Below are 130,747 nucleotides of genomic sequence, written 5' to 3'. Positions count from 1 at the left end.
CGAGTCTTTATAACATATTACAAAACAAAACTGGAAAGATGCAGTAAGACATGTAATAGAAGAAGAACAAAAAATGTGGGATCTTGATAACATAATTGATGCGACCGTAGAGATTATTAACCTAATTATTAACCCTCAAGACGACTCGGATTCCGAAGTTGATCCTATTTATTTTGAATTTGAGTAGTTTTCTAATCGTAATTATATAAGGTAAGTAATAGTAGTTGTAATCGTAAGGTATTAAAGGGGAAAGGCGCAAAATGTCGCCTGTCAAAATCTTCAATGAGTTTTAAATGTATCCATTTTTTTTTCAAATCCTGAGAAAACTAAAAAGCATTTTTGAAAAAGTTAAAGGCAGAATGAAATATTTTTTAGAATAAATAAAAAGTTTCTTTTGCATACAATATTTTCAATTAAAAATTATACTATATTTTCTCTTTTATTTTCACCCCTGCTACATAACATATTAAAATAAACATTGTAGAAGTTTTCAGGGACTTTCTGCCCTGAGTAATAATGTAATCTTTCATTCTGCGTTTAAATTTTTCAAAAATATTTATTAGTTTTCTCCGGATTCGAAAATAATGGATACATTTAAAACACATTGGAAATTTTGCCAGGCGACATTTGGCGCTTTTTTCCTTAATTAAATAAATGTATCTTTTACAAATGGCAAGAAACTTTTTATTTTTGAATAAAATAAATAAGTTTTATTAAAAAATACAATTTACATAAGTACAATTTAAAAAATATATTTATTTAGTTCAAATAAATGTTTCAATCATATACTGACACTGGTCGTTCATTTCTAAACATTCAAAATACCCCCGTAATAGGATTATAAGGTATTGTATTCCTTCAGATATAATGTGGGTATTCAAAAACGTCTTAAACCGTCAGTTTTAGGTTGGTTTTTACTATTATATCGTATTACCTATCCTTTCTGTATTTCAGTTTTCTAATTAGGGTTAAACTTGTAGTGAGCTATCAACAAATTGTGAACCGTGTATAGAATAGAATATATATTTAATATAATAATATACAAAACAATATTTTTTGTATAAATCTGAACAAACATTTTTCATAACAAAATTTATTATTTTCCAAAGACGGTTTGATGTAATAAAAGTAAATGAGAGCAATGAAATTAATCGTTATAAAACACATAAGCGATTATCTTTATTGTTGACTATAAAAAGTCAATATTTATGGTAACGTTTATTATTAAAACGCATATCACAAGGTATTTTTAAATTTTCTATTCAAAATATCACTCAAATATTCCACGGGATGTAGATTTTTCCACATAAAATGAAATTACTGGATATCCCCAGTCTGATCGATTAAAAGTCTGGCTCCAGTATTTGTTTGTACACATTTAACCACCAACTATAAATGCGTCGCAGATACATTAGCTTTTCCTTACGATGTTTGCTTTTCTTACGATTTTTAGTATCTAGGAATACATATATCGATCCCGGTTTGTGAATCAGGTATATCGGAACGTATTAATACCAATAGGCTAATAGACCAGGGAAGTAACGAGATTCCCAATACACTCATTGAAACAGGTATTTAACAACTGCTTTTGATAAATTTGGTAATAATAATATGTAATAAACAAAATATGCAAAAGATTAAACGTCATTTTTCACTTATAACCAATTTATACATAAACAAGGTAAAATCGCTACTTAATTTTAAATACTAAAGGTAAAGACCGGTAAATTATATAGAAAAGTGACACAATTTTACTAAAAATGTACAAAAAATTTAATTTCGAGTGAGAATAGGGACTTGTCGCTTTTCTTATCTCTTTTTTTGAAGAACATCACCATGATCGCTCTCCTCCATTCATCTGGTATTCTGTTCGTGGTGATTATTTTATTAATAAGAAGTTGCAGTTGTTGTACAAGATGATCACCTCCATATTTTAAGAGTTCATTTGGTATTTGATCTTCTCCTGGTGACTTTCTGTTTTTTAATTTGTTTATTCCTTCTTTCACATCGTATTGGGAGATTTCGGTCTTTTCCTCAGTTATTATATTTGGCGTTTCTGGTAAAGGTTCTACGTTTTGTTTTTTAAACATTTCTGTCAGGAAGGCCACCCATGTATCCTCTTGTATGTGTTCTATTTCAACTAGTTCTTCCATTTCGCTTCTTTGTTGTCTTATGAAGCGCCATACTTGTTTCTGTTGTCCATAGAAATCCATCTCTAGTCCTTTTGTGAATCTTTCCCAGTAGTCTGTTTTTTTTTCTTACCATTTGATGAGTTTCAGTTCTTATTCTTTTATATTCTTCGTATGATTCATTCGATTTTTCTGACTTATATTTTAGGAAAGCTTTCTTTTTTTTGGTGACATTTTTGTTTAACCTAGCGACAAAATTTAATTAGCGACAAAAATAAACGAACGAATATCTCTGCAAGAGGAACAGCAAGGATTTCGGACAGGAAGATCATGCACGGATGCAGTTTTTGTAATAAGATAAATAAAAGAAAAGTCGCTGGAATACAACAAACCAGCATATAGGTATGTGTCTGATATATTTGAAGAAAGCGTTTGATAGAGTGAGAATTCGGGAGGCGATACATTTATTATATGAAAAGGGAATATCACTGGATTTAGTAAAAACCATTGAGAATATAATATAAAGATAACATAGCTATGGTAAGATGTAAAGGAAAACTATCGCAACCTATCAAATATGAAACTAGCATTAGACAAGGATATTTGCTGAGCCCATTAATATTTAATCTGATAATGGATGAAATCATAAAGAAAGTTAAAAAAAGAAGAGGATATAGAATGGGAGAAAAGGAAATAAGGATAATATGCTACGCCGACGACGCCATAATAACAGCCGAAAATGAAGATGACCTACAAAGATTAATTAAAGAATTTGAAGATATGGCGCTCATATACAACATGGAGATCTCAACAGAGAAAACTAAAGCGATAGTAATATCAACGGAACCGAGAAGATGTAAACTAGTCGTAAATAACAAAATAATAGAACAAGTGATGGAAACTGAATACTTGGGAATAAAACTGTCAAGCTACGGAAAAGTGGAAGAAGTACAAAAACAAAAGAACGTGGCAAACAGAGCAGCAGGATGTCTCAACAACACAATCTGGAGAAACAAATACCTCACAACAGAAACGAAAACCAGGATATATAAATCAACAATAAGACCGATAATGACGTACACAGCGGAAACAAGAGCAGATACGGCGAAAACACAAAGACTACTGGAAACAACAGAAATGAAAGTCTTACGAAAAATAACAAACCAAACTCTAAGAGACAGAGTAAGAAGTGAGGAAATACGAGCGAGATGTGGTATAGAGGAAATAAACGCGTGGACCAAACGAAGAAAAGTGGAATGGAATCAACACATCGAAAGAATGACATAAAATAGAATAGTACGAATAGCAAGAGACAAATCGCCAAATGGAAGAAGATCATTGGGACGACCGAGGAAAAGATGGTCAGACAACGTCAATTGAGGCTAAAAACCGAAGTAAAACAGGCATTTTGCCTATTTATAAAGTAGGAACAAGAAGAAGAAGAATAGGGACTTGAATCTACAACATTATTATGCGTAGACTATTAAGTCTACATAAATTCTGAAAGAATCAAATTGAAGAGAAAGGCTTATGTTATAAAATTAAATAATTTAGCGTTTCAAAAGTTTATGCTAAATATTGTACAAAAGTACCGTTATTTTGTGCTTATAAACATTTAAAATAACTGAGACGAATCAACATTTTATTCAAAATGGTGGTATTTTTACACGAATTTAATATATAATATATAATGTAATATAATAAAATGTCTTACGCCCCTTAGAACCCGAGTTAGCCCTTCTTTTTTCAAAAATTCACCGTAGCTTTGTTTATAAATAATAAGAAATTTAAAAAGCACCATTTAAAATATTAAAAGTAAGAGTTTTGACAAAAAAAATTCAAAATGATTCCTTTAAAAATAAGCCGTATGATGCACCAAAGATAAAAGGTTTAAAAGTGAAGCAATTTTACTATTTCAAAATCTCAATTCATAACTTAAAATTTATAAAAGTCGAAATATCTCCGGCTCTAATCAACGAAAATTGATGTTTTGGACAATTTCGTTTATGAAACAAATCTGTATTCTACCCAAAAGAACACTGAAAAATCTTTAAATGTGGACAAGAACGAAATAGAATAAATACATTTTTTCGGTATGGTATACAGTTTGTTCATGTCAGTGTATGGTTTACCCTTAACTAGAATGTACTGGAAAGCATCTACTCGAATTTCAGTTGTTGCAGAAACTATGAGTCGGAATCGCTGGGAACAAATAAAAAACAATATCCACTTCAATGACAATAGTCAGATAATTACCGGAAATAAGTTATACAAAATGAAACCGCTTTTGGAACCATTTATAGCAAATTTTTGGAAAATTCCAATGACAGTAAAATATCAGTGGACGAACAAGTTATTCCTTTGAAAGGAAAACAGTCTAAAAATTTATATAAAAAACAAACCAAAAAAGTGGTGCTACAGAGCGTTTCTTCTATGCGATACCAACGGAAATGTATATAATTTTGAACTGTATACTGGTAAAGAAGAGCATCCAGAATATTTACCAAATGTTGGAGTCAGCGGAAATGTGGTTCTTTAATTGGCCACAATAATCCCAAGAAATGCTTACCAAGAGATATATTTTGATAACTGGTTTACAAGTATGCAATTGCAAATTGAACTGAAGGATTGTAGGAATGTAATTTCTCTACCGACAAAGATATGAAAAAGAAAGGAAGGTAGAGTTTCGAAGAACTTATCTACAAGAAAGAAGGAATAACCCTTAGAGGGTTACTGAGTTCGTTTGTAGGAACGTATCCTAGAAGTCAAGTTCAAAGATGGGACAAAGCAAAGAAAGAAACCATTTTTGTGGAATGTCCTAACAGTGGCGCACCTAGAATCTTCCTGCGGGGGGGTTTTGGTTGGGCACCGAAATTTTTTTTATGCTACCTCCACGCTGAGTCCTTAAAATTTGTGTGTAACAGTGTCGGAAAATAGTGCCCTGGGGGAGGGGGGTTAACCACCAAAATCTCCCCCTGGGTGCGCCACTGTGTCCTTACATTGTAATGTTTTACAATAAATGTATGGGCGGAGTGGACTCGTTGACGGCTTTATATAGAACTACTCGGATTCGTTCTAAAAAGTGTTACCTCCGCATTGTGTTCCATATATTTGATTTAGCAGTTGTGGAAGTGTTTTAGATTTCAAAGCATCTATTGCCGCTTGTCAAGATAGGCTCAAGAAGAGGGGAAGGTCCAGTCTATCGATAATAGAACAAGAAATAGAGCAGAAAAGGAAAAGAGGACCTATCGCTTCTCTACCGGAGAAATACATACGGAAACACGGAATAGGCCATTGGCCTACATGTTCAGAAAAGCGCGGTCGTTGCAAGAAACCGGGAAGTCTGGGCGTGCCAAAATATGTGAAAAATGTAATGTAAATTTGTGCTTTGCGCCTAATTCTATTTGCTTTGTGGACTTTCATAAAAATTGACTTTTTTCCCATTGTAATTTGAGAGTCACAAACCCTCACAAACCCACAAACAAAGGAAATAAAAAATTTAAAAAATCTTCAAAAATGTTTTAATTTGATCCGATCCTGGAACTATATAACAGTGGAAATTTTTTTTGCAATAAAAAAAATTGGGCAGTACAAGGTTAAGTTTTTCATACATGTTTTTAAGCTTAAAATCACAGTACTTTTGTAAATCTATTTTAGAATATTTAACATAATTTTTTACTTATTAAATGATTTAATTTGATAAAATAAGCCTTTCTCTTCAATTTGATGCTTTCAGAATTGATGTAGATCCAATAGTTCACGCATAATAAGGTTGTAGATAAAAGCATTCTGTGATAAACAATTTCAATTTTGCAATAACTTATGTGGAACTTCTTTTTATTAATTATTTATATTTATATATTAAATTTTATAGCTGAATACATGTGATATTGTCCTTATTATCACGCGAAATTTAAGTTTTTTATTGCTTACTAATAACTTTCAAAAAAATCAACTTTTGAAGCTATGTTTGCAATAATTAACACTGGAAGCATCAGAGGTTTTTATTTTTGCCCTCTTACTTATTCATAGTTTTTCGTAGAAGCTTGATAATTTAGGACTTTTCCTAGATCTATTTGAGGATTATAATTTCTCTTTTACAGGTAATTAGTGTAATTACTTTTTGAGCTACGTTAATCTCTACCAAGAAGCACCGGATGCGGTCATTTTGGCCGCTGTTTATTTTTGATCTTTTGTATTACTCATTTAAATTTATTTTACAAAATTCACAATTCAAGACTTTCCTAGATCTATATGAGGATTACAATTTCACTTTTACAGGTACTTAGTGTAATTACTTTTTGAATATGTTAATGTCTACCTAGAAAAATACGGTCTTTATGAGCTTATTCTACTTTTCTGGGAAGTTTTTACTTATTTTCTGTAAAAAATGCTAAAAACTAAAAAATAAAATCAAAAATTGTTAGTTGGTTTAAGTGTGCTCTTTGCAAGTCCGTGTTTAATCTGTATTTTGACTTTTCATTGTGATTTTTCTCCTTTCTGTTGATATCATGTGTCGTCGAGATTTGACGGAGCAGGAGCTGTTGGGGTGTTTACTGAATTTGTCAGATAATTAATCTGAATTAGTTATGTGATGTAGATGTAACCAATAACGAATATTACAATAATAATATGTCAAGCATATTTCCTCATTACATCTCTACAACAAGAAGAAGAAGATCAAATTGTGGGATATTAAGAATTGCTAACACTTTCGTCGATATTTAGAACAACTAACTTTTGTCTTTTTGTTTTTATGTTACGACAACATGGAAAATTAGGCAATATAAAAATGTTAACAAAATTTCAAGTTTGTTCCACTGTATATCAAAACTTGTTTTCAAACATTACATATAACCAATGAACAAATAAAAAAATGCACCAAAATTCTTACATAAAAATACTGTAATTTTTTCGTTAGATTAAAGTAGTTAATTGGTACAAATAATGGTTGCGACCTTGCAAAATGTTTTCTAAATAAAATTAAATGACCAATTGTAAAATTATTTAACAGTGAGTCAACTATTTTTCTGAGCAATTTGTTGATGAACTTTTATACTGTAAATATATATGTTAATTTACTATTTGTTTTTAATAGATAGAAATTATTTCGATAACGTTTATTATTACTAAAGTTGCACATTCCAATGTGGATGATTGATTGAGAATTCAAATGTAAAAACTTTACTTGTAAATGCTTCTAGATTATTTGGAATACATTAGTCAATTCTTTTTTCTTTTTCTCCTCATAATAACTTATTACGTTATTCCTTCTCTTTGCAGTAAGAAATTTGTTATTTATGTTTTATTTATTAATTTTTTCATTATTTTCTCTGAAAAATCATCATCATCGTCAGTCATGCTACAGTTGAGCACCGACCTTCCCCAGTCTATTTCGCCAGTCGTTTCTGTTCATCGAAAACCCTTGCCAGTTTGCTACGCCAACGCCAATCTTCCTCGCGTCCTCGTCCACATCATCACTCCATCTCTTTCTTGGTCTACCTCTACTCCTATTTCCTATTGGTGCCGCTAATAGGGTTCGTCTGGGTGGGTAATTTTCATTTTAACTTGACACATGTCTATCACATTTAAGCCTACCCATTTTTATGAAAGATATTACATCTCCACCATTAACAATTTCTTTATACTACTCGTACAATTCGAAATTATATCGCTTTCTCCAAATACTATTATCACAGATTGTGCCAATTGTTCTGCGTAGTAACTTCCTTTCGAAGACGAGCAGACGATTTGCGTCTGTTTTGGAGATGGTCCATGTTTCTGACCCATATGTCAGCACTGGTAGGGCAAATGATCTATATATTGTTAGTTTGGTTTTTCACTTAAATTTCTTTTTTTTTTTAGCTGCTTATTTAGTTCAAAATAACATTTGTTCGCTAACAGTACCCTTAGTTTTACATCTTTAGATGTGTCATTATCGCTTTTGATAAGAGAACCTAGGTAGGTAAACTTATTTACTACCTCAAAATTAAAGTGGTCTATGCTAAAGTTTTGTTCGGCATTTCTAGCTCTATCTCTGTTATTTGGCATCGATGCCAACATTTTGGTTTTTTCCTCTCTTAAAAATGGTCGATAAAAATAAGAGTACTTGGTGTCCCAAACAACTATACTGCTTCGAAAACCAAACGGCTCATCACTAATAATCCAATCACAAAAAGTGAACAGATAGATGAGTATGTGCATCGATACAGTGGCATAAAAAGGATCAGAGAGCAAAGGTGGGCGTTTCTATACTCATTAAAAATAAGGTAGCCAGATGTATCAAATACTTCCATTCCATGTGGCAGAAGATCGAAAAGCCTTCGCAATAGTGATCGCCAACGTCGGATAATTCTGATATGGCACGTGAAGAATAATCAAAGACTGGGATGATGTGAATGAACGCTTAATAAAAAATCGAACTCGTAGTAAAAGGTTATGAAATAGTAATAATAGGGGTGTATGCACAATCCAATGATGTCATAGTTAAAGTTAAAGACTATCACGATGAAAAACTAAGTCTAAGACCAACTAAGAATATCAACAGCAAATGATCAAACTGACTCATCATTTGACCTAAGTCAAATAATTATTTCTTATGTCAAATTATGTTGTATTATATGTTTGAATTGTTGTATTTTACAATTATGTATCATATTGTTTTTCATTTTAATATAGCTTGCGAACTATTATCTCAACATTTATTGTCTTGATAAAGAAAGTAAACAGTTTCGAAAGCTCGACTTTCAATAAAAGAGTCTACATATATTAGTGTTTTAATCACCTAGGCCTTTTGACCGTAACCTCACAAATCTTTGGAAGTTTTACTTTACTAGCCGGTCACAAACAAGTTGCATATACATCAAATCAGCAAATATACAGCAAATGAGCTTAGGGACCATGTGTTTAAGGAAACCTCACCTAAAACAGTGGACAAAAATTTATTAAAACGCCACAACAATCTAATGGAGATTTATATAATATAAAACAAATTTATGAGCAGAAATTCCACTTAAGTAGACAAAAAATGCAAAAAAAAACATTACTGCCACCATTATTTAGAAGAGAAGACTTACATGACAGGCTGGAGTTGCCAACTGACAAATACATTTTATCGCTTGGAGTTGGCTACAGACATAGATATTTTATATATGTCTATGTCGCAGAATAGACTGGGATAGATTATGGGAAATATACAAAGAGTTGAGCGCTAACTATTTTTAGAAGAAAAATAGTAAAACAAAACAGAAATGAATAGAATCAGCGAAAATTGGAATAAAATAATTATTTAAAGAAAAATAACAATCATGTGACATTTATAATGTTACAATCTATATTATGTACATATAAACATACGTTAATAATTTGTTGATGTTATTACGACTTGCTGTTGTTATTATCTTGTTTATAGAATAAACGTTTTGTGATACACTCTGCATAGTCTCCCATTCTATATTTTTCTACGTAAACATTCAAAATATTTACATAAACATGTATTGAAGGCCTTGACACTCAAACGTCCGACCGAAAAACATAATTGGCAGCCATCAACTGTAAATTCCAACACCGGTTCCTTTGTTGTTTCTGCATGCATAATCAGCCTCAGTGGGCATTCAGTTGCACTTCGCGAGGTGAACGGACTCATTTTCCATTCATATAGGTATGTCGTTCTTGCGCGAGATTGTCCATACACGGTGTTATGTTAACCAAGCTGATTGCTGAAATGATAAAGTATCTACAGGATTGTCACGAGCGAATAATACGAGGCTTGTTTAATTGAAACCCATCTTTGGTTAGGTTAGACTTGGAAACAATGAAAACCACTCAACTGACGTTCTGCAATGTTAGTTATGTTTGTAAACGTCATACCGATCAGTTCTCAAGTACTGTAACTTAAAAGCGGCGTTTGTTGTTAACCCTTAACTACCATGGCCAAAAATAGTAACATTTGTACCATGGCAGGGTCAAATTTGACCCCCCATTGTTTTTTGTATCAAAAAATATTTTTTTTAACTTGTTTTATTTTAAATTATTTTGTTTACAGCTACTTTTACATTTATATAAAAATAAACGAATTTGGTTAATTAGATATAACTTTATTTAAAAAAAACTTTTGTATTCAGTCAAATTAACATAGCTATGCACTTTCTCGAATTATAAGAAAAATAATAACAATGTGCAGTTTTTTTATATCCAATGGTGAAATCTAGGTATCATAGCTCCTACCTAAAATAAAAAAAAAAAACGATTTGGATTTCGTATCTCAAAAATGACAAGCATGATTTTACCTTAATTTTCAACACAGCTTATGCATAACGTCTGTATGCGGGAATGATTTTTGCAAATAAAATCTCGACATTTATCTCACGATGAGCTTTCTTTCTTTTGGTTTTTGGAATATGGACATATTTTACACCTTCCCCTCTTTTTTCGTCGTTGTGGCTCTGGATTTGCGGCAGGCATTGGTTCCTGAAGTCCGGAAACTTTAAAAATGGCACTACGAATTTCTCTCGGTAAACAAGTTTGCTGAGCTCTACGAGTTAAATGGGACTTAATAAGTTCTTGACCTAAAGTGGTTAGAAACAATCTTCTTTCCATTATTTGATTTTGCTGAACTCCATTAAAAATTACGTTAGCATTTAATCCTGCAATGTCCAAAATGCGAAACCATATTACTTGAGGCCATCTACGAGTTCTTCTGCCAGTTTTATAGCATGCACATTTCTCCAATCCAATGAATCCACTCCACCTTTTGTGTCGTTGTAAAAATTTATAATCTCTGGCTTTCTATTAACCAATGTATTGGAATAATGCATAGTTGACACTAACAACACTGCACGATTTTTCTTAGGAACAAAAGATACAAGGCTCTCGCTTCCTGTAAAACCAAATAAGGCAGAATTAGGTGGCCTGTTTTTTTGGTGTTGAAATTCAGCAGGAACCTCTCTTTTATTTCTTTTTAGAGTTCCAACATATGAAATTTTATGGCTTCTCAGTTCTTTTATTAGCTCAATGGACGAAAACCAATTATCTGCTGTTATGTTTCTATTTGTACCAGAAATTGGTGGAATAAGTGTCAAAACATCTAGAGTGAGGATGGATAACTTTTTTGGATTTGCTCTGCGTGTATCTTTTCCAGTATATATAAAACCATTTAGCAAATAATGTGTCTTAGAGTCTACTAAACACTGCATTTTCAGACCGTATTTGTCTAACTTATTTTTGAGATACATCCTGAATTGGCACCTTCCTCTAAATGCAATGAGCATTTCATCTATTGTGAGATATTCACCACAGCTATAATTGGACTGGCAATTAATTATAAACATATTAAAAATATTGGATATAGCTGCCAGTTTATCTCCGTGCGCAATACGTTCTTGTCTAGTAGCTGGGTCGTCAAAACAAAGGCTTCCAAGCAAAAAATAAAATCGGTTTAGTGACATGGTTGCTCGAAATATATCACGGCCAGTACCATTCGTAGCAAATAAAGACCTTAAATCTTCATTATTGGATTTAAATACCCCAGCTAAATATAATAAGCCTAAGAAGGCCTTTAATTCAATTATGTCAAGATGATTAATATATTGACACGATAAATTGTGTAAATTATATTTAGAAGCCATATTAGTTATTCGTTCATTGGTTTTCTCAAGAATTTCTTGCAATATATCGTGCCTAATAATACATTCCCAAGCATCAACTGGTTTCTCTGGCATACTAGCTCGAGCTTTTGCAATAACACCAGGTAAATGACTAATTAAATTATGTTTACGTGTACGAGAAAAGGTGAGAGAAGTTTTAGACCACTTGTACCTATTTTTGCCATAAAACACATCCCTTGAGTCAGCTATATCACTTTCTTCACCCGAATATTCACTACCAGTTTCGGAATTATTAATTTGCCAATTTTTTTTGTCATCATCGTCCCATTCCTCTTCACTGTCTGTTTCGTGATCACTGTGTTCACTAGCCTGGTCTAAAAACTCACTGTCACTATCTAGTCCATTGTCCATAATTTTTTGTCCCTCCTCTTCAAGTTCTTTCTGTGTCAGAGGACGTTTATTGCGACTACACCCCGCCATTTCAAATTACTCGTTAATTGCACTAGAAACACTTATACCATAAGCGGGTCAAAATTGACCCTATGCGTGCCTAACTCTGCAGTAGTAACAGATAAACTAACGGAATTTTCGTAGATCGATAAATCACCTACCGGTCGAAGATTAGCAGAAAGCGCGCAATGCTCAATCTATGTTTCGGTAGCGAAACTTGGCATTAAAAACGCGGGGGGTCAATTTTGACCCCGCCATGGTACTTAAGGGTTAACAATCCGTCCAAATATAGCGTGCGATATATAGGTATATATATATATAAAAGCAATTAATGGAAACGCTTATGTGCGTATCAAACTGTCAATGAATGCTGTTGAAAATTTAACAGTGGAAGAGAGGAGATGAATGATAAGCCGCACACAATGAGTAATCGACACCACAAGAAATTGTAGGCGATATATCATTGCAGGAGATGTAAACACCAAGTCCATCCTTTGGGGAGCTGCAGGAAATGACAAAAAATGAGAGTTATAGAATAAGTGGATCGTACATGTGGACTTGGTGGTTTTAAATAATAATAAACCAACATTTACAAGAGGTAAATCGAAGTCGCACATCGACATCACGGTAGCGAGCCAGCAAATAGCAAGGAAAATTACAGAGTGAGACGTGCTCGACGAGGAAGTTTTTACATCCCACAAATACATAAGATATGAAGTAAATATAAAAGCAGACAAAAAAATGGGTAGAATTAGAGGAGCAGTAAACTGATGAAGGCTTAAAAAAGGATAGAAGAGTTACAGAAAGAAAATATAGAAACAATAGGTGAGTTGCAAAATACACTAAAACTAGTAGTGATGAAAAGTAAATTTGGTAAAAGGCACTGAAGACAATACACTCTGCCATACTGGTGGAACCAAGAAATAGACACATTAAGAAAAAATGCATAGAAACATTAGGAGAGCACAAAGATATCAAAGGGGGATATCACATACGAGGAGACGCCTACAAAATAGTGGTAAAAACAATAAAGACAGACAGAAATGCCTTATAGTTTGGAGGACAATAGAAGATGGGAGGTGGCAATAAACCTGTTTCCTTCTCAGGACAAAATGAAACAAAAACAAACCACGTTAGAAGAGACACCAATATACACACAACGCAAAAGTCTAAGGATATTTTAATAATTTGACAATACCAATGACAGAAATTTCTTGACCATATAAATTTGCTTGTACTATAATTGTTAATATAGACACTCACTTCTTATAAAAAAAAAAATTGTAAAACTGATAGCAATACGTGTTTTAGAATGTTTTTTAAAAGGGAAAAAAATCGACATTTTTATGTTTTGTTTATTTTTAATTGTAGTCACTTTATTCCACCATTCTTGCTTAATAGGTGAGTTAATGATATTGTCTTTTTACCATGCAACGACAACATTTAACGTTGGACGAGATGAATAGAGCCGTGGGCCTCCTTCAAGCTGGTATGCGACAAACTCAAGTTGCTGATCAGCTGGGTGTCTCCCAAAGCGTCGTAAGTCGTTTGTGGCGTCGGTTTAGAGACACTGGGAGTCCAGCCGAGCAACATCCAGGACGTGGTCGCTCTACAACCGTCGCTCAAGACCGATATTTAATTTTAAATGCCAGAAGGCAGCCAACAATCACGGCACTCGAGCTGGTTCATGAATTACAGCTTGCACATAATGTAACAATTAGCAGCAGTACTGTGAGGAATCGTCTCCATGAAGCCAATCTTCGTAGTCGGCGACCACTGAGATGTCCACCTCTATCTAGAGGCAATCGCGCTGCAAGATTAACCTGGTGTCAAGAGTTTCAGAATTGGACTGACAATGACTGGGCCACAGTTTTGTTTAGTGACGAGTCTAGATATGGATTTCATCCAGATTCTCGTCGGACAAGAGTTTGGAGAAGACCCGGAGATGGAGAACGATTACGACATCTTCAAGAAGTGTATGCATACAGAGGTGGCACATTAATGGTATGGGGCGGAATCATGATTTACGGAAGAACTGACCTCGTTTTCCCACGTGGCTTTCTCACAAATCAGCAATATTTGGACACTATTCTTGAACCTGTTGTGCGCCCGTTTGCTGCAGCTGTTGGAGAAAATTTTTACTTTATGCATGATAATGCTCGACCACACGTTGCGCATATTGTAACAAACTGGTTGGATAACGAGGGTATTGATGTATTGCCGTGACCAGCACAATCACCGGACTTGAATCCCATTGAGCATGTATGGGACATGCTTCAACGAAGAATTACTCCACATATGGGCAATATCTACAATAAGTTTCAATTAAAAGAGCTTCTGAGAGAACAATGGACACAACTACCTCAAGCAGACATTAACAATGTGATTCGAAGCATGAACAGTAGATGTATAGCTGCGATAAACCAACGTGGTGGCCATACTTTATTTTAAGTTTATAATTTTTCGTATTTTTGACATTTTATGGTGATATGTGAATCATGGGTGATTTTTAATATATTTTTTTTGCTCCAATTTTCTGTTTTTTTTTTGCAATTTATGGTTTTTAACATATTAAACAACAATTTAAACCACAAATTTTGTATTACTTTTTTTAAGTTGACTACAGATAAACAAAATACATCTATTTATAAAAATATCCCTAGACTTTTGCGTTGTGTGTATTTCACAATGGAGGAATTAAGAGAGGCAGGAGAAGCTTTAAAACTCAGTGATCGTTGTTGGGACCGATAGTGTGGAACATCATGTACAACGGGGTATTAAGTTATAGTTTGGGGAAGGGATGAAGACAGTCGCTTTTTCAGATCATCTAGCCGTCATAATGGAAGATAATATAAATTCGGGGTTCATAGAAAAGGGAAACAGGGCTTTGAACAAATACAGTTCTATATGCGGGCCCACTTTGGGAAGAGGTATTAAAGAAAAAAAAGTAAATAAAAATGAGGATAAGGGCACAAAGAAAACCAATACTAGGAGTGGTAAGAGCATATAGGACAACCTTAACAATTGCTGTACAAGTTGTAGCAGGAGTTGAAAGCAGAGAAAAATGTATGAGACAGTGGCAGAGAGAGTGGTCGAAAAAAGAACTAAAGCAAATTGGACGAGAACTCTCATCCCAACATAGAGCTCTGGATCAACTGCGAATTTAGATATACCAATTTTTATTTCATACAATTTTTGATGGCCCATGGATCCTTTAGCACCTATACCTATAAAGTTGAAAAGACAAATGACCACCGAAATGTGTGGAGGGGACGCAGCGCAGAACATTGCGCTTTTGTATGAGTCAATTCAGTCAGAAAAGGTAAGAGCTGGTAAAAAATAAGCCATAGCTAGCAAAGAATACTTTAACATAACGGTAAATACTATCATGGAAATTATAAAAAGAAAGTAAACAGCATGTTACAAAATGAGCAGAACTAAAAGAATAAAAGGAACTGAATAAATACAACAGAGCCAAAAGCGACATGCTCGAAGTAACACTCGATAAGTGTAGTCGAGTATGCCATAGAAGATAGAGGTGGTTAGTAGGTGTGGGTACGGTCAGGTTTTGCGTAAGTGATGTCCTACACTACCCTAGAGCGAAAAAAACAGGCGCTAGGGTGAGCATGAACGTCACCTCTTAAAAAAGGTGCATTGATTACTGCAATCGTCGAATTTCAGTCAGAGCAATTTTGGAAAATGTATGTTGGTTCTACGCTTTCGTTAGACCACCATGGATTTATCTTTGCAACATCTAATGGAATACAGATAAAATGGTAATGACTTTCTTTCGTACATACTTACTTACTACTGACGCTTCATGAAATCATTATTTTGAACAATCCAGTATGTGACTGACTGAATGGCAAATGCCTATGCAAAAAAAAAACAATCCAGTAAGCTGTCATCGATGCAATGGAAATACGCACATTTTCCGCCACCAAAGAAGTTTAAAGTTCAAGTAAAATTTTGTATTTTTTGCCAGTATTTGCTTATACTACCACGTCTACATATTTAAAAGAATTACTGATGACATGTAGGTAACTGCGATACATTTTTAAATCACGGTACATATTAACGTGCTTGCTAATACATCCCTATAAAAATAGCTTGACGATGTCTAATTGGAGTGTTGATTTTTAACGACGCTATATTTTCCAGCCAGCTAGAATCATGTTCGGTTATTCGGTTCATTGATGATGAATCGATGACGCACAGGCGACATGTCCGTGCTGATGAAGTCTTCCGTCTATAAAAATGTTCGCTCTGATCAGCGATATCACATTAAAAAGAGTAATGGATGCTTGATTAAAGGTGAAATATTATGTTATTTATAATTAATTATAGATACACGTGGAAAAAACAGGTAGATATCGAACACACGTGTACCGATATTGGCGGTTTTTAGATAGCAATTTGCAAAATTACAGTAATTTCGTTACTACAATAATAAAATAGAAAATTCTCGTTATAAAAGGAAAACGACATATTTCTGGTGTGCCAAAATGTAGTTCTACAATGAGCTTCAGAGGTACGTGTAGCCTGTTTCGGCATCAAACTTCACTCCATATTTTTAAGGGGTTTATCTTATTTTTTTTCGGTTTATCTTTTTCCTCACTACAGGGATTAGGCTTTGACTATTCGTCTTCACAAGGGTATTGTGACCATCTTTTCCAAGGTCTCCATACATCTCTACTGCCTTTTTTATTTTAATTGAGCGTTTTTGGGTTCTCCTTCGTTTTCCATTTTGTGAAACATTTTTCTTTTTCTTTCATTTAGTTTCTTAGCTAATTTATTTAGCTCATTATGCGTATCTTCATTTCTTATTATTTTTCCTTGGGCAGGACTTCTCTGCTCTGGTCTCCATCATTTTCTTTGACCACCTTTTTTATTCATACGTCTTACATGTCCGTACCATCCTACCATCCGAAACTCTTGGCTTCAATGTCAATTATTTTTGTTTCGATATGCTTTCTTTTTCTCGTATCTCGTTATTTCTTATTTTGTCGTATGAGTAGAATATGGGACACTCAAACCAGACAGACACACTGCGCATGCGCCGACACAGACCCAGACACAGCGCCAATTCTATTAACCATTTATTCTTACAATATTATTTTTAATTAATAGGAAAAAGTCTTCAAGAGGTAGGATTTGAACTCATATGAAATATTTACTACACCAGCGTACTACACGCGACACCACGGCCGATTAATGTTATGCGCTCAAAAGAGTAAAGATAAATTATACTAAGAGAGAGAAAATAATTAGCAGGTTAGGGTCGCGAAATACATCAGTGCAGTAACAACTCATTTATATTTTTTCAATAAAAATTATTTATTAAAAAAGACAGTTATTAATTAGTACTAATAAACGAAAACTATCATTGACCTGGCAATATTAAATTGATATATAGTGGTAAACCACGGTACAGGATCTTAAATAAATAACTAAAAGAAATATCAGTCTCTATCAGGCTACAAAAAGTCTCCAAAACTCCATTTCCATTGACAGTAGCTTCTTTTTTAACCATTCTGTCATTTGCCAGACCTCAGCTCCATAAGTTGCAATGCTTTCGACTATTCTGATTTCGAAGATTTTCGAAGAAGTTATTTGTATAACTCAACTTTTCTAATTTCATAGTGATCTAGCACTAGATTATATCGGTCTGCTTTTCCAACAACTACGAGTAGATATTAGAAACATCTTCATAAATCAGAAATAGTCCTTAAGTTTGTTATTTGATGTGCATTGCATTTTTAAATTTCTCGTTGAATTTTAGGGATATTTTGTTGAGCATCATTCGGTATAAGTGTTACCGTTTTGGCGTTATTTGAATTTTTTTAAATAATATTTGATTTTGGACACTTCGTAAATTAAAAATGTTTGAAAAACAGGAAAATATTTCTTGTTTCAATTTCCTGACCGGGATGAGTGGATGGAACGAGAACCAGCACTAATCCATCACCTGGTTCACATATAAGTTCAGAATGGACGAGCGGGCAGGTGCTGGAATATACGGTAGCGAAATCGGTTTTGAGTCTAGCCAGGCTCTTGGCTCCCATGCATCAGTATTTTAGGCGGCGCTCTTTGCGATCCTGGAATGTGCTCAGTAGATAATAGATAGAGCTTGCTCTGGCAGGACCATCTCTATCTACTCTGACAGTCAGAGGGCCTTGAAAGAGCCCAAAATCAGTTATAAGCTGGTTCTTGAGTGCAAAAGAGCACTGGTTGACATTGCGCTGACTTATGCTGACAATAGGGTTAACTTATTATGGGTACCGGGACACAGAGGTGTAAAAGGGAACGAACGTGATTGGAGTGTCCTGTAGTGCTGGTTGGGGTAGTCTAAAGGGTCCTCTGTTTTGGAGGTTCCAGAACTCCTGGGGCAGTTGTGGAGGTATGTGACAAGCTAGGCTCCACATAGTGGGGCCATCCAAAAGTCTTATACCTTAGAAGATGCTCTCTGGTGGTCAGTATGCTTAGCGACCACTGTAGCCTCAGGCGGCACCTACATCTGCGTTGATTGGCACAGTGCCATCTATATGATGAGGAGGAGGAAACCACCTCACATGTTATCTGGAAGTGCCTGGCAGAGGTGGTAGATCCTGTGTTCGGCCTTTATGCAACCGAGCCAAATGAGGGAGTTACCCCTAAAGATACTTGTAAATTTCTGTGAAGCCACAAGGTTACTAAAGGATTATAGATTCGGAACGGCAGGAAGAGCACAGTTTTAGAGCTCCAGTTGATTCTAGCAGATATGCCAGCCCGGAGAAGCCTGGACCCCAGAAATGACGAATACCAGGTCCTTATGGGCCTAGCCTGTATGGTAGGGGTGATATAATGGACATGCCTGAGGAGGTCTGTGTGAAGGGCTCACAAATGGGCCCTGTCCCGATCTATTCATTTATTTATGTCTTCCGTGTATATTCGATATCAGTAATAAACTTATCTCAGTATTCTGGTGAGCTTGTCGTGTTATTTCATCATCATAAGTGGCTCGACAATCCGTTGTGGATCTTGGCCTGCTCACAAAGAAGTCGCCACTCTTGTCGATTCCTGGCAACTTCCCTCCATCTTCTAACCCCTAGAATCTGTAGGTCTTCTAGGTGCAGGTCGTGTTATTTGTCTATCATCATAATTTATCTTTTAATTGCATATGTCTTTAGCTTCTTGTGTGTTTTTCTGTAGAGTTCTAGATAATCATTCCTTTTCTAATTTATCGCTTTGTTTGTTGTTCTTCGTTTCATAATCCAAGTTTTTTGTTTTCTTTTTTTTTCTGTAAAAAAATTGAATAGCGTAGTTAAAATAATTTGACATGTAATGTCGTAGGCCATACACCTACGAGATCTGCGTTTGTCGCTTTCAAAAATGTAATGAGGTAAACTTAATGACTGGCCGACACGCTAAAGTTTTGTTCAAAACAAGACGTAGTTCCTATTGAGAAAGCAAAAAACAACAAATTTAATTTTAACCTTCCAACAACGCAATTCTATTATTATTATTATTCGAAGTCAGGGTTACGTAGCATATAACTGATTGCAATGTCAAATGTTCTAGTCCAGAATGGAGATAGGTCAGTCACTGGAACGGTTTTAAGTACAATGTTATTTGAATTTGAAATTATCACAGTTTTTAAAGATAAAATAGTTCAATACGAAAACAAAAGTATAAATAACAAGGATTTTTACAGATAACCAAAAAATGTATTTTTTATAAACATAGAGATGCATTAAATGCTAGATAAAAAGAACTTTTAGTAAATCCTAAGCAATCTCTGCACTGTTACAACATTAATTCTATTATTAATTGTAGATAGTACCTATTAAAACATAGTATTTAGTTTATTAATGTTTTTTAAAATCATGGAGCTCTATAAATAGTATTATAAATGATATTCATTATAAAGATTTTCGCAATTGAGTCGTAGTAATAAATCAATATTTTAAGGAAATTTACAGCACGGGCGGCTCAAACAAAATATGTATTTTAATAGAGTCTACCGCTAAAAAAGTTGTAATTTTAAGACTTTTACCTGTGCCCAAAGTCGGTAAGGGTAGATGTGGTGATACGGTGATTTCGATCTGGGTAATAAAAATGAGCGAGGAGAGTTACTAATTGAATTTTGTGAAGAACATGATTTAGTCATATCCAATACGTAGTATCAGGTCCCACCAAGAAGATTGTATACATGGCGAGAACCAGGGGACATCCAGGTCACATGATACGAAATCAAAAATTATGAATCGTACGCTGCTGCGGACGTTTCGTATGACCACAACCCCCGTAATCGCGAATGGACGGCTTCGACTAGCAAAGGTTAAAAACCTATAAAAAAAATACATAAACATGAGACATTTAATGAGAGATGAAGATTTTAGAACTACATATATTAAGCAATCCAATAAAAACTTGAGAAATATACACGTAAATTGCATAGAGGAAACCTGTGAGAAAATAAAAATGGCTATAGCCAATACTGACGAAGCAATCGCAAGTAAAATAAAAAAAAATCATAAAAACGAGTGGATGACGAAAGTAATACTTGATCTAATGGAGCAATGCAGACAATACAAAATACATCAGATCCAACAGAAATACAAGGAAACCCAGCGTATGATAAGGACAAGAATTAAAACCGAACAGGAAAGATGGGTGAAAAAAGATTGTGAAGCATTGGAATCATTACAAGAAAAGGGGGACAGCTTTGGACTACATAAAAAGGTTGAAGAAATTTTTCCGGAAAATTTATCCGGCCCTAAAAGTTGCAAAATTGGGCAAGGTACCTGGACCGGATGGCATTACTACGGAAGCCATAAAACTGTTGGAAAATGACAACATCGACATGCTGGTCACAATTTTCAATGCCATATATAACACCGGCCACATTTCAATGTATCCCACACAAGAATGTTCAGAAAGCTGGAAGAGCTAAGCAGCGAGACACAATTTGCTTTCAAGAGCGCACTGGGTACACGTGAAGCAGCTTTCTGCTTGAATACGCTTGTACAAAACTACATGGACCAACGAAAGGATATATTCATCACCAAAAAGTATTTGGCAGACGTTAAATTTGACGGAAATAATATCTAGCGTTATCCATTACTACAACCAAACCTTTTGGTAACAGTTCTATCAGCTGCTGAAAATATTCTTCAAAAACATCACCGTCCAAATCTCCATGGTAGTCTGCTGTTTTTTTACTGCTGATATATTAAAGAACTACCTTCTAAACACCCGTTATCAACGATTTCCGAAGTGGAAATTGAAACGTCAATAAACTTACTTTAACCTTTAGTTGTGGCTTATTTCCATTTAAATAGTAATTACCCGTTATCACTTCCAATACGTGTTATTATTAGGCGTCGTCCCCTACCGGAAGGAACCTTTAATCCTCTAGATAATCTTTCAAAAAAAGCCTGTCGTAAAGATTGAACCTTTATGACCTACCAGATTTTACCCACTGTGTAACCCTCATTCACCCAAGTTTCGTCTAAATACCGTGTCCAAGAAATGCAACAAATCACTATCACCAATACTACTCTCTCAAAGTGAAGACGATTTACAACGTATGCTGCACCAATTTAATATGACCGCCAGAAAATTTAACATGTTAATTTCCCCAAAAAAGACAAAATGCATGGCTACAACAGCAAATTTACTAATATGTAAATTGGAGCTTGAAGGTCAGAAAATAGAACAAGTGATATAGTTTAAATATCTAGGCATCACATTATCTAGCTATGGAAAGCTCGAAACTAAAGTGGAAGATCAAGCGAATTGAGCAAACAGAGCCGCAGGCTGTCTGAATGAAAAAATATGAAGAAATAAAAATATCGGGAAAGAAATGAAAGGCAGAATTTACAAAATAGTCATCAGACCAATAATGACATACGCGGCAGAAACACCACCTGACAGAGAGAGGACAAAAAGGATGTTAGAAACAGCACAGATGAAAACACTTAAAAAAATTGATGGCAAAACACTATGGGACAGAGCTAGAAGTACAGATATACGACGTAGATGCAAGGTGAAGAACATCAAGAACTGGGTAAAAAATAGAAGAGTGGAATGGAACGATCATATTAGCCGAATGACAACAAATAGAGTAGTAAAGACGGCAAGAGACGTTCCCCAATAGGAAGACGATTAGTAGGAAGACCACGAAAACGATGGAACGACAACTTACTGGAGGCACATTGAAAAACAGACAGAGTCATGTCTACATAAAAAGAAGAAGAAAAAGAAATGCAACAAAGTTTAAGATCAACGCAGAGAAGACTCATTTCAGCATCTTCAATCTACAGATCAGGCCTCTAAGAAATAAAAGTCAGGCTAAGAGTCCAACTTCACTAAAAACATGCAAGAAATCAAGAAGAACGCATCAGTAACGAAGATAATGCAGCCATATATAGTCAAGATCAGTCATCTATCGTAAATCAAGAACATCCAATTATACCTGGTCTACTTTAGAGGAGCTAAATTAGTTAAATCAAGAAAAGACAATCAAACGACACAGTTAAACAGAAGAAGACTAACATTTGCAGCTTACGGAAAACTGAGGAAAGTTTTTAGATCAGATATTCCCATGTGCTTGAAAAGGAAGGTCTTTGATCAATGTATACTCCCAGTTCTAACGTATGGAGCAGAAACATTGACTCTTACCAGAAAAGTAATCAATAAGATACAAGTGACATAGAGAGCAATGAAGAGGTCAATGTTGAATATATCCCCCAGAGACAGATTTTTAAATCAAATAGTTTTAGGAGAAGAACTGGTGTTACGGACACCATTCAAAGAATTACAACACTGAAATGGAACTGGTCAGGACATGTTCCAGAGTGAGAGATGAAAGATGGACCAAGAAAATTTTAGAATGGAGACCTAGACACGATGCTTATTGTAATTGAGGACGTCCTTCAACAAGGTGGTCGAACGACATCAAACACATCCAGCACAACTGGACTCAAGGTGCTCAAGATCGGATGCAATGGAATTATTTACCATTGCCTATGTTCAGCAGTGAACTCAAAAAGCTAATGATAATGATGGCGTTAGAGCTGCATTTTATACGCAGTCCCTGTATGCAGTTCCATAGCAGAGACTAAGTGAAATAAGCTAGAAAGAACAGAGATGGTGTGTTACAGGCTCATCGATGAATCTAAATGGCAGGATAGAGTAACAAGTGCAACCATCTAAGAAAGGCTCTAGTACGTACCACTGAGAAAGGTAATGGAGAAGAGGACTAGAACATTCTGCACTAGGCAACAAGAAGGCTTCTAAAGATCAGAGATATCTTCGCCAACAAGAGAACGAGCTTATACAAATGAGGTTATACAAAGAAAAGCACAGACTGATTGGACATCTAATTAGGGTCTAGCCATTCGGTTGCTGAAAACAACCAAGCAGTGGTGTAGGTACAGCGCCGAAAAACACATGTCCACAGAAACACAGAAACTACACAGAAACACAATATCCACAGAAACACATCCAGGAGTCCAATCGTAGTAGATTTAGAAACCTGAAGAGGATACGGTCCCAAGAAGTAGTCGATGGTAGAGGCAAATATCAAATTTGATTTGATAGAACTTCAACTTTGGATTCGCATCCTCCTTTGATGGGATTTAATTTTGTCTATGATGAGACTCGTGAATGCACTTGTATTCTCAATATTTCTATATGGGACGGAATCTTCGAACCTTTGCGCACAAGAACACCAAAAAATTGATGGCTTTAAGATGTGATATTAAAGAATAATGGTGCGTATACCTTGGACAGCTTATCGAAGAAACTTTTTCATTCTTAACCAACTTGACATTAAAAAAAGGCTATCCCCAACATGTCTAAAGTGAATTCTACAGTTCTTTGGTCACATGATTCGCAGAGGTGATAATAATGAGAGTGTCTGGAAAAGTTCTGGGGATAAGACCCGGGGAAATTCAGAATTCAGCGGGCCACTTATTCTGCGAAATACTTAGAGCAGCTGAAGATAGAGACCAATGGAGAAAATTTGTTAGGGATGTTAAAGGAAATCACGATCCTCAGTAACGGAGAAACGACAAGAGAAAGAGAGAGAGAGCGAGAGAGAGAGAGAGAGAGAGAGAGAGAGAGAGAGAGAGAGAGAGAGAGGCAGAGATAGAGAGAGATATTTGTAATATAGGGAACTAAGTTTATCAATAGTTATGCTCATTTTTTTTATATTTATAAGAATTATAAGAATATATTTTTAAAAACTTATAATTCTGATACCAAAAATGAGAATCATTTGAGACTGATATTAAAATCCTTTTTTATAAAATATTAATATGATAGAAAAGATAATTCAACGTGAAGTTTCTGAATTCTGTCGAGAATCTTTCAATAACACCCTGTGTTACTGAAGTTTTTTACATACGACCTTTAAGTAGGTGCAAGTGTTGTATACATACCCGTACCATTCAGTGATGGTGCATAAACGAACCAAAACCGATTTCACGCCAAGTTTTAATAATTGTTTGTTCGCTTTGATCGTCATCCAAACCTCAAACGTTACATAATTTGCACTTATTAAACAGCGTTCGAGTAAAGTTACTTAAATTACGTCAAAGTTGCTAATAATTTATTACTAACAACAGTAAACAAACGATTTGTAAATCATTATACCAATTACTACTACATATCATATTATAGAGCCACCGAAAAAAATTGTAATTTAAGGAGGCTATGAAATCGCTTACTTATGGATCAGCAATCAATGACAATGGCAATAGGTTAATAAACCTAGCATGATCACTTAACATGGTGAATGCCAACACGTACTTCGCCCGAAAAGATATACATAAAGCACCAAGAAATCACCAGACTGACTTACAGTAAATATGATAGATCATTCTATTGTATACTCGACACCAATCGAATATAATAAACGTCCGCACCAGACTAGGAGCAAATGCAAATTCTGATCGTTACCTGGTCGAAATCGGTAAGGACCAGAATTTCAAACATAAAAAAAAGAGGTTCTAAACATGAACGATATAATGTAAAAGGACTCCAAGGACAAAAGTAAAGAATATAAGGAAAATACAGACATCAAACTATAAAACAGACTAAAGGTCGATTCTCACTATACGTTCCGTTTACTTTCCATATCCGTGGCTTTCCATTTATATAAAATATTATTAAACACAAATCATATAGTATATGCCCACTTTCCGTTCCGTTTACCTACCATTCCCGAAGCCTCGCGTTCAAGATTACCGGCCACGTATTTTTTCTGCGACAAGCTGCGATGTATCGGGTACGGTATGGATAGTGCGAATATTATTACATCGCGGTTCAGTCTAAGTTGTTAAGATAAATATGAATGACGAAAAATTGATGGAACTTGTCAGGCAAAATAATGCCTTATATGATTTTGAAAATAAAAAATATAACGATAATTCATTTAAAGACAATATTTGGTCAGCTATTGTCAAGGAACTCGATGCTGAATAAATTTTAAATTATTTATTATATATTATTATTATATATTATTATTATATTATATATTAATCAGACAACTGAATGTGGAAGTTGTTTCCACTCTAATTTAAAGTTCATTGAGAAAAACCAGACTTACTGTAAGTAAACGCGACGTCTACTGAGAATTGTAGTTAAAATAATGGGAGGTATATGGAACGGGTATGGAAAGTAAACGGAACGTATAGTGAGAATCGACCTTAAAACTTAAAAACATAAATGAGGAGTGGGAAGAGTGCAGAAATATCATAGGTACATCATAAGATGCAGCTGCAGAAGTACTAAGTAGGGAAGGTAAAAAAAGAGGAACAAAACGAAAAATTGGTTTGACGAAGAATGTTGTTCTCCAAGTGGTCAATCGTTTCAGGCTTATCAACGTAGACTAGCGGCTTCACATATCCCCACACAAAAAATAGTCTGGCGTTAAATAGCACGATTTTGGAAGCCAATTCACGGGTCCGAAACGTGAAAATATGCGGTTGTCAAACGTTTTTTTGGTAGGTACTGTAACTTTGATGTAGGTACTGTAAATGGACTGTAACGTTTTGGCCAGAATCGTTTTTAAAAAAGTACAGACCAATGATTTCACTAGCCCACAAAGCACACCAAAAAGTCAGTTTTTCTGGATATAATTGGGTCTTAACATACACTTATGTCTGTATCGAATGAGGTTGAATCTGAAATTGCTCGATGTTTGTTACTCCTCACCAATTAATACGTACAACGAAATTATGAAAGCTCTTGACGAAGCTGCAATGGAAGCTATTGGAGAAGTGGATAGCATAAAAAATATAAATGAATGGTGGAATAAAGAAATAGAAGATCTTGTGGGAAAGAAGAAGAATATGTATAACAAATGGCTAGCAACAAAGGACCCTTACTATCGACAACAGTACAACAGCTTAAACAAAGAAGTAAAAAAAGAGGTAAATAAAGCCAAAAATGAGATGTGGAATAAAGCCTGCGATAACGTAGAAAATTTTATGGGTACAGCAAGAAATAAAGAAGCCTGGAAAACAATTAGAGGTAGTAGAACAGATAGAAAAGAATGCAGTAGGTTAACTCTAATAGCCCCAGAATTATGGGTCGAATATTATGAACAAATGCTGACAGAAGATCGAACAGAATTCCAAGATATTGGCTACCAAAAATATATTTCCTACCGCGAAGAAACTGAAATAACACCAGAAGAAATTAAAAAACACGCCAACGCTATGAAAAATGAAAAGGCTTCAGGACCGGGAGGAGTACCAATTGAACTGATTAAATATGGCCCTGACAAACTATTTCAGCTATTGGCTTATACTTTTAATTTATTCTTGAGAGGAGAAGAGCTACCCCCAGAATGCATATATCAGCAATCTATACAAAAATAAAGGCGACAGAAAAGATTGTAAGAACTACCGAGGGCTTAGTGTAACTAACTCAATCTGTAGAGTCTACGGGAAGATAATTAAAAGCCGAATTGAAGATTGCTGGGAAGACGCTGAAGATCAGAGTGGCTTTCGTACTGGTCGTTCTTGTATAGACAATGTGTTCTCCCTAAAACAAACAATAGAAAAGCGTTTGGAACATAATATGGAGACACACATGGTATTTATTGATCTTCAAAAAGCGTATGACAGTGTCCCATTAGCCAAGCTATGGCAGGTGCTAGAAGACAAGAATATTCCACCGATTTACATTATGCTGTAAGGGAGTTGTACGATGATATGACGAGTGTAATAAAGATTGAACAAAAAGTGACAAAAAAGATAAAAGTGACCAAAGGACTTCGCCAAGGCTGCTGCATTGCACCTACACTCTTTAAGATTTATTTGAAGGGGGTTTTGGATATTTGGAAAAGAAAATGTCAACCTATGGGTGTTAAAATTGGAGACCATACACTATATAGCTTGCATTTTGCTGATGACCAAGTAATACTTGCAGAAGATCAAGATGATATCCACTACATGTTACGAAAAATAGATGAAGAATATACTAAGTGGGGCTTATCAATTAATCCATCAAAAACAGAGTACGTAGTAGTGGGAGGTGAAGAAAAGCACTTAGAACTAGGAAGTAAACAAATTCAAAATACTGATAGCTATAAATATCTCGGAGTAAACATTACAAACAATGGTCGGAATACAAAAGAAATAGCTACTAGAATTGGTCAAGAAAATTCAGCAATACGTCAACTGAATAGTATACTTTGGAATAACCACATCACTCGAAACACAAAAATTAAGATATACAAAAGTATCATAGAAAGCATTGCTACATATGGTTCAGAGCTTTGGGTAATAAATAAAAATGACGCATCCAAAATAAAAGCAATTTAAATGAATTATTGGACAAGATGTTGCCAACTCACTAGAAGAGATAGAGTAAGGAATACTGAAATCAGAGAGCGTATGGGCATAGACATTGACGTCCTGGAAACTATAGAATGCAAAAGGCTGAAATGGTATGGCCATGTAGAAAGGATATGGTATGGCCATATATATATATATATATATATATATATATATATATACACTTAAGGATTATCTTCACTCCAAACACAGTAGTTTTGTTTGTTGACATAGCCATTCAACCAAAAGTGAGCTTCATCGCTAAATAAAATTCGTTTATGAAAATCAGGATCAACGACAATATCGTTTTGGGCCCTTTCACAGAATATACGCCTTGCTAGGCGATCATGTAGCTTCAATTCTTGTACGAGCTGGATTTTGTAAGCACGCAAACCAAGATCTTTGGAACGTCAATGCTGAGTATATCGCTTCATGACCGAGTTAGAAATGAAGACTTAAGACGAAGAAAAGGTGCGATGTAATTTCTCGAATTGCCATACTGAAATGTAACTGGACCGGACACGTCGTCCGAATCAGTGATGAAAGGTGGACAAAGAATTCGCTTGAGAAGACTTTGGACTGACGATCTCAAGAAAATGTCAAGAAATTGGATGAAAAATGCTCAAGATAGAGCACAATGGACAAAAATGAGGGAGGCCTATGTCCAGCAGTTGACGTAAAGGGCTGGGTAATGATGATGATGTTGAAACCAAAATCTTTCCTTAAAATCTTCCATAAATTGGATGGACACATATCCAACTGCTGTGCACGATGGCGGATAGACTAATTCGGGTCTTCCTTTATGCTACGCTCTACATCAGCAACAACTTCTTCTGTACGTACTGTACAACGTCTCTGTAGATACGTATTATCATTTAGAGTAAACGTGGTGCGAAAACGTTCCATGGTTAATCGAATAAATTGCTCTGATGGACGATTATGTTGACCATAAAATGGACGTAGTTCGCGATACGTATTTCAAACAGAACCATGAATTTCAAAATAAAGCACAATTTGAAAGCATTATTCAGGCGTCAGTCTATTCATACTGAAATGCCAAACGAAACTAAATATAAATCACTTGACAGCTGCCAAAATGGCCGCCAGTTAAAAAAGTGTTGCCAACTTCAAAAAAACTGTCAAAAGAAATACTAAGAGGATGGACAGAACATTTTGGAAAAGCTTGAGGGAGATAGAAGAGCGGCGAACCCTAATATACCATTAGACCAATCAGACAGAGAAAAGAGTCCACCAACAATAGACTAGGTTAGAACAGCAGTAGACAAATAAAAGAATAATTAATCACCGGGATCGGATCAAAAGCGTAGGAGCTACTGAAGGAAGGAGGAGATGCATTATTAAAAACAAAACATGAGCTGATACCAAAGAAATGGTTGAATGTAATACCAGACTCATTACAACAATAAACATAAATGTTCTGAGATATTTTGTTTATATCACTAGAAGGAAATAATACATGGAAAGACTGATCGTTGAATGCAGAGAGGAAGGTAGAAGATCATGAGGCAGATCTCCTTCACGGTGGCGTGATCAAATTAAAAAATTTATAGGACTGTCTCTACCAAAAGCATCTCACAAAGCTCAAAATAGAGTTAAATGGTCCATCACAATCAATCAAACATCATGACGTCATCATATCCTTGCGTAGAATAACGAACTGAGAAGAAGGAACTATATTGATTCGATATACATATATTAATCTATATATTTACTGCTATTTTGGGCTCTTAAATGCTACTTTCAATATGCTGTGAAAAATTGTCTAACTTCACGATTACAACTAATTTTTTTCTCCTCAATGATACCTACGTCCAATTTCCGTCGTACGAAGATACATTGACGCCAGATATTTTTATTTTCACAACCTCGGCAAAATAGCTGGCATACCACTGACTAAATTTTATTTTAGGTTTATTTATTAGTTATAATTACGTCGAGGTGTTGGCATATTCTCAATATTGTGATTTTTACTACATTTTTACGGTCTACTGCCATTAGCGCGCCATAGAGGTTTGGCCAAAGAGAGGCTTGGTAGAGGGGATCAATTAAGAACTATTTTTGTATCAGCAATAAATTATGAGTTTAATAACATACGTCGGTCATGACGAGCACTTTAAATTATATAAGAGTTTTGAAATATCTTATAGCATGGTAGAAAAAGAAAGACATATAAATGTCACTACAAAAATTAACGAATTACAAAATGCACTGCATAACTAAAGTATTTACTTAATTCCTCTTCTTTGTTCCAGTGATTAGGCAATTGTTGCCTAGTCCTTTCGGTCTGTAATGTTTAGTTAGTCGATTTTAGAGTATACGGATATTTCAGAGGATACGGAACAAGATACACTAAAACAACTTTCACCAAATCACTTCCCGTAAACGCAACTTCCACTAAAAACCACTTCCACTAAAAACCATTTCCACTAAAAACAACTTCCACTAAACTATTTGCACTACACAGATTCCACGAAAACCACATCCACATAGTGCTTCCCCCTCTTTGGGGCTCACTTCCACTCTCAATTTAATCGATTTTCAGCGATGAGCTGCTAAACAAGCTTCCAGAAGCTGGGCTTGTTGTTTCCTAGACGTCAGCAGAGAGCATTGCGCCAATCCTTTCATGACGTTGCGTTGTTAGAGCGAGGAAACTTGCTGGTGAGGTACTGATACTGATTCTAATGCTTTGTCGATGGCAGCTGATAGCGCGGTCATCTTCACCTTTCTGGGTGTAGAGATCAAGAACTTTGTGTATTTTCTAAATTTTTCTCCAAACGGCTTCCAACTTACTCCGGTTGGAGCTACTTAACCTTCTCCAAGACTGTGCTACCAATGCTTTCTAGATTCTTATTAATCCCAGTGATGAGGACACAGTTATTACCCATCCACTGAAATTCCCCCCATGAGTGATTTCACAGGGCTTTGGTCAACGAATCTTACTAGCAATGTAAGCTATGGAGTTCTGAGCACAAACCTGATACAATTTGAGGTTGCACTTGAAGGTGGTTTGGTACTTGCTACAAGGATAGTAGGACGTACCATTGTGTCTACCATTGACGAGGAGGGTGTGAAACTGGAAGACTATACATATGTCTTCCTTTTTACTCCTTGAAATTGGTAGTGTACTCTATGGCATTGGTGATGATAGTGAGAGTAATGGAAGAGAAGTTGAATAGAGAAATTGACAGAGTAACAATAAGAGACTGAAAGTGAGATAAGGTAAGATGTATTGATATTGAAAAAAGAAAGTAATTTTTAATATTTCTTTTATTACAATATTCTCCACCACTGTGTTCATTAAGTACCTACATATTTGTCAGTACTAATAGTATGACTATAAAAATATTCTTAGAGCGCAAAAACAAAAAAGCACGTGAGATGTCAGAGAATGTCGTTATTTATTACCTAATAAAAATAGCACACAAATATTTAAATATAGATTTTAGTAGTGCCAAAACCGATTGAAATATTGCCAAAATTTGCGAAGTTCTCGGCGCCAATGTTTACCAGACTAATGCAACAGAGGCGGGCATTTTATTGTATTTACGTAAATGGTGTTGGGACTACGCTTGTTGCCTTTTATGGACATTCCTAATTTCCATTTCAGTCGCACAAACCGGAAATTAGAGGCTAGAGATATCATTTATCGGGTTAAACTTATCAATTCAACTATTGTGATTGATTATATCCATTATTGGGAAATATACATAATGGGAAAGAATCTGCTTAAATGGAATATTAGGTACACAGGTTACGCTGACAAAAAACGTTTTTATTATAACCACAATGCCTTGTTACAATACGAATTTCTTGTTGACTCGTTGACACACTTGTCATGCACAGATAGTGTCAACCCTTAAGATTTAAAAATCCAATGTAGAAGTGTATACCAACACCCTTCTGCAATTCTATATTAGATTAACTACAAAACTATTACAACTTAACAACAATCAAAAGTTCTCTAAAACAGGTGAATTTAGCTTTTGACAATGACTTAAAAAGCCAGCTTGTTGCTGATCGGACTGTTAAGACTGAGTGAGTTCGTTTTCCAATTTCTAATAAAATGATGTCTAACATCAATATGTTTGGTTCTTTTTGATTTCAACGTAGAAGTCATCTTAATACATGATTGGTTATCTTCATAGACAACATCTGACTAAAGAACAAACTTTCTGTAACACATGAAGATAATGCCATATTATATTCGGCCTCTGCACTAGATAGCGACACTACACTTTGCTTCTTAGTTTTCCAACAAATAACATTATCGTTAAGATTTATAGCATAGCCACTAATATTTCTTCTATCAATTTGATTATTTGCAAAATCTGCATCAACATAGATACTATCTATGATTCTTTGTTTCTCCCTACCCCGGTTATTTAAATTTGATAATCTGCTTTTACATTCAAATGATTTATGGCCCATTTTACCACATTTGAAACATTTTATATCACTTATTTTAAAAGCTGCTTCATTGCTCATATTAGGTGATTTGTTTTTATGAAATTTCTTCAGCTCTTCATCCAATAATCTAGATTTAACAAAATTCATAGTTACTTCAGTGTTTAATATTTATATTGCAGTAATTACTGCTTACTTACCTACGAAAGGCCAGATCAGCCCCTGCACAAAATCACAAACCAGGGATCAGAATTAATACCAGAAATAACTCCATACGAAATCAAAACGGCACTTTTAGAAATGAAAAATAACAAACCTCCGAGTAGTGATCGAAGCGATCAAACTAGGTGGAAACAAAATTATTTGGCCAAACTTTTCACCGAATGCATCTACCAAGGAAAAACTCCTTCGCGATGGAACAATGTAGTCATTATTTTATTATACACGCAAGGAGACATAACAGATTTAAAAAACTACCGTCCTATCAGTTTGCTTTCACACATATATAAACTTTTCACAAACATTATCAAAAAAAGACTGGACGATAAATTAGACTTCTATCACCCTAGAGAAAAAGCTGGATTTAGAACGGGATACAGCACTAACGACCACTTACTAGTGATAAAGAACATGATAGAGAAGTCTGCAGAATACAACAAACCATTTGCACTGATATTTGTCGCCTACGAGAAAGCATTCGATACCATAAGCCATCATAAAATGTTAAAAGCATTGACAGCATGCCGAATAGACCATGGCTACACTAACATCAAATATATCTACCAAAATGCCACAGCTAGGTAAGACTATCTGAACAAGAAAGAAATCAATTCTGTATACAGCGAGAACTGTACTTATACTACATCGTATAAGTACTTGGGACATGAAATTTGGTTGGGCAGATATAACCAGACATGTGAGCTCTCACGTCGCATAGGTTTAGCCTGGGCAGCGTTTGGTAAATTAAATTGGGTGGTTAGGAATAGAGAAATGTGTTGCACGTGAAGCCAAAACTTGTGATAAAGAGGTTTTTAAGAAAACAGCAACAGTTGTAACTCTCTGCTCTGATTTGCAAAAAATATTAACTACACCCCAATCAGAGGTATCATTGTTTTATTATAAAAGGAAGTTTTAAGTGTATAATTTTACTTTGATATTGGATCTGCGGAAGGTTATTGTTATGCAAATATTATAAACTCTTTTATAATTTGTAAATGCTCATTTTGTAATAAATAAATCTAACATATTATTTTATTTACTTCTTGTTAGTATTGTTACGAACATGCTTTCGGCATGGCCCATGTAACGGTTGCATTTGAAAAAGGCGTCAAGAACATTCGCCATATATCGAGTGAAAGAAAGAACAACACGTCACGTAGGCGAATTAGAGGTGGGACTACCCTAGAAGATTCGAGAATAATACTTTTTGGTATATATATGTAACGATGTTATAAGTGAGTTAGTTGATAAGAGAGTACCGAACTGTAAACTATGCTGCAGATATTCTAAAATCGATTCCTAAGGGCCAAGAAAAATGTTACCAGACCTTGTTTACCCGACTAGACAAACGTTACGGAGATGCCCATCTACAACAAGTCTACAAGGCGCAACTAAGAAGTAGAATTCAACGAGCAAGTCAAAATTTGCAAGAGTTTGAAGCAGATGTTGCTCGTATAGTGCGGTTGGCTTATCTGGAGGTACCAGACAACATTTTGGAAGAAAGTGCTGTAGATACCTTCGTCAATGGGTTAAAAGAAAGTGAATTACAGAAAGCTTTGCAACTAGCAAGACCAAAAGTTCTAGATGAAGCGCTTGCTATTGTCTTGGAACATGAAACTTCACGGAGCCATCGAGTAAGAACCATCAAAGAAGGCGACGAACCAAACGATGAACGTCTGGAAGAAATGGTACGAAAAGTAGTTCGTAACACGATGCCGAAGAGACGCGAGCCCAGATGTTGGAATTGTGGTGACGTAGGTCACATTCGCCGTAATTGCAAGAAAATTATACAACAGTCGGAAAACTAGAACGGGTCGACATCAAGGGGCAACTGCCGACCTCGAGAAACACAGCCCCCATAGTAACTTAACATTGCGTCCTCCGGTGGAATTCATAGCTTGTACATCGAGGGTCGTAATACTTTTTGGTATATATATGTAACGGTGTTATGAGTGAGTTAGTTGATAAGAGAGTACCGAACTGTAAACTTATAAATAAATATATTTATATAAATTCGAACCGCTCGTTTTATTTAATCTCGCTACAGTATGTATGATGTGAATTCTTAGATACTTGTTTGAGTAAAAAAATCTTTAAATATCATCGTATAAACCACTTACAATGATCTTCACCTAAAATTCTTGAAAACTTGGTATTGAAACTCGACCTAAATCAGGACCTGTAATTTTAACAACAATGCGGTACGTGAAAGTGAAAAGCTGAGGAAAAGTTATAAAGTATGGATTAAGAAAACTACACAAAATATTAAAACTGACGAAGAAAAAAAAATAAAATGTGGAAATTTTTTTAAATCGTTCTTCTCTAAACTAAGCAAAAGTGAGTTACAATGTTGTCCATATCAGGTGTCGATATATAATAAACGATAATATCTATCTCAAATTTCGTGTAAAGATTACTATGAATTTTTAAGAGGATTTTCAAAGTATATGTGTGTGCTGTCGGTTTTTTTCCTAGGCTTCACCTATTAGTCGAAATTACAGTAAATGCCATGAGACTTTGCTACAATCTATGATTGTTCTACTAAATTATTAAGAAATGCGATGGAAAGTTTTATAAATAAAATAAATGCCATCGTCGTTAGAAATTAAAGTGACAATTAAACGATATTACATAACCCAATTACTCACAACAATTATATATGTGCCATACACAAACAATTATGACTAACAGTCTCTATCTGATATAGTTAATGGAATGTATTTGTTAATGGATTATTATTGTGTTATTAAATATTGCCATCACGAGAACACATATTTAGCTTTATCGATTTAATGTTCGGGATATTAATGCAGTTCGGAAGCAATTAACCATCATAATTATCTAAAAGCATTGCGCTAAAATGGAACTTCTCTTTATAACTAACTGTCCCAAAGATAGTTATGTACTGAAAATTATAAAACAAAACATTTTGTAATCATATCTGTTTATTCGGAATATTATATTGGAATATTTTTGCTACATTCTGAAAATAACAAAATATGAACTACTATCAGTCTGTCAGAACTTAAAAGATAAAATCTTTTTCCGCGCACGCTGGTTTAACGGTGATGGCTTGGACTCATCGTTACACCCCCTCTTCTTTTCAAGGTGTATTTAGGTTTTATCAATGTTTATCTTCTGTTCCATATTCTCAACAACTCTTTTAATGACCGTCTAACTTTCTTCCGTTATCAGTAAGCGAGAAGAGACGTAAAATGTTAAACAATACAAGTAACAGACCATGGATATCACTAGAAGAGACAATCGAATTCGAACAATACATAACTGACTCCCTACACTCCCCAATACAAGGGCATACCAGGAAGGAATGTAACCTACCGAAAGACGTGCAAGATGAAACCAATATTGAACAGCTTAACGAAACGTTGGTGGACGTCCTTAAAAAGGCACAGAAGAAGTGCCAGGCCCAGCAAACAGGAAAAATGAATAACAAAAGTTACAAAGCCGTCTTTCCATTATTAGAGACATAAGCAACTTTAACATGATTGGTTGAAAACAGGAGCGAAGAATATTTATACGTTAAAAAATAAACAAGGACATACCGTATTATGAACAACAAGATATCCTGAAAATCATTGAAGAGTACCGTTCGCGTCATAAAAAACTGGTACAACTCTTATTACCGAAAATCATGTTTTTCAAGTTGTGTAAGTTGATCTTGTCACATGTGTCATTCTAATTTCTAGGGCACTGTTGCCAGTTCAACGAAAATATTATATGAAATCAGCTAAAAGCAGGGCTGTGTGACAGACCGCCAGTTTTGAGTATTCTAAAAACTAAAACATCGAGCATTCTCGATCAGTCAGTCACATTAAATTTGTTTAAACATGCAATCCTAAAAAATTCTCATATTAATTTTGTAATTTTTCATTATCTCAATTAAGTACTCATACCTTGATTTGTGTTTTATTATAATTTATGAAAATATTTCAATTCAAATATAGTGATATATAAAATCAATCTAGACATAACTTTAAATTATTATAATAAAACATTACAGTGAGGTATTGGATCTGTCACTTTATAATCTACGTAGGATAAAGTATAATGTTAGTTTAGTTATCGTTCATATAATAAATAATAAATTAATTTTGGTAGTTGGCCTGTGACTAAACTTATTGATACAAAATACAGTTCGTGTTCGCTAGGTAATTGAAGTAAAAAATTAGATACAGTAGATGCGTTCCAATGTTCCCTGCGCCAATAATCTAGGTTTAAAGATCCTTCAAATATTTTGGATATTAGCTGAACCCTATCTCTGGTTATTAAAATTATTAAATACGGTTTTTTATTGTTAATGATAAAAATAATACCTATCTAATAATAACTTTATTTTTTTTAATTAGATTTAGTGCAATTCCGTTATCTGTGATGGCAACAGCGAATTAATTCACGAACCACTGTATCCAGTCTGAACCCAGGTTTACATTGGGAAAAAAAAGTGTACCAGTTTTATATGACGGGAAGTGTACCTTAGAACATTATATAGTCGAGATGATCACATTCCTGAAATTCTATCAATACAAAATCAAGGATCAGAGGAACTTCCAGATATAATCGAAGAGGAAATTAAATCAGCGTTAAAAGTTATGAAGAACACGGAGGTATAAAGAGGAGAAAGGTTGGTCGAATTTGTCCAAGAAAAATTAGATTATATACATGTAATAGACTATATTATGATAGGAAAAAGATACAGAAATTCTATCAAATTCGCAAAGACATATCCAGGTGCTGATGTAGCTTCTGATTACAACCCAGTTGTTGCTGGATTTAGTTTAAATCTAATACAATCTAAACATAGCCAAATAGACTCAACATCGATCTCTCCCACTAAGAAAAAGGGAAACAAAATTTAACGTTAAAAAAGGATAAATCAAGAACTATTGCCAGCTACAACTGATAACAGAAAAGTTTAATATGCAAACATTTAATAAAAGAACTTACAAGGCAATATATTACAAATAAGTAACGACGAACTCATTAAAAAGTTCCAGAAAAAGAAAAAAAAAACTGGATGACCCAAATATTTAATGGAAAACAGAAGGATATTTAATACTGTAGACAATATATGCCAAGGTACATAGAGAAATATAACAGAAAATAAGGCAAGCAAAGAAGATTAGAGAAATCACCGGAAGCTGCAGGCGCAGGCACGGAAATAAACTAATTCACGGAAACGAGCAGATAGCAGCAGACAACGAAACAAAAACACGAACATGAAAAAAGTATATAGAAGGCTTCTGTCAAGATGAAACGCTCGGTCCAACAATATCAGAAGAACCAGTTAGCGGACCAATGAGGTACTATATGCGCTCAAGAATATGAAACACAGAAAAGCTACTGGTCCGAACAAGATGTCTGTTGAACCATTAAAGTTATTAAACGAAGACAATATAGATGTGCTTACTAAAGTTTATAATACAGTCTAAGAAACGGGGGAAATACCGGATGATTGGCTGACTCCTACTTTCATTGCAATTCCTTAAGAAAAACAACGATAAAGAATGTAAAGATCATAGAGCAATAAGTTTAATGAGCCATTCAATGAAATTATTTTAAAAAATTATACACAACCGTATTTACAAAAAATTACAAATTTTAGTAACACGCAGTTCAGATTTCGCAATGGAGTTGAAAAGTAGGGAGGCTTTATTCTGATTAAATATATTAACGCGACGCTTTTTATACGTGAATAAATATGTGTATGCCTGTTTTATAGATTATGAAAAAGCGATCGACAGAGAAAGACACGACAAACAAAAGCAAATAAACAAGCGAGATATAAAAATAATAGAAACTTATATTATAACCAGAGAGCGCATATAAAAATACATAACACACAATCGGAGAACATCAAAATTAATAGAGGGGTACGGCAGGGTTACATTCTCTCTGCATTACTATTTAACTGGTACTCGGAAATTATTATGCAAGAGGTACTGGCAACGAAACAGCTGGCGTTGTAGTAAAACCCTATTAATAACTTGAGCTATGCAACTGACACCTTATTAATGGAAGATAATATTGAAGATTTGCAGAGAAAAGTCTAAAAAATTTATATGGCAAGTTTACATTATGGCTTATATAGATTTTGAAATGCTGGGTAATTATGTAAAGAGATAACTCTGAAGTTCAGGTAGCAAAATGATATTTCTCAGCAGATTGCCAGAACTGAGTATCTACTCTAATATAATGGATGAAAATCAAATAACTAAATCGATTAAATAAGTACTAAATTACAAACTGAAAGGAAGAAGGAGACATCTAATAACTTAAAAAAAACTAATTGACAAATTTTCAAGCTTGTAATTTAATATTGTTAATCTGTATTTACATAAAGTAAGTAGTGTTTAGTAATAGTAACAATGTCACCCCAATAAGAGTGTAAATAAACAATTCTGTTGATATAATACTATTGGTAACAAAAGTCAATAAGGAAAACACAACAAAATGAATCAGTGGGTTTTACAGCTTTTATTGAATTAGACTATCACTGATAAGTGTACTAATTATATTTAACGGTAAATAAATATAATAAGGAAGATTGGTGTCAATGTTGAAAGTTTTATTGACAAACTAAATTACTATTTTGTATTACTAAATTACTATTGAAAAACACCCGATCCATGCCTTATTTATGTATATCTCTGATTGGAGATCAGATATCATCAACACTATTTATTATTTTCTTCTTAAAGTGCCGTCTTCTTTCGAAGGTTGGCGATCGTTATGATTACTTAAACTCTGTTCACTGCTGCTGTAAAAAGCTGGTTAGACGAGCAATTAAACCAGTCTCTGAGATTGCGCAGCTATGACATTCGTCAACCGTCCAACGCTACACTTTCCTAAAATCTTTCCCTACATGTTATTCTACAGAAGCTGGTATTTTGTTCCTCTATTCAGAAGACCAAGATTTATTATTCAGTTGTGCTTCCTTTGAAAGTCCTCATAAGACTTCTTCATTTGTAACTCTGTCTACGTTACATATTCTCAGGATTCTTCTGTAAAGCTATATCTCGAAAACTTCCACTTTTTTTATCATCTCTTTAGTCAGTGGTTATTTTTATAAATGAGTTACTTAAAATTTCAATTCTGGTTGAAAGTTCATGTGCACAATCGTTTTCTGGCGCTTTTTATTGAGTTCATCGCGCTTTCTTGAAATTTTTCCTCTAGTTTTAATTTTTTTCTGCAGATAAATGTTCGTAATCGTGACAAGTAACACACAAATCTTTTTGGGGTGAAAAAAAAAGACGTGTTGAACTCGGTATTAAATATTGTTCTGTATAAACTTTCTGTCACTTTTTGTACGAAATTAGGTAAAAACAAACGTGTTGTTTTTTGTCGACAGTAATGGCTTTCAATAGTTTCGAAGCAGTTAAGTTCAGTTTTTGCAAACTTTTCCTCTTTTGTCCTCACGTATAACTCCCGTGGAACCAAACTTATTATTACAGTCCCAATCATCTGAGTGCTAATACTTAAAGTAGTAGCAGAGTTTGCAGACTTGAACTTTCTTAGTGTCGACTTGAAGGTAATAGACGAATGTAAAATTTCGTCCGGAAGTTATGTCCTCGGTTGTTCCATCTGCGTTATTTCGGATTTGCGTTCTTGCCTTACTGTTACATTGAACAAATTTTGAGATATAATCTCTTTGTCTGTTTATATCTGCAAGATTCCAATATTCCAAAAATATCTTGTCTCTGTCTCCTTCATTTATTTTATCACAACATTTCATCCTGCATTTACACGAAACCGTAATTTTTTTTTAGGTACTGGATTTTTTTTTTCCAGTTTATGTAAGACTTGCCGCTGTTTCTCGATGTTTTGATTTCAGTTCTTCTCCAGGTGTTGTATTTTCGTTTTCGTTTACGGCATTGTTTTTCTTTTCCACTTGTGTCTTCCTCACGGGAACTATCAGATTCAGAATCATCAATGGAATTTGATTATGTCGGCCAACAGTAGCTGTTAATTCATAATTGGGGTCATTATGCTCATCATCTCCTCAAAACGGGTCCGACTCTGAAGAAGATGAACTTAAATCATCATTAGTAAATTATTTAATTACTAATGTTTGCATTTTGAGAACGATTTCCGAAGTGGAAATTGAAACGTCCTTAAATCATCAAGCAATACATTTGAAGACGGACCAGGTAAATCAATTGTTGAGACTATAGTAAAAAGTATCACTTTATACAGCTGTGAGGTATGGCCACTGAAAGAAAGAACACTGTCAACGATGAAAGCGACGGAAATGGATTTTTGGAGAAGAGCCGCAGGAAGATCTAGAAGAGAAAGGATTACCAACGAACGCATTAGAGAAATAATGGGAATCAAACGAACAATCACAGATGACCTAACAACAAAACAACTTATCTGGTTCGGACACTTACAAAGAATGGACGAACAACGAATGCCAAAAGAAATACTAAAGTGGCAACCAGAAGGAAAGAGAAAACGAGGTAGACCGAGGAAAAGTTGGAGCGAAGGAATAAATAAAGAACTGAGAGAGAGGGCCATAGAAGAAGATCTATGGAACAACCGGTCTAAGTGGCGATTGGAAGTCGGAAAACGGCGGAGAACGTTATAAACCGACAAGTAGTAGTAGTCTTCCATCATGATATGATGTAATGTATTAGGTACATCAACTGTGGTTAGCAATGGCTCCTTTACTTGACTGATATTAAGTGAATCGGGATAAACTGATGACTCAGATGTACAAAACTGACTTCTTGAAACAACGTGCATTGAAGATAAAAATGACACATCTGATTCACTACTACTTAGTCATTAAAGAACGGACATCTTTTACATGGTTTGCCACATCTGAAGTTGATTTGTAGGGAGAGTTTACAACAGTCATTTTCTTATCTGAAATGAAAAAAATAAGTCGGTAGTCGGTACTATTTTATAATTCATTTCAGATGACACAAATTTTATGCTTTGAAACAATTGTAATTAAATAATGTAAGATCAAACGAAGTATGACAAAGAAATTCATGCTATCCTCTGAAAAAAGTATTTTTTATAATTACATAAATTCGGATTACAAAATATTTTTAGGTAATGGTTAATAGGCGCGATTTTTGATTATCGATTTTACTTACCTAAACACCAATTCTCGTTCCCTTCCTTGAGATTTTGAAACATTCTTTGAATCCTTTGTTCCTTATGTTGTGCCATAGACTAGTTAATAGGGTGTAATTTTATTGGTCTCCCCTCCCACTTGGATTTCGACTGCTTCTGTTGCAAATCAAGCATCCTTTAATGGATACGTTAGGCGTAAACTCCCACAAAATGAAATTTTAGACATAGAATAGTTCTGCTCTCAAGGGACGATATATGGCACATTTTACTTGATGGCACAAAGACGTGGTCTCTTAAGGTTAGGACAATTTACGTGTTTTATTGACATTTTTTTATTTCACTATGGTATTTATGTTATAGTATTCGGGATTGTGTCCTGTATAAAGACCCTTGTAAATTTCTTCAATAAAACCTGTGCTATCTTCTCGTGCTATTCATTTACAAAATGACTATAGATGTTATTTTATTATTTTAATTTAATTTGATATAATTGCCGCAGTTGAATACGAACGTCTGGATTAAGCAGCTTATAAATTTCGATTGCAATGTACCTTTCCAATACACTGACCGCAAAAGTCTACACAGTGTAATATAAAAACATTTTTAGCCAAACGGCCCTCAATTTCAAAATTTTGGGATGATGATGAGCTAAAAACAACATTTTTTAAATTTTAGTTCCAAGCTACTCTTCTGATAATGTTGCTAATAACTAAAAGATGATTGCAAGGTAATAAAATTTAAAAAAAGTTCCATTTATAGATATTTTCGACCCATTAAAGAATTTATAATTTATTTATTGCTTGCCTTCCATATTCTTTTTTCGGAATAAATATATAGACGAATGAACTCATATCAAACCACACTAAAAGTCAAGGTAAAATGTTGACCTTGATAACTTTCAGACAGCTGTGCAGATCTGCTATGAATAATTTATTATCAGAGAAGAAAAAAACATCAAATACCCTTTACTAAGTTTATCGTAAAAAGCATGGGATCAAGAAGTATTTATTTTCAGGTATATTGCAGATTTTAGATAATAGTGAAACAGGTTTAAGAAAAAAAAAATATTATAGCAATGTGTTTTCAGATCAGGCAAATCTTTTGTAGCCTGTTTATTGGCATTTTAACGTCAGTTTAGCGAGAGTCTGCAGCTCCTAGAGAACATGTCTTTAGGCAGCGAATAGCGAAAGCGCTCACCGATTGTCTTCAAATAAACCGAAAGATTGGTGGAAAATAAAATACAGGTAATTATTCTGAGACACACATCCTCTCAAAATAGACAACTTATTGAACTTATTAAACACAAAAGTCAAGGAAATCACTCCCAAATAGATTATTTTATGACAAGAACAGATCTACGTGAATGTAAGTACTGCTAGGTAATAGGTAGTGAGATTATGAGCCAAATACATAAGTTGCTTGTGCTGGATATCAAAGTAAAAAGCAAAACTAGCTTAAGGTGGTTAAAAGATAAGAAAGAAGGTCCAGTTAGGATAAAAATAGTAGAAAAAATGGGCTAGAACATGAAAGGAAGTCCTAATACAATTTGGTGGAAGGTCGACAGTATGTTTGAAGATCTTCTTCTTTTGGCTTCATAAGCTTGGATGGGTCTTTGCCTGTCTGGCTATGTCCTTCTATTCAGATCTCTCTTGGGCCCTTCTCCTCCATTGTCTTATATTCATGGTTTTCAGGTCGTCTTCCACGTCATCTAACCATCTTGTCCTGGGCCTGCCTTTTTTCCGCCTTTCTACCGGCTTCCATTGTAACATCTTCTTTGTCGTTTTCGTGTTTTCTTATCGCTGAACATGTCCGAGCCATGATTAGAGATGATTAGAGATACTGCTATTGAAATACTTGGAAAAACCTAAGAAAAAAAGTTTGAGAATAGAGAGACTTGGTGGTGGTCAAACGAAGTTCAAGAAAAAATTAAGGAGAAGAGAAAATTATATAAACAGTGGCAACATAATAGATGGGAAATAGATCTTCAAAAATAATAAAAAGAATGTTGCCAAAAAGCAAGCCAAAGTAGCAATAGCAAAAGCTAAAGCAAAACCGTGTACAAATCTCGATCAACTTGGTACCAAGGAAGATACAACAAAGATATGTCAAATAACCAAACACAGAGCAGATAAAGCAACAGATTTCAATCAGATTAGATGTATCCGAGATGAAAATAATAAAATACTAGTTTACGAAAAGGGTGTCAAAAAGTGATGAAAAAAGTACTTAGTCAGTTTGGCAAGATGAATATGAATAATTGATACATAACGAGTTACGCTAACGGAGGGAGTAACAGTAATGTTCATCAAAATAACAAACTAGTAAGTTGTTCAAACACTTCAAAAAATAAAAAAGTATAAAGCAGGTGATGGATTCGATCTTTACTTGATGAAAATTAATTTTATCTAACATTAAAACACTGCAAAGTTTTGTTTTTAATAGTTCCACAAAATTTATTTAAAATTATTATCACTACAGCTGTTTCGGCAGAGTGCCTTTCTCAAGTGATCTATTTTTGGTATGTGTTTACACTTACACTTTATAACTGAATAAATTGAGCAGGAGAGAACTGTTTGTCTCAAGTTGGCCATTCAGAATTATGTCTGTATTTTTTAATTTGTTGATTTCCATAAATTCTAATAGATTTATAGATCTTTCCATAGATTTATTTTGAATGTAAAGAATTTGAAATTTGTCATTAAAAGAATGATTATGGTCTATAAGGTGAGGTGCGTACGTAGAATCTGTTTTTCTATTATTGAAAGCCCTTTTATGTTATGCTATACGTTTGATAAAAGTTCTACCAGTTTGACCGATGTAAGTTTTTGGGCAGCCGCCGCCTCATTTAGGTTTGTATACACCACTGTGTAAGTGCTTTTTCTTTTGGCTCTTGTTGTTCTTAATAATATATTTGCCCAATTTGTTGTTGGTTCTGAAAGCTGGTGTTATTCCTTTCTTTTTTATGCGTTTGGCTATTGTTGTTTACATATACAGGAAAGATATCAACAAAAATAGCCAAACACATAAAAAAGAAAGGAATAACACCAGCTTTCAAAACCAACAACAATATGGGGAATCTAAATTTGCATTCCAGGACATATCAATTCATCTACGCAAGGACATTTCCTGAACTGGTTTCTTTTACTCAAAACGAGTAAATGAAGATACCAAAAAGAGTTAAGATTCGATTTCACGCACTGGCGCACCCAGGGGGGGTTTTGGGGGTTACAACCCCCCCCCCCCCGGACCCTATTCCGACACTGTTACTCACACATTTTAAGGACTCAAAATGGAGGTAACATCATAAAAAAAAATTTCGGTGACCAACCAAAACCCCCCCCCCCCAGAGGCAAATTCTAGGTGCGCTACTGATTTCACGTATAGTGCCTCTACTATTCACATAATATACGTATTTCATCCTAAAAGGACGTAGCGGAACTTTTAGCAGGACTGATCAGAGCGTCTTTGTAAAAGTCCTGAACGTGAAATCAAATATTGTCCGTCAAAAGGCAGTAATAATAAAATAACTTCATACAGAGGCTACGGCGCCATCTGAGAATAAAACCAAAAGTACAAATCCGAAGATTTCATACTTTTCGAGACCAAAATTCAGATTATTGCCTAAATCTGTGCCTTCCATAATCTTTAAAACAAAACAGACGATAAATGGGGACTGTCTTTGCTGGAAAATGAAAATACTTATACATTTTCTAAGAACCATAAAGGAAATGAGAAACCAAAAAAGAAAAATATTTTATCTTGATGAAACATGGATCAACGAGGGTCATACACCAAATAAATTTTGGCAGGATGAAACTGTTACAAGTCAAAGGCACGCTTTTGTAAATAACTTATCTACTGGTTTAAACCCACCATCAGGAAAGGGACGCAGGCTGATAATAGTACACATTGGCAGTTCAGATGGTTTTGTTGAAGGTGGTTTATTAACTTTTGAATCAACTCGTACCGGTGACTACCATGAAGACATGAACGCTGATGTCTTTCAAGAATGGTTCGAACAAATGATAGATCTTCTTCCTAAGAACTGTGTAATAGTAATGGATAATGCAAGTTATCACTCCAGACTTATAGAAGGACTGCCCACAACCAAGTGGTTAAAAAAAGACTTGCAGAATTGGCTGAGTTCAAAAAATATTACGTACCATCCCGGATCTATAAGAAAGGAACTTTATTCGTTGTGTGCCCTTCATAAAGAAAAATTTAAAAAATACGAAATTGATGAAATTGCCAAAAATCGTGTAATGACAGTACTTAGATCCCCACCATATCATTGTGAATTAAACCCGATTGAACTGGTATGGGCACAGATAAAGAGTGAAGTTTCAAGAAAAAATACCACTTTTAAAATTCATGATGTTAAACAGTTGTTTTTGGAGGCCGTAAATAATGTAAAACCTGAAAACTGGGAAAAGGCAGTAAATCACACTATTAAAGAAGAGAAAAAAATGTGGAAGCTGGACAATATTACTGATAAAATGATCGAGCCAGTTATTATAAATCTTGGTTCTGAAAGTTCATCTTCTGAATCTGATTTGGATTTGTAACAAGTAGCTGTAAGTTTTATATTAATATTTTTATTCATCTATTTAACATACCTTAGACGGTTTTAAAAACTCTTTTTCTCTTTTGTAATTTTTAAAAATAAAAAAAATGTGAATTTTTTAAAACCCTTTTTAATGTAGGCCAGTCAGTTCTAATTAAGTGTGTGATAAAAGAGGTCACTTTTGTTTACATACACATAACACTTTATAACACTGAAATAATTCATTTATTTTTTACAATTATTCAAAGTAATTTTTCAATTAATCTTGAGCACGCCCATGGAGTGGTCGGAGCTACCAGTTAAAATTATGATAATTACTCTCTCGTTCATAAAAATAAACTATAGATGGATGAGAGGAATGACAAAAAAGGATACAATTAAGAATGAGTATCTTGGAGAAGGTCTAGAGTGGCACCGATTGATGCTAAAATAAGAGAACCTAGGTTAAGATGGTTCGGTCATGTTCAACGTCGAAACGTCAATGACCTTTAGAGCGTGGTTTTTATTTTATGTTTTTAGTAACTCACATAATGATATAAAAATAGTTTTCAAATGTAATAACCTTCACAAGTTATGTCGTTGGCCTATATCAATAAAATATTTAATGGTTGAGTTGTGTGTACATATACAAGATAGACTAAATAATAAAACATACGTTGGGGTCAATAAAAGGCAGAAAACTGAGATAAAATGAAATAATTAAACACTAATTAACGGATATCGATAAGGAAAAATGGTTATACATATATGATAAGTAAGTATATATACCTACAATGAAAATCACAGAAAAGATAGAAGTAGTGTTAAAATTCGGCATTTGACGACTGATTTTTTGTTTGCAAAAATTTTTGTTTTTATTCATTAAAAAAATCTCCTTTAGTGGCGATGCAATAATTCCAACCCTTTTCTAATCGTTTGATGCCGTCCTTGTAAGACGATTTATCTGTGCCTTCAAAATACTCTTCCGTCTCAGCGATTACTGCCTCATCGAAGCGATATCTCTTCCCAAGCATTTTTTTAGATCGGAAAAAGTGGTAATCGCTAGGGGCCAGATCTGGACTACACGGTGGGTGCGGACCTGTGACAAGGTGCATTGTCTTGGTGAAACAAAATTTTTTTCTTGAGCAAATGAGGCCTTTTCTTTAGTATTTAGGTCTTCAAACGCTCCAATGAATCAATATAGTAGTCGCTGTCGATTGTTTCTCTACGTTTCAAATAGTCAATGAAAATAATTCCTTGCGGCTCCAAAAATACAGAGGCCATATTGACCTTTCCGTCGGTTTGTTGCCTCTTTGGTTGCTTTGGACGGCTTTCTCCGGGTGCTTTCCACTCAGGTGACTGTCGATTCAATACCGAATGCAAAAACTCCGACTTACTCCGATTAAACATGTCCAAACACTGTTTTTGCTATGGTATAAAGAAACACAGCACCCATTTGGAAAACAGCTTTCTCATACCCAAATGTCAATATATAATAGTCAAAATGCTACCCTTTGATAACTTTAAAGTGTCAGCTATCCCTTTAACTTTACTTTGGGGTTTTCCATAATAATTTTCAGCATTTTTTCGACGATTTCGGTAATAATTGCATTCATCATTTGGCCTTCTGGATCACTCAGCATCACTGGTGTCGGTACGACTGCATTTGAATTCAGCTAACCATCGTTTAATGATTGTAATCGATGAAGCAGAGTTCCGGTAACAGGTTTTGAGTCACTCCTCAGTTTGCACGGTATTTTTTCCATCAAATTACGGTGCTAAAATAACATACGAAATTACTTTAAATCCATTGTTATAAAATTTTTAAAAGTAGAGTCGCTTCAAACATCGTAACTCGGTAAATACTAATCCGAATGACATGAACATTTTGATAAATGTCAAATGGAAAATTTATTAGAGTCGCCATCTCATTATTAGACCCGGGATTTATTGGCTGACGTACTAGTGCGGAAGATGTGGAATTTCACTGCAAGATACTTTTTGTTGTATTGAGGTTCACCATGATTCTTGTTCCTATGTTAATGAATTAGGTACATTTTTTCTATGGAGATTTTTTGTGTATTCCCAATTTGTTCAGATGTCGTAATCCTAGCACCTACCAGTCTTATATTAAAAGAAGTATGTATAACTTTAAAATTTACTACAGAAAAAGTGAACCCGAACATCAACGGCATGTAGTAGGTAGACAAAACTATAAATGAAATAAAAATCGATGATTACAAATAGGAAATAACAAACAAGTTATTTCAAGGAGTCAAGGAGAATTACATAAGATACTTATTTCAAAGAACGTTTCAAGAAAAGTAAAAATACATATTTATGTAGAAAGAGGAAAAAATAACATATGGAAAAGAATATACTAAGAAGGACGCGCCAAAGAAGGAGAGCTCTCCAGAAGAAGAACTGGCACTCAGGTAATGGATTTATATGGGAAACCTACAATAGACCAAGTAGACAAAGAAACAAGCCGCTGAAAAAACGAACGAAGAAAGGATACTGAAGAAGTTGAGGCAAACAAAGGTGAAAAGTAGAAGAATAATAAAACGTACTAGAATACTAGAAATACATATTTTTCTGGTTGTTGGTTTGTCCTAAATAAAATATTTGAATTTAAATTGTAATTTATATAATCTGGTATGCATTTTTTTCTTTAATTTTACTTTTTGTTTCATCCGATCTGGAAGACCAAATAATGTCAAATAAACATTTTATTTTATAATTTATTGTGGTTTAGTTAACCACAATAAACGACAGCCAACGACGATATTTAATAAGTTATTGCAAGAAAGGTAAAAAATCGTTTTGCAACAGATCCATTGTGGAAGTCGCATAATGATTTGGTTTGTTTAAAATCAACACAACAATAATAACAGCCTGACGTTTCATTAATGCACACTCCGTTCGGCTTGATATAATCAATTATATAAGTAAAATATCATCTTGTTTCCTATAAAAGAGGCCATGAAACGTCGTCTGCACGTGTTTCAATATACTATTGTTTCTCATAGGATTGAAATTATGCCACATAATGCAAATTTATGAAAATAGAACCGATAGCCAAGCTATTTTTAAAGAGACTAGGTCGCGGCTTTATACTTATTACTACCGCTACACACATATTATAAACCAGAGAAACAGTAATTCCTAGAGTCAATATTGAGATATTTTATTCATGGAATGGAAAGTTACCGGCTCGTGCATGTAGGTGTGTAGAGATGTGCTTGTTCGGATATTTCAACAAGTGCTCCGAACTTATGAATCGCGAATTTAATGGTTTAATTATTATATTATCTTATTTGTGTCTTATTCTTGTAATACCTTATTCTTAGTGGATGTTAACGACCATTCTGGTTCATATTGGGTCGGTTCATTATTGAGTCGTCTCCTTTCGAGTTTTAGCGATCAAAATGGTAGTTGTAGCTTTGGAAACTGCTGCATGAAAGATTTCCGCATGTGAGCTTTGCCAAACCAATGTCTAATGTCATTGAGCCACGAATTCTGGCGTCTTCCAACTGATCTTTGCCCTGTACTTTACCTTCCAATATGATTTTAATTCATATCTTTTATTTTTCAACACATGACCCAAGTATTGTATTTTTCTCTCTCTGATTATGCTTAGTAATTCTTTTTGTTTGCTCATGCACCGTTGGTAACTTTTTGTACTCATGGAATTCTCAGCACCCGTCTGTATATATACATCTCAAAAGCATCTTTTTTTCTGTTTCAGAGACCATTGTCTAACCTTCACGGCCATACAGCAAAACAGACGTAACTTGTAATCATTCGGATTCTGTGTTCTAGAAGAAGTAATAGAGCCAATTATAATTTTTTCTGGAAAATGGCAAATTTGGAGATAATGATGATAATGTTTTCTATGCAAAGCTTGCTGTTTATATTATATGTATTATCAAAATTTTTCGGCGGGCCATATTATTTTTTATAAATTTTTGTACAAAATTGGAACAAAAAGATATCTATATTTATATTTTTTCTGTTTTAAACAATCCTGTAAAAACCGTTTTAATCTTATACCATAAAAACTGTACTATCACGCATTTCCAAATCGTGTATAGCCAGGATTCCAAATAGGATCGATCCCTTGGAGTGATCAACGATTCTGTAAACGTGAAATCCCATCTCTTGTGTTTCGTGCGTATCAATATCCAAACAGTGACGAGCCCATATAGTTATTTATAGTCTATAAATAGATTTTGATATCAGATGCAAGATTCAAGGATTACTAAGACAGTGTTTTTTAGTAGTTAAAATGAAATGCAATGTGGGAAAAACACCACAAATGAAATTTATGCATTTTAATGAGCATAGTCACGATAAAGGAATATTTTTTACATTATTTTGTTTATTTGTATCTGTTTTGTGGTTTTAACAATAATAATATAATAACATTAGGAAAAATCGGAAAATTAAATTTATAAAAGATTTTATAATTATATATTTTGTATAATGTCATAAATTCCTCGTTTATTTCTTGCGTGTATCTCTGGATTTGTACGGAATTCTCACAAAAAATTGCTGATCAGTACAATAATAGCCTCCAGATATGCCATTGTTTACGAATATATACATCATATTAGTAGACCTCTTCCTTTTTAACCCTTCGTTGTTAACCTATGGTCTCTGAGACCGACAGCACCAAAATTTGCCGAAAACCGCCAATCCTATTCGATCCAAAGGTGGTGCATCGCAGTAGCTTCTTGGAATTACGTCTTTTGTTTAGTGTAACAGCGGTGTTGACAGAATGTGTGCATTTTTCCCGCTAGAATCAAAAGAGACCGAGTGTTTGGGAAAGTATGTACTTACTATTTCTTTCTTATTTTTACATTTAATATTTTTCTGTTACGGTACTGTAATGTGGTCTAATTCAATGCTATGTATTCTAACGACTTTCGTAAAATATATTGCTTCCTGTAAAATTGTTAAACTGGCCATCTCATGTATTATGTTTTAAGTACGGAGAATTTGACTTCTCTTTTGTCTTGTGTCGCCAATACACACAAGTGTACGGTTTCGTATTACGGTCACAATTAACAATACAATAGAGTGATTTATGGGTTTGTCCTCTTGCTACCGACCACCTCGAAGCGTGGTCAGAGGGTGGTTTCTGACCGGCTTAAGTCTCAACTCAAGCGACTTCATCCCAAGACAGCGAACGAAACACACCAAGTTTTTTGGCTCTATTAGCCTCGGCCGGCGTCCCGGGCGTCGTGAAAGTCGTGATTCACCGCTACCCAATCTTCAGCCTGTTGCGAATACATCAATATTTCAAAAGGTAAGTCTATATTCTTTGTACAGACAACAATAATGAGTAAGACCAGTTTATATTTCCTAATTTATTTACAGTTATATTTGCTATTTTTCGCTAACTGATTTACAAACAAATTATTTCATTTTTTCGTTATTATTATTTATCGAATATCATTTAACCAGCGACCTCATTAAGTTTTATACAAAACACCGAGGTTAGTAAACCTGTTATATTTCTATTAGAAAATTCTTACTACAGTTCTCTTTTTGGCGTTTGCTTCTAGAAGAATAACGTAACTTTTTGTTACAGTATATTTTTCATGGCGATGGGAGATTATGACAGAGAACAAGAGAGAATTCAAATAAGTTGGAGGATAAATCTAACAATCAACAAATACAAGACGATGACGATAATAAGAGCCTTGTTTTTGACGAATTAGAAACTCAAGACCACATTACTGACAATGAGGACGAATTTTAAGGAAAAAGTTGCAATGAAACTCTCTACGAAAATGACCCCCTTTACAGAATTTCGTATTTTCTTGGAAAAGATAAGATTATCTGATGGAACAAGCATGTTTTCTCTCGAACAGCTGTACATACCCGTGCCCAAAATCTTGGAAGACAAGTGCCTATCATAAGAGGAGTTGCAAAACAAAAAACAGAGGCCCCCAATTTTATATTTTACGCCGGATTTATTGAAAATTATCGTTGAAAATACAAATAAATATATTTTACTGAAAGAGTACGCCCAGACCTTTTGTGGGATTACTGTACATAGCAGGTGCGAACGAGACTGTTTTCTATTAAATTCAAATCTTTTATAAATTTTGGGTCGCCCATTCTATTATTTTCTTGGCAATATTCATGTTTCCTGACTCAGGCTATTTTATCTCGCTCATTCCGAGGATATCAATATTTAATCTGTTCATTTCTTAGACGGTGTTGTGGATTTTGCCTGCCTCGAATGTGCTTCTAATATTCCAGGAATCGATATGAATTATTGGTTTATTGACGTGACAACGTCTTAAATTAGGTTGTGGCTCGGAGTCATTTAAGAAAAAGTGTAACGCCCGCTCACGTCTGTTACAGTGAGTCGCCGAACGAGAGAGAGGCCCGCCGGACCGGCGAATGCCTTGCGTCTCTCTCCCACTCAAACATGATCGGTCCGCTGCGCGCGGCACTAGAGAATTAGGCGCGTTGAATCGCTAAAGTTGAAAATCGTTGAAAGTATCGTCAGCTGTGTCTGTAGTGAAAATGTGGAGTGCTTAGATTCGTCATTTACAACAACTACAACAATAAAGGTAAATAATTGTACACTAATATTTCATTATCGTAAACTATGATTGATTGATTAATTGTTAGATTGACACAAAAGTTGAGAAACTGAGTTTATAGGTTATGTCATACTATTGACAAATGTTGATAGTGTTAAGTAAATTATTAGTTTAAATCACTCTGCAATCAATCGTAATTGAGAAGAAACAGCGCGTATTGCTAGTCAAACATTTAAAATAACAAATTATAACTTCTAACCTGTCAAAACAGGGCGACCAAACAAACGAACTAAACCGATCAATCACCACGCGCGGAGTTAGAATTTAACTGTGTTTAGCAAGAATTTCAAATTCCAATTTTAGTAAATGTTTTAATTTTCAACTTTACCATTTACATTTACAAATTTTAATTAATTTCAAATTTATTTAGCAAAAATTTGAACCTTCGATCTGAATAAGTGTTTTGATTTTCAAATTGATTCTTTAAAATTAAAAATATTAAAATATATATAATCAGAAGTGAACGTCACATAACATTATCTGTAAGTACTTATTATTATTTAATATGTAGGCAAATACATGTGACCATACTTGGTAGACACAATTGAAAATAGTAATTTTTTATAACTGAAAAAAATAAATATATAAAATACTGGTAGCAAACAATAACTTCAATGATCGATATCTCCGCAACTAATTGATATATCGAAAAAAATTTCAAATAAATTTTGTAGAAAATAATAAGATCAATAATATAATATAAAATAAATAATATATAAAATAATATATAAAAATATAATATATAAAATATAAATAATATATAAAATAATAATATAAAAATATATAATATATAAAATAATATATAAAAAATATAAAATAATATATAAAATAAATATTAAATAAAATAAAAAATATTAAATTAATATTAATGATTAATAATTATTTTAATTTACAAGTTTTAGAAATTAATATATTTTCAAATGTTCAACTGATTAATTGTTAGATTGACACAAAAGTTGAGAAACTGAGTTTATAAAGTCAGACAACTCGTTTCTAAATTTCATGAAATGTACGTATAATCTTGATTGCGTATCAAACGTTTCTAAGTCAACTACGTTAAAAGGAACAACCATCGACTTGACTTTCGCAAGGCACAGTACAGCAGAAACACTTCCTTTCATTTCATATTTCTCCTATCATCGTCCTATCCTCAACAAAATCACTCAAATAGAAATTAGTTAAGTTTAAGTTTACATGTACAATGTTTTAGTAAACAAAATATATTTCTATAGTTAAAATTTGTGCAATTCTTATTTTCATTCAATTCCTTGTTCCTATTGTGCAATTTAATAATATTCATATTGTGATGTGGGTATTAGTTAAAATAGTTAGGTAATGACTGTGAATATTGATTTACACGATTTTATTAAAAGGAAAACCATGTATTACAATTTAACCTACATCTTACAACAACAAAACATATATATCTGTCTCTTGTCACCGTTCACTCTCGGTGGACACTGTTATGGTAACTTCGGTGGTATTCAGCCATGGAGCGGTGTGGCTGTTACATCCTCCCCCTTTGCACCACCCTGGCGACTCGCGGGTGGGGCAACAGAGTCTAAGCAGGAATAGAGCTCTACAGGACAGCAATGACAACGTTTTGGTCGGGGTTGTCTACGTCTGGCAATAGGGTCAGGTTCAGGTTCAGCTTCAATTTGAGCAAGGTCATCTCCAACAGGGGGGCCCATTTCGCTATCGTCTAACCCAAGGGTCAAAGACTCTGGGCAGGAGACCAGTGGAGCAGGAGGGTCGGCTTCTGAGGATTTCGCTGGACGACCTCTTCTACGGAGAGGTTGAACTGGAGCAGGGCACGGATCTTCTGGATCGGCATGGAAAGGCGTCAAGGCTGAGACATGATATTTTCCAGCAGGAACATCCGGAGTGTCGATGTGTGAAACTTCATAGGTTGTAGGGGACAGCATTTTGGTCACCTTGTAGGGTCCGTCACGACGCGGCGCGAACTTCGAAGTTATGGACTTAGACGCGTCACTTAGTGTATGCGAATCGACTAGCACAATATCACCTACTTCGAACGAAACCGAGCGGCGGTGGCAGTCTTTATACTTCTTACGTCTATCTTGGGATTGTTCATGTGTCTCGCGGGCTTCACTAAGAGCTTTACTCAAAGTTATTAGATAGGGCGTGATTTGTGGCACGAAGTTGTCCTTGGCTATGATGCTTCGAAAATCACGATTTGCATCATCAGGAGTTCGTAACTCGCGACCGAACGTGAGGTACGCGGGAGTGAAACCGGTTGAGTCGCACTTCACAGTGTTCATCGCGAACCGTATAGCGGGTAACTTTTCAGACCAAGACGAATGGTCATTATTTGTTAGAATAGCTAACTGAGTTTTAATGTCTCTATTTTTTCGTTCGACGGGGTTAGCTTCCGGGTGGTATACAGGTATAAGGTTCTGTTGGTACCCGAAACAATGCGCCACTTGCTGCATTACCGCACTCACGAACTGAGTACCGTTGTCACTGACGACTCGACGAGGGATTCCGTATCGTAAGATTATGTTGTCTATGAAACACTTGGCGCAGGCAGCGGCAGTAGCAGATTCTAACGGGAATAATTCAACCCAACGATTAGCAGTGTCTTCCACTACCAGAATCCATGTATAACCTTGAGGAGAGAGGGGCAAAGGCCCAAATAAATCAATAGATAGCACTTCAAACCTCTGGGACTGAACAGGGGTTTGTAGGAGACCAGCAGGTTTGAGGTTAGAGACTTTATAGCGTTGGCACTCAAGACATTTACTTACAGTGTCAGAGATAATTTTCTTCATTCCAGGCCAATAGTAGCGTTTTATTATTCTTTGATATGTCTTCTCCACTCCATAATGACCAGCAGTAGCGGAATCATGGTACTCATGCAGTATGTGAGGAATACGTGTACTAGCCGCTACCAAATGGGGCTCTTCTTCATCTACTTCAGGAGTATAACGGTATAATATCCCATTGTTCATGATATATCCTCTTTCTGCCCACCTCTTGAAATCTACACTTGTGTCAGAAGAGGGATCTTCTAAACATCTAATAATCTTGGCAACATCTGGATCATTAAGCTGCTCTTCTCGAACATCAGCAACACTAAGAGTTGGAAAATCTACTCTTACTAGATGAACTTCAGCTATGATGGGAACTTCTGTCATGGGAGGCCTTGATAGAGTATCTGCGATTACATTTTTTCTTCCTGTGATATATTCTATTTTTAAGTCATATGGCACGAGCTCTAAAGCCCATCGAGCTAACCGTCCAGTAGGGGACTTTAAGGTCATTAGCCATTTTAAGGCCTGGTGATCACTTTGCACTATTGTAGTAGCGCCTTCTAAGTATCCTCGAAATTTCTTCACTGCCCAAACCACAGCGAGAGCTTCTAGTTCTGTAGTGCTATAGTTTTGTTCAGCAGGAGTCAGAAGTCTCGAAGCATACTCTACAGGTCGTTCGTTCTCTTTCTCCCCCTGTAGAAGACATGCCCCCAAAGCATAATTGCTAGCATCTGTACGAAGTATATAAGGTAAATTGCAGTCAGCTTGTCGTAGGATTGGGGCGGAACACAATAATTGTTTCAGACATTCAAAGGCCTCTTGTTGTTCTGCTCCCCAGGTCCATTTCACATTTTTCTTGGTTAAATTCGACAAAGGTTTAGCAACATGGGAGAAATTTTCGATGAATCTACGGAACCATGAGCATGTTTGCAGGAATTTTAGCAGTTCAGTAACATTTAGGGGTGGTGTCATGTTTAATATGGCAGATACTTTATTTTCACTTGGCCGGATACCCAAAGGTGAAAGGATGTGTCCGAGATATAGGACTTTCTCACAGGCGAATGAACATTTCGCTCTATTTAGACATAATTTAAATAGGCGCATCCGGTTGAATACTTGTTTCAAATCGTCTATGTGATCAGAGAAGGATGGGGATAATATTATCAGATCATCTAAATAAGCTAGGATATTCAGATTTTGAAGACCAGCACGAAATTTATCAATCATCCTTTGTAAACTAGCGGGACTGTTACACATACCAAAGGGCATGCGTGTGTAACGAAAGGTGCCAAATGGACACACGAAGGCTGTTTTGTCACGATCAGCTGTTCGTACAGAGATTTGATGATAACCATATTTTAAGTCGAGGGTAGTCATAAATCGGGTTTCCTTTGCTGCATGCAAAATATCTTCAATACGTGGCAGAGGGTACTTATCTGCACGTGTTATTGCGTTTAAGCGTCGATAGTCTACTGTTAATCTGATACCTCCATCTCTCTTAGGCACAAGTACCACGGGTGAAGCATATGGGGACTCACACTCTTCGATTATGCCTTGAGCCAAAAGTTTATCTAACTCCTGACGCAGTAATTGCCTTTTGGGCTCTGACATACGGTAAGGTGGAACAGATATTGGTACATCATCAACCAATACAATGGAGTGTTCAGCATATGGAGTAGGGTCTATATTATATACGAATAAATCAGAATTTTCCTTAACAATGTTGTTAAGATTGGATCTTTCTTCTAAGGATAGAGAAATTCCTTCATCTACTCGTAGTTCTAAATGAGCAAGAGTAACGCTATTGACCTGGCAAGGAGAGCTGACCTGAGCTGGATCTGGAGCAAATGAGTAGGGGATATTAGGGACATCACCATAAAACCATGAGTCATTAGGAATGTCTAGAATGATGTTAGCTTTTCTTAAGAAGTCTGCCCCCAGTAAGGTACGACTATTTGTGTGTGTGGGCACAGAAATTAAGGAAATGCTATGAGAGCGGTTTTGTAAGATAACAACTAAATCAAAGACCAAAACAGTAGTAGAAGTAGTCCTACCATCCGCTAGGGTCATGTCTACACTTTTTGTGGAAAAGGGTACCTCATCCTTCAAGAGGATATCTCTTAGCTGAGAGCCAGCAATACTGCACTGTGCTCCCGAATCAAGATAACAATGACCTACATGACCTTCAATAGTGACCTGAACAATGGGTTTAGTTGATAGGTTTGTGGCAAAATGTTGGTCGACATTAACTGTTTCAGCAAGCATAAATTCAGATACTGCTGAGGATTTACTGGATGATTTGCATTTTGGACAATTACTCTTAATGAATCCAGGAGTCTTACATCCATAACACGAAATCTGATTCGAAGTGGAAAAGGTTGGTTTAGGGCTAGTACGAGAAGTTACTAGAGGAGGATTAGGTTTGGGCTCAACCGAAGATTTTCGAGAATCTGCTTCCCTGGTTCTGACTGCGGCCAATTTTCGACATTCATCCTTCACGTGACCTGGATTTTTGCAAAAGCTACACCGTACCCGTTTTGATTCGTTTTCGTTTTTAATGTTTATTTCCGGATTTTCATACGATTCTTCAGTTTGCCTCGATTCTTTTAAGAGTTCGCTAAATGTATTGATCTTATCACGTGCTACTTTTTCACGTATTCTCCTATGCAACAAACCGTATACCATATCTAATTGAGTGGCTTCGGTTAATGTATCTGCCGGTAACTGAGCTATTATCGCGCGCGCTTTGCATACAAAAATGTCACACGGAGTTTTAGCATCTTGTTCCGTCGAAAACAGTTCCCGATACACTCTGTAGGCTGGTTTTTGAGGTCCAAAAGTCGATCGTAATAAATTAATGGCGCTGACCCACGTGTTTACCGTATTTTTAACACCTTGAAACCACGTGGCGGCGAAACCGTCTAGCAGCATGGGTATACCCTTTAATGCGTTCGCGTCAGATACGTGGGTGCACTCTTTATAGATCTCGACCGCATCTATAAAAGCTTTTACATCAGCCCCCTTTGATCCATCGAAGCGAGAAGCGCATTTTGCTAAACTACCTGAGTCCGAAATAGGCCTTGCTATTGTATTTAATAAGGCTTGAAACTGTTCGCTTGTTAAATTTACCGAAGACATTTCTGCTGATGTTGATTCGCTTGAACTAAAAACCGTCGTCGACCTAAGCGAATAACTGTGTTTATCGTTTGTTGCCGTGATTGCAAGTTTAACACAAAAATAGTAATAAAAATTAAAGGCTTACAGTTTCTGTTGCTTATTTCTTGTAAATACCCTTGAATGAAAGCTTGATATTCCCACAGGATGTTTCTGAATGGCCTAGTGGAAGATTGATATTCCCACAGGATGTTTTGAATGGTCTGTAGTGGAAGATTGATATTCCCACAGGATGTTTTTGGATGGTCTGTGCGGAGTTTCCACAGCAGTCACATACACAGTAGATTTATTGTTGTGAAGCACTAAACTAAGTGAAAATGTCCACTAATCACCTTACAATGGCGGGAGCAAAAACACTTTTTTTCTGTTCACAATGAAACTTTACGATTTTCACAGTACGAACTACACTTTAAACTATTTTGCCCAAGTTGGGTGCCAGTTGTGATGTGGGTATTAGTTAAAATAGTTAGGTAATGACTGTGAATATTGATTTACACGATTTTATTAAAAGGAAAACCATGTATTACAATTTAACCTACATCTTACAACAACAAAACATATATATCTGTCTCTTGTCACCGTTCACTCTCGGTGGACACTGTTATGGTAACTTCGGTGGTATTCAGCCATGGAGCGGTGTGGCTGTTACAATATCAATAAATATTCTACCGAGAAAAAGACGTTGTCACGTAAAATCTTCGCCCGTAAAACCGACTTTACAGGCAACCGATTTTTTTTTTAGGGTTTTCCACTTTCGGGTGGATCCTAGCTCTCTTCTTTAGCACCATCTGACCATCTAAGGTCTGCCAGTCTGACAATCTAACTACCTGCTTATATTTCGTTAATTCTTCTTTTTCTTCTTTTTATAGACATGACTCTATCTGTTTTTCAATGTGCCTCCAGTAAGTTGTCGTTCCATCGTTTTCGTGGTCTTCCTACTGATCGTCTTCCTATTGGGGAACCGTCTCTTGCCGTCTTTACTACTCTAGTTGTTGTCACTCGGCTTATATGATCGTTCCATTCTACTCTTCTATTTTTTACCCAGTTCTTGATGTTCTCTACCTTGCATCTACGTCGTATATTTGTATTTCTAGCTCTGTCCCATAGTGTCTTACCATCAATTTTTTAAGTTTTTTCACCTCTGCTGTTTCTAATATCCTTTTTGTCCTCTCGGTATCAGGTCTTGTTTCTGCCGCGTATGTCGTTATTGGTCTGATGACTGTTTTGTAAAATTCTGCTTTTCGTTTCTTTCCCGATATTTTTATTTCTCCATACTGTTTCATTTAGCAGCCTACGGCTCTGTTTGCTCTATTCACTTGATCTTCCATTTCATTTTCGAGCTTTCCGTAGCTAGATAATGTGATGTCTAGATATTTAAACTCCATCACTTGTTCTATTATCTGACCTTCCAGCTCCAATTTACATCTTAGTAAATTTGCTGTTGTAACCATGCATTTTGTCTTTTTTGGGGAAATTAACATGTTAAATTTTCTGGCGCTTATATTAAATTGGTGCAGCATACGTTGTATGTATTGCGTTTTCTGCATAGCAGATTATTTTAAGTTGTTTTTCTCCCATTTGGTATTTTTTTTAGTTCTTACTTTTTTTATTATTTCATCTTTATTCAGGTTAAACAACAGAGGACTCAGGGAATCTCTCTGTAGTATACCATTGCTAGCATCAATAGGGTCTGTTAGTTCTTCTTCTACTTTTACTTTTATTGTGTTGTTTTGGTATATATTTTCGATCGTTTTGAGTATTCCTAGAGGTATCTCTCTTGCGTACAGTAAGTGGATAACCTCTTTTAATTTGACCCGGTCAAATGCCTTCGTATGGTCCACGAAACATAGATATGACGGTTTGTTGTATTCTAATGATTTCTCTTGCACTTGCCTCATTATAAATATAGCATCGGTGCATGATCTTCCCGACCTAAAACCTTTTTCTTTTGCTACTGTTATAACTTCATTCAGTTTATTTGTTATCACTTTGGTTGTTAATTTTAGTGTTGTGTTTAATAAATTATTTCCTATATAATTATCCGGGTCCGATTTGGCTCTCTTTTTAAAGAGAGGTATTAGGATGCTTGATCTCTATTCTTGAGGAATTCTGTTTTGTTCTATTATTTTCAGATTAGTTTTAATAGTTGTTTGGTCAAGATCTGGTCCTCCGTCCTTAAGGATTTCGTTCGATATTCTGTCCTTTCCTGGTAATTTTCTATTTTTTAACTTCCTTAATGCTTCCTTTACCTCTTCCTCCTCAATAATTATTTCTTCGTTTGTCGTGACTTCTGCTGTTGGTGGTTCATTATCGTCATCTTTATAGGAATCGAAAGTAGTCTACCCATGTTTCCTTCTGAATGTGTTTCATTTTTATTAGTTCGTTCATCTCTTTTCTTTGTCCTTTGACCATTTTTCATATTTCTTTTTGTGTTCCGTAGAAATCGTGTTCCATCTGTTTTGAGAAACTCTACCAGTGTTCCTTTTTTATTTGTCTAACTAAAGTATTCGTTTCATTTCTGTTTCGTTTATGGTGATTGTATGCCTGTTGTGTTTGTTGTGTTTTGTATTGTAAAAAAGCTTTCTTCTTTTCTTTACATTTTGTCTTCACTTCCTCTCTAAACCATAGTGTTTTCTTTTTTGATATGTTAGTGTTCGTTACTTTCCTCTCTCCAAGTGATTCTGTTATTGCGTTAATCATGTTATTTTTGAGTTTTTCCCAACTTTCCTCGATCTTCTCTGATATGCTTTTCTTGCATAAGTATTCCGTGGATTCCGTATTTAGTCCTTCGACTTTGATTTTTGTTTGTGTTGGCGCCATTCCCTTGGGTGGGAAGTATTTCAGGATGATTTTTATTTTACATAATACTAGGCTATGGTCGCTACCTACATCTGCTGAGTTGAGGTACCTTACGTCAATTATTTTCGATGGATGTATATCTCTGTTGGTTATAACATAATCTATCATAGATCTTTGTCCACAGGTATTATTAAATGTATATTGGTGTTGGTCTTTGTGGTCAAAAAATGTGTTGTTTCTTCTTAGTTCGTTATTCGTGCAGAAGTTGATTATCATTTCGTTAATTAGTATTGCAATTTAAGTAAATCCCGTTATGCTTTGAACGTATTGATAATAGAGATGTAGTGATGTAGTTTGTTTTTAATAAAATTCAACAGGATGTTTCAAAATAATATGTAAAACACAACTTTGTTTTTACACCCCGTATATTGATAAAACGGAATTTCTTAATTTGTAAAAAAATATTGGTATAATTCATTTGAAATGGACCTATAATGTGAAATAAAAAATCATCGAAATCCAATCAACAGTTCAAAAGAAAAGTAGCTTCAAACTTCTATTAATATTATTTATTCTAGTGGATGATCAACAACTGCATTTTTTTGTCATTTCATTACCATATAAACCCTTAAAAAGCACACATTTTTGGACGAATTTGATCTCATTCGGTGCTACGAAACACCATCCAAATTTGCTGTTTGAGTGCTTTTAGCACAATCCTTTAATACCTCTAAAATTTTCTGTGGAAATAAAGCACATTATTCGGGTGATGCGAGCACATAACTTTTCTTCATTGTTGGTGTAGCAGCACATTTTTATTTTTCCTTTTAAAAGCATGCCGTTCTTTTATAACGTAGAGAATAAAGTGCTCTGGATGTGAACCGAATGAAATTGGCCGTAGTGTTTTTGGTAATACACTGTATTATATGTTTTAGAAGTCTCACATAATAATTTTAATATAGTATAATAACTATGGATTATTATATTATAATTATAACAATAGATTAAAAAGTCTTACAGAACCTTTTATATGAGAAGGATTTTCTTAAAACACCGTTTTAAGAAACACGAAGAGTATCTGCATTTTGGAAAGGAAGATGAAGAGTAGGACGTTACTTGGCAAGAAGAAGAGAAATTCTAGGCTGGAACATACAACATATACCTAACCCCTGGGACGGACAAGGAAAAGAAGAAATTATTCTAATGGTTTGTATATGTTAGAAGCCCACAGGTAGATCGCATTGTAACGAAGCCAGAGCTGTACAGACAACCGCCTGATAAATGACCTGCAATTTCAGCGTGACTCACATAATTTTGAATAAGTGCGAATTGTCTTCACTTACGAGGATATATTGATATTAAACTAGCCTTTGATAGATTACGCTACTTGATACCGAATTGGTTTCGGTGTTGACATTTGCCATTCATGACATGACGTCTGTCAAAATTTTAAGTTTTAAAAACAATTAGTTTGGTTTTTACAGCCGTCAAAAGCAAGCAAATTTTGTGTTTTCGGAGAAATGGAAAAAGTCGAGTATCGTTCGGTGATTAAGTTCCTCCGCAAAAAGGGTAAAACGAATGTGCAAATCAAAGCCGACCTGGACGAAGTTTATGGTGAGGTTGCACCTTCGTTAGCAACAGTAAAATTTTGGAAAGCTGAATTTGTTCGTGGTCGTACGAGTGTTTTTGATGATGAGCGTCCCGGGAGGCCAAATGAAGTCACCACGCCGGAAATGATCAACAAAGTCCATGACATGATTATGGCAGATCGTCGAATTAAGCTCCGCTAGTTAATAGAGGTCCTAAACATTTCCTACGAACGCGTACACAACATCATTCACCATCATTTGTTCATGAAAAAGCTATCCGCGCGATGGTTGCCGCGTTTGCTGACAATCGATCAAATGCAAAAACGTGTGACCACTTCGGAGACGCTTTTGGCGATGATACGGCGCGATCCAAAGGATTTTTTTCGCCGATTTATCACCGTTGATGAAACCTGGGTGCATTATTACACACCGAAAACCAAAGAATAGTCGAAACAGTGGCGCAAACGCGGCGAAGGGCCGCCGAAGATTGCACATTCGGCCGGCAAAGTGATGGCGACTGTTTTCTGGGATGCGAAGAGCATCATCAACATCGACTACTTGGAAAAAGGAAAAACAATCAATGGTGAGTACTACGTAGCGCTGTTGGATCGATTCGATGCCGGATTGCGTCTAAAACGCCCCGGTTTGGAACGCAAAAAAGTGTTCTTTCACCAAGACTATGCACCGGCTTACAGATCGGCCGTCGCCATGGCAAAATTACACGCGTTGGGCTATGAATTGGTTGAACACCCACCGTATTCCCCAGATCTTGCCGCCAGCGATTTTTTCCTGATTCCAAACCTAAAAAAATGTCTCCGAGGACGCCGTTTCGCAACAAATGATGAAGTCGCCGCTGAAACTTCGGCCTATTTTGAAGAGCTCGAGCAAAAGTACTATTCGGATGGGATAAAAAAATTGGAACATGGTCTTACCAAGTGTATCGAGCTAAAAGGGGACTATGTTGAGAAATAAATCAATTTAATTCCAAAAAACTTGTTTTTTCTATCAAAGTTTAGTTTCATATCAATCCACCCTCGTAAATATTCTAGAACGCCTCACAGTGGCGCAACTAGGGGGTGGGGTGGCGGTCCTCCCTGGGTCTCTGATACGTGGGGCCTCCAAATTGGCATAAACATTATAAAATAAAAATTAAAAAATAACGAAAAAAATGTTTAAACATAGAAAACTACATTCTGGTAAATAACATAAAAATAGTTTTACTGTTTACTTTATGTTATCGTTTATAAAATAATAGTACGCATTGTAATACACGTGCAGTCACATAAAAAGCTTATTCAAATATTTAATAAGCAATGATATTACAAATGCACTGGAAAATGATGGATTGGATCTGCAAGTGTAAGAGTCAAGGCTATGATAATGAAATTCACTATGTCAGGCATCCATACAGATGTCCAAGCAAGCATCAATGAAAAAAATAGCAATCATGTTTGTACCTTGTGCAAACCATTCTCTTAATTTGTGTGTAGTTTATGCATTTGCAATCAAATTTAGCTGTGTAACGTTTTTTGCAACTTTAGAAAGTGTATATAATTTCTTCTCGCCCTCTCCACATAAATGAGCGATTTTAATGGAAGTTAAAGGTGTATCTGTAATACATCTATCTGACATTAGATTGAGTGCTAATCACGAAGCTGTGAAGCCTATTTTGAAACATTTTGATAAATTAGTTCAAGTTACAGAAAAATTGTGTGAGGCTAAGGAAAATGTTATAACACGGGGCTCTGCTGAAATTTTACTCTCGAATATTTGTAATTTCTAATTTCTTGAATTCCTTCATTTATGGGAGTATATTTTGCAAGAAATAAGCAGAGAAATGTGATGAAATGGTAATCTCCCTTGAAAAAAAAGTGGGAGATGTTTAAAAAAGATAACGCCTGGAGAAACAGGCGAAGATGACGGACTATCTCTCGAAGATGAAACTAAAAGATGTGTCCTTGTATGTTTAGACAAGCTACACCAAGAGCTTCAAACTAGAATGTAAAGAATGGAGACTGTATTCGAAAAATATAAACTTGTTCAGTCCAGTATTTACTCAATGATTGTATCACAGATGTTGAATTACTACTGAGTTTCCAGATGTTCAGCATTAGTATATGTAGAGCTTCGACTGTCTTCCTTCCTCTTGAAATCCGCCTCTCAATTTCTTGTCTTTTCCCCCTTTACTTGTTAGGGTTATTCCTAGATACTCAAACTCTGTCACATTTTAGAGCAATATTCTTTACTCTTATTGTTTGTGATAGTCTTCAGTTGTGTGCCTTCATATGTGGCCTGCCCCATTTCCATATACTTTGTTTTTTGCTCATTCATAATCAGTCCATACTGTTTATCCTTCGTTTCAAAGAGTTTGAAAATCTTCGGCAGTTCCCCTTTAGTTCTTTCTATTAACATCACATCGTCCACAAAGGCCAGGACCAGGCTTCTGTTGTCATAAATCATACCTTTCGTTCGTATGCCACTCTCTCTCATTATTGCCTCCAGCAAGAAATTGAAGAGTATTGTGGACAGCGGATCTCCCTGGTTTAGTCCCCTTCTTACTTCAAATTTTACTGATAGGCTTCCTTCTATCCTTACTCTATTGTCGGTCTTCATTAAGGTCATTTTCACTAGTCTAATCATCTTTTCCGGAATTCCAAGTACTCTTAGGTCATGGTTCAGACCCTTTCCAATCTACTTCTTATGGCTCTGGCGAATACCTTATATGTTACATTCAGAAAGGTGATACCCCTGTAGTTTTCGCACACTGCTTTGTCTTTCTTCTTATGAATGGGACATACTTTCTGGGCCTTTCTCCATACTTTCGGCATTTTCTCGCGCTCCCAGATTTTCGTTAGTAGGCTACATATCCACGTTATAAGTGCTTCTCCCCCATGCTTGATTAGTTCTTAATATTATTCTGAAGCTAGTTTCTTGTGGCATTTTAAAGTAATTGCTACTTAAATGGGAATAAGCGACAATTAAAGGTTAAAGTACGTTTATTGACGTTTCAATTTCCAATTGAAACATCAATAAATCAATAAGCGTACTTTAACCTTTAATTTTTTGAATTTATATATGATTTCTCTTTTTTCTTCCACGGTGGGTATTCTCATTGTTTCTGCTGTGTAAAGATAAATAAATAAGTAAAAATAAATCCCCGCGAGCTTAATTTCCGTTATAGTATAAGTATCATCATCATCATTATCATCATTATTCTCTCTGCCTTTATCCATATACGGGTAAAGCTTGCTTAACTACATTCCATCCAGAGTTATTATTTCATTTAAAATAACTTCATCTTTAATTGAAAAATTCAAATTCTCTATTTCCTACTAATACTACATCATCAGCATACATTAAGCATCATGGAATGTCATCCTGTTTTCTGATCCAACAATAATGAGAATAAAGGGACTAAACACCGTGCCCTGGTTTAATCTTACCTTCACATGCAATTTATCCATCTCTCCCACACCTGTCGTAACACTAGTTGTTACACCCTCATACATGTCTCTCACAATCTTCACATATTGACCGGAAACTCCTTTTGTATTGGGCGCCAACCACTGAATCTCTCCAGAAACTCTGCAATCATATGCTTTCTCAAGACCATATGAGCGTTATTTTATTGCTATATTTTATCAGCTGCATTATAATGAAAATTGCATCTGTTATTGATCCGCCTTACATAAAACCAAACTGATTATCGAAAATTTTACTATTTATGATTTTTGTCTTCTTAATTTTTTCTTTAACTTAGTTTGACCTCCACTAGGTCTCTTTATTTTTAAACTTCTTTCCTGTTCGTTATAATATTATAATCACAATTTCTTTAATTTAGATGAAAATGTTAAAAAGTTTTTTTCACATACATAGACTTTCGGAAGTAAATTTTGACAGTAAAAATATCTTATTGCACAAGAGGATAGATAACTTGACTTCCAATGACCCAAAAATGTAAAAAATAGCGATTATGCTATTATTCATTTATTTGTGAGAAATATCTGTCCTTGAAGATTTATTGGTTGTTTGTTTTAAATTTATTACCACAAAAATGAAAAAAACAGTTCTTATATAAGTGATAATTTGTATGATATTTTTTACTACGAGGTTAAATTGAAATTTTTTTGGCATAGCACATAATGATATATCACTGTGCTTAATACCACTGAGATATTCTCACGACGGTCACGACTTTCGATAATAAATAGTCTTCATCTCTTCATTTATGCTCTGAGCGCGAAGCGATTTTCGCAAGAGAGGGAGAGAGAGCAAATAAAATCAAATGCTATCTCTCTAGTACCTCGCTCTGATTTGTCGGTCTCAAACCCCTCTACTTTCCTGTACAAAAGTCGAAACACTGGGTACGAGTGCGAGAGAAAGAGAGAATGTAGTCTTATGGCTCTCTCTGTCGGTATTCGTTATACGTCTCGTGCTCAGAGCATTGAAAGTCATTGAAAGACTGTCTCTAATTAGTATATGGTCAAACTGACCAATTATCAGTTCTTTTTTTCTTACAATACTAAAGGGAACTTAACTCCAACAGATTACCATCATATGATTATTTTATCTAATAACATTGATCTGATTTTACACCAACACTTTACTAACACTAACTCAGTTTTATTGTTTTGCGTCTTCTTTCCAACCCAGTATTATCGAGGAGTTGAATGGTCTCGATATTTATGAGGAAGAAAGGATGTCCAATGCATGGCGGTCTGTCTCACAATAAAAATTTGGTGCAGAACTGTAGAGCGAAGGTTAAGGAGAGAGGCATTATAAAAATGCAGTATATGTGGTTTCAAGAAACATTAATTGGAAACATCGAATTGCTTAGGGAAAAACTACGAAGAGTAGAGGAATTTAGATAACTTAAAACTCTTACATAACGGAAATATAACACTATATCGAGAAATTGTCCACAGGATGCAGGTTGGTTGGTTGAACTGGAAACGAACGAGCGGGGTACTCTGTAAGCAAAAAACTGGAGAACGGCTGAAAGGAAAGATATACAAGAGTATGGTGAGGCCTGCATTAGTGTACGACAGTGAAGTGTGGCCTGTAAAGAGGGTTTAGATAAAGAGCCGAGAAAGAGGCGACTACAATCTTAAAAAATGTTCAAGAACAAAGACGGCAATGGTTTGATCACCTCAGACTTAGAAATGAGAACTATGTGGGACGAAGGATACTATTAGAAGTTGAGGAAAAGAGAGGCAGAGGAAAACCTGGGACAAGATAAATGGACTGTGTGGTAGAGGACTTGGGAGAGGAAGGTTTAAATGAAGGTGACACGATGGATAGAAATATGTGACAAAGAATAAGAATAAGGAACAGCGATCAGCAAAAGCTGAGAAGGAAGAAAAAGATTATGGCCTTGATATTTACATGTTGATGGAAGCGCTATTCATGAGCACCTGCTATATTCTTGATTATTTTCTTGACTTCCTAGCCACTGGGGAGGTCGACGTTTCTAACGTGCCCTTTATTTATACTTTATTTTGGAATCTCTGGATACTTTTGATGTTATTTGTTCAATAAGAACTGCTACAAAAGAAATCACTTTTTATTTTATTGAACCTATTGTTATAAAAGTAAATACCCAATGTGTATTTGATCGGATAGAATCCTGAGAACAATGGACGAAAAAGCACACGTGATTTTCAACGATCTCAGGAACCATCTGAGTAGACTATTAATACCCTGTCCTCATATTTTATTTCGTTTATTTAGTTATTTTTATTTTTACTAAGCAGTTACACTTAATAAAAAACAAAAACCAAAAAAAATATACACGGGATGTATGATGGCCATATACACCTGGGAATGCACACCCCACCCATTCTTACTTTCTCTCTAATATTATTTTCTCCTAACCTTGTACTAATAACCTTCTGTTACAGCAGCGATTCAGCGTCAATAGAATACAAAAAAGTAGATCGAGTGAATGCTGATCAGCTGCGCAGACGGAAAAGCCGTTCAGACAAAAGATCTTTCACCCTTCAGAAGATCAATTCACAGCCTCGACCGAAATGTATGACCGAGCACATACATTTCGGGCGAGGAGTCATCGCCTTGGGTCGGTGATTCGCTTTAGTACAAAGCCTCCCGATTCGTTATGTCCTACGCTGGGGAGGGGTGGCTGGTTATAGCTTGGAGGGTCAGATAGGTATTTACCACTACCACATATGGGTTCCATTGGGACATACATGTCACTCGGAGCTGGAGTTCTACAACAATTGTTTTGTGTGTGTGTCGGCTATCAAAATTCAGTCAAAGTCAGTACTTCAGTTCACTGAAAGTTTATGAAACACATAGTCTTCTTCTTCTTCTTCGTCTTCATTACAATACTAAGGCATTTGTTTAGCTTTTTTTTAAAGAAGGTTCAGAAAAATCTTGTAGAGATATCTGAGAGGCGTGATATTATTATTTGCAAACCTTCTAAACTGCTTATAAAACTACTGCGTCGTTAGTATAATGATATTTAGACGCATTCGTACAACCAGAAATAAATATATTTTTTGAATAAAAAATCATTTATTGACTATTATATAGAGATCTTTTCGTTTTGCCCTCATATATATTATATATCCGAGGGGGTCATTGGTATTGCAAAACAAACTATCGTTTAATGGGTATTTATCATTTCACACCAGATATTGTCTTGTTTTGTACAAATCTTTAATTAATTAATTAGTAAAAAAATAATAATAATAAGTACAAACATGATAAGTGATATTAATGTATTATTTAATAAATTTTAATTGATTTTTTAAACCCAGTGACCTTTTGACATTCAGAACTTTGCTGTTAAAATTGAACACTAAATTGATACGGAAATCCGTAGTGTTTTTCTGAAAAGAAATAACTTTTTCAAGATTTATAATTTTGGTAGAAATTGAAAGAGCATAGGGGAAGTATGCCTATGATGGCATACCTAACTTCACCTCTCGTTTTTTTTTATTAAAATACATGATCATATTCGTTACCATTTTTTTTTCTAGTTCAGTTGAATGTACCAATTAAGCTGGACATATAAAGGTCAAAGGGAATGTGGATTTTTATATTAAAAAATTGAAATATCAGAAATTCAAGTGTGCCATTATAGGCACATTCCTTGCCTATGATGGCATGGCTGCACAGTATAATAGAAAAAAATATGCTTTAGTGGAATTTTCGCATTTTATTCAAAGAGAACAATAATACAACAAATAAAAAAGTAACACACATTAAAAAAACAATTAAGAACATAAATCACAATAAAATATCTTACATTTTTTATCGACCTATCGCATTCAGAGTGACACCAGGATTGGCACTCCTGACATTTAATCCAGCATTCTTTCGACTTTGAGAAGGAATACAGGCCATTACAATACAAGCAAGCGACGTCGGAATCATCATCTTCAAAATTTTCGTTATCGCTCGCGGATTCCTGTTCCTTCTCATCATTTCTCTCTATCCCTTCTTTGGCCAATCGGTATAATGTTCATTTTTCAGGAAAGGTGTCATCCATAGATTTCTGTTCTAATCCACTGTTGTACGTAGCTTTTCCTATAGGTTCTATCTTCTGTTTTATTTGTCGTTTAACTTTGTTTGCCATTCGTTCTAAATTTTCTTTTTCAACAACCTTATCTTTCAATTCTTGAATTTCAGGGGTTGAATTTATTACCCCTGTTTTTCCACGCTTCTTTTGTTTTTTTTGTGTTTGTCTGCGAAACACTTGGAATGAGTGATAAATCTTGGATTGTTATGTGAAGAGTATCCTCTTGAGTATTTTCTAGAAGGACCCGTTGGCAGTCTTTAGGTGGGTGATTTTGTCCACTTTCTAGGTTTTCTTCTAGATTATAATCTGGATTGTTTAGATGGATGTTTTGCGTTCGATCTTGATTGCTTTCTATAGGTTTATCTGTAACCAATGATGGAGCGAACATCCATTCCTCAAAAATATCAGGATTAAAAGGTTGAATCCCTGTTTTGGCAAAGGCATTTATGGCATTAGCAGGAGTAGCACTTTTAAGGTAAGCTGTTTTAAACAACCCAGCAACTTGAAAGTGCGTAACGAGTGTTCCAGGATTTTGTTTTAACCAATTTTAAATCTCTTGGTTATAATAGGTTTGTAGAGGACTAAAAAAGCCCACCTCGAGTGGCTGCACCCGGTGGGAAAAGTGTGGTGGAAAGCAGAAAAGTGCAATACCATTTTTTTGCAACTTGTAAGACTTCCAGTCCCTTATGACTACTGTGGCCATCTAACAATAATAATATTTTGTTCTCATTCGAAGCTTTGGTATAGTGAATAAAATGTTTAAGCCATTAAACAAAAATTCCTAAAGACATCCACCCTTTCTCCTGGCAAAAAGCAACACTTCCCGGTGGGGCAGCGTCCATTAATTCATTTTTGAACCTTTTTCTGAGAATGAAAGAGTATTACTTGAACTAACAAGTACTTTTAAGTTCCATGATTCGCTCATACTGTTTCTTATAATGTTTTTTTTATTCTGCATTATATAATAGGCTATTAAGTTATTCTTTTTTTATAAAAAAACTTCTCTTTTTCAGAGTTATAGTAAATTTTTTATACATTAAACTTCCAAAATACCGTAAAAGATGTTAACCAATAATTCCCACTCTGTCTATCAAGTATGTACGAGTTTTACAATATTAAAAGTTCAAATATAGATAATTTTTTCTCTTTTCCCAGAACTTCTGTGTTTCAGAAGAAATATACCCTGCAATTAAAAAAAAAATAGCCTTTGAGAATTGTGTATTTCGAATCAGGTAGGTATTTGTGAAATAGCTTACAGCCCACGCTTATTTCCACTTCGGTTCAATCAATATCAGAATGTAATATAAAACCGAGAGTTTTAAGAACCTTGTAATAAAATTATTTTACATCATTCGAGTTCACATAAATCTAAATATAAATTTAACGTTTGCATTTTAGTATTTTCTTGAATAGTAATAAAGCGAAACTGTAATTGTTTTACGTCATTGTCATAATGATAAACTAAATTGTATTGTGTCTTTGAAGCATAAAAATTAATGGGAAATTAGACCATTACAAAAATAAACAAAATGTAATAATTTTTTTTAAAAAGCACTGGGCAAATTTCTATTATTAATACTCCTAATCCAGAAAAAATCACACATATACTTTAAAAAACAAGACAGACTCTAGAAGATTAGTATACAAACTGGTTATATAAAAACGCTATGGATGTTTTAAACATAAGAATATCCGTCGCTACACATATGGTTCCAACCTACACGTGAGTTGATGTGGATTATTGAAGATCAAGAGAATTTTTATGACTGTGTGGTTTAGATCACCATCTTCTTACAGCAAAAATATATTTCTCCTATTTAACACCATTTTATAAATCCATCGTCAGACCTGTAATAACATACGGATGCGAAACGTGGACCATGACCAAAGCAAACGAAGAAAAGCTCAGACGCTTTGAACGAAAAATACTTAAGAAACATTTTCGGACCTCACCATGACATTTCCACAAACCAGTATAAGACCAGAACCAATATCGAATTAAAAGCACTCTACAATGACGCCGATATTGTCCAAGAAATTAAATCACAGCGACTAAGATGGACAGGCCACGTGCACAGACTGCATAACGAGAGACTTGTAAAACTGGTATGGGAGAAGATTCCCACAGATAAAAGACCACTCGGACGTCCCAGAACGCGATGGAGAGATAACATCCAAGCAGATCTCCGGAAAATGAACATTCCATTTGATCCTAGGTTGATGGAAGATCGAACAAATTGGAAAAAAGTTGTACAGTCAGCCAAGACCCACCCAGGGTTGTAGCTCTACGTGATGATGATGATGATGATATTTAACACCAAAAGCTCAAAAAGCAAATAAACTCAAGACTGTCAGGTAGTACAGTAAAATTAGTTAGTCTGCAGGATGATTCCATTAAATTCCTAATTCCTAAACTTACGCTGATAAAAGATGAATCAGAAGAGAACATTATTATGTCAACACGAAATCTTGGCTCTAGGGCAAAAAAGACTGTAATAACTATAAAAGAAAGGAATGCCCTTAGTAAACCCATGAACTAGAAACTCTGGTGAAAGAGAAGAAGAAGACTTACGATAAATAAACAGCTACTGGAACTCCCGAGAATATAAATATATAAAGAGCAAAGATTACTAACAAGTGAAATAAAAAATGCTAAAATCAAGTACTGGGAAAAAACAAGCGAAGAAGTAAATAAGTGTGCCGGAAATACAAGAGCGAATAGATCCTGGAAAAGTATTAAAAGCAATAATAACTACAGCTGAAGTACAAAAAAGTGTCATGGATCTGAAGAATAGAAACCATCTGGTCTTTAATAGATATGAGTAACGAACTAGTCATAGCAACTCTGGATAAATTATTGGAGATCCTTGCAGTTATCTTTAATAAGTATCTAAAGAATTTATAATTTCGTAATAACGAAGATGAGCCGCCACCCAAAGAACGAAATAGAGCTATTATATCTTCCATTTATGAGAAAGGAAGCTGAAAAGATTTCAAACATGACAGGGGAATTTAGTGGAATATGTTATGTAGCATGGCTTCATGGACGAGTATTAAATCACCGAATTGAAAAACAAGTTAAAGAATCATAAGATCAAAACAATTTCAGAACTGGTCGCTGTTGTATAAACGGGTATTCACTATTAAACAGATTATAGAGAAACACATAGGTAGAGCATCAACTATTCATTTAACCTTTGTCGACCTTAAGAAAGCCTACGATACTGTGGTTGTGAATAAAAAATGTACAGTGGTGTCAGTAAAGGTTACATTCAAGCTGTAAAAGCCCTATATTCAGGATGTACCACCGCAGTCAAAGTAGGCAAGACGATGTCTGAAGATTTTTGGATTAGTAAACGCTTAAGACTGTAGGAGTTAACGCTGTTCCTTCGTTTAAAATATGACGAAGGACCTAGTACCTCGAAGAAGCACTCAAAATATGGCGACGGAAGTGTGGCCAAATGGGAATAACGGTGGGTAATGTCACAATATATTGTGGGTAATTGCAAGACTTGGCCGAGGAATATAAAGCCATATAAGACGAAAAGACCCGACTAAAGAGACTTGCTATGCTTGTAGTAAATGAGCATAACACTTGGCCTTAGAAGATACCAATGGTTAGATTTGTCATGAACTCAGTATGGAGCGAGTCCAAAGGACAAACTGCTGCCTACCTAACGTTCTGACGTGAGTTGCAAAATCTAGATCAAGTTAATTGAGGTATCCGCTAAGCTGCAGAATCTGAGAATTTTATAGTTTGAAGGAACCTAGTCCATTCAAAGAAGGAGATTTCGCATGGGCCAAAACAACCTCTACCAGTAATAGGTAGAATAGAAAGATCAGACAACTAAATTCTACCTGAAGAGAGAATTGACTCTATTGAATCAAGCGAGTGGTATCGCCAGTGTTAAGACTCCGTCCTAACTATATTTATTTATTTTATTTTAAAACGTGGGTAGGCCGCAGAATTGCGAACCCGACGCTGGATTCTTCGCGGCAGTTAAGGGCGCCACCAAGACGAGTGCTAAAAAATCAACACATGTAAGAGGGGTCAGGTGGCAGTGTAAAAAGAGACTTCCACACATAAGGACTATACATTTTTATTCTAATACACTCAAACATTTCAATGTTAGTTATATTTGTGTAATCTATTTTAATTCATAAAATTGAATAAACACGAAAAAAAAATAATATGTGTTTAAAAATCCATTGGGAAACATACCCAAACATTTGGTAGCAGAGCGTGGTTTGATTGGTTATTATTAATTGGAAGAAAAAGCCGGCATCACGAGGTAACAGTTAAATTGTATGCATACATGAGCAAATACATCGCAAAAATCGTAAGTACCTCAATTTTATAGTAATTACATACATTTCCTTTCCTAACTTTCTGTGTTTTTGCTGTGTTGAATTTGTTATAAACGCAATTACGATTATATGATTATTCAACAATATTATTAGGGCATTTTTAAACAAACAATAGCTATTTCACGTCAGTTTCGTTATTTGAAAGTAAAATAGTCATTTTAAGATTTTAATACGATCATTTTACTGTGGCTAATTAATATCAAAATATTATTAAAACAGCTATTCATAGGTTTTTTGAGGTAAAACATACAGGGGTAAGAAAATATATTCACATTTCAGGTTTTAACAGGAATACATAAACATTTGATTTATTAATATTGCATTCTAAGTTTGTTTATACATTTTAACGATGTCGGTACATGAGATAGATGGGGGAGATAGGGAACAATTGCGAAATGAATTAAATAGATTGCAGAAAAAAAGGGCCACGGTTAAAGGTCAATTATCTAGGTTTGAAACATTTACAAATAAGTACATTAAAGAACAGGGTGCGCAATTACCGGACAGGTTAGATAAGTGTCGGGAATTGTGGAGGGAATTTAATGACATTCAAAGCGAAATAGAAATAATTTTAGATGACTCTGAGAACGCTGAAAATGAACGTTCAGATTTCGAGGAAAAATATTTCAGGTTAATAGCATGGGCGGAGGTTAAATTACGAGAATTAAATATTAGTGGAAATGTCTCAACTGGTGAGACGTCGCAAAATATAACTTTTCCTCAATCTCCGCGCATAGATAGAAACGTCAAATTGCCTACGATAGATATTCCTAGTTATCAGGGGTCTTATACAGGGTGGCTCGAGTTTCACAATACATTCAATGTTTTGATACATAATAACGAAAACTTAACAAATGTTCAGCGTTTCCATTATTTAAAGAATTCATTAAAAGGCGAAGCCGCAGGTGTTATACGTTCACTGGAAGTTTCAGACAGAAACTACGAGGAAGCATGGAGCCTATTAAAATCTCGGTATGAAAACAAAAAGTTGATTGCAATGAGTCATATCGATTCACTGTATAATTTTCCAAATTTAGGTAAAGAAGATGGAGTGCAATTAAGGAACTTTTTGGATACAATAAGGAAGAATCTTCGAGCATTGATATCATTGGAGGAAGATGTTGAAAAATGGGATATTCTGCTGATATATATTTTGGAGCAAAAGCTGGACCCAATTACAAGGAAAGAATGGCATAAGGAAGGATTACATGACAAATTCTCCACAATGGTGGATTTTCAAGGTTTTTTGGAAAGAAAATGTCAAATGCTGGAGGTGATGGAGGCAAGCAAACAGGGTTTTAAAGGTACAGATCACAGGGTAAAGGTAGGCAATAGTAGATCATTTGTAGCCGTGGAGGATAAATGTCAATTTTGCGAAGGAAGACACAAGGCATATACTTGTAGAAAATTTATCAATTTGCAATTAGGCGCAAAACGGGAAGAAGTCAAAAGGACAAAATCATGTTGGAATTGTTTACAGCTAGGACACGGGGTTCCAGACTGTAAATTAGGAGGTTGCAAATCTTGTGGGAGGAAACATCATTCACTCCTCCATGATTCAACTTTTCGCACAAATGCAAGGACACCAGCTACAGGAAACTACACGAGGGCACAAGCTCAACCGCCAAGAGTTGAGAATCATTTAGAATCAAGAGCAAATAACAGGAACTACTCTCATCATATACAAGATGGTTCAAGGGCACAATTAGACCATCACTTAACTGACACTAATGTTTCAAATCAATCGCGTTATCAAGGGTATCCAACGCATTCATCATCAAATAATAATTTTAGGAGGGAAATAAATCAAGGTAACACAACTCAAGAAGAGCAAGGAAATATTGGGGCATTTCCATCCGTTAGTCTAGGGGAAAATGAAAATCAGGGTTATTTGGTTAATGATAATAATAATCATCTCTTTATGGGCAACAATTTAAGACAAAATTCGGAAACAGTTGTTTTGCTTTCCACAGCGATTGTTTATATCACCGGTAAAGATGGGATTAAACATGAAGGAAGGGTACTTTTAGATTCAGGATCACAATCCAATTTTATGTCACGGGAGTTCTTTGAGAAACTAGGGTTAACATCAAAACATATGGATATTTCGGTTAAGGGTATAGGTCAGAGTTCTACTAAAATCACACATGCAGTAGATGCTATGGTCAATTCAAGGGTTAATAATTATTCATTCAAGGCTTCATTTTTGGTAATAAATGATATTATTAGCAATCTCCCAGCAATTGATATCAATTTAAAATCAATTCAAATTCCGGAAAGATTAACTCTTGCAGACGAACATTTTGGTATATCTACCAGGGTAGACATGATCTTAGGTTCATCGGTCTTTTGGCAACTTTTATGCGTGGGACAAGTGCGTATAGAAAATACTAACTTGACGGTTCAAAAAACGAAATTTGGATGGGTGGTAGCGGGAGCTATATCTTCCCAGCAAAACATATCATATTTTTCAAAAATCGAAGCACATACTTGCAACTTTTCTGTCAACAGTTCCATACATAAACAAATAGAAAAATTCTGGTTGTTGGAGGAATTCGGTGAGGAACACAAATCAACCAAAGAGGAACAAGAATGCGAAAGGATCTTCAAGGAAACAACAGTAAAAAATGATGAAGGACGTTTTAGAGTAAACTTGTTGCTACGTGACAACATAAATCAGTTAGGAAACTCGTCATTTTTGGCAGAAAAACGATTCAAACAGCTCGAAAGAAGGTTAGAAAAGGATGAAGAATTACGAGAGTCGTATCATGCATTTATTCGAGAATATATAGATTTGGGGCATATGTCAAAATTAACTTCAGAAGAAACACCTTCCATGCAGAGAGGGAATAGTTACTACTTACCACATCACGGGGTATTCAAACAAAATTCTATTACCACAAAATTAAGGGTAGTTTTCGATGGTTCAGCGTCTACAGATACTGGTATTTCGTTGAACGACACATTAATGGTAGGACCTAAACTACAAGACAATTTGTTTGATATTCTTCTAAGGTTTCGAAGGCATTCTGTCGTAATGGGTGCAGATATTGCCAAGATGTATAGGCAAGTGCAAGTGAAACAAGAACATAGAAATCTACAAAGGATTTTATGGCGATTTAATAGGGAGGAACCAATTCAGACATACGTTCTGAATACGGTCACATACGGAACAGCTTGCGCATCATTTCTATCAATTAGATGTCTTCATCAAACAGCTCTTGACAATTTGGACATCTATCCAGAAGCAAGCAAAACAATATTAAAAGATTTTTATGTCGATGATTTATTGACAGGTGGTGATACAATTGAAAACGTTCGAAATTTAAAGACTAAAATTACAGATATCCTCAAGGGGGGCGGATTCTCATTGAGAAAATGGGTATCGAATCAAAAGGAAATTTTAAACGACGAGAGGGATTCAAGTGTAGATATTGAACACTATTTTTCTGATAAAGACGTCACAAACACATTAGGAGTTTTATGGAACTCAAACGAGGATACCTTACGGTATAGCATCAATATTGATAAATCTCAAACAAGAGTAACGAAAAGGATTATTTTGTCAACAATTGCGCGTATTTTTGATCCAATGGGATTGCTTGGGCCAGTTGTTATTCGAGCAAAGTTAATCATGCAGCAGCTTTGGAAATTAAATCTGACATGGGACGAGTCGGTTCCGCTAGATATACAAACAATTTGGGTACGTTTCAGGAGTCAAATAGATGAGCTTAGAAAAATCAGTATTAGTCGTCAAGCAATTTGTACAAACAACGTCGGAATAGAGCTTCATTGTTTTACAGATGCCTCCGAAGTGGCTTATGGGGCTGTTTTATTCATAAAATCAACAGATACAAATGGAAATAATTACGTAAATCTGCTTTGCGCAAAGAGCAAGGTAGCTCCACTAAAAGTTGTGTCTTTACCTAGATTAGAATTGTGTGGATGCTTACTGGGTGCAAGGTTGGTCAAACAAGTTCAAGCAGCCATGGGAATGTCAATAAATAAGGTTCAATTTTTCTGTGATTCGACTATTTCATTATCTTGGATACGTGGGGAGCCCAGTCAGTGGCAAACATTCGTTTCACATAGAGTGGCTGAGATTCAACAATTATCTTCAGTGACATCATGGAGGCACATTTCTTCTAAGGACAATCCAGCTGACGTAATATCCCGGGGAATTGATCCAGATCAATTATTGAAATGTAAATTATGGTGGGAAGGGCCTGAGTGGCTTAAGCTCGAATCGAATCTATGGCCAGAAGCAGTAGTCAATAATATTCAAGAAATACCCGAAAGGAAGAAGAAATCCGTATTATCATGTACTTCAACGGTTTCTGTGATAATGATTAATAAATTTTCTAACTTTACTAGGATTCAAAGGGTTTGGGCTTATTGTCCTAGATTCATTAACAACTGTCAGTCTTCAAATACAAAATTAAGTGGGACATTGCAAGCAGATGAAATTCATAAGGCAACAATACATTTAATTAAATTTGTTCAAGCAGAAGCATTTGAGACTGAATTAAAAACGTTAAAATCATCAGGAATTGTTAAGGGAAATAGTAAATTAATTTCATTAAGGCCGTTCATTGATGAACACGGATTAATTAGACTAGGTGGTCGCCTGGAAAGGGCGAATATTTCATATGAACAAAGGCATCCGATAATTTTACCCAATAATAATCATTTAACTGACCTAATTGTTCGGGGAGAACACTTAAAAAATATGCATGCAGGTCCTCAATTATTGTTAGGAATAATAAGATTAAAATATTGGCCAATTCAAGGTTTTCGTACAGTGTCGAAGGTTACAAGGAGATGTATAACTTGTTTCAAGGTAAAGCCGGTGACACAAAACCCTATAATGGGAAATTTACCAGTGGAACGCATAACACCTTCTAAACCCTTTACCAATACTGGGGTAGACTATTGTGGGCCATTTGATATCAAGGTTAGTAGACTTAGGGGAGAATCATTTGTAAAGGCTTACATATGTATATTTGTTTGCTTATCGGTTAAGGCCGTTCATTTAGAGTTAGCTTTCGATTTAACTACGGAAGCATTCATTAATTGTTTTAAAAGGTTTATAGCGCGAAGGGGTTTGTGTCAGAATCTTTTCTCAGATAATGGGACCAATTTTGTTGGGGCAAGGAATCATTTTAATGATCTTCATTCATTTCTTACAAATCCGGGGAATCAGACGAAATTTACAGAGTTTTTCTCAAATTTTAATATAATTTGGTCATTTAACCCTCCACGGTCCCCACACTTTGGTGGAATTTGGGAGGCAGGGGTTCGAAGTGTTAAATTTCATTTACGTAGAGTAATGGGAAATGAACGGTTGGGTTATGATGAGTTTAACACAGTGATAACACAGATCGAGTCTTGCCTCAATTCTCGTCCTCTCACACCTCTAACCGAAAATCCTGAGGACCTGGAGGTACTTACGCCTGGACATTTTCTAATTGGTTGCTCATTAAAATGTTTACCTCAAGAAGACTTACGACAGCACAACCCATTTAGAATTTCCAGATTTCATCATGTTACTCAAATCATTCAGCACTTCTGGGATAAGTGGTCTAAAGAGTATCTCAGTCATCTTCAAACACGAAGTAAATGGCGTATCTCAAGCAGCAGACAATTGCAAATCGGCGATATGGTCATTATCAAGGAGGATGATCTTCCACCTCTCAAGTGGCAGATGGGTCGTGTGATTGATGTTCATCCGGGTAGAGACAATGTAGTTAGAGTGGCGACAGTGCGTACAAGTAATGGACAATTTAAACGCGGTGTCAATAAACTTTGTGTTTTACCCATTGACGTAAAGTAACCTCATTTTTTATTCGTTTTATGAACTGAACTTTTATTATTTTGTTTCATGTACGTTAAAATGGGTTGAAAGGTGGACCTTCCAACAGGGGGCGGTATGTTAAGACTCCGTCCTAACTATATTTATTTATTTTATTTTAAAACGTGGGTAGGCCGCAGAATTGCGAACCCGACGCTGGATTCTTCGCGGCAGTTAAGGGCGCCACCAAGACGAGTGCTAAAAAATCAACACATGTAAGAGGGGTCAGGTGGCAGTGTAAAAAGAGACTTCCACACATAAGGACTATACATTTTTATTCTAATACACTCAAACATTTCAATGTTAGTTATATTTGTGTAATCTATTTTAATTCATAAAATTGAATAAACACGAAAAAAAAATAATATGTGTTTAAAAATCCATTGGGAAACATACCCAAACAGCCAGTAAGTTACGAGCTTTGCAGAGTAGACACTTCCACTACTCTTGGTGTGTTCCACGTATCCGCTCTTACACACGCTAACCTCAATGATGTTGAAGCTCGCACGCCTGTAGTGCCAAGACGAGGGCGTCCCAGAAAGAAACCTGCATCTTCTGTCCTCTAACGGGTTCGATGCCAGGGGAGAGACTGTAACAAACCATTCCCTCTATGACGGTGACGCCTATGGGGGTATGAGGGAATAGCCATCTGCAAGTGGTTGGCGTTAATGTGCTTATGTGATCCAAGAAGTGTTTATTATTTGATACAAAAACTTAGATAAAATACATACGGTATTAGTTTTGTTAGTTAGACTCTATTAGAGAGCGTCGTGTTATAACTTTCAATAAAGAAACACACCTATTTATCCATGTTTAATTATTTCTTGTGGCAAAAACCCTAAAAATCTCTGAGAAAAAGTAAATTCGTGTTATAATGTTCAATTCTTAGTAGTTTCTTCCCATAGATCTGTTGATCTCACAAAGTTAATTTTACAAAACACATACAACTCTTATTATGCAATGCCATTGTCACAGATTTCCAACATTATTTTTTTTTTTAAACATACAGTACATTTCAAAAGAGCAATAGCCTTTTCAAGGACCAAGCTGGCCTTTAACTCATTGTTCCCTACTTATCTGCATACGAATTTTCTAGTTATCCTACGCAAAACGCTTAATATATATGCAAATGGTCTCTGCAGAATTTCAGTTAAAATGGAAAATTTTAAGGAAATTCGTGATGCCGTGATACAACGAGAAATAATAATCGAATATGATAATGGACTTTATAAGAAAAATCCATGATATGATAACATGTTTTAGTCAGGTATTGTATATAAACCTGTTTGATAAACATGACACGAAACATATTTGGTTATTCGAATATATGTATATATATATATATATATATATATATATATATATATATATATATATATATATATATATATATATAGCAGATCTCAAACCAGATGGACTGATGAAATCAAGTGAATGGCTGGTTACTAATAGATGCAAAAATCAACGATAAATGAATGGGAAACACTATAAAAGACGTTTAATAGAAGTTTAACTAAATAGGTTGAGGAGGGGAGAACTGTTTGTCTCAAGTTGGTCAAAGACTATAAAGTGGTTTCGTTAAAGACTATAAAGTGTAAATGCATACCAAAAATAGATCACTTGAGAAAGGCACTTTGCCGAAACAGCTGTAGTGATAAGATTATTTAATAAATTTTGTGTATAAGTTTCGATTTCAGTGTTTTATTGTTATTACATAAAATGAATTTCCGTCAAGCAACGGTCGAATTCATCAATTATAGCTTTTTGCTTATGGCATACTGTATTTTTAGGGGAATGTAGGGAATAAGCCACAAAATATATTCAAATGTTTAATTTACTTAAGATCTCTATAAAGAGACCGTTTTCAAATATATAAATAATAGAAAATCCTTGCTGTGCTGCAGTGATCTCAGTTTGGGAACCAAGATGAGGATAGTGAGGTGCTACGTTCTTCCAGTGTTACTATATGGAGTTGAAGCCTGGACACTGACGCAAGCCACTGAAAAACGAATCGAAGCCTTCGAGATGTGGATATACAGAAGGATACTAAAAATATCTTATGTGGACCATGTCACCAACGTTGAGGTCCTACAGCGCATGACAAAAGAAAAAGAAGTGCTTAATTTAATTAAACAACGTAAGCTTGAGTACCTCGGCCACGTGATGCGGAACGAAGAAAAATATCGAATTCTTCAACTCGTTATGCAGGGTAAAGTATTTGGCAGAAGCGGACCGGGACGCCGTCGTATCTCGTGGTTGAAAAATCTCCGACAATGGTTTGGGATGACCCCAGCGGAGCTGTTTCGCAGAGCAGTCAACAAAACCATGGTAGCCTTGATGATCGCCAACATCCGGACCGGATAAGGCACTGAAGAAGAAGAAGAAGATATATTTATTTTTAATAGCTTTTTGTTGGTTAAATTCTGTATTTTTAGGGAGAATTTTGAAAATAAGCCACAATATATCTATTTCCATGGTTAATTTACTGACGTTCCGATCTCTATTCCAGAGACCGTTTTCAAAGTTAGAAAAAAAAAGGAAAATAAATATTATAAGATTATATAAATAATATTATATAAATATATAATAATAAACAAATAAAATAAATGTAACTATCGTGTATATCTTTGAAACCGGTCTTTGGATATAGAGATCGAAACGTCAGAAACAACCTGTAAATAAATTTATATTGTGGCCTATTTCGAACAAATAATATTTAAAAAATATAATATAATTAACGTTGAAATAAAAGTGAGTGTACGCCACTGGATTTTCATACGTCTTTCCCCACTTCTCTGCCTTCAAACGATGAAATCACTCTTACAAATAGTGGAATTATAAGGAAGGTTTACGTCCGACGATGGATGAAATAACTATTAATAATAATGATATTGATACTGAGACACGATGAGCATCGCTTACTTCAATTGATTATCCAGGGAACAATAGACAACAGTCGGGGGGAGGCAGGAGAAGACACTCGTGGTTCCAAAAGGATCAAAATCTATATCGAACCAAAGTGCGCCAAAGCCTTGGGGGTGGTTGCCACCCCATCTCGGGGGTGAAAAATTTTTTTACGTTTTAACCACAGGTTTCGTTTAAAAAGGTGATTCCAAACAAAAAATATTCTGTACATTTTTTTCGTAAAAGTGATATTTTTCAAGTTATTCGCGATTGAAAGTAACAACTTTTAGACGAAAAAATCGACGTTTTTAATCGATTTTTCGCGAATAACTCGAAAATGGTGCATTTTATCAAAAAAATTGTAGAGAACAAATTTGTAGCTTTTAAAAAGACAAATACAATTCATTTTTTAAAATGTTTTTGCGATATAATAGGAACCGAAATACGGCCTATCAATGTTCAGCGGTTTTCTTCAAATGCCAAATTTGAAAGATTCAAAGTCAAATATCGGGAAAATGATGCATTTTTGGAAGAAAACTCATAGAACCTTTTTTAAAGAGCATAAATAGGCCTATCATAAAAAAAAGACTTTAGCTCAAAAATTGAGTGAGTTATGATGAAAATAAGGTCAATACCTCATTTTTTTACGAAAAAATCGATGAAAACAACCCCCTAACTACTCCCATAATTAAAATCGATCTTCACCCTTCTGCAATTCTCTTTATACATGTATTGTTAATACGTCCAAGAAGTTTGACCCATTTAAAATGCTTAGTTTTAGAAAAAGTACAGCTTAAAGCGAGAAACGATTTACAATTTCATATTTTTTACCCTTCTTTTTTTAAATATCCCCGAAAATACTGAATATGTGAAAAAAATAAAAATGTACTAGGTTGTAGCTTTTTTAATGACTAAAATTTTTCTTTATTTAGATTTGTTGTACAATGAATATTTGGCGAGATATAGCCGTTTAAAGCATCGATTTACGATCAAGTACCATCTTTTTCGAGCCCTTTAAACTCACCCCATTTAAAAACCAAGGGTTCCAAAAAGATTTAATTCACAGATCCTTGTAGCTCTTAAAAACCTCTACAAAATCGTTTTTGAAGACACACTCTATCGTTAAAAATAAAGGAAATACGTTAAAAAAACATGAGGGAATATGCCGAAATTTTTTACAGCAGTACTGCTAAGCTTGAAGATATTTTAGATACTGGCAGATACTGTGCAATAATCTTGTACGGAACTGTTAAAGACACGCAGCTTACCTAGTTAAAAAAAATAAAAGATTTGGAAGCTTTTCTCGAGCAGATGCGGTACGAACAGTTCATCAAAGCTACAACGAAAAACTGTGCGGTTAAGCTAGCATCCCTTCTGCCCACTGTTGATGCCTTAGATGAGCATTCAAAAAGATGCTATTACCAAATTCAACAGTGGCTTGGCAATGAAAATATCAGAGCAACAGATTGGGGATGGTATTCTAAAGATGGTTTGTTATTACCCGTACTCATGAACAAACAACCTGCACCCGATGAACTTTTGAAAATTATTTTTTGCCAATGCAAAAAAGGATGCGGCGTTTCATGTGGGTGCAGAAAAGTTGGTTTATACTGTAACTCTACTTGTTCTGGGTGCTCAGGTGAAGGGTGCAATAATAGTCCACCAATAAGTGAAGAAGATGAGGATGACATAGATCACGATGAAGATGTAATAGATGACGAATAAAATTAATATTATAATTGTTTTACCTATAAATGTAAATATTTTCAACTATTTATGTAAATGTATAAGAATATATGGTGCCTTTTTATGTTGATAAATTTTTTTGTATTTAATTCTACTTTTTTCAATTTATATCTATTAAATTAGTTTATAAAAACTGCAATGTTGTAAAGGGTAATTTTCAAAAGTTGAAAAGTTGCAAAATTTTGGCAAAAAATTGTTTTCACCTATAGCACTCATAACAATTGATTTTTAAGGGTTGAAAATTTATGAAATTGTATTTTAAAGTATAAAAAAATCACTATTTAACTAATCCAAACCAAATTTCACTCATCTTAAGATTTGTAATGTTATTTTACAATTTTTGAAAATTAGGGGTAGTTTTCACCCCTAAGAACAATCAGGGTTCATCGGCATGACATAAACTATAAAGCAGAGGGTGAGTTGAGCTTAAATCCAAATTTTTATCCAAATCGATCCAAGACGAAATCATTTTTTTAGAATTAGTAATTTTTTTACATTAATCTCTAACAAGGGTTGCTTTTTAAGGGTTGAAATATGATGAAACTCTATTCAAAAGTATAAAATAATCATTATTTAACTAATTCAAACCAAATCTTACCCATATTCAGGTTTAATATGTTATTTTATAATTTTTGACAATTAGGGGTAGTTTTCACCCCTAAAACCCTTCAGCGCACTTCGGTTCGATATAGATTTTGATCCTTGGGCTATCACCTACCATCTGTTAAAATTTCAACTCAATCCATGCAGGACGAAAAAACTGCGAGATTTTAACTTTTTTCGAGCTTCATTTCTTGAACTAAAGTGGTCTACGGGGCAAACAGATTTGTGAAAGACTGGTATAAATGGTAACTTTCGCTGAAAGAACACAAAACGTACTCCCAAATATAATTCTACTACTCTTTATGGCTTTAGGGATTTATGAATTAAAAAAATGCTATCTGTTAATTTCATTAATGACGACAATTAATTCGTACTTGCTATGACAACAGTAAACAATTTTTTGTGTTACTTTTAAAAACTCTGTGAACAAGTTAAAACCAGTTCAATCAATCAACGAATCAATAAAAGGACTATACAGCAGTTAATTAAGAGGTATATCGTTTTAGTAAGCAGATAAAACAATAGAAACGGCATGACGACAATGTTAAAATGCCAATTCCATTGAAAATATTAATATAGATAGATGTAGGAGATAGGATAATATTATTTCTACTAAATTTTCATTCCGGTTTATTATTATCAGGTATTTTATATTAGTAATAAATTATATTATAAAACAACGTCATCGAAAATTAGGAATCATCAATTTTATTTTTTTGATTATATCTAAAGTAATTGTCAGAAATTGGAAACAATACATTAAACGTGATGAAACGTGAACTATTATTTTTTATTAAGTTACATATCTAACAATAAAACACTGAAAACTTTTGTTTTTAAAACTTTCACAAAATTTATTATAATTTATTATCCCTACAGCTGTTTCGGCAGAGTGCCTTTCTCAAGTGATCAATTTTTGGCATTCATTTACAATTTATATTCTTCAACTGAATAAGTTGAGGAGGAGAGAACTGTTTGCCTCAAGTTGGTCATTCAGAAATTTTCATAGATTCTAATAAAGATAGCTTAAAGCCTTTATTTTGAATGTGAAGAATTTGAAATTGGTCATTAAAAGAATGATTATGATCTAGAAGGAGAAGTGCGTACGTAGAATCTCTTTTTCTATCATTGAAAGCTCTTTTGTGCTCTGCTATCCATTTGTTAAATGTTCTACCAGTCTGACCAATGTTAGTTTTTGGGCAGTCGCCACATTTGTTCGTATACACCGCTGTGTAAGTGCTTTTTCTTTTGGATCTTGTTGTTCTTAATTTATTTGCCAAAGTTGTTGTTTATTCTAAAGGCTGGTGTTATTCCTTTCTTTTGGTATGCGTTTGGCTATTTTTGTTAATATCTTGACTGTATATGTGATCGAGCAGAAGGTACTGGGTTTTTCTCTGGTGGTGAAAATACTAAATTCAGGGCTTTCTTATCCTCCTAGGGCCCAAACATGAATTGCAATGATTTTTTTGTTGTAAAAACAAAAGAATGTTACAATTTGGGGTTACTAATAATAAAAAACAAAAAATAAAAAAAAACCCTTTTGGTTTTTTCAAAAATTGTAGTATCACTAGTGATACTTTGGGTCTGGACTGACAATAAAAAAATTAATATTCATCATTTTGATTGATGAAATTTAGTAAAACAATTTGTATTGACACTACAACATAAAAAAATCTTACACGGGGCACATTTGACAAACGTCAGGTTGTGGCATCCAGGATACCTGCATTTTGATCTTGATTTTTGGCTTTCATTAACGAATTCTGGGAGGTGTTTAGCTTCCTTTGACCGTAAGCGTTTATCAGGGATTGGTGCAGTCTTTCTTTTTTTTCTGGTTACATTTTCATTTTCTTCGTCACTTTCGTCGGATGTGGGTTCACTTCTGTATTTGGAGTACAAGAGAGACCTAGCAAGCGAAAACTTAAATGACAGGTGATCTTGAATATGTTTTTTGGGAGTTTCTACAGCTAAACAATCTTTCTTGTATTGTAGCCAACTAGCTGCAGCACAAAAATCAATAAAGGCGTAAATACATCATCGTATTGTCCATTTATTTGTTCTACTGCTCATAGGGTACTTTGACATAATCCTATCCAGCAAATCTACTCCACCCATGCTTTCATTGTAGTGCTTAATCACTGCTGGATGATTTTTTTCTATGTATTTTTTATCTTTTACTGACCAGCGCCTCCTTCCACTGACACAATCCCAAGGGTTCAGCTCCAAATGCTGATGAAGTCATATAGATTGAATTAGAATCAAACCATTTTGTAACAGCTATTTTGTTGTCTTTGTTAACGAGCATATCGTGGGAGCCTCTTTCTGATTTTCTTAGATCTTTATCTGTCTTAAATGTCACATCAGTTTTTGGTATTCTATTTTTCATTAGTGTTCCTGTTACATAAAGGTTCCGTGACTGTAATGCATCAATCAATATTTTTACGTAAAATATCTGTCAACAAAAATAGATACTCCTACTGGCAGAGTATATGTAAGTTTTAAAACAACTCTTATCCCGATATCCAGCCGTTCTGGTGTAAGTACCAAGTTGGATTCAATAAATCTGCCTTTACCTTCATACATGTGAAAATCAAGTGGAATCCCCCCCGTAATCGTCATGACAAAATTCTTCAATCCTACAGGGTTAGGTTTTCCTCGCACAAACTGTCTCATTAATACTTTTCCATGAAAGGGAATCATTTGCTCATCGATTGACACTTTTTCAGTTCTTTCATTATTCAGACAAGCCCTTTGAATTTGATCCAACAATGGTCTAACTTTCCAGAATCTATGAGCCGTGTTCGAATGTCAAAAAAACGATTTCTTGACATGTTGTCTGAAACTATTGGTACCCTGGTATCCATTTGCCAAAACATTCGGATTCGTGTTAAATTATAAATACCAATATGCCAGCAGCATACAATAAACGTTTTTAATTCTGCAGAAGTCTCCAAAGATTTTCCAGATTTTTTTACTTCCTTCATATTTGTGTACAACGCCATGGATTCAAAAAAATTGTTCATATAGTCAATAGGTCTTGGAATATTTTCGGGATTCAAGGGATCTTACACAGATGGTTGATATTGGGCAAATTGTGGTGTAAAATGTGTTCTCTTCCATTCTTTCCTGTCTTTTTTAGGAATAGAATTTGCCGTGTTACTCTCCTTTAAAAGCCGGGTTGCCAAGAGCTTGTCATCATCCGAATCGTCGTCTGATATGTCACTGATTTTAGCGTGATCGTCACTCCTTTCTTACTCACTTTCAATAATTATTTCATTCTCATCCAGATTTCTAGGTTCATCCCATTCATCCCCATCATCATCACTGGTTAGGAAAAAGAGAAAGACCTAAAGAGTCATCTAAATTCACATTATCTGCGATTTCCTGAAGTAGGACCCAAGGTATCATGAATGATACATTGTGTTTAGGGCCAAAGAACTATTGTACCTATACTGATCATACACAGAAAGATGCTAAATATTATGTACTTACTTTTATTATTGATGATTTTTTTAGCGTCTGCCATGACATATTTACTTACTCACAACAAAAGTCTGACTAACTCATTTCAATCGAGAAGTATGCCACGGCGCAATTTTTTACGCATAGTAGATGTTTAACACGGGCGATACTTACGGGCAATAACTGCGTTTGCCGTCGAATGCCAAAAATAATTTGTTGAACCGTAGTATCATATGATACCTGGGGTCCGAGGAGGTTATGTAGTTTTTGATTTAAAACTTTATTTATTGTTTGTTCGTTGTACCCATTGTTTACTGCTATTTGCTTCTTCTTCTACTTGTGCCGTCTTTTAACGAAGGTTGACGATCACTTCTTTAAACGATTCCCTATCTTTTGCAATGTGAAATATCTGTTCAACACTGAGGTTAGCCTAATCTCTAATATTCCTGAGTTATGATTTCTTCTTTCTTCCCAAGCCTTTTCTTCCCTTCCTTGCGTGATAACGTACAGAAGAGAGTATTTATCGTTTCGAAGTATGTGGCCCAGATACGATGTTTTTCTTATTTAATTGAGTTCATAAGCTGTCTGCCATGAAGTTGTTTTTTAACATGGGAATTTCTATTAATCTATGTAACATGCTATGGTAGGCTGCCAATTTATGTTGTGTAGGATGGGATGATAAATTTTGTTGTGTGTCAGTATGGGTAGGTTTATGAAATACGGAGAACTCATGTTTTTTTAAGTCTGATAATTTTTAAATCTAAAAAAATTATGGTCTGGTTCTGCTCTGTTTCTATTATAAATTCAATATGACTATGGAGTGAATTAATATACAATAAAAATTGCTCAAGTTGCCTTTTAGTTCCTGTAAAACATACTAGTACATCGTCTACGTATCTCCACCAATATGTTTTGAAAACAAAAGTTTTCAGTGTTTGATTGTTAGATAAAATGAATTTCCATCAAGTAAGAGTTGAATTCATCAGTTAGTTACATATTATTACATTAAGGTACGTTAAGGGTTAAATCTAAGAGAACCTAGATGATCTATTTTAGGAACCTATTAAATAAAGGGAAAGAGTACAACCACTACAACAACAGAGACAGCAGGAGGAACAACAGGAAGTACAAGAACAAATCGAAGATAAAAAGAAAATGAACTAAAAAATCTTCAACGCTAAAGGAGGTTTTAATGGCAATTCGAATACTAAAAAGCAATAAAGCGCCGGGAAACAGAAGCACATTGTATACATATATCAGGCCAGATAACTGATGCGTTTATGATAACCACAAGTCGTTAAACTACCTCCACCGATTTTCAATCTTGTATTATTTGTATTTCTTCTTTTGAATTTGCATTCAAACTTGCTGTTTATGTTGTCCAAAGCGTTAAACCTGGTCATCCAGTCAATAACCTCTAACATGGCTACTTGGTACATATTCTCAGCACTTGTCAGAGCTTCATCGCCACACAGCTGATCAAGCATTCTTTTCTTTTTTTTCCTTGTCTTTTTTCTAAGAAGCAGATGGTAGATCATTTATGCTTATTAATAATTTTTCCCTCAGGAATATTCTCAGATGGAGCTAACTCTCTGCAAGACTTCAAAATATTAAAAGATCTTAAAGTTTCCAGGCAACCAAATCTAATGTCAGATCTTTTCTTTGTAAAAACTCATTGACATGACTGATCTTTTTCAACAAAACATGACAAAAACAAGCCAAAACAATAAATTCAAATTAAGAATTCAAAAAAAAATTTGGTAGGGAGCTGGCCTCACTCATAGTTTGAGTTGTTGAGAGATAATGGTTTTTAAGAACCTCTAGAACATGCACAATTTTACTGCAATGTTTATGCATAGCTTCGACCGTATCTAATCTTGCTGATGATCTTGTCTGTCTTTCAAGTTTTAATGTCAGTGGCATATATTTTCGGAGAAATAACCAGCGTGAAGTTGAAGCCCCAAAGAAATAATACATATCGTTTAAACATTTTATCTGTATCTTTAAAATTTAAGTAATATTTTTAAAATTGAATAAAGTAATTTGATTATTTATTATTTTTGTATAGATTTTCCAACTGTTTACTGTGATTGCGAACCAGGAACCGCTATTTCGTTTCGTGGCCCTACTTCCGTGATGCCCTCCGCAGCATTTTACTGTAGAGAAAAAGTAATACAACGCAAGTTTAGAAGCTTCCCTTCAAAAATTCCGAGCCTCAAAGCCATAGTAGCTTTGGCCGTATTAGAAGCACCTAAATTGAGGAAATGAGCAGCGCAGGGTGCAAAATATGTTAGCTCGTCCTTCTGAAGTAATCTAAACTAAACTCCCTTTATACTTCTTTGCCATATTTGCTCTGTTGCTGTAGGATTGATCCCCACAGTTCTCAGTATGTCAATCTTAGTTCTTATTAAGTTAACGTGTTTAAGTCTTATGTGAAATTACGAGAGTTTTCGAGGCTCTGACACTACTGCCAAACGCTGAGATTACTAATCCATCAATAGTAGGCAATATGGATAACAGTATAACATTCATATTGTATCTCATAATAAAGATAATAATTTGGTATATAGTATCAGTGTAATAGAGCTGATAAATTCTGCAACAAAATCAAATAAAATTAAACAATATTGTGGAATTATTAATTTGGAAAGATTTTAATATTATTAACATTATTTTTTTGTAAACTTTTCAAATTTTGCTGCGCCCTGAAATCTGCCTCCCGACAGCAAAAGACTGACCGGAAGGAGAAGTGTAGGACGACTCGTGAAAAGAAGAGTCTAATGCCCAAAGTTTAATGCCAAAATATACAAAGAATGTCTACACACTGGAATAAGGATAAAGAAAAAATCAAGAAAATTATATGACCCTAAATTGATAGTTGCAACATATTTTTATGCTAATCTGTTATCTAATGTATAATTTTTTTTTATAAATCTCCCCTTTTTGTATGCAACGCACACATCGACAAGGATTTAATACATAATCAGTACATATATCTATCTACGTAATCAATTGCACACTTAAATGTCGCGATGATAAATTCTTATCAATGGTTCTCTGAACCGCATGTCGGTTGTTTTGAATTTATTATGACGACTAATAAAAATATTTGTTTTCCAATATTTACAATATTTAAACCAATTCTTTAAGGAGTTCCTTTATTTTGAAAGATCTTATCAGAACAAAAGTCAACATCAAGTCTGATACGCGACAGCTGGTTGTTGGCCCCGGAAATATGTAGAATGTTAGCAGCTAACTTTAATGTTTTGTCTTCGCAATTAACTATTTTTACTTTGATAATTTTTTATGATTTTATTAACCTCTATATTACGGAACTAACGTAGAGGTTAATCGTCATCATCAGTGGCTTTACTCTTCGGTAATCTTTGCAGCATTTACTATTGCATTTAATTTTTGTCGGTCCTGTGCCACTATTTCCCATAGTTTAACTCCCATTTTTTCCAGATCCTCTCTGAGTACATTTTCCACCTTTTTCTAGGCCGTCCTACAAATCTTGTATATTGTCTTGTAAATCGTGATATTGCCTTTTCCTACATTGTCATTTGTAATGTCATGTAGACTATGTTTTCCTGCTACTGGTATAGGCCGGTTACAGATAATTGAGAAATTTAAAGAGATAGACCAATTTGTGTACGAATGATACCGAACAAAATATATCCATGTGCTTAGATCAAATGCCCTCTGTTTTAATAGTTCCTCTTTAATATTTTGCCTTGTTACAGGTAAGTATTCAGAAAAACGCAAAAATAATAATTACTGTAAAATATAATTTTATTAGGTACAATTATAAATATATTATATTTAAATAATTATACCTGTTAGGTCTATTTAATCAAAATAATGTTTTTATCTTTAATCGCAATAATGCTTTTATTTACGCTACTGCTAAAATTTGACGATGTAAGCCCCTTTTTATACCTATTGTTACGATAAATATACTGGCCTAACTTTTATGACTAATTATTCTGTTTTATTGTAGAAATTTCGGTGGAAGTCTAGAACCAAAATTATGGTGAATGAGCCGGCCAAGCTTCTCGATCTTTCGATGCTGTTCTAGTATGTCAGGATTTCGTATATAAATACAACATTTTTATATGGAGGGACAGTTAATTCTGAACCCGCGCTCGCGAATTTGTTACGTTCGCCTATAATAAATTATGTAATAATTAGTGGTTAATAAACTTATATAAATTATCGTGCTTTTTAATAAACTAGAATAAGAACAATATAATAAATTAATAAAGACATTATAAATTAAATAAAGACAGAGCAGTTAAATAAATTTCATTACAAATGGTGTCAGAAGTGGGATCGAACATAAATTAGACTTATAATAATAATACAAGTGAATACGTAAAATAAATTGTGAAAATGGCTACGATTTATGAGCTCACAGTGACGAATTTAAGAAGACATCTCGAAGACAGAGAATTAGCTTCTACCGGAAAAAAGGCTGAGTTAGTCCAACGACTAAAGAACGCTTTGCTAGAAGAAGGTCTAGATCCAGAGACTTATATATTTGAAGATGCTGTCATCTCGTCGATTTCGAAATTGGAGAACAAAGTTTCTGACGATATTTCGAAAGTTTCTTCTGATGTAGCCAAAGTTTCCGGTGATATCGCATCATTAGAGAACAAAGTTTCTGGCGATATTTCGAAAGTTTCCGGCGACATCGCTTCTTTAGAAAGCAAAGTTTCTAACGAGATTTCTTCCCTGGAAAGCAAAGTTTCTGCTAACATCTCTTCAGAAATCTCTAAAGTCACTTCTGAGATGTCTGCCCTGGACGATAGAATATCTTCGTTAAAAAACCAAGTTGCTGCCGATAAGTTGGCCTTCGAAGAAAAGATTAAAGAGATGGAAAGGAAGATGGAAGAAACAGGGACAGCAGAGAGAGGTAACAATCCGATTACAGTGGAGATAAAAGAAGACGAGACGAAATTTAAGTTGGAGACACGGCCGAAATTTGAAGGAAGTGGAGGTTCTATTCATGTTAAAGTCCCAACTTTCGACGGAAAATCATCATGGAACAACTACATGAAACAGTTCGAATCAGCCGCAAGAGCAAATGGATGGTCTGAAAAAGAAAAGGCTGTAAACCTGACTATCGCTCTTCGAGGAGATGCCTTAGATGTGCTTCAGACCATAGCCGTAGAGGAGACCGATGATTTCGAACAACTGAAGAAGAGGTTAAATATGCGATATGGCCACGAACATTTGGAGCATGTATATCAGTCGCAGCTTAAAAATCGTAGACAGAAGAAAGATGAGGCTCTTCAAGAATATGAGGTAGATATTGCCAGATTAGTACGATATGCTTATCCAACAGCTCCCGAAGACATGATGGAAAAATTGGCCGTTCAAACGTTTATTGATGGTCTTCGTGATCATGAAATGCAGAGAACACTGCGATTAGCACGTCACAAGACGCTGGTTGATGTCCTATCCGCCGCCCTCGAATATGAGTCAGCTACGCAGGCCTCTGGCGGTTACAGTAAAGTTAGGACTGTAAAAGAGGAAGGAGATGAAGATAAACTTGACCAGCTCTTTAATTTGATGAAAAGCATGACATGCAAGAAAAAGAAGACCATAAAATCAAGAAACTCACCATCAGGAAAACCAGAACGAGTCAACCTTAGGGGGGCAGCTTCGACCCGGAACTCTTCCAAAGACCCTCTTATACTAATAGCTTCTTTGAAATGTCGTGAAGATAGTGTATATGTAGATGGAGACATAAATGGTAAAAAGCATACGTTGTTGGTGGATACCGGAGCGACCAGAACCATTATACGCCCGACAGTTATAAACAGCCGAAAGAAACTGTTACCAACGAGGTTGCGACTTCGGACCGCTACAGGTGAAAATGCCAACATTCATGGAGAAATCCAGGTACAATTGGGGATTGGAGCAGAAAAGTTTGTCCATACTGTTATAGTTGCTGACATCGAAGAGGATGTTATATTAGGAATGGACGTAATGAATATGCATGGATTCCAATTGGATTTTAAGAATAAGGTAATCAAAGTTGGCAACGAGGAAGTATTTCTCCATCCACATAATGACAACACTGTGCAAGCAGCCATTACAGAAGATACAGTCGTGCCTGCGAGAAGCGAAACGATCATAGTAGCGCGACTACAGGGAATTGTAGACGAAGGGAGACCTGTTATGATGGAGCCTTGGAACCACGACGATGAGGTTGGCCGTGGAATCATAATTGGAAAGGAATTGGTGACTTCGGCTAAAGAAATTCCTGTGAGACTTATCAATGTCAACGACTACCCAGTGACCATAAAGAAAGAGACAAAAGTAGGAACTTGTGTACCTGTGACATCCATAATTCGTCAGGCGACAACATCTGATAATTCCAACGACAAATTCGACCAAATGGTTGCAGTTGCAGGACAGTCTCTAAACCAGATGGAGAAAAGGAAATTAAGGGAATTTCTTCGGCAGTATCGTGATATTTTCGTACCGAAAGGAGGAAAGACGGGAAGAACTACCGTTGTTAAGCATAAAATTGATACTGGTAATGCTAAGCCAATTCGTCAAACAGCTCGACGATTACCACAGGCGAAAAGAGAGGAAGCTGAAACGATTGTTCAGGAAATGAAGAAAGACGGGGTGATAGAACCTTCTACGAGCCCATGGGTCTCTCCGGTGGTCCTGGTTAAGAAGAAAGACGGAACGACGAGGTTCTGTGTGGATTACCGTTTGCTGAACAACGTTACCAAGAAAGATAGTTATCCTCTGCCTCGGATCGATGACACATTGGACACATTGGCTGGAAGTAAATTGTTTTCCACTTTAGATTTGAAGTCTGGATACTGGCAGGTAGAAATGGACCCAGTAGATAAAGAAAAGACAGCCTTCACCACAGGATCTGGATTGTGGCAATTCAACGTTATGCCATTTGGACTTTGTAATGCTCCTGCGACATTTGAGAGGCTTATGGAAAATGTGTTGAGAGGGTTATCTTGGAAAACATGCCTGGTTTATTTAGATGACATAATCGTCTTGGGGGAGACATTCGAAGATCATTTGAGGAATTTAGAAAACGTTTTTAATCGACTTAAAGCTGCCCAATTGATGCTAAACCCCAAGAAGTGCCAGCTATTTCAAGGTAAAGTCAATTATCTGGGTCATATAGTCAGTAAAGAAGGAGTGGCCGTGGATAAGGGAAAAATCGATTCCATTAAGGAATGGCCAAAACCAACTGACAAACATCAAGTGAGAAGTTTTCTTGGATTATGTACTTACTACCGGAGGTTTATTAAGAAGTTTGCAGATATCGCTAAGCCATTAACGCGACTTACAGAGGAAGCAAGAGAATACCGCTGGGATATAGACTGCCAAAATGCCTTTGAGACCTTGAAAAAGCATTTAATAACAGCACCAATTTTAGGGTATCCACTGCCAGAAGGAGAGTTCATCTTAGATACAGATGCAAGTAATGTGGGAATTGGAGGAGTGCTGTCTCAGATTCAAGGAGGACAGGAACGAGTCCTCGGATATTTTAGTAAAGTTCTTTCAAAACCTGAGCGGAATTATTGCGTCACGAGAAGAGAACTTCTGGCAGTAGTGAAATCAGTAGAGCACTTCTATCAATACCTCTATGGAAGAAAGTTTCTAATCCGAACCGACCATGCCGCCCTTAAGTGGTTGATGCAGTTTAAGAATCCAGAGGGTCAGATAGCCAGGTGGATCGAACGACTCCAAGAATACGATTTTAAGATTGAGCACCGGGCCGGAGTTAGCCACAGAAACGCTGATTCTCTTTCCAGAAGGCCATGCTCAGCAGAGTGTTCCCACTGCAACAAAACGGAATCCAAGGAAGCAGCAGTGCTAAGAACGACGATTGTCAACGACGACTGGACGCCTACTAAGATCAGGGAAGAACAAGAGAGAGATCCAGTTATACAGAAAATCCGAAAATGGAAAGAGGAAAACCGTCGACCACCTTGGCAGGAAATATCAAACCTATGCTCAGTAGTTAAGACGTATTGGGCCCAGTGGGACTCATTTATCATCGAAGATGGCTTGCTTAAACGAGTCCTGGAAAATGATGACGGTTCAGAGAAGAGAAGACAGTTGGTGATCCCAAAGAGCAGAATAACCGAAGTACTTCGTCAGTTACACGACAGTCCATCGGGAGGGCATTTTGGTGTAAGGAAAACCCTTCAGCGAATTCGGGAACGGTTTTATTGGATGAACAGTTCCGACGATGTAAAAGACTGGTGTAAGAAATGTACTATTTGTGCCACGAGTAACGGGCCTTACCGAAAAAGGAGAGCTCCTATGAGACAATATAATGTTGGAAGCCCGTTTGAAAGAATAGCTTTGGACATCGCTGGGCCATTTCCAGAAAGTGAAAATGGAGGCAAGTACATGCTGGTAGTAATGGATTACTTCAGTAAGTGGGTCGAGATTTACGCACTTCCAGACCAGAAGGCCGCCACCGTTGCAGATAAGTTGATCCAAGAATATATCAGCCGATTTGGAGTGCCTTTGGAGATCCATAGTGACCAAGGCAGGAACTTCGAAAGCGATCTATTCCAAGGAATATGTGATAGACTAGGCATGAAGAAAACAAGAACTACAGCATATCATCCGCAATCTGATGGTATGGTAGAACGGATGAATAGGACAGTTGGCAAATATTTGACAAAGATGGTGTCCGATCATCAGCGAGACTGGGACCAATACCTTCCGTTCTTCACAATGGCCTACAGATCTGCTGTTAACGAATCAACAGGCCAGACACCAGCGAAAGTCCTATTCGGACGCGAAATGCGACTACCTTGTGATCTAGAGTTTGGGTGTCGACCTGGAGAAGATGTAGCAGGTGAAGATTATGTGATCGAATTACGAAGAAGAATGGACGATGTACATGAGTTGGTCCGTTCCCACCTTCAGATCGCTAACGACCGTATGATGAAACGGTACGATACACAAGCCGAAAAGGGTTGCTTTAAGAAGAACGACAAAGTATGGCTGTATAATCCCAAGAAGCGAAAAGGTTGTTCTCCCAAATTGCAGCAGTTTTGGGAAGGTCCATACCTCATCATGGAGAAGATCAACGATGTCATCTACCGAATAAGCAAGATTCCGAGGGGAAAGCCGATGATAGTACACCATAACCGGTTGGCATCTTTCGAAGGTGACCACGACGTAGATGAAGAAGTGGAAGTAAACCAAGTCCAAGATGTGTCTGACCTCACGTTTGAGGAATTCATGGGTGCCTATGGAGGTACCGGTAAAGCGAGACATGGTGTTACCACTGAAGAAAAGCAAGATCTACTCGCGCTCCCCGATGACTACTCGCTGGCCCTTACCATCCCGGCCAGTATCAAAGACGCACCAGGGTTGGCATCCGTCTTTCGAAGGAAGTTTGGTCGAGTTGCAGAACTTCAATGCCAAGTGCCAGCGTCCGGTAAAACCTTGAAACTCCAAGATGCATCACGTTACCTTTTCTACCTGGTAACAAAAGACACTGCCCGTGACCAACCTACCTACCGAGATGTATGGGAAGCCTTACTTCAATTGAGAGGGCACGTACTAGAGTCCGACGTGCAAAAGTTAGCCATGCCAAAGTTGGAGTGCCGCCAATTAGATTGGAGGGTTATCCGAAATATGGTGGAGGAGATCTTTAAAGACACCGAAGTCCAGGTGTTAGTCTGTTGCAATCCGCATAGTTACTGGTGCGGAGAGAAAACCGTCCCTTGTCATTTTTATACAACTGGAAGTTGTAAAAGAGGGTCCAGTTGCCGATACCAGCATACAGTTCCGGTTCCAGTCCCGACAAGGTTCCAGGAGGAACCATCTTTTAAGAGGGGGGCAATGTTACGATAAATATACTGGCCTAACTTTTATGACTAATTATTCTGTTTTATTGTAGAAATTTCGGTGGAAGTCTAGAACCAAAATTATGGTGAATGAGCCGGCCAAGCTTCTCGATCTTTCGATGCTGTTCTAGTATGTCAGGATTTCGTATATAAATACAACATTTTTATATGGAGGGACAGTTAATTCTGAACCCGCGCTCGCGAATTTGTTACGTTCGCCTATAATAAATTATGTAATAATTAGTGGTTAATAAACTTATATAAATTATCGTGCTTTTTAATAAACTAGAATAAGAACAATATAATAAATTAATAAAGACATTATAAATTAAATAAAGACAGAGCAGTTAAATAAATTTCATTACACTATCAATAAAGGTTTATGAGTTTATGACTCCTCTTACTCGATTGTCGGGTTTTTGTCACAGCCCTTTTTTGTTGACCAAGGTTTTTAAATTTCCACGAAATTCTTAACGACCGATAACAAAACTGATGTGGCTTTCGGTATTGTTATACATATAATTTTTAGTTTAAACTCTGTAAAGAGAGCACGCATTTATTATTGACGATTTCCCTATCAGAAAATATTAAGTAAATAAAAATGTGGCGTCCATGGGAGAATAGTGCATTAGAAATTGTTGAGAATAATGAAGTAGAAATTGTTGAGGAAAATGAGGAAATTCTACCACCAAATAATCCTGAAAATGTTGCTGGACCAAGTAGAGGAAGTATTAAAAAGCCAGAAAAAAAACATTTATCGAAAGACGCTAAAGAAATTGTGTTAAATGTGTTTAATGGATTATGTGAAGAATTGGAACGTCACGCGAGTGTTTTAAAAACTGCGGCTTTAACAAAAGTTTCATGTGCTACTGTATATCGAATTATAAAGGAGGGCATTACAAATAGACAAAAAAGGAGCGACTTTGGACGACATCGATCTATTGAGCAACATCTTTTAGGTCCCATTTCAGAAACCATTTATAATATGTTTGCAGGTAATATTATACCCACACTTAACCAAATTTTAGCTGAATTAAAATCTAAAAATATTATTAATTGTTGTAAATCAACTTTAAGAAAATTTTTACTATCAAATGGTTTTAAATATAAAACAATCAATAAACGACATACTATAATGGAAAGTGCCCGTTTAATAAAATGGCGTAATGAATATTTGGAAAAGATAACCGAGTACAGAAATAGCGGAAGAAAAATTTATTACTTAGATGAAACGTGGTTTGACACTAACGAAACGATTGGAAAAGGTTGGAGTAATGACAATGTAAAGTGCAAAGTTAATGTACCAGCTTCCAGGGGCAAACGAATATGCATTTTACATTGTGGAGGGGAAGACGGTTGGGTAACCGATGGCTTACTATTAAGTGCAAAAGACATTAAAGACAGTTGTTTGGACTATCATCAAGATATTACGGGTGAACTTTTCGAATCGTGGTTTAAAAATAACTTATTACCAAATTTAGCAGACAACAGTGTTATTGTTTTAGATAATGCATCATATCATTCTAGACAACTTAAAAAAATTCCGAATAAATACTCTAGAAAGGATGAATTGCAAGATTTTTTATTATCACAAGATTTATATTTTGAAGATTGGTACACTAAAGACCAATTAGTAGAGGTACTTAATACAAAATTATTTGTAAAGGAATATATTATTGATGATGCAGCAAGTAAAAATGGACATACAACTTTAAGACTACCACCATATTACTGCGTTTTAAATCCAATAGAGTTGTTATGGTCTCAACTGAAACATAATGTGAGACAAAAAAATGTAAGTCCAAAATGTTACAACACTGTCGTGAAACTAATAGATTCTGAATTTAAAAATATCTCTGAGGATAACTGGAAGAACGCAATAGAGCACGTAAAAAATATCGAAAAACAATATCTTAAAAACATTCCTGTTTTAAATAAAATTATTATCAATGTGGAGAACAGTGATTCAGAGGAAGAAAGTGACGAAGTGTAATACCAAGACAACTTTCTCTCAATACTGAGCTTACCCGGAATATTTTCTTACATAATCAGATGTAGGGATTATTGCAATATGTTGAACACCAAACTACTGCTTGAATTTTTTAAGAAAAACGTGGCCTTATTATGAAAACTTCACTTATTGTTGCAATATATATATCTTTGAAAATCAGTTCTTAGGAGAAAATAATAATGTAAGTAAGTGTTGACTAGATAAACTATTAATTTTTACTTCAAGGTTTTATAAATTATTTAAATATATATTTTTTATCTTTAAGTGCCTACCGTTCGCTCAATTATTAATTAGTTTTTGTATACAAACCAATTATTGTTTGAACATTTTATAGAAAATGCATTGTAGAAATATGATTAAAGTAATTTATTCTGAAGCTATTTTCTTGTGGCATTTTAAATTAGTTACTATTTAAATGGGAATAAGCCACAATTAAAGCTTAATGTTTGTATTTTGAGAACGATTTCCGAAGTGGAAATTGAAACGTCAATAAACGTATTTTAACCTTTAATTGTGGCTTATCCCCATTTAAATAGTAATTAAAGTAATTTAAACTTACACAAAATCATCAATACATAAAATTAAGCTTTGTTTATAACAATACAAATTTATAGAACCAATTTCTTATAAAATATACCATATTATAATTCATTTAGGTCGGTACTACCCTGTTCTTCACTGTTCATAGTGCTGCTTATCGCATTTTTCTCAAATAAATATAACCGACCTATACTACGTACTCTTCTGTACCTACTTTTTTGTTTATATCCCATAGTATTATTTTGATATCTTGGTCAGGAGCTTCAATTCATCTTTATTATTCTCTCAAGTTCTTAAGCCACAATATTCTTCGTCTTCACACATTTCGCTTTCTTTGAATTTTGCCTTGCGTAATAAGTTGCAATAATGAGTATTTTTACCCTCTCACCACATGGCCTAATTTACTCAAATTTTCTTCTTTTGATAGTTAATATTATTTCAGCTTCATTTCCTATTATTCTAGTAACTTTTGTGTTTGACATTCTTTGAGTTCATGATATTTGTAGGATTCTTCTGTAACACCAAAATTCAAAGGCTGCCAACTTATTCAGATGGATTTGTTTTAATACCCATGCTTCCAAACCATAAAGAAGAGTAGTAAATACGTAACACCGAACCATTCTTAGGCGTAGTCCTAACCTTATATCCCGACAACAAAGAAACTTTTTAACGAATAAGTTTAACGAATGATGCACATGCTATTTCAATACGTGTCTTAATTCCTTTGGTTTGGTCTACATTATTGATGTTATTCCTAAATATTTGTAGGTATCCACACTCTCAATTGCAGTATCTTTAACAAGCAATTGGATTTTTGCATCTGCTGATTTAGTCATGATCATGCATTTACTTTTTTTCAAATTCATCCTTATTCAGGACAGCATTCATTAAGGCGTTGCATTACGCTCTGTTAATAATTGTTGTTATCCGTCATTACTACTGTATCGTCTGCAAAACGCAAGATATTCAAAACTTCTCCATTGATAGATATACCTTCTATTTAATCTGAGAGCGATTTAAATACCGCTTTACTGTAGATATTGAAGAGTAGTGGTGACAGCAGGCAATCCTGGCGGACTCATCTCTGTATTTTGATATATCGAGTGTTCTTCTTTGACTTTCCTTAAGTACTTGTTTATTTTAATTTCGTTTCCGCATATGTGTTATCTTCTTTGATCCGTCTTGTATCCATGATTTTCTTGGAGCTATGGTGCTTTACAGTAGATAAGTTTTGGATGATATTATAGAATTTATATATCTTCTGTTGACGATAATATAATCTATTTGACTTCTGACTATTTTGTCGTTATTGTCAGCTGGTGACCTCCATGTGTATAATCTACGTTTAGGAAGTTTAAACAGGTATTTGCAATTATCAGTTCCTGATTGATACATAAATCAACCAGCCTATCGCCACGTTCATTCCTCTCCCCAAGTCCATATCGCCCCACACAATTCCCCACTTCTCCTTGGTCCACTTTAGCGTTTAAATCTCCCATTATAATATTTATGTCACGTATTTTAGTCAGCTTTAAGACATTACCAATTTGTTCATAGAAGTTCTTTATGGTGTCTTCATCCTTTTCTGCGGTGGGTGCATATACTTGAATTATATTTAATTTACGTTTTAAATAATTGGACAGTTTACCCCTTATTCTTATAATACAGATTTTTTCATTGACTGGTTTAAAGACTAATAGCTCTGATTGCAGTCTCTTATTTATTACAAAGCCACATCCTTTTTTATGTTGAGTTTCATGTTCAGAGCACAATGCTAATGACTTCTACATGCGTATTGTTCCAGACACTGTCCATCTCATTTCTTCCCGAATGGCTGTTACATCATATCTCAGGTCTTCTAATTGTTTTATCGCTCACGTGGCGATTCCAGGTCGGTACTTAATAGGTTCCATGTTCTTAATACAAAATAGTAGCTTTGTCCGTAGCTTACTTAAATTACATACAAGTATTAACTTCTACGTTACGAAAATAACAGTTCTTGTATGTAATAAGTAAGTGTTGAAGTTCATATGACGAGAAAAAATGATTTGGGGTTCAAAGTCTAAAGGCTCCCAACAACATGCTATATTTACACTCATTTTGGAAATTCATAATGACACCATGAAGTCTCAAGATTTCACCAACTTGAAACTATAAAAAAGATAATAGATCTGATATTATATTACGATTATTATATTATATTCCAGTACTACTTACTTTATTACTAAATTGTCTGGCTAAATATAGATATTTTGCTCTTTTATTCGGGCTAAAAACGGGCTGTCCTGCTATTAAGCTATACCAATCCTTTCGATCCTCCTGACAGCAGCAGGGGCAGTTTTTATGTACAATATCTTAATTTACATTTTTCACCTTCTTGAAATACAAGTTCATTTCGTGTCTTTTATTCAGTGAAAAATAAAATCAGTTTTAAACGCTTCTATGACTATAAATATTGAAAACGATTTAAAACCGCCAATAGAAACAAAATAAAGTTATTTTCTACGCCTTTTCGTATCATTTAGACAAAACATAATCACTGCGTTGTAGTATTTGATTATCAAATTTCAAAATAAACCTTGAAAATTTCAATTGTGTAGTACAGTGGCGCCTAGTATACTGTCTAATGTCTTGTTCTATATCGTTTCTTCTTATCTTTTTATTGGCAATGAGAAGATAAACTAGACATTGAATAATAAACAATAATTGTATTTTCTAGAATCTAAGAAAACAAGTTGACGTACAATATATATATATATATATATATATATATATATATATATATATATATATATATATATATGTATATATATATATTTAACCAATAGATATTAATAAATAAAAAGAAAATACTACAATGGATTTATTCAATTCTTAAAAATCCTAAAGTAGGTACTTGGACCACTTAACAACATGTGTGATTTGTTGTAAACATTCCAATGCCAGAAGAAGAAAGCATAAATCTAAATTTATTTCAGATCGTTTATTTTAAAACAAAAATAAACAAAAAAAACATGAGTGACATCTAAATGTAAATGATGTAGTTTTCTTCGAAACCATATGCTAATTCTTGGAAAGTCGCCACGTAATACTTTAAAATTTTGGTTTATTTTTAATTTTGGCAGCAATTTCATTGTTATAGATACGATAAACCATTTAAAAAGTAGACATCTCTCATAAAAAATATATCATCCTTTCGTCAGATAATAGATTTGCACATTAAAAATGAATATTTTTATGGTCTAAATATATTATGTTATTATGTAATTTGTTATAGAAAGACAGTGCAATATGCAGTTTTTTTTCTAAAATGACTGAAACATACTGAAAAATTTGCCTCTCAGAGTACTAGAACCTTTCTGTCACTATGTCTCTAATACTCTTCTCTCTTCCCGCCTCCTTTAAATTCATCCATTTTATAACTTTAGACCTTGTACTGGATATCCCTCCAGACTTTGTACTGGAATGTAAGTACTGTTTACATTATTTTAGTTTACTATTCATTAAACAAATAAAATCCCCCTTTTTAACAAACATAAATAATATTGGTACCTTTTGTACCATGCCCGATGAAAGGTTGTACTTTACCGGTGACCTGATGATGACTAGAAAACTGTAGTGATCGAAACCGGTCATCGCTAACGATATAAATATATTGTGAGTAAGCCTGTCATTTATTTCTGCTACCCAGCCTAATTCCTTCTTTTAATTGTTGGATTGTATTAGCTAGAACAGGTTTTTTTAAAGAGACAGTACATTTCTCAAAGAAAAATATTACAATCCGTCTTTGAACGACAATAGTCATCTACTCACTCTCATAGAGTACAAAATATGTTTCTTTAATGTAAAAGTATTCTTTGTGACTTATTGGTCACTCTGGTATGATGACTCCATTTATTTATTGTTTTTGATCACTTTCTGCAGTTTTTCATTTTGTTAAGGTAAAACCTATTAAAAAAAAAGTTTATTGATTATTCCAATCAAGTTGATTAAACTACTAATTTTAATTAAAATTGTTCAAACTTTTATATCCCCAACATTTTCTAAAAAGCAAAAATATCTTCAAGAACTTATAATATTCTGATACCATTTAGACAATATTTGTTCTGCAAAAACCACACAAATTTCAAAACAAGCGGTTGCTGTCTTGTTGAACAAACAGTTGAGTATATAATCGGTATTATATAAAAAGCTTCAGTCACCGGTTACCGCTTTAAAAACTTAGTCCGCACCTGAAGTTATAATAATAACCTGATAATTTTAAATTCAGCCTTTATGTCCCTATAGAAAACGAATTGCTTGTAACCTTGCCCTGTGCCGTCTGCTTTTATATAAATTTCCAATTGTTCATTTTATTCCCTTCTCAATAATCTCAGACTTCAATTTATTTCGCCGAAAAGATTAACTAACGTATTCACTTATTCTCGTTAAATTGTTAAATGGAAAGATTATTGTCTACTACTATTTTAAGTAGAAATAGATGACTATAGTAACAAAATGTAGAATTAGCAATTGTACGGGTTTACCAATTTAACTTTGACTTAAAACCATTAGAATATAATTTTTAAAGACAATAGTATAATAATAATAATATTGATTTATACATTTACATTACAACACGATACAATAGTGTAGGATATTAATAAGGGGCATGGGAGTACGGAACATGTTGCCAAGAGAGCGTATTAACCTAAGTTCTCTAATTTTGGCGTCAACTGGTACCACCCTTAAACTTTAATATACTTATTCTTAATTTTATCCTCTTTTGCCAGTACACTAATCCATCTAGACATTCTCATTACTACCAAATGCATTCGTTGTTCCTCGTTCTTTTTAATTGGCAAACTTTTAGCTTCTTAAACCTACAGCCTGTATCTCCATTAATATACTCCACTACTCTATTCGCTATGTGCAAGTTCCGAAGAGCGACATCTAGTGGCATAAATCAGCGAAGGTGTTAGCACTATTAATATTTTAGTATTATATTTAGCTGCAAATATCAATAATTAACTTTTTGAAAAATTGATTTTGAATTGATTTTTAACTGTAAAAAAAAAGAATATTTTTTACCCTTAGATTTTATTATTTGGGATAATTGGGGATGAAGATTGAGGTTATGAGGTTATTAAAAGGTAAACGTTGAATGTTGTAAATAAAATTAATTATTAAATTGCAGTATTACTATTAATATGGATGCAATAATAAAAACTGGATTCCAGAAAATAAATCATAAAATACCTTTTCAACCAACTATATCCACTGTAAAATACAATTAATAATTGCTTATCATATCAATAGTTTGGAGCGACACTAGCGCCCAATTTCATAATGACAACCTAAAGTATATTTTAACTATGTTCATTTTAGACTAAATTGAACAAATTTGACCCAACATGATTATTATTAAAATTTACATTATAAAGTAAACTTTATATTATTGAAATTTACACTATAAAGTGAACTTTATATTATTGAAATTTAGACTTAAAGTGAACTTTAATTTAATGTTCACGTCAATTTATTACGAAATCGGGCGTAAGAATGCAGAATTGGGGTTATCTAACTTAGATACTTCTGCTTTATTATGATATAAACCCACTTTTCAATAATTTGTGCTTAGAAGTTGGAAACCAATAGAACTTAAACTTACTATTTTTGGTTGTATTTTTACAATTTATAACACAGCATTTTCTTCAATAACTACTTATGAAATATGCTAACAAAGTTCCAAGATTTCACCGCTACACACTCACGATTGTTTCTCATTATCCCCTCCAAGTACTTGTACATAGCGACTAGATACTAGAAACTATTACTTTTCATAATCATTTCACAATCGAAACTTATAATTTTATTTTTAGTAACTCCATCTTTAAATAAACATTTCAAAGACTCTGTTTTTGTCCTACTAAGTTTTAAATTTTTTTCCTTAAGAGATCGTCTCCACTGTTGCAGTTTTTGTTTCAAATCTATTTCACCATTCCTGTGTTTTTCCATCAACTTCTATAATGAAAACTGCGTCTGTTGTTGATTTGTTTCTCTCACTCTCTCTCTCTCTCTCTCTCTCTCTCTCTCTCTCTCTCTCTCCTCTCTCTCTCTCTTTCTCTCTCCCCCCTCTTTTTCTCTCTCTCATATTTTTATGTTTTGACTAAGTAGTTTTATGGCCCTGTAGTTTGTAAATTGTTGTATATCTTCATTGTTTTGTAAACATGTGCTAATATACTACTTCTCCATTCGTTTGCATTTGTCGCACTACCATAATAATTAATAAACCTGTTAGCCAACTAGTTCCTGTCTTTCCTAATGCTGACCACACTTCCTTATATTCCTTTCCAATATTATGTAATCCAAATGTTTTACCTTTCTTTATTTTTTGAACTGCTTCTTCCACTTCCCCGTTTGTCATTTTGGTGACCATTGCTGTTACTGTCTCCGTTAACTCAAGTGATTTTCTGTCAATTCTTCATTTAATAAACTGTCAAAATGCTTTACCATCCCTTTTTGACATCTTTTTCGGGAACTAATATTTTATTATTTACATCTCGGATACATCTAATTTGATTAAAATATTTTTCTTTCTTTGCTCTATTTATATGTTTGGCTATGTTATATACCTTTGTTTCTCCTTCCCTAGCATCAACTGCTTTGGGATTTGCTACTGCTACTTTCACTTCCTTTCGTATAGTTTTGATAGATTTTTGTTATATAGACTTTGAACATGCTCTCAAAAGAGCATCTTAGCCTACGCTATCTCATTTTGGCAATAATTGGTGCCACCTCCAAACTTCCCCTAATATACTCATTCTAAATTTTATCCCCTTTTGTCACTCCACTCATCCATCTAAATCTAAGCATTAACTGTCCAACATTCCCTCCCCTACATCATAGCTAGTCTGTTGGAAATTGTATAGAATTTTTCCTTCAGCTTCATTGAAATTTTTCTGTCAAAAAACACACCACTCGCTTCTTTTCATCTCATCCATCCAACCCTGATTTTATTGCATCCATTTCCATCTATTTCTCCATTACTCTGTAATACCGATCCTATGTACTTAAAACAATTATTTTTCATAATCATTTCGCCATCCAAAGTTATTATTCTATTTGTAGTAATTCCATGTTTACATGAACATTCCAAATATTCTGTTTTTGTTCTACTAAGTTTCAAACATTTTTTCTCAAGAGCATGTCTCCACTGTTCCAGTTTTTGTTCTAAAACGCTTTTTCGGTTTCCTACTAACACTGCATCATTATCAGATATTAAGCACCAGGGAATGTTACCCTGTAGTTTCGCTATTCCATCTGATCCAAAACTAATGAGATTAAATAAGGACTAAGCACCGAACTTTGGTTCAATCTACGTTCAGATGAAATTTATCAGTCTCTCGGCGAGATAGGGACATGCGTGGACATTAGTTTACTCGTGTATATAATACGTACCATAGAATGGGGTCAATAGGATTACTTTTGAATTTTGTAACTGTGTAATTTGCTAAATGATAGGTGCAAATTTTTTTGTATATATATTAAAACATCAGTTAACATCTGGACTATTTATTTTTGATGCAAAAATATTATATTCTGTCCAGTGGCGTACTAGTAATTTTTTTTATTCACTTGATCCTATTCACCTGTCATTGACCTGAATAGGATCAGACAAGCTTTTATAATGTTTAATCGTATTCACCTTGACTTGAGGTAAATAGAATCACCAAATTGCGTTAAATATGGCTAAAAAATGCTAAAAAACTTGGATAGGTTTTAATTTCATATTATATAAAAATAAGATTAAATTCGAAAATTTAGAATCAACACTACTTGCTAATAGTCTATATTTAACAATTAAGTAAATTTGTTATGTTTATAATGTTTATGTAAATTAATCTTAAACCTAAATAGTCCCCTTCCAAGTCGTTCGGGAGATTCTAGCTTTCCTTCAATTTCCTGGAATGAAAACTCGTACTCATGTTTTACATCCGGAAATGTATAAAATAACCAGAATAATTTCTGGTAGATTTATTGCGTAAGAAATTGTTTTCGTACCGGTCTTCATTTATCTTCACAAATTGTGCCATATAAAATCTATTAAAACACCTGGATGAGCCTATTTTATTGTCATTAGTGGAAAAAGGCAAATTGATCAGTAACAAATCATCAATATTGATATCTTCTCTATTTACAGGATGCAAACCATTATAAACTGATTTTTGGTAAAATGTGTTTGAGATGACACGCCAAATTGGCGACGACCGAGAAAACTCTTCATTTTGGGTCAGATAGGGACTTTATATTTTCTTCCTCGTATTCAGACATGGGATCTGTATCTGAGTTTGATTCATGGTTGCTAGATTGTTGTCTATTGTCATCAGAAAATTCAATGCCATCAATTGCCATACTCTTGCCCGCAAAAACGTTCCTTTTTCCGCTGTTTGGGCTGATTGTCATCGTATCACATAGACTTTAAAATATGAATAAATTAATTGTTTATGTTATCTTTTTAAGTTGTATTTCCTGGATCTTGATCCGGTAGCATGAGTAATAAACGATTAATATTCAATAGCAATATGCCGCATTTATCAAACCGAGCAATTATATTGTTAGAACAGTTAGCGTCAAAGATTCAAGTAGCTTTCTCAGTCAGCTGAGAAAGACATTTTTTGGATTGCTACATTTCTTCCTTCCTGGTCCCTTTTTATACATTTCAACGATTTTTCTCCATGCAACCTTCAATGGTTTGAAGAAAGCAACATCTAATGTCAAGTGAGTGGAGTTGCTAGGTAAAAAAATAAAATTAATATTGTTTTCCGAGCATTTTATTTATCGATTCCACTGAGAGATGAAACGACAAGTTGTCACCTATTAATACCTTTTTTTCAGGTAATTTTTTCATGTATGGTATCGCAGTGAAATTTACCTAATCCTCGAAACAGTAGGTATCGAACCATCCGGATTGGCTACGATTGTACCTAGTATGACATGTCCACCAGTAGTCCAAGAATCATACATGTTTAAGGCTTTATAGACTACATAACATGGCAGTAGTTCTCAACTACTAGAAGCAGCAAACATGATCGATGTGGACGATTTGCTGTGATTTATAATACGTTTTTAATATGTACATCCTCTCTTGGCAATTATCTTTTTTTGACCTGGATCATTGGTTTTAATTATTTATTTATTATATTTATTAATTGGTTTCGTCGTAATTTACGATATTGGTAGCGGGAATGCCTTTTAATTCTGAAGACACACGTTCAAAATATTCTGCAATGGTTACCGTCGTAGCACCTGCAGGTGCTCCTTTTCTATTCTGACACATTCTTTCAGATATATTAAAATGTCGTTTTAAGAAGGCTATATGTAAATTCCTTGGACTTTACATATAGACAACCTGGAAGGTTGTCTTTAAAACGGAGAACAACTCTACCAGCTCCGTTTAAATATTGTTGAACAATTGAACAAGCAATATTTAATAATAATAATAATAATATATAATAATAATAATAAAAACTAAAGAGACAAACAACACTAATTGATGTGGCGATACCCAACAACAATAATCTTAGTATCTATATCACAATACTCGTATCTATATAACAATAATCTTCGTATCTTCATATATACAAAACGAAAAGATCGCCATACCGCCAATACAGGGATCTGGAAATTCAAATACGAAGACAGTGGAGAATGGAAAGTACCCAGACAATACCTATTATTCTCTCTACTACTGGAGTTATTCCGAAGAACCTCCTAGAAAACATAAGAAAGCTAGGTCTGAATGAACATCTCTACAAGACCATGCAGAAAGCTGTACTTCTCTCAACATCCAGATGTGTACGAAAATTTTTGGGAGATACTCCAGCATACCAAGTCACCTAGGGCTCGATAACACGGAAAGAGTCCCACCAGAGCTCAATCCTTTTGATACCGTAGGTATCTGGGATGAGTGAATTTTCCCCTTAGGGAGGGAGTGAGAGCCGTATGGCTAAATCTGGGATAATAATAATAATATCAAAAGGGTAACCCTATTCGCTGCACTTGAGCAACTTTTCAGCAATATATCTTTCTTCGGCTACAGTCAATACTGTTTGACCTCCATGTTTCTTAGTATTTTTATTTTTAACGTGCTTTTGAAGCACCGTGTAAGCAAGATTATTCCTTTTAGCGGCTTGTCTTATACTGTAACCATTATTTATAACGTTATTTTTTGCCTTATCTATTATATCTTGGCATTGTTTCTGGTTATGGTTTCCCTCCACTTTAGGTTTATAATTTCTAATCACGCATTTTTACGTAGATTTTAATCTTACCTACCTCAGCTACTGACTCTATTCACCCCAACTATTGATCCTATTCACCCCAAAACCCTAAAAAAATACAGCGAATTAAAATGATGTTACAGACGGGTAAAGGATAAAAATAATTAAAAACAATTTTAATTTTACACATTTAATTACCTTGGTATGTGTTGGTTTTTGGTACTGCCAACCATGAGTAACGAAATATTACTAACCTGTATATGACTATGCTATTATACAGAACCCATCAACGTCAAATATGACACTTTTGGTCAGATGTTCTGGTTTTGTGATTTTTACAAACAAATTCCCTACTTTTGATCTTATTCACCCCAGTGATCCTGTTCACCCCATTTTACGATATAATGGGAAGGTGATAACATTGTGATAGATAATAGATAGTTTGTATTGAATATTGTATTTAAACCTTACAATACACAATAAACTGACTGTATGGTCCTTTAAAACAGAACAAATTACAAAAAAAACTAACCGTTCGGAATGGAAAATTTGTTTGTAAAATTGATGGTAAACATATAAAAACTCTTATCAATTACATGGAAATATTTGGAAAACCACGAAATCCATTTGCTATCATAAACATTTGTTTTTATTTGTTTTTCTTTAGATAAACAGATACCTCTCGTAAAAGATTCTGTACCTGAAAAACCTTATTGATATTTCATCCCTATTTACCTCTGCATTCGCTTACATAAATAAATAAAATAGAAAATCACGGTTGGATCGAGGAGTTCAAAAACATATTTTGCGAAGGTTCAAATCGGAAATTTATTTTGAAAAAACATCAGTAGATCCTCTCAAAGCTTCCACGTGTTTACTTTTTTTTAGTTATTGATAGAAACTACACAAAAATTTGTGGAGGTGTGTAGTAGGTTTTTATAAACATAATAAATCGGTTGCTTGAATGGAATGCCAAGAACTAAATGTTATAATTCATTTAAGAAATTTATAACGAGGTCGTCGAACCAATAACTTTATGAAGATGATATTCACGTGCTAATTTTTTAAATATATATTTGTATTATACAGTGGAAAAATTACAAGTAGTCAGAACTTGTGTCACGAATGAATGAAAAATTACATGTTACAACAAATAAGAGCTTTTTCTACTATAAGGAAAGTTTTTACTATTTATTTATTTTATGGCTTTTTGTGGTGTTTTTATTGACAGCTCTTTTCACGTGTCTTTGTCAAATTAAACGTTTTTCTTCAATATAGCTTAGGATGTCTTGTTCTACTGTTCTTATTCTTATTTTTATCTCCTCATTTCTAATACAATCCAGTCTTGTTATTCTACAGCTTCTTCTCCTGAACTCCATTTCGGTAGCTGTAATTTCGGACTTGTTTTGTTTGCTTATTACCCAATTCTCTGTCCCGTAAATCATTACACTACGTACCAAAATATTATATATTATCTTCTTTATATTTCTGGCAATCTGTCTATATAGTATTATAGTGTCTATTTGTTTTGTTTTATTACGCACGCGGAGTTTTTTGCTATTAACAATGGATACTTATATTTAAAAGAATAAAAAACGAGGTGAAGAATCATTTATCTCCAATTTTGTATAACATTTTTGTTTCAGACCTACCTACAGATCCAAGAACTTCATCAGCTCTTTATGCAGACGACACAGCAGTGTATGCATCCGGAAAAGACGAAGGAAGAATCATCAGGAACGTGGAAAATCACTTGGACAAAATCACGAGATACACCGAAAAATGGAAGATAAAAATCAACGCCCAAAAGACGCAGTCTTCATAGTCTTCAGCCAGAGTTCGAGACCACCACGAAACCAAATCAGAGTAGGAGGCAACAGGATCCAGGAAGAAGATACAGTCAAGTACCTAGGAGTCCACCTCGACAGAAAACTCAACTTCCGAGTGCATACACAAAAAACTAAGGTAAAAGCTAATGCAGCTAAAAGACTAATTCTCCCTTTCATTTTTAGGACCAGTCCGCTGTCCAAGGCCAAGAAGATTCAGTTGTACCAGGCCTATGTTAGGTCGGTGATGCTATATGCTGTACCAGTGTGGAGTTCCATATCAGAGACACACTGGAGAAGATTAGAAGCCACGGAAACATCATGCTACCGGATCATCGACGGAACATCATGAGAGAACAGAATCACGAATGCAACCATCAGAGAAAGGCTCCAGTATACACCACTGAGGGAGGTGGCCGAGAAAAGGACCAGGTATTTCTTCCACCAGGCCACAAGAAGACTCCATAAGACCAGGGGCATCCTCGAGAATAACAGGATCCAGAGGATGCATAGATCTACCCATAGACTGATCGACCATCTGATCAGGGTCTAGCCGGATAGTTGCCGGAAAACAGCCAAGCAAGGAAGTAGGTACGGTGCCTTAAATTAGTACCTACAGAAGAAGACGAGGATAAATCCACACAAAGAAGTCCAGGATGCCGAGAGGTCAAATAATCAAGAAGCTGGCGGTGCAAGAGCGGGACGCCGAAGAAAGAAGGCAATAATGAATGAGATACTTAATGACATGTCAAATTTTTATTAGGCAATAAACGTTTTTATTTATTTTTATTTTTATTTTTATTTATATGAAGAATCAGGCGAGAGCAGTAATGTTAATCTAAGTTAAAAGAAGAAATATGACGACCAATATTTGGATTTTCGATTTATCTGCGTTACTAAAGGGAATGCGGAACTTCCACAGTGTATTGTTTGTCACAAAGTTTTGGCGGCTGAAAGTATGCTTCCTAATAAGCTAAAACGGCATTTGGAATCAACTCACAGTCATTTACAAGGTAAGCCAAGAGACTTTTTTGTAAGAAAATTGCGAGAGCTAAAATATCAGACCACGGCTTTGGTTTCAACAGCATTAATTCCTACCACAGCATTGCTCGCCTTTTATATGCTAGATTGCCTTGTTGCCAAATGTAAAAACCGCATACGATCGCTGTGGAACTGGTCTTACCTGCAGCGGTTGATATGGTAACAGTGATGATTGGAGAATCGGCAGCTAAAGAAATAAAAAATGTACCTTTTTCAAACAATACGGTTAGTCGTCGTATTCACGACATGGCAGAAGATATTAATGAGTAAATTGTGAGGAAACTTTCAGGTTTATTTGCCATTCAACTGGACGAGCCGACTGTTAATAGTGATAATGCTCAACTAATATGTTATGTACGGTACATACAAGAAACAAATATATGTGAGGATTTGTTATTTTGCAGAAAAATATGTGAAAGTTGTAAAGCTACTGATTTATTCGAGATTTTAAACTCATATATGACTGAAAATAATATTAACTGGAATAACTGTGTAGGCGTGTGTACTGATGATGCCCGAGCGATGTCTGGACAGTATGGAGGACTACAAGCTCTCATCAAAACCAAGGCTCCAAGTGTAAAATGGACACATTGTGTCATACACAGAGAGGCCTTAGCAGCAAAGAACGTTACATCTGAATTAAGTGTTGTGATGGATAGCATTATTAAAGTGGTGAACTACATTAAAACTTTGTGAAGAAATGGGGGCCGAACACACCTCTTTAATTTATTATTGCAACTTGGCTGTCCAAAGGCAACGTACTCGCACGTGTATACAAATTAAGAAATGAATTTTACACGTATCTACATACAGAATCACATGATGCTGCGGAAAACTTTATTAATTAAGAGTTTATAATAAAAGTAACATACCTCTGTGACATATTTAACAAATTAAATGATCTTAATAAGTCTTTGCAGGGAAACAATACTCATATCCTGCAATTGTCAAATAAAATTACTAGGTTTCAGAAGAAGTTGCTCTTATGGAAGAGAAAATTAGAAGATCAAGAAACTGACTGTTTCCTGCTTTACAAGGTATTCTGCAACAAAAATCGATAGAAATCCTTGATCCCTTTTTAAAAAATATGTTTACACAACACATGTTATCATTGAGCGAACACTTTGAGAAATATTTTCCCGAAGATATGGAGCAATATGACTGGGTCAGAAACCCTTTCCTGTCATCTACGCCATCGACACTTTCAACAGAGGAAGAAAAACAACTGACAGAATTGTCCTGTGATTCCATCCTAAAGCTTCAATACGACAAGGACAAACTGTTTGTGACAAACATAGAAAAATAAATGAGAGTGGCAATTTCCAAACTGGAGCCCCGGTTTCATAAGCTGTGCTCAAAAAAGCAACACATTAGCCAGCCAGTTACATAAATAAATATCCCTTTTCATTTTTGTGACTATATTTTGATTTCGTTCTTAATTTATAATAAAAAATATAAATGTTCAAATAGTGTTTTTGTTATAACTATAACCTGTTACTAGGTTAGTACTAAAATTGGTAAGTATTATTGGGGTTGGGTTGAGGGGGCGTCGTAAAAAAATAGCAAAGTCCCAAGGGCGCCACAGTACGAATAAGTTTGGAAAGCCCTGAGATAGATGTTGATAGGATAGAGATTGATATTCCCATTCCTTCCCATTTCCTTTTCCATGGTTTTGATATTTGTTCTAGGAATATCTTGAACAGCGTCGGATATGTAGAGCATCCTTTCAGTAAGTCTTTTGTGGTATAAATTCGTTCGAGTATTTATATCTAGTTTTAACTCTTACTAACAGTAAACAAAATTTATAGCGACGCATTAAATTCTAGATTATTTATGCAGTTGTGTCAACAAAATGACAAAAAATTTACTAAATTACTACTTAACATTTATAGGCACTGACTCTTGAAAAGATTACGTTTGGCAAGATTTTATTAACATTTTGGAACGGTGTTACAGTTTTTGGATAGTACAGATCCCTACTTGAAAGAAAATAAAAGCATTGCAAGTCCGTCATTGCAGATTTTCTTGGTAGAATTAATCTAATGAAGCAAAACATTGAACGACGCGAATTTCCACTATGGAAATACCATAGTGGATTATTAACTCATGTTGTCACATTGCAGAAATATATGTCATAATACAAGAAGAACATCAACAGTTCTGGCTTCGGAAAGTTATAACTTTTTTCTTATCCTGCATTATACTCTGTTAAATTCCATATTGTTAGTTATGTCAGCGGTTTATATTTGTACTCATTAAAAGTCATATTTTTTTACGATTATGCTCGCTCAAGGAAGTATTCAACGATATTCACGTATTTAAGATAAAGATAAACGCTTTGTACATGTAGTTTTAACATCGCCAGTTAATCGCTACCTATAGTCATTCTTATGATATTTAAGCCAACATTGTACCAGGCTCGTTCATAAAAGAACAACATACTTCATGCACGGCATACTTCCTGTATGCTGACAGCTGATACCTTGCTTTGGCCGTACAGGACAGAACCTTTGAAGGAGTCGAAACCAGACTTCAAGATCATACAATTTACTATGACAGGAACTCACTAAAGCCTAACCTCACCAAAACCCAAGTCTGCTCTTTCCACCTAAGATATAGAGAGGCAAAAAAAGCTGAAGATCATAAGGAACGGACACCAACTAGAACAAGCGGAGCATACAATATATTTCGGAGTAAAGTTGGACAGGGCACTCGCTTATAAAGGACACTGCGAAAAGATCGCTCTGAAGGTAGCATCCCGTAACAGCCTACTTCGGAAACTCCGCTATTCTAAATGGGACGCCCAGCCAAACGACCTCATAACTACAGCTAATGTACTTAACTTCTCTACGGGTGAGAAAGATTATATCAGTATGCGGGAATCGACCGACCGGACCTGCGAAGACGAACCACGGAGTACACCGAGAGCTTCAGACAGTCATTTAACGACATACATGTAATGTTTGGTGCGGAAGAGCACTCACACAAAGACTTGCGACTGAAATCCAGGAAAGGTTTTCTCAGTGGCGTTCCCGTGGAACCTCCAGCCGCGTATCCTCCAAAACAAATACACTGAATGGATTGAATTGTGACTGCAGGACATGTGCTTCTTATGTGGTTGACCAAGGTGACGAAGGGGCTGTAGCTATGAGTCGCTATTTGCACAGTGCCCAAGTGTATATTCCTCAAAAATGTGCTCTTTCTCTTTATGTACATTGTAGTGCACACTATCTTTACCTTGCTATTGCTGACTACTGTTGCAGATGTGCGAAACTGCATTGGGATCGTACACTCTGTTACCGACTGATTGTCAAAAAGCCTACTTGCGATGTACGAAATACGGTGGGTTCAAGCATGGAGCCGTTATAAGATTCAAGGAAATTTATTCAACGATTGTACATGCTGTCGAAGAATCTAGTCACAATACAGATACAATAAAGCAAGCGGTCCAAATGCTTAATACACTTCGATCTTCGAATTTTGTTATGTGCCTAGTGATTCTTTATAAAGTTATGAGGTATGCATTGTCGCTATCAAAGCAACTGCAGGCAATTAACACAGACCTCATAACAGCATTCAACCACGTGAATGATGATATTAATGCTTTACAACCTTAGAGACATAAAGTTTACTAAGAGTATCTCCATCTCTATGAAGATTCACTGGTGGCAGATGGTTCATCAGCCAGATCCTGTATAAACAGTATATTTTCTCTAAAGCAGGTTATTGAGACAAGATTAGCCCACAACCTTTCAACCTATATAGTCTTTATGGATTTGACAAAGGCGTGGTGGTGTACCACTTTCAATACAAAACCAAATGCAACCAAAAATATCAAAACAGTTCTACAGCTTTACAAAAATATGATGGTTAACATTAAAACCGGTAACAAATTAATTAGGGAAATTCCTATTAATAAGGATCTAAAGGAAGGCTTTAAAAACTCTTCAGAATATATCTGAATGAGGCTCTCTCAGTGTGGAGAAGAAAATGTTGCAGTATAGGTATCCCAATCGAAGACGGGAGATTGTACATGATACATTTCCCTGACGACCAAGCCAATCTAGCTGAAAACGAGAGTGATATAGACTATATGCTTAGAAAACTGGAAGAGGATTACAGCAGGAGTACAAGTGGGGCCTCACAATTAACATACAAAAACTCGAGTACTAAGTTGTAGTTGTAGTTAAAAAACTAGAAATCCTACAAATTTCAATGATAACTAAAAAATCAAAAATCCACTTGAAACTTGTGAGTCCAAATAACATCAAAAGCAGGGAGTAACGAATAAGTGAATACATTCCAGGATTGGCCAAGAAAGATTCTTTTTATGTAGACATGTGCCTCCCTTCTTCAATGTGCCTCCAGTAAGTTGTTGTTCCATCGTTTTCGTGGTCTTCCTACTGATCGTCTTCCTATTGGGGAACCGTCTCTTGCCGTCTTTACTACTCTATTTGTTCGGCTTTTATGATCGTTCCATTCTACTCTTCTATTTCTTACCCAGTTCTTGATGTTCTCTACCTTGCATCTACGTTCCTATTGGGGAACAGTCTGGACTATTATGGAATAATAAAATAAGAAAATAAAGAATTTTTAAAACAATAATAGGAAGTATTGCGTTGTACGACGATGAGGAAATAAATAAAAGAATCAAATCAAAAATGAAGGCCATGGAAATGAACTATTGGAGACGATGCTGCCGGCTCATTATACTTGATCCGGAGAGAAATTGACATTGATCTAGACATATCTATGGATATCTGCAGATAATGCCTAAAAATGGACTCCGACCACTAAAGGAAAACGTGGTAGACGTAGACCAGTGATTCAGAACCTGGGGGCGATTTGAGATATTCAGGGGGGCGATAGAGCGAAGGGGGCGATATGGGGGGCGACAGAGAAAAGGGGGCGATAAGGGGGGCGTTTAGCATCCGGAAAACGAGAAATAGAGATATCTGTAGGATAATAAAAAGTAAATATATGTATACCAATGCAGGTAATAATAACACAAACATCTCGTCTAGTCACAGATCTTATCGAACACGAGGCGTCACAATATTAGAATCATTATTAGTCACAATGTTAGAATTCGGACAGAGACGTCGACGCGTGGCAATATAATTATTTATTGAGAATTGTGAGACAGTCTTTTTATTTTTTGCCTTGTCAATAAGTTGTAATTAATTACTCTTTTGTTTTGCTCCCAAAATGTCAGCACCTAAAAAAAGTGCCGGCAGTACTCAACGGAGTATTTGAAATATGGATTCATTGAATTGCCAGGAAATAAGAATCTACCATTGTGCCTCATTTGTGCAAAATCTTTGTCAAACGAATCCATGAAGCCGCCTCGTCTTATGGATCACTTGAAGAGGATTCATCCAGAGAAGTCAGACAGACCCGTCCAATATTTTGCGGTGAGTAAAAGTCTCTTGTTTGTAGGATGTAATTTTTCCATGTACAGTTACAATCATTGAATAGTTTACAGACTTACGTATCTAAAAGGGAGATTTTTTTATTAGGAGCCTATTTTTTAAATTTTTACCCCGTTTAAACGCACCTTTTACGTCAAAAGTATTACAATGTAAAAATTAAAGTGTAAACTATTAAGTGATCGTAACTGTACCTAGGTATCAACATATTATAATTATTTTTACTTTCTATTACCAAAAGTCAGACTGAAAGAAAACCTTTTTTAAACTTTATTACTATTACTTATAATAATTAAAGTGAATGTGTATTTCTTTCGTTTACAGGAGCTCAAGGCAAAGTATGAAAGGCGAGTTACTGTTGGGCCATTGATTGCAAAAGCTACCAAGAAAAACTACAAGGGTTTACTTGCTTCCTACAAGGTATCATTCTTAATAGCAAAAAGTGGCAAGCCGCACACAATTGGAGAAGAACTCATCCTCCCAGCTGTCAAAGAGATACTTGATACTATGTTGGGACCCAGTCAGGCCAGCCAAGTAACAGATGCAGTTCCTCTCAGCAATAATACTGTCTCCAAAAGGATTGATGAAATGGAAGCGAATGTCGAAGATGTTCTCTGCAACAAATTGAAAAGCAGAGAATTTACTGTGCAACTTGACGAGAGTACCCTGAGTGACAGTACAGCTTTGCTGCTGTTATATGTCCGATTCATTGACGACAATGGAGAAATGGCCGAGGAAATGCTATTTGTTAGAAGTCTGATTACTGATACAAAAGGATCTTCCATATTTGAGGTCATTAAGAGATTTTTTGAGGAAAAAGAGATTCCCTTATTAAATATGATCGCCTGTGCAGCAATGACAGGACGCCATATGGGATTTATTGCACATCTGAAACAAGCAGTACCTGGAATTTTGTGTGTTCACTGCGTCATTCACAGAGAGCATTTGGCTGCCAAGAATTTGAGTGGGAGGTTGCACGATTTTCTTCGACTTGTCATAGATGCGGTAAATAAAATTAAAGCAAAACCAAAGAATGATCGAATATTTCGTACACTTTTTGAAGAAAATGATGAGATATTTAATACATTGCTACTACATACGGAAGTCCGCTGGCTTTCTAAAGGCAATTGCTTAAGGCGGTTCTTCAGTCTCATGGATACTGTTATTGAATTTCTTAATACTACTGACCCCACACTGAGTACAGAACTACAAGAGAAGCAAAATGACATCGCTTACTTATCAGATATTTTTCAAAAATTAAATGAAATGAACCTGCAACTACAGGGGAAGAACATAAATATGGCCAAAGCGAAGGGAGTAGTCGGAGCATTCATTGACAAACTATCTATTTTTGAAGAAATATGCAGAGAAGAGAGAGAAGAAAATATGCACCAAATTCCCCAACTTGAAATCTTCTTGTGGTGATTCTGAGGATCTTCAAACATACTGCCTCCACCTTCAAACACTGAAAGAAGATCTGCAGTCCCGATTCCAAGATTTGACTAGTCTGAAAGTGCCAACTTGGTTTATCAATCCTTTCAGCGTGGAAGTTTCAACGGTATGTTCTTCTCTTCAAGAAAACTTGATTGATTTGAGACATGATGTTGAAATTGAAAGTTTTTTTCGAGAGTGTGGGTACGAAAGATTTTGGCCGCGGATAAAAGAAGTGTATCCAATCTTGTGGAATGCAATAAAATTATTATTATTGGCATTCCCCACAACATATCTATTGGAGAAAGGTTTTAGTTCTGTGTGTATATTGAACAACAGACAAAGAAATAGGCTCGACATAATAGAAAGAGGGGATTTGAGGTTGTTATTAACCAACATTGAGCCAGACATAAAGAAATTATGTGAGAGACACCAGGCCCAAGGAAGCCATTAACAATTCTTTTACACACATATAACCATTTATCATTTTACGAAATGTAAAAATAAATAAATATGGATACTTACCTTTTGTATAGATTCATTATTTGATTCAATTTAATTGAGGGGGGGGGGCGATTGTAGTATTCATAACTGGTGAAACCTGTCTAAGGGGGCGATCATGGGAAAAAGGTTGGGAACCACTGACGTAGACGGTCCTGGAGAGAAGATCTCGAAGATGCAATGACTGTAAGAAATTCAAATTAGGATTTACTATATGAAGGCTTATGCACTTTTAGTTATTTTATTTTCTTGAACCTCCCCAATAAAACCTGGCTACGTCCGTGGTAACCAGACATTATTTGTTACAATAAAAACATGTATTTTTGTCAAAGTATCTTTTGTAATACACGTGGATTCTTTCCCACCATGCGTCCCTAGAAATAATACGCTATAGTGGATCACCTGTGTTATAATAATATTATCATTGAATGACGTTATGTTTCCTCAACTATTGTAAGAATTTTTTCTCCTTTAGACAAGACAACGATATGATCTTTGCGTCGGATAGTTCTTACAGTTTTAAACGAGTTGTTAAGTCTCTGATTACGACTTACATAATAATCGTAATATAATACCAGGTCTATTATTATCTTATTTATTGTTTCAAGTTGGTGAAAACGTACGCAAAATAAATGATAATTGGCGCCAATTGTCTTGTTAAAATTAGTTTGATATGAATTTGCGAAGTAGCAGCTGCCAAGTTTGGATTAAACTACACAAAAACTAGTTTTATTTGGCACACACCCAGCCACTGTCCAGTCGGGAAGACATAATTTTTTGTAAAATATATTAACATTTAGTTTCTAGATAATAAGATAAGGATAACTACTTTATTTGGCCCTACGTTATTTACAAAGATAAAAGGTTGGAGTGATTAATATCTATTTATTTATTTTTTTCCTGGATGATTAAATTAAAATCGATTAAATTAGAATAAATTAAATTTGCTTGAACATACATACATAATCGTTCCTCTTCCACCAATAGGTGTCGAGAGGGATCAGATTTTCCTGAAAATCTTATTAAAATGAAATGAATACTCCAAGTTAAAGGTCACTCATCTTCGTTACCAAACATACTCAGTCAAAGAGTACTTAAATCAATAAGACAGATTCTCGAGAAAACATTAGAATTCAATATTGAAACCCATCACCTATTCGTCGACTTCAAGGCCGCATACGACAGTGTCAAGAGAACAGTGCTATACCAATCAATGCATGAGTTTGGTATACCAGAGAAACAGGGAGAGAATTCTAGATCCTTTGAGATAAAGGATGGACTCAGACAAGGGGATGCTCTGGCTTGCCTCCTATTTAATATTGCCTTAGAAAAGGCAGTCCGAGATACACGAATTAGGGATGGCGGTACTATTTACAATAGATCGATACAAGTCTTAGCATATGCTGATGACATTGATATAATAGGGCGTAGCAAGCGAGATGTTGAGCAATATCTCCTAGAATTGGAAGCAGCGGCGAAACAGGTCGGTCTAGTCATCAACGAAGACAAAACCAAGTACATGTTGGTTACAAAGGATTCGATAGCAAATGAGGAACGAGAAACAGTCTTTGGAAGTCATACCTTTGGACGTGTTGACAACTTCACATACCTTGGGTCGCTATTGACTGCTACCAATAAAACAAGCCAAGAAATCAAAAGACGAATAAATCTTACAAATAGGGCATACTATGGACTCCAAAAGCATTTCCACTCAAGAAACATTCAAAGAAGAACTAAAATTATTATATACAAAACATTGCTGAGGCCGGTCCTCACATATGGAGCAGAAACATGGACTCTAACGCAGAAAGATGAAAGACTTTTGGGAATATTTGAGCGTAAAATACTCCGCAAAATATTTGGAGCTATAAACGACCAAGGGCAGTGGCGCAGAAGATATAATTTTGAATTGTATCAGCTCTTTGATGAGCCAGATGTCATAACGTTCATTAAAACACAGCGACTTAGATGGGCTGGACACATAATACGAATGCCAGAAAATACGATTGCTAAAAAGCTAACCACAGGAACACCTGTAGGAAGAAGAAGCAAAGGCCGACCGCGAATTAGGTGGTTAGATGGAGTTGAAACCGACTTACGGATATTAAAAATCAGAAGATGGCAACATGTTGCCAGAAACCGAACAGAATGGCGACGAATCTTAGAGCAGGCCAAGATCCACAGAGGATTGTCGAGCCAAAGATGATGATGATGAAGTTAAAGGTCACTCATCTTCGTTACCAAACATACTCAGTCAAAGAGTACTTAAATCTAACTGATTTTATTTCCACCAGATCATAAGATTGATTAAAGTCATTTCCCAGTATCTGAATTCTTTTAATAGGAGAGAATTCGCCATATTTTGTGCGCTAGTATTTTATAGAAAACAAAGGCATGTCTCGATCAAATCAAAAGATTTCTAATACTATATTTAAAGTTGATCAGACCTAATAAATCAGAAAAGTCAGTGGTATGGTCAAGTAGTTTACAGAGAAAAACTAAATGGCATTTAGTTCTGTAGACTTCTAGGGAACTGATTTTAGCCTTGACTTTAGTTCCACAAAAGACATAATCTATAAGCACAAATCCGGAGAAACTTATTTTGAATATTTTTTAAGGGTGTAAATATGGTTAAAATAGTATGGTTACCAAAATATGGAAGCATAAGTCAGGATATTACGGACTAAAGTAAGATATAAAATTCTATACGTGTGTACGGAAAGATCTCGAGAATTTCTTGTGATAAAAGCTAAATTGCAGTATGGTTTCTTTGACAGATTGTCGATGTAAGGAAATGACAAGGAACTATCAAATAACACCCCCAAATCTCATATTTCAGTTACTTTTGAGAGAAGGTTTGTATTAATGTGATAGTCAAACACAACATTATTTTTAGATTTGCTAAAGGATATAACAAAATACTTATCTTTATTCAACTGGAAACCATTGAACAGAGACCAATTATATAGGGAAGTCAGGTGTTCTTGGATCCTTAGAGAGTCAGAAAGGAAACTTTGAAGTATAGCTTAAGGTCATTTGCAAATAGAAAAAATTGACAAAACTTTATTACCTCAGAAATATCATTAATAAACAATTTAAAGAGAAGAAGACCCACGTGTGAACCTTGTGGGATCCTCGAACTGACCAAGATAGGAATCGAAAGTGAACCCTTTATAAAAAACAAACTGAACTTGCATCAACTAATTAACAATGAAAGAAACCACTAAGGAAAGTCAATACATCTTAATTTAAAGATGAACAAAGAATAGATTACTGTGTCAAAGGACTTCAAGAAATTAGTGTAAATTGAGTCCACTTGGTACCCACCCTCTAAAGCCCTAACAATATAGTCATGATACAAAACAAGATTTGTAACGCATTAATCAAGAGATTTTTACAATGCCAAGTGCGATATTAGTTTAGAATCAGTTTAAAAAGTTTAGGGATGGCAGATAACATAACAACAGGCCATAATTTTTTATATTGTCTCTCTCCTTTTTAAATACCGGAATTATATATCTATCATGCCATTTACTAGTGAAGGTGTGCAGTTTTAAAGATAAATTAAATAGTGCATGTAAAGATTTAGATAAACTGTAGATACATCTTGTTAAGAAATATGTAGGACTATTATCAGGACCATAACTCAGTTTATTCTTGAGACCATTTATAGACTCAAATACAGTTCTTTTATGTTTCTGCACTCTTCCCACTTCTCATTTGTGTTTTCATATTTTAGTCTGTTTTCTAGTTCGATGTTTATATTTTGTTTATATTCTCAAATTTTGTTCGTATGCTTGTGCCCTTCGACATTGTATCGTTCATGTTTAGAACCTCTTTGCTTTTTTATACTTGAAATTCTGGCCCTTACCCTACTTTAGACCAAATAGTGATCAGAATTTGCATTTGCTCCTCTCCTGATGCAGACGTTTATTATATTCGATTGGTGTCTTAAGTCTGCAATGACATGATCTATCATATTTACTCTAAGTTATTTCCAGGACAATTTGTGTATATCTTTTCGAGCAAAGTATGTGCTCACCATGTTAAGTGATCTTACTAGAGATAAAGAAAGACAGTTAAGATTTGATGATTAGAAAAGATTTGTTTTCAGGTTCAAGGCTTCTGCAGAGTTGCTCTGATGAGTCTTGCTAGGACAAAATACGTATAAGCGAATAAGCAGGGGCACTATACCTAAAATCAAATCTTACAGTCTTTCTTTATCTTTATTTACTCTTCATGAGTATAAGAAACCAGTTCACGAAAGGTTCTTGCTTACATGAATCGATATGTCGTGGAATGCAAATTTAGATCCCCCTTGTCGGTCCATTCATCGTCTTTTTCGCCTTGTAAATTGTAGAAGGTGTACAGATTGAAGGAAGAATCTGAATTTTCGGCAACCAAGAAATCTTTGGATTTCTACTTTTTGATCTTACTAGGTTTAACAATGGCAATAGGAACCTATTGCCATTGTTATTGGATTTGCTCATGGAGACTGTGCTAACCTAATGTGGGTTGGAATTGCTGTTTTCTTTCGACCTTTGCGTTTAGGTCTCCATAGATTATTTTTATATCATTTACTAATATGGTGTTTTAATATTAGTTAATTGTCGTTGAAGATCTAACTCAACGGTAGAAAGTAAGAGTAACAGTAGAGAAAATTGTAGCAGTAGCAACACACAATATTACCAGCAGATAGAGAAAACACTTAATCTTGAATATGCACATCAATTTCAATACTTTAATCTAACGGTTCAAGATATATTTATTTCCTAATTATCTACCTTGTTCCAATTAATCCGACTATGAAATCTATTATTGACATCTTCGCCTGAGTCGTTGCGCTTTTCGGATATTTCTCCTTGTATCTGTGTACCGTATTCTCTATTATAGTTACAGTAACATCGGATGTCTTTAATGATAATGTCACCCTACCTCATTTCTTCTTAGGTTAAATGGTAATCAAGTGGGATAAATAACCACATCTGAAATTTTTGTAGCATTGGGGTCAAAACATTTCAAAATAATTCTGTAATGATGATTTAAAGAGCTATACTTGACAACTTGACATTAGTCTGTCACAACACATTATATTACCTTTTTTTCGTTGATTTATAACCTTCACGTAATGTATAGAATCTAACTGCTTCTCGTAAAGTTTGACAAGAAATACATGTATTGTAGCTATTATAGAAATGATCGATAGCAATAAATTCTCGTTAACGGCGCAGTAAATTATTGGATTTCCACACAACTGTTCAATAAATCATGTATTTATATCATAAACCGAATTGCACGACAACTTTATAATTGATAATATTCATCGTGGTACCAGTTTACTTTATTTTCATTTAATAATACTTTATAGAAATGTTTATCGGAATAGTTCAACCTTATTTCTGGTAATTAGTTATTGCACTGTCATATAGCTTGAAAGTTCCCAAACTTTGACTCCTTTTTGTTTCCTTAAAGCATGAATTATGCGGTGAGCTTCTGAAATCAAAAAACTTGAGTGTTAACTGCGATGCTGGTGCCTGATTTAGACTTCGGCAAATATGCAAATAAAAATGTAGAAAATATGCGCATAAATATGCACGTGTTTACCCGAAAATATGCAAATATTTTACAAAATATGCATACAAATAAATAAAAAAATCGTAAAATAGTAACAAATTTATTAAAAAAAAAAAAAGTGTACATAACTAAATATTTCCTACTATTCATTAAGATTTACATTTATTTTAAGTAACTACATCATTTTTAAGTATGAATAAACGTATTTAGAATTATGGTAACAATAAATGACCAAGTGGTGTTCAAAATTTTCTAATAAAAACTTGTGGCTTCTGTCTGAGTACATATATTTATATATGGAAAAACTTCGTTCAACATCAACTGATGTAACGGGAGCATTTTTCAAACTAACCAAAACATTTGGTTCTAAATTAATTGTTTCCGAAATATTTCCAGCTAGAACACTGACTACATCAGAAAGAATATGGTAACCTTTATTTTTTTCCATAGTAGCTTCAAATTTTTTTAAAATATCTTTTCCAATATTACCTCTAACGTTCCGACAACATGACGCAAATTCTTTTATTAATGCTGTACTTTCGAACAATGACAGTTTTGGTGATTCTAACTGAGTAATTGTTTTTTGAACAAAACTAACATTTTATTTTATAAATGAAAGTTCTTGTTAAAGCAAGTTACTCTGAAAAGTTTGTTTAGAATCCAAAAGAGATTGGGAACTTTCATCTGTTAACGTATCAATTATGTTCTTTATTTTAACAAAATGATCTGCATAAAAATTAGCTGCTTCTAACCATGTTCCCCATCGCGTTAAAATAGGTTGTGGTGGAAGAGGAATGTTAGGTAGCATTTCTTTATAAAGTTGAATTCTTATAGGAGATTTAAGAAATACTTTTTTGACACTGGATATCATGGTATTTACAAGAGGAAACTTTTTTCGTATTTCCTCTGCAACTCTGTTTAATCCATGCGCTACACAAGTAACATGTATTAAATCTGGGAAAAATATTTTTAAATTTTGTCCTGCTTTCACCATATAAGGAGCAGCATCCGATAAAATAAGCAGTAATTTATTAGAAGGAATAGTTGTCGGAAGAAAAAAAGTTGCTAATGTTTCTTGTATAAAACGCGAAATTGTTAAAGCATTTGTTTTCTCAAGTTTCTGGCATGAAATAAGATGAGATTTTGGTAAGGTATCTTCTTTAAGAACACCAATCAATAAATGAGCAATATACTTTCCTGAGGAATCAGTGGTTTCGTCTACAGATATGTAAAAATAATTATCTGCAATTTCTTCCTTAATATTAATTAACACCGACGAGTATAGCCCGTTCACATTATTTCTTCTTAGAGACCGATCACTTGGAACATTAAGTTTGCAATATTTTTTTAGAAACGAACTAAAATTTACATTTGCTAATTTTGAAAGCGGTATGTTTGCAGACACTAATGCGCGACACAAGTCTTCATTAAAAGTTTCTTGCTCATCTAATTTTTTTGAAGTAGATTGGAAACATTTAGCCATTGAAGTTTAATGTTTTCCTCCTATTTTTCCTTTTTTTGCAATGTGTGAAGCAGTTCTCACATGTTGGTCTATCTGAAATTTCTTCTCACATGCTATCTATAAATAAAAATAAAAACCTTTATTTTAACCCAACCTGTAAAATATAAAAATATACAAGGTGTTTTTGGTTAATCAAATAACTGGTTTGGAAAAAAAACACTCGCTAAGTGTTTTAAATGCAGTATTAATCCACAAATTAGTTTTTGTTACTAACCATTAGTACATCATATAACTTATTTTAAAATTCAACAAAAGTTTTTTTTTTGTTAATTCAATTACAATAAAAATAATTGTGTTTTAGAATAGCTGACTTAATAAAAAAAAGTAAAGGTGAAAAATTTTTCTAAATACACACCATTGTATTGTACCATGGACAATTTTTTCTCACTAAAGAAAGCTATTTTTCATTTAAAAACAACCTACGAGTACTAAATTTCAAGTAAATACGTTTATTGGTGTTAAAGTTATTGTTGTTATTAACTAAAAGAATTTAATTTTTTTTAATTTTAACACCCTGTATCTCGAAAAGTAAATAAGTTTGACCCCTCATTAACTATATCGTTTTGTTCAATTTTTCGAGAAGTATCTACAGTCAAACGTTGTAAGTGTCATTTGGAAACACCCTGTATGTATGAAATATTAGATATTTAATAGAAAATATTAGATACTTACAATTTTGCCACAGACTGAACAGTAGATTTTTCCCATATCCATAGACAGCTCTTTATAAGGTTTAATCCAAGTTGAAGCACTGGTTGTTTTAGGCATTATAAAATCACAATCTTCCTTTTTGTTACGCACAACGAGTGTTTACGCTTTGAATATCAAAACAAAAATAATTTACAAATCTGAGCATCAAATTAGAAATGTTTAGGTACCTAATTCAATAAACTGGGAGATTTTGGAAAATCCCTAAATTAGGAACAAAACTATTAGCCGTTTACCTGCTGTTAAGATACAATAAATTGTAGATAGATTTGGGGATTAGATCATAAAATGCAAATG

General features: G+C 34.9%; 1 long non-coding RNA gene across 2 annotated transcripts; it reads right to left on the bottom strand.

Annotated features, from left to right (window-relative positions):
- Nucleotides 1-50,843: 50,843 nt before the first annotated feature.
- LOC140447001 (uncharacterized) lies at nt 50,844-127,693 on the bottom strand. Of its 2 annotated transcripts, XR_011951554.1 has the most exons (4): nt 127,431-127,693; nt 122,671-122,830; nt 112,474-112,526; nt 50,844-51,104 (listed from the first exon to the last, which is right to left on the bottom strand). It is a non-coding gene; the product is annotated as an uncharacterized lncRNA (long non-coding RNA). The 2 variants fall into 2 exon arrangements; XR_011951555.1 differs by lacking the exons at nt 50,844-51,104; nt 112,474-112,526 and adding an exon at nt 105,327-106,104.
- Nucleotides 127,694-130,747: the final 3,054 nt, after the last annotated feature.

This window comes from Diabrotica undecimpunctata, chromosome 7, assembly GCF_040954645.1.
Source record: "Diabrotica undecimpunctata isolate CICGRU chromosome 7, icDiaUnde3, whole genome shotgun sequence".
Taxonomy (NCBI): Eukaryota; Metazoa; Arthropoda; class Insecta; order Coleoptera; family Chrysomelidae; genus Diabrotica; species Diabrotica undecimpunctata.
Note: the sequence above shows the minus strand (reverse complement) of the source record. Positions and strands in the feature narration are given on the sequence as shown.